Raw genomic sequence first — 139,642 nt, forward strand, 5'->3', positions numbered from 1 at the left:
TATAGGAGGCACTTCATCGTTCAGACTAAAATAAATCTCGGGTGTCATTGTGTAATCAACCAGTTCATTAAACTACTACTTTTTAATTACCTTTGTTTACACAGTAACAGCGCTTTACTGAGGATTGCAGATCTCTCTCTTAATTCTCCCAAATTATTATACGCTACATGTGATCAAGTCAATATTTACTTGAAAAGGAAGAGATTCGATTTCTTTCAGCTCATAAGTTCTTTTACAAGTGTCACATACAAGTTTTTATTGAATCCAAAACAATGCATTTCTGGCTTTTTTGTATCTTGGTGCATCAGCTGTTAATTTACCAATCAATCAGTTATTACGTCTTTACATATTGTAAAGTAGATGAATGAGGTTCAAACACTCGCAGGTCTTTTTCTTGTGGCATTAACTCCATTACAGACTATTACATGATTTGACTTGTTTAGAACAAAGAACGTGTTTAATGAATGAAAATGTGATGTGTCAAAAATGATAAAAGCAGTGAGGTATAAAAATAAATCATGAATATTGCAAGATACAGAAAAAAATACAGAAAAAGGAGATATGTTCTGTGTTCTCTTTTTTTGTCTGTGTTCTCCGTGCCCCCAAATAAATTGAAAAGTGTGCACTGTTATTAAAGTCTGACTTACAGTCAGACATTAAAGTTCCCTGTTTGGCATTTGTATAATTCCTGCAATCCTGTACTGACTTCATGCAGTTTTAAAGCTTGTGAAAAAACACTCCAACCCATCAAGATATGACATTTTTGACTTTCATAAGAGACGGTGTCATGGAGACTTAGCTGAAACAGGTTATTTTTGTCCACTGACATGATTCGGACTCACGATTTTGATTATTTATTAAATCATAGCAGAAAAGTGAAAAGTATGGTCTCTACTTCAGGGACAAAAGCTCTGACAACTGGAAAAAGCTTCTGGGTAACATATGGATTGTGGTGTTGTGTTAACAGCTGCAGACTAGATAATTGATTGCATTGCTCACTGGCCTCAAACAATGATCAATTAACATTCAAAAAAAGGATGCTTTTCCATTTTCCTCAGTGATTTCTATAAGTGGCCAACATGTGATCAAATATACAATCTTTCAGAAAGCGATTCTTACTCATTTTAGGGCAATACATGTTACTTCCATAGTTCATCATTGCTTTCTACACCTATTTAGCATCTTCTGTAAAGTTGAATTCCTTTAATGCAACTCTGTTTAAAACAGTTCAGGCTTGTATTAACTATATTGTATTATCTATTGTTTAATTCAGTTTAATGCACATCAGTTTAATTTGATACATTTCAGGGCTGTGATAGATTGAATTGAAACTTAATTCCATTAAACTGAATTAAAAAGTTTCTTCTACCCGCCTTGAGGTCTGGCATTGTCACGCAGTAGATACATTTGTCTGAATAATTTAAAAAAATGTAATAAAAAGAAATTGTCTATAGAGACTTAGAGACAAAACAAATGTGTCTGGCACAACGGGGCATTCAGATCATGATTGTGCCTGCTAAAGCTGCCCGACAGGACAGGTTAAAAAAAAAAAACTACTGTTCACGGCAGTGTACACGCAGGTGTTATGTCAGCCAGAACGATATGGTATTCTGTTCTGGCACCAAACTAAATAAATCAGTCCATTTGCAAGTTTTATACATAGCAATGTCAAGTGGGTTCATGTTTTGCAGCTGCCAGGCAGATATTCAGTCAAAGAGACAGAAACTAATGTTACTCCAAGGTCCTACATCTGCAGTCAAACCACAAACGTTGTTCCTTTTCATCCTTGTCTATGAATTCTTACTTTTAGATGTCAGTAAACTCACAATCACTGTTCTTATATCCAGCAAAGCTACTGTACCTATTGACGAGTAGTAAAGGTAAAAATATTTCCTTTTTATCTGAAGTGGTAGGTTGTTTTAAATGTAGACCTTTAAGGTGTAAAAAAAAATGTAATAAAAAGAAATTGTCTATAGAGACTTAGAGACAAAACAAATGTGTCTGAAATTATAAATATTTTTTTATTGATTGGCTCAATTGTTGCCTCAAGGTGCTTTATGATGTAAGGTAAAGACCCTACGGTAATACAGAGAAAACCCAAATAATCAAATGACCCCTATAAGCAAGTAAGAGTAAGAGAACCAGGCTCAGGCCATTGGCCGTGCCCAGGTGGGGCAGACTGTGGAAGACAGCCAGAGTTTAATAATGAATAATTTTAAAATTAGTGCAAGTTTAAAATGGCTATATTTTAATAATGGACGATTTTGCGTGGTGCAGAGCATCTTGTGGTAGCCATAGTTACTATGAGCCATCAGTCACACAGGCCAAGAGACGGTGCCGGGAGGTTGCTGGAAGTCCAGAAAGTGATCCAAAAGAGGGTGCTAGAATTGTCTTTGTCTAGTTTATGCCAATAGTTTTCCCGCAGACCTTTCTGGGAGTAATGTTACTATATATCACATACAATATGAAATTCTGATATTATAATATTCAAGATACAATAATTGATGAAATACTGATGACAATTTTGCACAATGTGAAAGAAAACAATCATAGGGCCTAATTTTATATGTGAGACATACAGGCCAATGCATCAAAGGTTGGCCAAGGTAACAACATCCAGAGTACCTTGTTATCCTGCCTCTCACTTTTTTAGGGCTGAAACACTTTACTTTATTCTAATTTTAGAATTAGAACATTACAGGTCATCCATGCTTTTTTGTCTTTAAGGCTTGGTGAAGTGAAACTTATTGTTTCATCTTGTTTCATGGATATAAAAAGCATAGTGTGCAATGAAAGTAGAATATATACAACTGAGGGTAATAATACTTGATGTCAAAAGCATATGTGAACCCTTTCTAACCAATTTTTAAACTAATTTGTACTCCAGCTGCGTTATGTTTGGTCAAATAACCGAATCAATAGACTTTTATGTAACTATGTAGCGTAATTTTTTCTTTCTTCCTATAATAACACATCTGAAAATGCAAGTACAAGATGCTGATTTGCATCCATAGTCACTGGGCAGGTCACTTGAAACTGTAACACTGTATACAGAGTGTACCGCCACCTTATGACAACTGAGATAGGGTCCAGCGTGTCCCGATCTTGAATTGGTTTAATGGAAGAAAATGGAGAGATGGAACAGTATATCACACAAAAATGAATTGGCAAGATGGTAATACGATCGGAATCGCTCAGATATATGACTTGTAAAATTCCTAGACAGACAATAGGTCAGCTATAAGCACCAGATCTATTCTGTTTTGTATCCAAACTTGTATGGATGCAGGATGTATTTGTTATTCATTGCACTGCGTACACTGTGTTATTTCTTGGAATAGAATGAGAATCAACATATTCTGTGTCATTATATCCAAGCTTCTCTCTAAAAATGCAAATATAGTCAAATCCTTTTGCATTTTTCTTCCAATAAAATAGAATTAACTTGGACATCAGGGACTAGAACATGGAAATACTTATGACACTACATCTAATTTATGGCAAGCTAGTACACTCTGCAGTTGCAGGGGAATAGTTTGTGGTATATAATTCATTGTAATGCATTAGATGTGCCCAGTGCAGTAGTATGCAGAAAACATGCCAGATCACTCAGCACATTTTCTGTCCACATATCCCAGAAGGTTTTAATCACCAAGTAAAGTACATAATACTTAATGCAATGCACTGCACAGAAACTCTGCTAGAGGTATAGGGGCTCCTCCATCACATGTAATTGTTGAATAGACTCCTTGTGGTGTTTTCCACTAACGTTTTATGAATCTGGGAAATAAACCATTTCCTTTCATTAACACCATCGACTTGGAGTATTAGATCTTACTGACTTCTCAGAAATTTAAATTCAGCTGCTACACCAGGTGCTTTAGCTAATACCAGAGCTATTATAGTGTCTTTGGAAATATTTAACTGTTTATCCACCAGAAAATAACAAATTACCACAAAGGGCGAGTAACAAATACCCTGAAAATTAGAAAAGAAGTTTACTTCCTCTTCTGTCACTCAGTGTGAATACACCCATCACAAACTCAGTCTTTTAAGCTATCTTTGTGATGCCATATTAATAAATAAGTGTGTTGTACAGCTCTCTCCGTGCCCTTTTATGTGATATATTACTCAATATGGTTTCTCTGAATTTTTTTTCAATGTCAACTTTGACCTTAGGCGCTAACACTAAACTACCTAGGTATTCTGCAAGGCCTGATATATTGTTTGAAGTTTGAAGGCGATCGAATGAGGTGAACTCCAGCTTTGGTCGACTCTATTTTTTTCTTTTTTTGCCCCTGTCACAACTTTTTTGAAATTTGTTACTGGCATCGAATTCATAAATTAGCATACAGCTTTCAAAAGTCAATAAAATGTCACCGTCTCAACATTAGATATGTTCCGTTTGATGTGTGCCAATTACATACGGTACAGTCAATGTTAAATAGCTCCTCACTAACAAAATAAATTAGTGTCATTCATCATTTACCATTATGTGGATATTCAAAGAGAGAACTGTATCCCACCACTTTCACTAATCCTCGTCTTTTCCACCCACCTGACATCAAATGGCCAAGGGAATGGAAAACAGAAGAATGCCAGATTGGACACTTCTTGTATTGCAGGCTCCTCCTGCCTCCAAGTGTAGACGTGTCAGCCTGTGCAGGTGAAATAAATCTAAAGAAATGATAAATAGACTAATAAATTGTGCTTGTAATAGTTTTTTTCTGAATGTCAATAAATCCCATGAAAAGTCACAAACTAGCAATTACTTTATACTGCAAGTGTTGCTAAATGCAGCCTGAATCCTTTGCCAGTTCAAGTAATATTTGCAAATAACTGTAGCAGCAAATTGGAAGAAAGAAAAATATTCAGCTCCTTAAAAAAAAATCCACTAATTTTGTCTTTTTTCCTTTTTGGTTCTTGGCTGAGTGGATGCTTAACAGAGCATTATCGATGGAGCTGCAGCTGAGAAAGTCTCTGAGCGGGCAGAGTGGTTAGAGCAAGCCAAAACAGCAACATCACAGATCTGAAAAACAAATAACAAAAGGAATAAGAACAAGTGTCTGAAAAATCTGTTATTTTACTGGAAAAAAAATGTGATAGCAACAAAATATAGACTGGAAACAGTCGCTTCCTCAAAAATACAGATTTAGTGTCTGTTGGTCCCTCTTTCAAACATCTCTCACAGAAGAATTTGTGCTTGACTGTATTTCACAGACCTGTGTTTGATGTCAACAAAACAGTGTGACTGAGGATGTTACCTTTCATATTAGTTTCCAGAACATCATCACACATCTTAAAGCTTTTAAAGATCTATATGTGCAGGAAACAGCAATTTCAGCTTATTCAACCACTCAGAAGTTAAGTAAAAACAACAGTAACAACTGATGTAATTAAAATTGAGAGAACTGGTGGGGAAAGATGTAGAAAGATGAACAAAAGGTTGTTAAAAAGGATCTAATTTAGATGTCATGACAAATGTGTTGTGACAGAGATGTATAATGACTCACTCATTACTTATTAACTCATCAGTAATTTATCTACTCTACCTCGTTTGTTAGTGTGATACACCATACTGAGCAGCCAGTGAAAAATCACTCATTTTTTCATCATTATAGTTTTTAGTTGACAAACCAGTGTGAATGTCAGCTGAAATATTTGACCACAGAGTTGTGTGGAAAGGCACATTCTGCTTTCATGGTTGATGTTAAATATTCCTGTCTTGAATAATAATTGGAGAAATAAAAAGTGCAGATAGATAACTGCACGTACATCAGTCAGTGACAAAAGTCTCTTTGGCCACATTGAAGGTGAGTTCAACAGTCCAATCTCGCTAAAATTCAGTTCAATTAAATCTTATTTACACAGCACCAAATCACAACAACAGTCGCCTCAAGGTGCTTTAAATTGTAAGGTAAAGACCCACAATAATACATACAGATTGTTATTATGACCCCCTGTGAGCAAGCCCTTTGGTCACAGTGAGAAGGAAAAACTCCCTTTTAACAGGAAGAAACCTCCGTCAGAACCAGGCTCAGGGAGGGGCGGGGCCATCTGCTGCCACCGGTTGGGGAAAGAGAAGGAAAGAGAGAGACAGATTCAAAAAGGTTAAAATAAACACTTTAGGGTATAAAGGTTAATAATGGTTAATTGATAATTTTAAGCTAATTAAGATGAGGAATCATTTGCTTAAAGTAAATTGAACTACTAATTACTCAATATCTGTTTGGTTATAATTGCTAGGGATGGGTAGGTTCAAGGTTCAAGGTTCTTTATTTGTCACATGCATAGTTATACAAGTATAACACACAGTGAAATGTAGCCTGACACAGTGAAATGTAGCCCCCCCCCAAAAAAAAAAAAAATTGGAGGGGGGGGGGGTGTAGAGGAGGAACATTTTATATATATATATATATATATATATATATATACACACATATAGTATATACACTGGGTGAATGTGCAGTAGTAGCAGCAAGCAGGTGAATTCTGTACATTAATATGAATAGACATCTGACTATTTTACAGGATAGACAATATAAAAATATTTGAAATTAAAGGAATTGAAATGTACATTGTTCCTTGGTTTAGTGTCTGGAAGAGTCCTGTCTCAGTCAATTATAGATGATGTGAGAGGGCGGGTGTGTGTGTTTAGGGCACGGATGGCTTGGGGATAGAAGCTCCTCTTGAGTCTCTCTGTCCTTGCCCGGAAGATGCGGAACCTTCTACCAGATTGCAGAGGTTGGAACAGTTTGTTGCCAGGATGGGACGGGTCCTTCAGTATCTGCGCTGCTCTAGTCCGGCATCTCCTGGTGTAGGTGTCCTGAAGCGGGGGGAGAGCAATCCTGCAGCAGCGTTCTGCTGTACGGATCACTCTCTGGAGAGCTTTTTGGTCCTTCACACAGCTGTTCCCGAACCACGATGTCATGTTCTGTGTGAGGATGCTCTCCACAGCGCCTGTATAGAAAATCCTGAGGATCTTTGGAGAGACCCTGAACTTCCTCAGTTGTCGTAGGTGATACAGGCGCTGCCTAGCCTTTTTGGTCTGGACCTGAATGTGGGCAGCCCATGTCAGGTCTGAGGAGATGTGGACACCAAGATACTTGAAGGACTGCACCCTCTCCACTGGAGCTCCATTGATGATAATGGGCTTGTAGTCTCTGTGCTGACCCCTTCTGAAGTCCACCACCAGCTCCTTGGTCTTGCTGACGTTCAGCTGGAGGTGGTTGTCCTGGCACCACGATGCCAGATTCTTCACTTCATCCATGTAGGCCGCCTCATCGTTGTTGGAGATGGCACCCAACACCACTGGGTATTGATAAGATTTTCATGATTCCGATTCCATTTTCGATTCTGTTTAACGATTCGATTCTTTATCGATTCTCTTATTGATTCTTATTTTTAAAAAAGGAGAACACTAAGGTCGATTAGCTTAGAACTTTGTTTTATATCTTCTCTTTGAACAAGATAGAAATTTAGGAGTAACATGGCCTTACAAACCCAGCAGTGAGATATTAAGAGATCCACAGCTTACGGCTCTTCAATGGGGTGTCACGGGGTCCCCAGGAAAAAAATTGTAAATGTAAAATAATAAAATAAATATTCTTCAGTAGCAATAACAAAGTATAACATAAATTATTCTGTAGCAATTACACAAGAATATTCAGTAATGTCCCTGCCTACAATTAAACACATTCACTTACCGAAAATCGGAGCATCTGCTGTGGCAAATGGGTGCAAGCCTTTGACCACAAACTCAGTCACTGCTCGGTGACATTCGTCTGAAAGGAGACGCTAATGGTAGACTGCAGTGAGAACTGCCAGCATCTGAGCCAGCCAGACTCTGTCTCTCTCATCATGGTCACCTAAATGCACAGTAATGGCAGGTTTTGTAATAAGGAGCGGAATTAAAAACACGACATTCATTTAAGGTTATCACGTGTTTTGTGAGCAAATGCTTTTGCATATTCGTAGTGTTTCCTCCCTTAAATGAAATATCTACTTTTCAAGTATTGCAAGTTGCCCTGTTGTCATCCGTTCTCGTAAAGTATAACCAAACTTTTGAGCGTGGTGAGATCATTCGGGGCGACTGGAATTGATAAGGGAATCGTTTGCAAAAATAATACTTGCTATACAAATACATGAGGAATCCAGTAATCAATTCATAATCTGTTGCACAACCTCTGATTTCTTTATATTTTCTTATTTTCTTTTCTTTCTTTCTTTTTTGCAACATGAGGTTACTTCCTGAAACAGGTGCAAACATGAAAAGGAAAACTCCTTGGTGGTTAGATATAAAGAAATGGAGGTGGCTCAAAGCTTTTGCACAGTGCTGTAATGATTCTCATATACATATACAAAAAATAATTTCCCCCAGGGATCAATAAAGTATTCTGATTCTGATTCTGATTCTGATATAGATGAACATTACCTGACAATTAAGTGATATGGTAAGTGCCAGAAGTAACACTTTCTTTATCTGCTATATAGTCCTGCGTTCAGGGTTGAGGTAGGAAATACTCTTAGTTTAATAATTATCACGCAGTTCTTCATTCTTTCCTTACTTATTTTGAAACTCATTATTTATCCTCACTATTCAGTGTTGTCTACTGTGTGTTCAACTGGATTGATGCTAATAACGGTTTCCTCTACTTTTTTCCAGCCAGTGAGCTCGGCTAAGTTGGCAGGATGTCAGCTTTCAACTGTTCATTTGATTTAATAACTGAAAACGAAGAGTGGCTTTGTCCTAAAGGAGAAGCGTGCACCAATATTACTCATGCCGTGAATGGGACCTTTCATAATCTCACACATCTGACAGAGGAGGGGTACCTGGAAAAATATCTGGGTCCTCGTCGATCACCTGTGTTCCTCCCCATCTGCCTGATGTATCTGATCATCTTCCTGGTAGGCGTTGTGGGGAATGTGCTGACGTGCACCGTCATTGCACGCAACAAAGTCATGTGGACACCAACAAACTACTACTTGTTCAGCTTGGCCGTGTCAGACCTGTTAGTGCTACTACTTGGCATGCCATTAGAGCTGTATGAGCTGTGGCAGAACTACCCCTTTCTTCTGGGAACGGCAGGTTGCTACTTTAAGACCTTCTTATTTGAGACGGTCTGCTTGGCATCCATCCTAAACGTGACGGCACTGAGCATAGAGCGTTACATCGCCGTGGTCCACCCTCTGCGAGCAAAGTATTATGTGACACGTACTCATGCTAAGAGAGTCATTCTCACTGTGTGGGGTGTATCAGTTTTGTGTGCTGTGCCCAATACAAGCCTGCATGGGATTGTCTTCTTGCACAGTTGTTCCACAGACCCTGCTGGAACCATAAATGTGGAGATTCCCGACTCAGCCATGTGCACATTAGTGAAACCACGCTGGATGTACAACCTGACAATCCAGATGACCACCTTGCTGTTTTTTATTCTGCCCATGCTCACAATCAGTGTTCTTTACATGCTCATTGGGCTGCAGCTAAAGCGTGAAAAGATGCACCAGGAACTGGAGCCAAAATCTGGTTTCGGACAAGATAGCTGCTGTAACATCCGCACACAGCAGCAGAAGGCACGTCGCCGGCAAGTCACTAAAATGTTGTGTAAGTATATGGATCTGCTAATGTGCCAACTTTTACCTTCTAGTTCACAGTCTTGTTATGTAGTTTGTGCAGAATTGAGTGCTTAGTTAGAGTTAGTTAACTTTACCTTTAGGGACACTGCTGGTGTGATCACATAATCCCATCCCATATGGATAGTAAGTCTGTAGTCTGATATAAATCAATTAAAAAAAAATTTTAATAAGGAAAACAAGAAGAAAGGGTTAACTCAAGTGTCACTTTGTTATATTCTATCAGAAACATAGCTTTGAAAGGGTTTGTCATGGCTCACGTGTGCTTTTGCATCACTCAGTGGTGAAGGTGAAGTTAAATTGCCAATCTTTCTCAGATGTGACAGAAATAATTTATTGACCTCTATTTCAAAGCAGCGTTTGGTTGCATGATAGTAAGACCTCTAGGGTCATTGTCATCCTCCTCTCAGGTCATATTCCTTCAACAAAGTGCAAAATATCGAAGCGTTGTGACTTTGAACAGGTCATAGTATTCTTGGAAGATTTTCATCAATATGCCTGAAAGGAAGAGATCAAAGGAGCTCAAAGAAAGGTAGGCAGTTCGTGCCCAACTGTCAAGAAAAGTCACTGAATGCTTTTGATGAAAGCAACAGAAACAGCTCCAGCTTTTGATACCCAGCAGGGGACTTGCAGTCAGAGCCTGCAAAAAAACCTGTCGAACTGTGTGATTATGAACATCAGTGTGCTTCTTGTTTTTTCAAGCAAACAATATTCTAGATAGTTCAAGCCAAATACAACAAGCTAGTTCTGTCAGTTTATTTGTAATTAACAGCTTCTTCTCAATGTACATCTTATATGCTTTGTAAAATTCAGAACAGATCATAACTATGTGAAGTTACCGTTTTGCCTCTTAGAGTACAGTCACACAGACTGAACCAAATTCAGGAAGTGTTCATGTTCATTCATTGTCTGTGCAAAGGTGAGATGTGCACACTGTACAAGACACCTTTGGAATAACAGAGTGTTTTTCTGAACATGGCAGCACTAAAAGAAGTATTTTCACTGAATTCACTTGAGGAGATGATATAAATCCCTGGGAATGTTCTGGATACAGTTTAACCGACCTTTGAAAAGTTGGGCCAAAACAAAGCAGAAGATTTTTTTTTCTGGTAACTGTTCTCTTTTCAACTTACGTCCTCTTTCATTAGTGTGTCTCATATTTTTCTTCAGCATCTATAATATTGCCACTTTTTTTAAACATCTTTTTATTCAACGATGTGACAGGTTCTGTTAAAATAAAAATCAATCCTCAAGTTTGGTGAATAAATTTCCTTGGAAATGTAAATGCCTCAAAAAACGTGTACTCTGCCGGTTAGTCTGTTAAGACACAAGAAAACTGAAATTAGCTTCAAAGTAACACAAAAAAATCTTTTTTTTCATTTCATTTTTTATTAGTTGTAATTTTCAGCCACAATAATCCAGTCGACAAGTCTGCCAGACAGAATAATGTCTCAACTAATTAGAATGCACAATTAAAGTTCAAACAACAATTAGAGATGAGGAAAATGTGGTCTGGCATTTTGAAAAATTCTTGTTGTCTTGTTGTCTTTTGTATGAGATGTTCTTTGAAGTGATGACTGTTATTTGGCTGGGAAAGGGCTAAAAATGAACACAGGTACCTAAATCAAGGTTTAAATACTCATATATTGCATCGGTTAAGCATGAGGAAAACACTAATGTTGAAACATCCCCTCTCATTGTGTTCTTGTCTCTCTCGTGCTGTTTTTCAGTTGTCTTGGTTGTGGTTTTTGGAATCTGCTGGGCTCCATTTCACACTGACCGGCTAATGTGGAGTTTCATCAGTGACTGGACTGACACCCACTTGGAAATCTTCCAGTATGTGCACATCACCTCCGGAGTGTTTTTCTATCTCAGCTCAGCAGTCAACCCGATCTTGTACAACCTCATGTCAACACGCTTTAGAGAAATGTTCAAGGAGGTCATGTGCCATCGGCCACATCCCATCACTCCCAGAAAACATTCGCTCAGTGTCACCCGGGTGACGCTCCGCAGTACCCTGAGTGACGCGGCGCTCAGCAACGGAGCTGCTGTTGTTGAGGCAGAAGATGAAGAAGTGAGAATGAAATATGAGACCAGTTTTTCTTGTTAAAAACAAACAAACACATTTTATGTCATGTTATGGGGGACACATTAAGAGAGACTTGCTTGTTCTGAGCCAGTGCATCCATCAGCTGTCATCAACATCCAGTCTGCACAGATGCATCAGCAAAATATCTAAAATAGTCTTAAGTGGAAGAGTTGCAGAAAAAAAGTGCACTCCTCTGCTGAAGCTGTCAGACCGCTGTCTGTTTTGAAAACTTAAACCATAACTCAGCAAACCACACACCCCACATGAACACTAAACTTTTTTAAGAGGGGAGGCTTTGTTCTCTGGCCCTGGAGGCCGCAAACGCCGACGCAGAGGGAGAAGATCTGGCGTTCTGGTTCGACTGAGACGGCGCACTTACAGACCACCGTTACCCAGTTTATTACTGGCTAATATGCAGTCTCTGGAGAACAAGCTGTGCGAGCTTCGGGCACGGATCTCATTCCAGCGAGAGATGCGGGACTGCTGCGTGATCTGCCTCACAGAAACCTGGCTATCGGACAAAGTACCGGACTCCGCAATACAACTGCCGGGGTTCTCTGTGCACCGCGCGGACAGGTCACAGGATCTTACTGGGAAAAGCAGAGGCGGTGGTGTGTGTTTCATGATCAACAACAGCTGGTGTGATTATGCGAACGTGCTCTGTGTGAGGATCTAAACGTATTCTACGCTAGATTCGACACAGCGAACACCATGAGACCGGACAGTGTGCGCACCGCGGATGACGTCAGTGCGCACACTGTGTCTGAGGAGGATGTGCGGAAGTGCTTCAGGAAGGTGAACGCACGCAAAGCTACTGGTCCGGACGGGATTCCCGGCCGCGTCCTCAAGTCATGCGCGGCTCAGCTGGCTGGAGTGTTCACGCACATCTTCAACCTTTCCCTCTCTCTGTCTGTAGTCCCAGCCTGCTTCAAAATGGCCACCATCGTCCCTGTACCCAAATCCTCCACCATCTCCTCATTGAAAGACTGGCGACCTGTAGCCCTGACCCCCATCGTGAGCAAATGCTTCGAGAAGCTGGTCAGGGACTTCATCTGCTCTGCACTACCCGACTCACTGGACCCTCTACAGTTTGCATACCGCCACAACAGGTCCACTGATGATGCCATAGCCCTGACACTACACACTGCCCTGTCACACCTGGAGAAGAGAGACACGTATGTGAGGATGCTGTTTGTAGATTACAGCTCAGCATTCAATACCATCGTTCCCTCGAAGCTGGACAGGAAACTGCAGGATCTAGGACTGAGCAGCTCCCTCTGCAGCTGGATCCTTAGCTTCCTGTCTGACAGACGCCAGGTGGTCAGACTGGGCAGCATCACCTCATCCCCCATCACACTGAACACTGGTGCTCCACAGGGGTGTGTACTGAGCCCTCTCCTGTACTCACTCTACACCTACGACTGCACAGCCACTAACAGCTCCAACATCATTGTGAAGTTTGCGGACGACACTACAGTGGTGGGTCTTATCACCAACGGTGATGAGACGGCTTACAGGGAGGAGGTCAGCGCCCTGACCCACTGGTGTCAAGACAACCATCTCACCCTCAACGTCGCAAAGACAAAGGAGTTGATAGTGGACTTCCGGAGGTGCAGAGAAGTACACACCCCCATCACCATCAACGGCGCTGCTGTGGAGAGAGTGAGCAGCTTCCGGTTCCTTGGCGTACACCTGGCTGAGGATCTTACGTGGTCAGTACACACAAACAAAACAGTGAAGAAGGCGCAGCAGCGCCTCTTCTTTCTCAGGAGACTGAAAAGATTCGGCATGAGCCCCCGCATCCTCAGGACCTTCTATTGCTGTGCCATTGAGAGCATCCTCACTGGATGCATCACCACCTGGTATGGCAACAGCACCGCCTACAACTGCAAAGCTCTCCAGCGAGTAGTGCGGTGCTCTGAACGGATAATTGGAGGTGAGCTTCCCTCCCTCCAAGACATCTACAGGAAGCGCTGCCTGAGGAAAGCGGGGAGGATCATCAAGGACTCCAGTCACCCCAGCCATAAACTGTTCAGACTGCTTCCATCAGGAAGGAGGTTCTGCAGCATCCGGTCCCGTACCAGCAGACTGAGAGACAGCTTTTTCCATCAGGCCATCAGACTGCTGAACACGTCATAGACACCTCAGCTTCACTACTGGAACTTCAACATTATGCACTCCACACTGTATATAAATGCCACTTGTTTTGCACATATTCAACTCTGTATATTTTATATATTTTATTATTATTATTATTATTATTATTATTTTATTTTATTTTTTTACTATTTAATTTGTAAAAATGTGTATACACACACACACACACACACACACACACACACACACACACACACACACACACACACACACACACGTAGGAAAATATTTAGTATACACATCCAGAAATGCATACACTATTATATATTGTACATATATTTATTAGTTTCAGATTGGCCATTCTTGTATTTTGCTCGTTTGTGTTGTTGTGTTTGCACATCTCTGTTGCTTGTGGGGCTCGCACACAAGAATTTCACTCGCATGTGCTGTGCCAGTGTGCCTGCACATGTGATGTGACAATAAAAAGTGATTTGATTTGATTTATGCTGATCAAGCTATAAAATATGTTCCATGAATGTACACACCCATCGGTTTATAAAGTTCTCAATACAGGTCACTGTTAGGTATTTTAGTACCATGGTAGCATTTACTGGATATTGTTTTATAGTGACATTATGCAGGAAAACTCTGTCATTCAATAAGGCCCCTTTGTTTTAGTTATTTTTCTCTTTGACCCAAGAATTGATGTGTGAGAATCACAGGCTGGTACAAGGTTGAAATACCACAGAGATCACTCCCTCAGCTACATTAGTTTCTTAATCTTTTAGGAGACGCCTGTTGAGGCCAAATGGTTTGTTTCAGATTTCACTAATGTAAGAACTCTTTGTTTTGTGCCTTGAAAATATGTCGCTGAGATAATCACAATTGTAGCTGAACTGATACACTACACAAAGGATGCTTCTTCACCCAAGGGCAGGAAGACGCTCCCTTATCTTGGTCTGTACTGGTTTAAACTGATAAATCTGCTGTCTCATGAATTTTACCCTCTATATAAACTGTTGTACTTGTGAATAAAGTTGAGTCACTTTGGGAAGACAATCTAAAGCAGTCTCTGTTTTCTTGTTCTCCCAAGCTGCTCCCGAGCTGCTCGTACTAACACGCTGAATGGCATGCTTGAATATTACTTGAGAATATATTTGACTGTGTTACAGACTAAGGGACATTCTCTGCTGATAGGTGAAGGTACATTCTCTGCTGATAGACGTCCACGCCTCGGAGGAAGCCGATCCACGGAGTAGGCCCTGGAAACAGTTTCCTTCAGTCACTACTATACATTGCAAAAAAAAAGCACTGCAGTACATGTGGTTACATTACTTTGTTGTTACTCCAAAAAGCACATTGTTACATAATTACCAGTTAACAATATAAACCTCCCAATCTACTTCTATTTATCCCAGGAACCACAAGTAAGCCTGCAGTCTGTCAGTGAAGTGCTCGATTTGGATGATATGATCCTGTGAGGTCTTTAAGATCAGCCTGACTATTTAAGATCTTGCATGTCAGGGGGAGGATTGTAAATTAGATTCTGGATTTAACAGGGAGCAAATAAAAAGTATATATATGTGCTCATTCTAGTCCCTGTCTAGTACTCTCACAGCAGCATTTTAGAATGAAGGATAGCTGGTTATAGCATACTTTTAAATGATGACATCGGTGTATTCTGAGAACCTGCATTCTCAACTTGCACTACAAAAGAGAAGCGTGGAACTCAACTAGTCCTGAAATCTACAGGTTTCTTTATATAATAACGGCAGGAGGCCACTGAAAAAACAGTTTATTTAAGCAGGGCCTTAAACATAACTCCAAAATTTCTGCCAATAGACATGACCAAGATGGCTGCCAAGTGGTCAGACTTGTTTCTATGTGAACCAATAAATGTGAAAGTCAGAAAGAAGCCATATTTGTGTGTACAGTAGAAAATGCTTTAAATGATGATATCATTGAGGAGTAATCTAGACATACAGGTTGCAGACAAAATAATAAAATGACCAGTTGTGTTGAACTTATTTGTTATTTGTTAAAATACTATGAATATAATTTTGAATGTAAAATATTAATGTCTTTTGATGTAAGAGGTAAACTACACAATATGTATATCAAAATATTGGTTATTTCTATCATCACAAACTACCTTGATGTGCATTTGAAAAATGTGTATGTGTACTGCTTATACTGGTGTTTTAATGCTTTGTGTACTTCTTAGAGTTGTAATATAAATGTTCTTTACTCACTGTTGCCGTTCAAAGTCTCAAAGATGTAACATTTTAAATTGAGTCTAGAATTTGTTTGTTTAGTTTTGTATCAGGAATAAAATGTTACTTTCACAGTGATTAGCCCCACTGTGAAATGTAGGAATGGCAAAGCTTGACTTTATATTTTAATTGGTCAAGCATGTAGTGAAAATTCACCTAAACTTTCTCACCAGCCGGCTAAGGTCCCACTTCCACACTCTCCTGTCGTTCCTGTTATTAGCAAAGGGACTTCATAACAATAGCGACTAGGTGAGTGATGATGCGTCACAACAGTTCACGTTATTGTCCTTATTTCAGCCTCACCACACCTGAAAAAGACAAAAAAAACAAAAAACAAATCGCCTCACTTTAACTTTATTTCCGGCAGCCACCTGTGTGTAACAGAAACAAGGAAAAGAAGAGACTATGTGTTGTGGTCAAGAAACACATAACAAGTTATAGGATCCATATTCTCATCATTACGAAGACAACAGCTAAAACAATCTTATCTGCAGACATGCAGATGATGGGGTCAACATTCTAAATGATTTTCAAGTCAGCGTGTCCTGGCACGTGTCACATGGTACTCATGGTACTCTCAGTGAAAATTGGCCTCATGTCGATTAATCAGCCACTTACCATTTTATTCTCCCCCCAAAAACAGTTTTGAGTACTTTGTTTCTGTGCCAGAACAACATATCACATAACAAAGCACCTAAAGGTCTACATTAGAAGATAACTCAGAAAAGCTGCAGATTTCAGCATGTTAACGTCACTGTTTTTCCACAGAGGACCCTTTTAGCAAGTGCTGCAGGCTCCTGGGATGCTGAGTGTTGCGCTGCTTTGCAAAACACCACATGTCTAGCTGAAGGCAGTGTGGGGTAGCAAGTAGAAAATAATAGGGTAAGTGCTTTGGCATTTTGGCAGCGTGTGCTTTTGCTTTTACAAGTTTAAATTGAGGCAAATTTTTAGAATGAAACCTCGGACAAGTCAAAAGCTCAGCAGGAGTGAGAAATGCAGCTGATGGTCACAGATGGTGTGAGCAATACAGCGGTTTGTCTTTCTTACCAGTTTACAACCTGCTGTGGCACAACAGGGAAAGTAATGAAAGTTGTTTTGTTTTTTAAATCAAAAGGGTAAAATTACAATAAACGGATTCAAGGTGTGACACCTGGATAGAGCATGCAGGAGGCAGGACATCACACCCGCTAGCTTTGAATTTTCTGAATATATTATCTGCTATTCTCCCATATTGGCTCAGTCAGACATTAAACAGACTTTGTTCAGGGGAGCAAGTGCTGCAAAGACTGCTCAAAGATATTCATCGACACACGCAGCTCTGCCAGCTAATGCCTAGAAAGGCTCATGGCTCCCGTGCATGTGTGAAAACGGCTATAGACAGCCATCCCCAGGGGGAGAGGTGAAGACAAGGAAAACAAAGCCTGATGAATTCATCGCCACAACTCTCAACACAGAGTCTGTCAGTACAATGTAAAATGCAAACGCACGACCTTAAACGCAACCACTTAAACCCATCTGGGAGCGTGGAAACAAAAGATGAACCCTCGGGGGCGAACAACAGCAGGAAACAAATTTCACAGTCCGTCTCCTGAAATAAAAAGGGGTGCGAACAAGGGGTGTAAAGGGGTGCGCTTTCTTATCTCAAAAAGGACCATTTAGAAAAATGGAAAATACAAGTTTCAGTTAAACTTTTTACCACACACTGCACATGAGTGTCCTCCTGTCTTACTTCTCTCTCGCAGCTGATTGCCCCGCCCCTCCCTGAGCCTGGTTCTGCCGGAGGTTTCTTCCTGTTAAAAGGGAGTTTTTCCTTCACACTGTAGCCAAAGTGCTTGCTCATAGGGGTCATATGATTGTTGGGTTTTTCTCTGTATTTATTATTGCAGGGTCTACCTTACAATATAAAGCGCCTTGAGGCAACTGTTGTTGTGATTTGGCGCTGTGTAAATACAATTGAATTTAATTGAATGAGGACTGTGTATCAGAACGAGAGCATCTAATAACTTCAAATCTGTTCACTAAAAACTCAAGGGATGCAGATTTGTTCACACTATGTGTCATCACCTCTCAAATGGTCTTCTGTTTAAACCTGGATTTTTTGTGACATCTCAAAACATTGGCATTTTAATTCCTGCCGGCCTGTTATTTCGCTAAAATAACTGTATGACACCACAAAACAATTTTAAACATCTCTATCTGGCTTTGTTTAGCAAGCTATTTGTGCTCAGGGCCAGAAGTCCACTGAAGGAAATTCACACAAGTCATGTGTATTTACAGGTATTAACCATGTGTGCCTCTTCCTTAAAATTGAAATGGCATTGCTAATAGATTTTCAAGGCCTTTCAAGATAATCAAATCTCTCAGGGCTGGAGGCAGCGTAGTTTTAGCTGTTGTTAAAACAATATCTGGTTTTCAGGCAGAACGTTTCTCCTGAGGAATCTGCTGGATCAGCGTAATCATTACCAACAGGTACCATCAGCCACATGATTCTCTGGAACATCTGCAGTTTTCATATGTACCTACTTGACATATCTGAACAAATTGAAAAAGGTAAATTCCTTTATAATACACATGTAATTTGTGGAGGCGGCTTTTTTGCAAATGTAACACTGTGTGCGAGGTCAGGCTACTTTTTGGAGTAAAGTTGTGCGATAGGAGTGAGAGCAAAAGAGAGAACGGGTGAGAGTGGGAAGCATTTTTTCCTTGTAGTTTTGTGAGATACTTCTCATAATGCTACTTGAATCTGACTTTTTGAGGGGAAAATTTACAAATGTCAGAAATGCAGACTGTTTTATCCTCAGACTTTCATCCACTTACTAGATTTCATATTATATCTAACCCACAACTCTGTAACTCGCTCCATAGATAAACATGTTATGTTACAGCAGCATATTCATTACTGAGACGTGTAAGTATTGTAGATATACAGTATGCACAGTTTCCCTACATATAATGTTTGATCAATTTTAATATGAGAACATTTATGAACGTTTCCACATTCATGGATAAATCATATCATGAGACATAGAAGTTATACTTACTTACTTAGACTTAGTTCCTCCTACGCCGAGCGGCGCATCGGGCAGCTAGTGATCTCCATCGATGTCGGTCAGCAGCGACTGCTTCAGCTTCGTCCCAGGCAATGTCGACAGTTCTCAGGTCGTCCATAAATGTTCGACGCCATGTGGTCTTTGGTCGGCCTTGCTTTCGCTTGCCAGTGCGTGGACGCCATGTCGTGGCAATCTTAGCTGGGCGATGAGGGGGTAGGCGTAAAATATGTCCCGCAAAGCGAAAGCGCCTTTCTGCAACAACATCGGCTAATGGGCGGGTGCCTGCTCTTTGTAGGACCTCCTCATTTGTTATTCGGTCCCGGTAGGAAATTCTCAGGATTCGCCGCAAGCCACGTTGTTGAAGCACGTTCAGGTGTTGAATAATTGCACTTGTTGAGCGCCAGGTTTCACTAGCGTAAAGTGCAGTAGGGAAGACAATAGAGTTCAGTAGTCTGATCTTGACCCTCACATTCAGGGAGGTCGAGTTCCAAATAGGTTGGAGACGTCGCAGGACACCAACTGCCTTCCCTACTCTGGCGTCGACATCCCGATCAGAGACCCCGTCATTCGAGATGATGCTGCCAAGATATGTAAAATTCTCCACCTCTTCAGCACGTTGTTGGTTGATCATGACAGGAATGCGGGCACGTGCATAGCCAACTCGGAGTACCTTGGTTTTTTTGGCGCTGATTCTTAATCCAACTTTCGTTGCCTTCCTCTGCAGGGCCGCGGTCAACTTTTGGAGGTCTTCCTGAGTCGAGCCCAGCAGGGCGATGTCATCTGCGAAGTCCAAGTCAGTGAGATTACGCGCTTCGTGCCAGGGCACACCGATGTCAGCTTGGTCAACTGATCGTCGCATGATGAAGTCAATTACCAACAGGAAGAGGAAAGGGGATAGCACGCATCCTTGTCGGACGCCAGTATTGATCTTGAAGAAGGCTGTGCAGCCGTCATCCGTCCGGACGCAGCAACGGGAGTTGGAGTAGAGACAATGAAAGGCATCTACAAACTGCTGAGGGACTCCATAGTGGCGTAGGATAGCCCATAGAGTCGGCCGGTGGACGCTGTCAAAAGCCTTCTCGAAGTCAATGAAATTAATAGAAATCTTCTTTTGGTATTCCAATGTTTGTTCAATGATCATGCGGAGGGTGAAGATTTGCTCGACGCATGACCGGCCACTCCGAAACCCAGCCTGCTCTTCTCGCAATCTTTCGTTCACAGCGTGTCGTAGCCGATTCAAAAGAGCGAGGCAAAACACTTTCCCGGGTACCGACAGCAACGTGATGCCCCGCCAGAAGTTATACAGTGCATACAAAACAAATATTTACTAGTGATGGCAATTCATAATTCAAGGTTTTTCAATCCTTTCATATTTGAATTGTAATAACTATATATAAAATTAGTTTATATTTAAATCAGTGCAGGACCTGAGGAGGTCTTCTGATCTAATTTAAGATGATGACTAAGTCTAATTGACTGCCCCATCCAGACAGCAGCATGAAACAATGCTCCCACTGTGCTTATCCAGCCATGTAAGAGTAATCCAACAACTTAGTGGTGAATGGAGCCCATTTGTTCTGACTTATCACGCCGGTCTCTGTCCAGATCCATGTGTGCTGCAGGACAGTGAGTCCTCGACACGGTTAAATAAAAGGGACTTGATTGCCTTTTATTCCTCTTAATTAGCTTTGGGACCTGCAGTAATTTAACAGCTGTAGTGAAATATCTACATACTTGAACGAACTTATCCTGCTCTAACCAAAGACTATGATGAGGCAAGAAAAACTTGGTCCCTTTGTTCTCACTTGCTGGTTGGGGTTTCTCTTTGGGCCAGTGTGAAGCAAAGCAAAGAGTAATCAGGAGTCTGATCAAGTGACATCATGTAGCCTTGTAACCTGTCCTTGCTGTATATGGGACCCCAGGGTGAACATCAGTTGGAGGTGTGAAAAGGGAGAGTTTTGGGAAACTGAGTGAGGTCCTACATCAGCAACTCAGATGATGCTAAAAATAATCAGCTGTGTTAGTCAATTCAATTCAGTTCAAAGGTCCTGGGTTCAAATCCACTGGCTGGCTGGCACTTTGCTAAGTGGAGATTTTGTGCTCTTCCTGTGCCTGTGAATAACTGTCTGGCTCTCGCTGTGTGTACGCTGGCCTGTCCAGCATGTATGCTTCCTCTTGCTCTGTGACAGCTGGGATAGACTCCAGCCCCACTGCAACCCTGGCTTGTAGAAGCAGAAGAAAACAGATGGATGGCTAAATGAATAAAACTGTGTGGATCAGCTGTGAGGCATGCAATGAGGAAGCATTTATTAAACATTAATACTGACACTATGGGAAAAGGAATTTCCCATTTAGGAGTTTCAGCACCTAGGTGCTTTCATTTGCATGTTCTCCCTCCCTGTCATTCCTCCCACGGTCCAAAGAGGTGCTTATGAAGTTAACTGGTCTAAACAGACTATGGATGTGAATGTGAGTGTGTGATTGTTGGTCCTGGTTGTACCTCACCTCTTGTCCTTTGACAGCTAAGATAGGCTTCAGAAAATGGATAGATGGGCGGTTTGGCTCTGTCCTCACATTTCTTCATTTTATCTATCTGAACATTGTTAAAAAAACAGTCATATTTAATTCTGTAAAGAGTTGGTCTGGTCTTCAGGCAGAATGTAACAGAAAAACAAACATGTTTCATGATTGATGTGCTGGTTTGTATGAGCACAAACTGCACTTGGTTGATAAGTGTGTCACTCTTTGTGGTTAGTTGGTGCATTCACTTGGTCACTTTACTTGATGATGAGCATCATGGGAGAGAAAGCCAGCTCAGAAATTAAAAGTATATATTTTTAATAACTGCAGCCTGTTTTTTGAATAAGACATTTTTATTTGTGTCCATTTTCATCTTTTGCGATAGGACTTGCAAATACCACATGAAAGGAACTGGAAGTGCAGCATGATGATTTAGAAAAAAACATAAATGAGAGAAGTGGACAATGTCCAGTTGATTCTGTTGGTGTTAATGTGATGTTTCTGCTGTTTTGTCTCCTGCAGCTTATTGGCTTTTCATTTCTACTGACCAGCAGTCAGCCACATTACCTCTCTTCCTAATGCTCTGTTTGACCACAGGTATTATCACCATCATCATTACCTGTGTTGGCTGCAAAATACCCTGGAACAATTTCAATTTTCAAGTGCACCTTCTTCCTGGAGGGGTTCAGCTACATTAGTTACTATTGTAACTAATGTAACGTTAGTTACTATTGTAACTAATGTAGCTTGTGGGAGATTGAGGGAATGGTTACCTCTAAAGGTAAATCTTCAGTACTAACATATACATAAAAAAGCTATAGCTTCAATATGATCTTTTACACTTAACAAATGCCTTAGAACAAACCTTCTGCCAAGATCAAAATAAAGGAGCTAAAGTATTCTGTCTAATAGTGGTCATTGCGCTAACATAGTAATAAAATTGCAATACGATAACATAAAGGTGCAAAACGTTTGAAGTTCTTAGCCTAACTGCATCATCCCAAGGCTTAGCAGCAAGACTATTAAATTTCACAGATAAGATGAATTTTACCTTGATGGGGTGATGTGGGCAAATCGTTGTACCACCCACTTGAAGTGGTAATAATTTAACCACAGCAGCGGTAAAGCTGCAGTCCTGCCATGTTTAATGGCACCACAAAGGCAAAATACACAGAACTCCTAACTGTTGAATATTTCTTAACATTGCAGTGGATTTTAATCCCAGAAATGAGCCTGCCGAAAGGTAATTATTCAGGAAGCCTGGACATGTGACCATAAGGACCCTTCATATCAAAGGAAAACTTGCCTTTCACTGGAGCTCTTAATATACACTCTTTCTCTCACTCTCTATGTTGTAATATATGCAAAAGTCTTGATCCACATCTTTTCTCTTTACATTTTACTCGTCAAATATATATGAAAATACCATATAGAGAGAAAGTCAGTATTTAGTGTGACCTCCCTTCAGTCTTTTATATTGCTTGAACCTTCTTTGGCAAGCTTTCTTCAAAGCTCTTCTTTGGATGTTTCTGCCTTTTGTTCTATTTTCGGTCAAGACGATCCCACAATGCTTCAATAATGTTCAGTGCTAGCCTCTAGATGCACCAGTAAGACCTGTTGCCATGGATTTTCAGTGCAGTTCTTGTGTAATTTGACATTCTTCAGCCTTTCCCCCTGTTCTCCTTTCCTTAAGTATGGCTTTGTGAAAACCGCCACGAGACTGTAGCAGCATAGCCACAGCATAATTTGCAGTCAAGCAGTTTGGCATTATATAAATAAAATTGAATTGATTTGGAAAAAAGATCCAGCCCTGACTATAAACTTTATCAAAAGTACACCTTCAAGCCTAATCTTAAAAGTACAGGGAGTGCCTGTCTCCAGAAGCCAGACAGGGAGTTGAGTGTCCAAAACACATGTAATCCTGCCCTACTGAGATAACTGGACATTATACAAGTCTGTAAGATATTATGAGGTCTTACATCCTTGGAAATATGAGATATGAGAGCATGTTCTGTCTTTCTGTTCCCCGTCAGTATTCTGAATGTGCTACCTTCCTCTAACTGTAATTTCTTTATAAAGTTACTTTAAGTTACGAACAATTGCAGAGAGAAATGGTTAAGTCCACGCAGTCATGCAAAAATTATTAGGAGGCTGGTGCAGTGGATGACAAGATAACTACACGAGGGAGGCATCTTTAACTTTGCTTTGCTCTTACATCTGTTACATCTGTTACATCTGTTTCATAGCAACAGAGCTAAAATGATTCATGTCTCACAGTCACATCCTTTATTTCTAACTAAATACACTTTCTGGTTCTGCAGAAGCATAAGAAGATCTACTGACCGCACCAGGTCATACCTGGAGATCCTCGAGCAATGGTTTGTCTTTTTCCATGGCCCGGGGGAAAAGAAGGGGACAGAGTTTGCAATCAGACCTCAGAAGCGCTGTATCAACCTACAAATTAAGAAATTAGGATGGCAGAGTCAGTTGCTTTATTTAGGTCATGTTTGAAAGGATTCTTTTATAAAAAGCTTTCCATGATTTTGACTTTTTTTAGTCATTTTGTTTCATTCTGCCTCACCTGTAAAACACTTTGTAATGGTTTTACATTTAAATTGTATGACAAAGCGAAGAACCTGAAATTATTTCATAATGGACATGCAGCTATGACCTCCTTCACACCGAAGTAATCACTTTTTGTTGCTCACTTGAATGTGTTTACACGTCTTTGGAGGGTTGATAGAAAAACAAGCAATGCCATTCACCAAAATACTATCAGTTTTATGTTTACTATTAAAGCTGTCGCGATTTACAATGGAAATTAAAACGTAAATCATATCATCAGTTTAAATTCTCTCATTTGCAGAATGAGCAATGATGCTAATAAACTTACTGACTAATGAACATCTGAAGATTTATCTGTCTTTGCAAGAAGCTCATGAGACCCAGTGCATGGCTAAACCCTCAGTCTTAAGTAGTGCACATGTATTTTTCTACTAAATACTTAATTCTGATACTATTGCACGTGCCTCCTGAAAAGAAATGTTGGATAGACGCAGGACATTTCCATGACACAAATTTCCATCTTGGATGCTGCCTGTTTTATCTTTTTGCCCCCCGGCGAGGTGAGTAATGATGGCACTTCTCTGAAGGATGTAGCTTAATGCTCATTTTTCATTGACTCTAAATTTGCATACTGGGGATTGAAAATGTCTTTAAACTAGGCTGGAGCCTACTTTAAGATGCCATATGGCATAAAGGCTGAGAGGCAGGACGAACCGTGTACAGAGTGCCAGTGGATACGAGGATTAATGCCCCATTCATGCTCATATTTACACACCTACGACCAAACTAGAACTACTGGTTAACCTAACACATACAGATGTCTTTGGGAGGGCGTCTAAGTACCCAGAAAGGTCCTGCACAGGGAAAAATGGAAACTGCACCTAGTTAGGCTCCAGCTAAGGGTTTGAACCCAGAACTTTCCTGCTGTGAGTTGACATTTCTAACCACTGTACCACTGTGCCGCCTCCTTAAGGAGTATGAGCTGTAGCTTATCCACTCCAAGCTTCGGCATGTTCTCCAGTAACAAGTGGCTAGTTGAGTTGTCGTTGCCTTTCAATCAGCTCAAAGCAATTAGTCCACTCCCCTCTGACCTCTGGCACCAACGAGTCATTTTCAATCACAGAAATGCAATTCACTGGACATTTTCTTCTTTGCAGTCTATATAAACCATACACCACACACAACAAACCATAGTGATTGTTGTGTGTGGAGGTCGCAGTGGATCACTAGTTTCAGAAACACTCAGAACAGTTTGTCTGGCACTAATAACATTTTCTTCCCCATCCTGATTCTCATTTTAACCTGCTGAGTCTATCAGCAGTTTGCCTTCACCATGTCTACATGCTTGAGTGCGCTGAACTGCTGCCATGTGATTGGCTAAATGACATATTATAAAGCAGCTAAACAGATGTTCTTATGAAGTAATCTGTGAATTTGTGTAGCAAATGTAATGTATATCTAACAACATAGTAACTGAAATGTGCACAAACTCAAATAATATCTTATGTCATGATTGCTTAATTAGGCCTTTTTACTTGGTGTAAAACTCAGAAATCGTGTCATTTGACATATAAAAATGGCTGAAGACTTGATGCTGGGGCAGATGGGGGCTCTAGTACTTATCACACACAGGAGTAGACTGACATAGGGCACGTTCTCACCACTTGAAATCCTCTGTTTGATTTAGCCAAGGTGTGACACCTGGATAGAGCATGCAGGAGGCAGGACATCACACCCGCTAGCTTTGAATTTTCTGAATATATTATCTGCTATTCTCCCATATTGGCTCAGTCAGACATTAAACAGACTTTGTTCAGGGGAGCAAGTGCTGCAAAGACTGCTCAAAGATATTCATCGACACACGCAGCTCTGCCAGCTAATGCCTAGAAAGGCTTATGGCTCCCGTGCATGTGTGAAAACGGCTATAGACAGCCATCCCCAGGGGGAGAGGTGAAGACAAGGAAAACAAAGCCTGATGAATTCATCGCCACAACTCTCAACACAGAGTCTGTCAGTACAATGTAAAATGCAAACGCACGACCTTAAACGCAACCACTTAAACCCATCTGGGAGCGTGGAAACAAAAGATGAACCCTCGGCTGAAATTGCCCTGTCAAATAGGAACAACATTAATCTCACACAGCTGACATAAGCTTAGATCTTGTTTGATTTCAAAAAAGAAAACAAGGTGCACAGAGTGCATTATGGGCTCATTTCATCCCCCTTGTGTACTCTAAAGATGTCATTATGATCTAAGACAAGAGTTAGGAACAAAAGGCAGAGATATGAGAAGAACACACTGAGAACTAAGAAGCCGTAATAACATCTGGTGCATCTTGGACCAAAAAAGGAGATTATTTGGTTAATCATGAAAGGGGCTTATTTTCCTGTCCTACTTTCAACATTTCGGCATCAAAGAGACAAGCTGGGTCCTTCGTTATAGGCTGTGACTGATGTCAAAATGTCCACATGAGGGACAGGGAAACCAGCCCTGCTCAGACACAGACCCAGACACTGGCTAAAAATAAATAAATAGAAACATAAACATTTACAATACCTTTATGCTAAACTATAGACTAATTAGTCTTGCTAAAACCAGCGAAGCAAGAGAAAGCATGGTTTCTTCTTTGCTATCTTTTAACAACTGTGTTTTTGAGTGACTATTTTGCATTTTGGTCATGTAAAATTAAGTTACATTATACATAATTACAATGATGCACTTTACTGACTCTGCAGACGCGCATAAAGATAGACTACAAAACAGGATTGCATAAAAAACACTCTTGCTGCTATAAAAATCAAACCATGGTACAAATATGGGGGCTAAAAGCAGGAGATCAGGTAGGCTTGGGGCTTAAGAGGTTAAATGTCTCGTTACCAAGGTTACCAGTAAAACAAGGCACTAGTGCAGTGGTGAGTTTTCTTGTCGGCTTTTCACCATAAAGTTTTGTTCGTTCCTTTGTTTCTTTGTTAAGCCACATAAGGCATCTAACACAAGGCATGAACCGCTGTTACATCTGGTGTGTTGTTCACAACAGACAACTTGGCAAAGAAGTTTTAAATTGAACTTTTAGACACTTCGTTACACTTTGTGTTGGGATCTTGTCAAAATTGATGGATTTATGAAAGCAGAAAACTAATGTCAGATTTTCATCCAACCTTTAGTACAACATCTGTTTGACAACAGCTTTATTTTTTTAGTATGAAAATGATCCCAAACACACTGCCAATGCAGTAAAATCATACCTGGAACACTATCCTCCCCCAGAGCCTACAACATTATTGAAGCAGTGTGGGATCATCTTGAGAGAACAGAACAAAAAGCAGTCGACATCCAAAGAATTATATTTTAATTCAATTCAGTTTTATTTATACAGTGCCAAATCACAACAACAGTTGCCTTGAGGTGCTTTACATTGTAAGGTAAAGATTCTACAATATTGCAAAGAAAACATGGCCCCATATGAGCAAAGCTGTGGCGACAGTGGGAAAGAAAAACTCCCGTTTAACAGGAAGAAACCTCCAGCAGATCCATGCTAAGGGAGGGGCGGCCATCTACTGCGACCGGTTGGGGTTAGGGGATGAAGACAGGACAAAAAACATGGTGTGGAAGAGAATGTAAATAACTGAATGCAGAGAGGCGCAAAAAAGAAAAACAAGAAGAGCTTTGAATGTCCTTCAATAACGCTGGAGAACTATTCCTGAACACTACCTAAAGGAAACTTGTCTGAGAAAGTTCAGGATGTGTATTAAAGTATTAAAGAGCTGACGGGATGGCTCAAGACTTACACAATACTCATACTGTGTATGGATTTGTCTTGACTGATATGATTATGAGTCGTGCCAAAAGCATCTCTGTAAAGAAGCTCCTAATCCTCATAAGTGTTTCCCTAGATACCTCTCTTTAACACACTCAAAGATTACCAATTTACACAGCCTTGTCTCTGGCTAACAGATAATGGTAGAGATCATGGTTGCTGTAGAAACCAGACAATATTTCAATAAACTCTAAGGTGAAGGAAAAATGCACCTGTTCCCTGTGCCCTACAAACAGCCATCTATAACAAAAAAGAGTAAATTGCTCTCTGTGGTAATGCTTCCTCCTTACGTTGCCCTCTGGGAATGTAATGTTTTGTAAATTGGCATCTAATCTTTCAATTCAAAGGCCATCACTGATGTCCTGTATGTATCGAAAATTGGAAAAATGAAGCCTGACAAAACCACTTCAAGGTTGTGCTCTGACCTTCCTTTTGTTTGGAGAATTTGGTGCTGTTCTTTGTAATAACGTCTGTCAATCAGGAGACAAAGTAAGCAAATAAATGAAAAAAGCACTCAGCTTCATTGAATTTACATGCACATTGCATTCACCTGCATTGCAACTGGGGCTACCAACCATTTAACCACCACCAGCCATTGCAAGTTAAAGACAGAGCTTAGAGTTGAGTGTTTCCTGATATCACCAGGAACAATCTCTCATAATTAATCTGCTATTAAGTTACAAGCATCTACTAAAGCCCTTTAGCAACTCCCCCCCCCCCCCTTTTTTTTTTTTTTGAAGGCTTTAATGTAACAGACAAAATATGGAGAGGATTCCTCAATAACTCTTCATTACTAAATAAATATACTTATAATATGATTTTTTTTATTTGATATAAACTGTACACCTGTGTCCCTCTGTAGTCATAAATGGATTGGTTCTTGTATAGTATTTGTCACATCATTCCCTCACACATTCATCCAAACACTTTTTCTATGTCTATGTCTTTTTTTTCCTTATCTTTCTACTGTAAGAGCTTTCTATTCTATGCAGTGTCTTACCCAAAGATAGTTTGGCATGCAGACTGGAGCAGCCATGGATGAAACCACCAACCTTCCAATTAAAATACCCACTGATTTACTTCCTGAGGCACAGCCACCGCTTTCATCTGTTCGCCTATTCATCCACCCACAAACTCCTACACAGTTGAGCTACATCTGTAAATGTACATGTGTGTCAGATCTATGTCGCAGACTGGAATCCCTTTGTAAACATTCACCTAAACCTTCTACAGAAGCTGCACCTCCTGAGATATGTAGCTACACGCCGGGTTGAATGGCCTTCCACTTGAATGGTGTGGAAGGCTGCAGTGTAAGGATGGAATGATTACTACATAAGGTAGGACGTAGATTTCCTGCAAAATTCTAAATCAAGCGTCGTGCTCCTGAAGGTTACTAAAGGTACTGTTTAACTCATACTCTAATGTCACCGTATTACCAGTGGGCTAAAATGACCCATTTTCAGCATTATTGCAATAATAAAATGATATAAAAGTATTATATTGTTTTTACTTCACAACAAAAAAAATCTAATTCATACCCAAAAAAGCTAACTAATATATCGTATTATTATTATTATTATTGAAGTCTTCACATTGGTTGACAAAACCACCTAACAATGAACTAATATCACAGTTATACAGAAGGACAGGACACAGCATGTACTCGTTTTAAAATTGTTACCTGCTGTTTTGTGTAATTATCCCTTTCATCTAGTTTTTAAGAGAAAAGCAATTTCACCTTGAATGCATAATTATAAAGCAAAATTGATTAACCATCACCTCCTGATTAAAGGCCGAGAGAGAGAGAGCAAAAATGCTTATTTCACTCCTTACACCAGATTATCTTTAAGATCATATGCAATGACAGCAATGTAATTATATTAACTGCATTAACTGTTCATTTATTTGTAACCACAACTGACAAAGTTTCTGTTGCATTAGTACAATTTAAGCCTAGCAGTGTCATTGTTTATTCAGAAAACACTGTATTAAAATAAAATAAATCATTAACAGAATCATAATTTTAATATATAAAACAAAAAGAGTGTGGAGGCTGTGAAACAGAGCTATGACAGTAAACAAGAACACCAAAGAAACATGCAAGCCACTTCACAACACTTCAAAGTCCCATTAAGACTCACACTAGCTGATTAATCAGAGGTTTTAGAAAGAAAGGACTCGTGTTGGAAATATATTTGCCTGTATTTATATGTACAGTACACTGTGTGTTTTTTTCTTTTGCAGTCTGATAAGCTTAGTACATTTGTCACGGCCAGGCGGATCAGCTGCACGCTGATCAGCCCTCTCTGTTTCTCTTCCTCTTCTCTCTCGCCGGGGCGGAACTCACTGTGGGTTCATGCCCTTGGCCCACGCCCTCGGGAGATGAGACCCAGGTGTCTCATTAAGGGGAGCAGCATTTAAGCCAGGAGGTGACTGCTGTTCGTCGCTGGATCGTTGTCTACCACGCGTTAGTAAAGTCAAAGCTACAGCAAGTTTAGTGAAGAGTGTTTTCCTCTGTGCATCGTCCTTAACCCTGTCTCCCTGTCTACAGAACCTCTTGGATTTTTCCCCGTGTGTTTCCCGTGTGGCAGTGTTGGAGTGTGAACCTGTGATCGTGTGAGTGGATATTCTGAAGAACGTATGCTTTCCCTTGGACTTCCCTGGAGACCCCTTCTTCCCCCACTCAGCTGTATATAACACCCCCTTGCACATTCTTGTATATACACCTGGTGACTTGTAAATAAACTCTTCTTGTAAGCAGAGGCGGAGCCAGACATTTGAAACACCCGGGGCTTAGCCCAAAGAGTAGTATGCATGTGGGATTTTTTTTTTTTTTTTTTTTGGGGGGGGGGGGGGGGGGGGGGGTGTAGAAATGACTGAAAGATTAATAGGCTCTGTTCAAAAAAGTTTGACTTCATATAGGGAAAAATATATATCACATGTGCAGGACACCTTAAACTAGTTTTTTAATTAAGCAGCAAGGCAGAACAAGGTCAGGGCTGTATCAAGACACGAGGACTAAACCCCAATTCAACCAGACCCAGAACTGATCCAGAATTAAAACAGGACTACAACAGTTCAAAATCAGGACTACTGAAGACTTAACCAAGACAGAACCAGAATCAGAACTAGATGATAGCACTAAAAATCATCATAGACCTGCACTACACTTATTTTTTTAATTCTACCAAAGTCCACTATTTAGATTGAGAAAAGTTTATATAATTATTTAGCCTTGTTGTGCAAACAAGCCTGCAGAACTTAATAAATACAGAATTTGAAAAATAACAAACCTAAAAAGAAACACTAGGTACGAGATACATGAGGACCTATGATACGGTGATACTTTTGGTAAACAACCATTTGACTAACATGTGTGTCTCACCTGCTCTTGTTCATCTGTTCTGTCCTCGTTCTCCTCTCTCCCTCTTTGTGCTGACAATCATCAAATATACAGTTGAAACCAGATATTTACTCTTCAGATAAAAACACTTTTTTAATTGTAACATCAAATCAGACTAAATGTTTATTTTTTTAGATTGATAAATATAAAAACATATTTGTTAACTTTAAGAGTAAAGAGAGAAACTATCTGTATTTCTTAATTGCAAATGGCACCAAATTGTATTCAAACTTGAGCCACATTTATGGAGCTCCACAGTTCTTTTCCTGGTGTTTTGGTTGATATCTCTTGATTTTTCCATGTCAAAGAAACAGGCTCTGTGTTTTGCCTTATATGCATCCACAGGTGTGCCACCAATTTACTCACATGGACTCTACTAACCTATCAGAAGCTTCTTCAGCTCAGAATGGAATCGTCTGGAGTTTTCTTATTAATTAACAATAAATTTAGTGTACATGTACTCCTAAATTTGATGAAAGTGATAAAAATAGCTCTGTCTCTCTTTATTCTGAAATTTAACTAATTCAAAATATATTTCAATATTTATCTAAAACAAAAATTTACTCTAAATTGATGTTGTACAGTAAAAATGTTTTATGTTTTCTCCCTAAAGTGTATGTAAATATCTGGTTACAAATGTGAATATCCTGCTGTGTACTGAAATCCCTCTTATTTTGCATAGAAATATACTGAACAACATACAAAGCATAATATATAAAATAACATTTACCTGAGTTTTTTCTTTGAAAGAACCCTCTAATGTCCATTCTTATATTTCAGTGCATTACTGAAACCGATTTAGTCGGGGAGGGTAAGAACTGAAAATATGAAATAAACACACGTAAGCTAAGACTCTCTAAAAAAAATAGCATTTGTTCAGCTTTTCATTTTGCCATTTGTTGATTCACTTGAAGAGCAAGTAACGTAATATTGGTCAAGTGATCAGTTTCATATCAATCTTTCGTGATGCACCGTCATATTTACATTATTTGTACGGTACGAATGATTTGCTTTGGTACCTGGTCAAACTTAAGCTCTCCTTAGTATGGCTGGCTCCGTCTCTCCAACAGCGCACTCACGGGCAGCAGCTGCCCCGCCCCCTCGCTCAGTCGCTTAGTGCCTGAGCTTGGATCATACCAATATCAGGGGGGGATTCACGCACAGTCGTAAATTCCCACAGTGTGCACTATGTGCTTCGAATATTGTGTGTACTTTTTGTTTTATACAGTTGTCAGCCAGGCATCTAACTATGAAAAAATTACACTCCAAAATACCCCGGGCTTCTGACAAAACAACCCGGGCTTAAGCCCCGTAAGCCACCCCCCCGCTCCGCCCCTGCTTGTAAGCATCAGTACCGGAGTCCTGCGCTTGAGTCCTCCTTCCAACCGTAACAACATTTTAAGATTGACCCTGATTATCATCCTGTAGCTTAAGGTGTCAGAAAGACGGCTCTGTTGTTGGACATGAGCTTTGGTTATATTTCTGTACTTATTCTGTAATTGAGAACGAAGTAGATACAGAGCAGAAAAAAAGGTGGCTGGTCTTTGTTTTGTTTGTTTGTGTTTTTTGGTTTCAAAGCAGGTCAGGATTGTTCAAAGTCCAAACATAAAGCAACTCAAAGAAAAATCATTTTCACCAGAAACCTTGATGAGTGACTGCAGCCAATATTCTCCTACAGTAACAGCGGCGCATCGAAGCTGCTCATAAACAGCAAAGTAAATAACAGCAATAAAAACACAATTACTCTGTGGAAAGTATAAAAATCTGATACAAGCAGACAATGTGTATAACACGCTGCATCACTGAGTGAAATGTATAATCAATAAGAAGATTATAAAGTGCATGTAGGGAATGAAAAAAGCCAAGAAAAAAAAGCTGAAACCCAGAGTGTTCACAAAGTGTGCACAAAAAAACCACACAAACTGCCACCAATAATTATTTTCGCCTAATTATATTAACGACCAATTCTTAATAGTTGGGTGGAACTTATGGTGACCACTGCATCGACTGTGTTCATGCAAATCCTGCAATCCAGTAATTATGGCTAATTTATAAATATAGCTACTGAGAGGGAGTTTGATTATCATTGTCAGCCACAATGATAATTACAGGTTGTCAGATTAAACTATGCAGAGGATATGGCAGCGTATAAAAAGACGACACAAATCTGAGCTACATCGAACAGTATTTTAAGACTTCTTGTGGATATGTCCTCCTCCTCTTTCAAACTCCCGTTTTTGTTTTCTTCCCTCTCCCGGTTTGATTTATTGATGCACTTAAATTGATGCTATTATGTTGTTCTAAATGTAAACCTTACCAAGCACCTCCAACAATCATCCTTTTTAATGAAGTATCATAGAGCCAGAAAAAAAGTTTATAAAGACATAAAAGGAAAAATGTAAACAGGATTTTAAGTCAAGATTTAATGAACATTCCCTCCAACTTCATTCAGTCCCCATTTATTGATTTATTTATTTCCACATGTTTGTCCTTACCTGATTTGAGCCAAAGTAGTTTGAAATCATTTCTGAGGGGCAGGTATTTAGGTGCATCTGCTGGCTTTAAGCCGGAAAAGCAATTAAGGCTCAAGAGAAAAGTGTTTACTCTGAAAAATCAATAGACCTGCTTAATCACTGCGTATGCTTTTGGGAATAGGCAAACTAAAAGTGAAAGGTTTAAATAACACATCCAAACATAAACTGTGAGGAACGCTGACCAGTCCATTATTTTTTTTTAAATAATAGAAAATGTGTCTGTGGTGTTTTATTCAATGACCTGGTGTAAACGTCATGTGATAAATGGCAGCAGTTTTCACCAATAAAGGGCCAAGTTTTAAGCATTATTAGTATTAGTATAGTATTAATAGAAGTGCTTGCTCCAAGGGGTCATATGATTGTTGGGTTTTTCTCTGTATTTATTATTGTACGATCTACTGTGCAATATAAATCGCCTTGAGGCGACTGTTGTTGTGATTTGGCGCTATATCAATAAAATTGAATTGAATTGAATATTAATACCTGTGACAAAGACAAAGGCACAGCTGGTTCCTGTGATACAGCTTTAAAACCCACACCGTGATGTCCAGTAAGTGGTGGTTGAGACTATTTTAAACAGGACATAATAAGCAACGCTTCTTCTGGGCTGCTGTTCTCAGCAAATCCCATTCAAAGACTAAAAGAAAAACAAATTGCTTGTTAGAGCTTCCTCACCACTTTCCAGCCTCCCCTAGTGTGGCTCTCAGCTCTAAGCCCTTCCCTCCTACTGAGAATATAAATCTTTAACAACTGTTCACAAACATAATTGAATTAAACTCAGGAAGTCGTTTTTAAGTCAAAATAAGATCACTGTTTCCTCCCAAAATCAAGTGTCTATAAAATATCAATGAAAAAAAAAAGATTCGCCAGTCTTTTAAATCCAGTATTTGATTTTTTTTATGATTATTTTAAAGAATTAAATATGTGAAGGGTTTCACCACTCGGTGAAACACTGCTTGAATAATTTAAAAAGAACCAAAATGTGAATTTTGAATTCATATGCCCATCCAAACCTCTTTTTTAATGAATTAAGGATGAAACACAGGACTAACTGGACAACATAGTAATGCAAATGATCCATGCTAAAAAAAAAAGAAAAAAGAATCCCTGAGTAAAGCATGTCAACCATTTACTACATTCAGGCACAACATCCTCCAGGTGTATCTAGCGTAAAACATAATTATACTGCTTCCAGAAAAGCAGCCAGTAGGGTGATGAAAGCAAATTATAATAGAGGGTATGAACAAGATGCCGCAGTCGCTTTCTCCTGAGTGACAAACACACAGCAGTTAGTATTTGCATTTACATAAAAAAAAAACTAGATCTAAATCATTTCTTACATTGTAAAGTCTCGCTGTGCAGTTCTTGAAAAAACATACAACATACAACAGAAGCAATGTGAGGAGGTTTGATGTTTTAGTGCAATGTTAACAAAGCTCACTGTTTTCTGAATGAAACTAAAAAAAAAGTGCAGATTTTTCACATGATTGTGATCATTCACATCCTGTCAGCTGGACATCCGTCTGAAGTTCATCAACTTCTCAATAGCACTGTCTGTCTTAATATTGGTATTGGTGAAGAAAAAGGTGGTTGAAGTTTAATTAAAAGTAACCTGCACTTTGAAGACACTTATATCCTATTATATTAAAAATCTTCGGTTTAAATCTGATGTTTTTAAAAACTATAGAACTTAATTTTCATAATATTTTTAACAAGCTCAAAACTCTCGCCCTAAGACAGTTGGGATAGGCTTCAGCGCCCCCTGAAAAGGAGAAGCAGAAGTGAATGGATGGATGGATATTTTTAGTTTCCTTTTCCTAGCTGACAGGAGTGGCACCCGGTGTGGTCTTCTGCTGCTGTTCAAAGATGCTGTTTTGCATACCTTGGTTGTAACAAGTTGCATGTGAATTACTTTTATCCTTCCTATCAGTCACTTAAATCATCGTTCTGCCTCATTCTGATGCTCAGTTTGAACTTATTTACTTACTTATTATTTTGTTGCACTGAAAAGCTAGATTTTTTTAATCTGGCTGTGAAGCACAGCTGAACTGTAAATGAACTCAAATACATTATAAATATATATATTCAGTTTTATCAGCTGTGAGATGATTAGTGTGAATGGGATGCATTTAAAAAGCAGATGCTTTAATTAGTTAAAAAGATGCAAATATATGCTAGATTTGAGTTCTTGGATGAATAATAATTTAACTGGTTTCTGGGTTTCTCCTACTTACAAAGTTTACAGAGCATAACAGGAAAATAAAGATTAGGCCTAAAGATTAAGCTTCTAAATATTCAGACTTTTAAATTAAATAGACTGACAACCAGTCTACATGTGTTTTGTGGACTTGGAGAAGGCATTCGACCGTGTCCCTCAGGGTGTCCTGTGGGAGGTGCTACGGGAGTATGGGGTGTCTGGCCCATTGCTACGGGCCATTCGATCCCTATACAACCGTTGCAAGAGCTTGGTTCGCATTGCCGGCAATAAGTCGGGGTCATTCCCGGTGGGTGATGGGCTCCGCCAGGGCTGCCCTTTGTCACCGACTCTGTTCATAATTTTTATGGACAGGATTTCTAGGAGCAGCCAAGTGGCGGAGGGCTTTCACTTCGGTGGCCTCAGAATCTCATCTCTGCTTTTTGCTGATGATGTGGTTCTGTTGGCTTCATCGGGTGTAGGGATGGGTACCGGTATCCGGTGCCATAATGGCACAGTGATCTCATGGGATCATAGTCACCAAGAAAACAGTTGGTAACATACTACGCCGTGAAGGACTGAAATGCTTCACGGGTCTCCCTGCTCAGAAAAGGACATGCATAGGCCCGTTAGAAGTATGCCATTGAACATCTCAATGATTCAGAGGAGGACTGGGGGAAAGTTAGGTGGTCAGATGAGACCAAAATCGAGCTGTTTGGCATCAACTTAACTTTTGGAGGAGGAAGAACGCTACCAAAGACTCCAAGAACATTGTGCCCACCGTCAAACATGGAGCTGGAAACATTGTGCTTTCGGGTGTTTTTATGCAAAGAAAAAGAGGACAACTGCACCACATCACAGGGAGGGTGGATGGGGACAAAATGTAGATGAGAATGTCCTTCCCTCACCCAGGGCATTGAAAATGAATCATGTGTGGATATTCTAGCATGACAATGATCCAAAACACACAGTCAAAGCAACAAAATATTAGCTCAAGAAAAAAGCATATTAAGGTCTTGGAGTGGCCTAGTCAGTCTCCAGGCCTTAATCCCACAGAAAATCTGTGGAGGGAGCTGAAGGTTTGAGTTGCCAAACATCAGCCATGAAACATTAACGGCTTGGAGAGCATTTGCAAAACTAGTGGCCATCTACAAGACACGTCTAACCTCTGTGATTACCAACAAAGGTTTTACTGTACATGAGTCTCTGGGTTCATGCTGCCCAGAATACCCACTGGATAGTTCAGCTTGGCTGGGCACTTGTTAAGACAGAAACATATATGAAAGTGACCTCCAGGGTGATATAACACAACTTTTCAATTTCATCGACAAACTGAGACAGAAGAGATCTCAATTCCTTAACTGATGATCTTTGTTAAATAACTCCTAATTGTCACAACTGATAACTGCTAACTGTGGTTAAAGGGAACTTGTTGTGTCCTTGGGCAAGACACTTCACCTACCGCCTACTGGTGTTGGCCAGAGGGGCCGATGGCGCGATATGGCAGCCTCGCTTCTGTCAGTCTGCCCCAGGGCAGCTGTGGCTACAACTGTAGCTGCCTCCACCAGTGTGTGAATGTGAGAGTGAATGAATAGTGGAATTGTAAGGCGCTTTGAGGGCCCCGAAAAGCGCTATATAAATGCAATCCATTATTATTATTATTATTAAAATCCAAACTGTGTTTTAGCCCACATTTTAAAAACTGTACATCAGGAATGTAATCAAGTAAAAGTAAATACAAATGTGTCTCACTTGTTTTTGATCTAATACCTTTAGAACCACTTTTAAAAAAAAAAACTGACTACATCAAACAGACTGAAAATGGCACATGTGACAGATAAATGGCTGGTAATCACTGGGATAAGTAAGATAAAGTATGTAATGGTGCTCACAGTGAAAGCCACAGTAGACCAAAAGATCAATAAATTCATTTTAATACTTTAATATTAGATTAAATGTATTTAAAGAAGTTTTATATACATTTACATAAGTGCCGCCTGAGTCATTTCCATCTGTGCAAGCAATGTTATATGAAATAAATTCCCTGTTCAAACTCAGTTGTTTTGTTAATTGTCTGTTTGATCTAGAGAAGTATGATTTCAGACATCATTTAATGGTGCCACTGCCACTGTGATGCCACCATCACTGCTGGATTCTAACTGATCTTCCATCGGCTCTAATTTCCATATAACTCAGTGAAACAAGGTAATCAACTCATCACACCTTTGTCTGCAATAACCTAATACATAGCTAATACAAGTCAATTCTGCCATATTTGCCAGTCATACACAGGAGTAAAATATTGTTTCACCCAGTCCACAAACAAAATAAGAATAATTCAAAGTTAGAAGAATATGAATTATGCATGTACAGTAAAGGTTTGAGCCCACGAAGTGGTCCATGAAGAAGACCAGGGGGACAGCAGTGAGCTTTCCTGCGCTATTTACTGTGCACTGCAGTAAATGGCGCTGCTGCGGTTCGAGGAAGTATATTTTTTGAACCACACAGTGATGTAGGTAGTCAAGATGCTTTCAATTCTGCCTCAGTAGAAGGAGCACAAAATCAGCACCGGGGCTCTCGCTCTCCTCAATCTGCAGAGGAAGTTTACTGTGTGTACTGTCTTTTTTGACCATAAATGCATTTTTGTTTGTCCAGGAAAGGTCATCTGTGTTATGCACATCCATAAATTTGGTGCTGCTCACCCTTTCCATAGCAGAACAATCCCTTTTGTTGTCTCCACATTTAAGAAGTCATTATTGCCACTGTACCACACGACCAGTTGGTTGGCCTCTCTGTGTTGTTTTTTTGGTGAGACCACATTACGTTTGTGCCATCCACAAAGTTAATGAAACCACATGCTTGGAGGACTGCAGTGCTCAGCGTGATGGTGGTCGATGTGTTGTTGTCGACCCAAAGTGCTTGTGGTCCCCCATTGATGAGGTCTATTATAAAGTGAGGTGTTCGGGCTCAGCGGGTCCAGTTTGCATACTAACTCCAAGGGGGATGATTGTGTTGAATGCCTAGCTAAAGTCTATGAACAGCATTCTGACATAAGTTTTATTTTTTCGTGTGTGTGTGTGTGCGCATGTGTGCCCTGGTGGGTGAGAGCTGAGTGGAGGAAAAAGGAAGCAATGTTACTGTCAAAGGTCTCTGGTGGGTGTTTGTAGTCCGTGGTGATCTAAATGCCTTTCCCCAGACTCCTAAAGCCTTTCCTATCTCTGTAGGAGTAGCGGTGTTTGGCTCTTCTGATGCGACATGTGACAGGTTGACCCTGGCTGCCCTCAGACTGTCAGCAGATCTGAAAGCAGTATCCCTGGCTTTAAGTAGTCTGTAGACTTCCTTATCAGCCATGACTTCTGAATTTCCTGTATACTGAATATCCTGGTGTGTCATACAATTATTATATTTGGTCAAAGTGTCAGTGTTGTTGGTTAAGTAACTGTCTGCTTCAACATGACCCAGCCTGTTGAGAAAAAGCAGTCCTGAGGTGCTTCAAATACCAACGCACTTAAGCTTCTTCTGCTTTGTCTCACAATGTTTGCAGTATTTCCTTTCTGAATGGAAAGAAGTTACCAAGTTTGGTGTTGTGCTGGGCTGGCAAAGTAATGCAAGGCCCTGAAGTCATTATGTTAGCGTGCAGTCTAAGTTGTTATTTGTCATTCCGTTGATGTCTGGCAGAACCCAACTACTACACAACTATTTGCATACCAACAAAGACAACTGTGACAACCTTGTGCACGTTTGACTTGGCCTTATCTGCTTCACACTTAAGATTTACAGACTGTTCACAGGATAACAAATAATTATGTTAGTGGTAAGCTGATCATAAGCCGATCATTTAACCTGTGACTTAAACAGCTTCAATCAACATCTGAGAGCAGCCCAAGAGATGACAGAATACACAGAGAGACTGGAGGAAGACAGTTGAGCAGTCTGGCTAAGGAACACAAGTAAGCCTTTGAAATAGCTTTTTAGGATTTTCTGGAAGAAGCTTCCCTCATCATAAGCACTCACCCTCCCTTTTATAGCCACAATCCAGGTCACTCAGGCCAGCCTGATCTTAATGGAACCAGTGTGATGGCTTAAAGTTACACCTCTATGTAATACCTGTGGCCACAGTTTAAAGGTCTGTCCTATAATCTCAGTAAACTATACTGCTTTGGTGAGAGACCCCTAATCTCAGAGCTCCAAAAGCAAACCCAACTGAGTTTCTGGAACAGCTTAAACATTTGAAGGTTGCTTGGCACTCCGAGTTTTGAGGACGAGAGACAGGTGGGCTGTTTAAGCAAAGAAATGTACATTTTTCAATTTTCTAGAAAAAAAAAACAAAACATATTTCATTTATCTGGTGGATATCTGTCTTCATATTGCATTCCACAATTTCTGCAGCATGCATGAGTTATATTGACTGTATGAAAAATAAGAGTCACTGCATGCACCATTTTCTGTGGATTGTTGCTAGGTGACCAAATAATTACCAAAAGCCATACATTTAACTAAACCTAAGGTATTTTGTATAGTGCTGTGTAATTTGTGGACTTTATGGTTTTATTATTGTTTTAAATGCCATTATGGCACTTTTATCATTGCCATCAAATTGGTATTTATTTTTTTGTTGTTGTTGTAAACTATAGTTTATTTTAAAATAACAGTAATGCAGCCACACCGGCGAGCAGAGTGTAGGGACAGTACCTTGCTCAGGGGTACCGCAGGGTAACCATTCAGTGGATTCGAATCCCCGACCTCCCGATCATGGGGCAACCACTCTACCTGCTGAGCTATCCCTGCCCCAAATATGAACTAATTAGTCAGTTTAGAATGTTTTGTATCATTTGTACCATTTTTTTAAATAACCAGTGTACCATATACCCATAACAACCATTTCTGCTAATTCCAGTTTCTCTACTGCAAAAACAAGCCTGAACTGTGTAATGCAATCATCTGGAGTTTACTAACCTTTTATTACACAACAGTCCCATATCTTGTATATGTTAGTATAAACTGATATATTATAGTCCCTAAAATGTTAAATTGCGGACAGAAAAAAGACTTAAAGGAAACATCTTAACCCTTGACCCCTGTCCTGAGTGCTTCTTGAGACTTTGTTGTGCTGTGGTGGATATTGTGACGGGTTGACTTTTTCTTTCCTTAGATATAAGTGTCACTGCAAATCAATAAAACCTTTATCTGTAATCCAGTGTATTCAGTTACTGAACAGGTTTATCCTGATGTGAGAATTCGCTTCCAAACTGACAATGCCTCCATCCAAAGGGCAGATGAAACCACATCTCAGTCCAATTAAACACCTATGGATTTTGTTGAACGAAGATCTTACATGTTTTTCACACAGACAGAAACACCTGCAATTCACTTTATTTACAATAAGAAGCCAGGGGGCTATGAGTGTAGACAGGGTGTCAGTACTGCTTCTGGCCACAGTCCAGGGAGACTTCTGGGCACAAGTATGGAAGATGTCTACATGTCATCAAGATGGAAAAAAAAAACTTTAGACATGACACTATGCCATATTTTTTAAAACTAAATGCTAAAGAGTTTAATTTAGTATTAATGACCCAGTAACTAACAATTAGCTAAAGTGTCATTTAAAATTCAAGCTACAAAGTGATGGAACCAGCCTGATGATGATGAACGTAATGACATGGTCACAAAGTACAGGGAAGCTTTTCAGGCACGGTTTGATTATAGTGCTGTTCTATCCACACACAGTATTACTTCTGCAGCTTTATACAGTCCATTTGTCTTTGACATAAAAGGATGAAAAGACAGTCGAGCATGCAAAGCTATGATCACTTCACTTCTGAAAGTGCTGTTAAATAATCACAATAATGAAAACACCACAGAAATAATGTTCGCAATAAGCCAACAAACTCATGATGGCTGAATCTGTGATGCACTAGATCGCAGTCAGACTGACTTTGATTCAGGAACCAAAGGAACACTGAACAACCAGACAGAAAAATGTGTTGACGTCAATGAATTTTAAATTGAATTATTCATTCAGAATCCAAGAACATTCAATGCTTAACACGAGATATAACATAAAATGGTTCATAAATTTGCTACGGGCCATTCGATCCCTATACAACCGTTGCAAGAGCTTGGTTCGCATTGCCGGCAATAAGTCGGACTTGTTCCTGGTGGGTGATGGGCTCCGCCAGGGCTGCCCTTTGTCTCCGGTTCTGTTCATAATTTTTATGGACAGGATTTCTAGGCGCAGCCAAGTGGCGGAGGGCTTTCGCTTTGGTGGCCTCAGAATCTCATCTCTGATTTTTGCAGATGATGTGGTTCTGTTGGCTTCATCGGGTGAGGGCCTCCAGCTCGCACTGGAGCGGTTCGCAGCCGAGTGTGAAGCAGCGGGAATGAGGATCAGCACCTCCAAATCTGAGGCCATGGTTCTCAGCCGGAAAAGGGTGGAGTGCCCACTCCGGGTCGGGGATGAGTTCCTGCCCCAAGTGGAGGAGTTCAAGTATCTCGGGGTCTTGTTCGCGAGTGATGGGAGAAGGGAGCCGGAGATCGACAGACGGATTGGGGCTGCAGCTGCAGTAATGCGGACGCTGCACCGGTCCGTCGTGGTGAAGAGGGAGCTGAGTGTAAAAGCGAAGCTCTCAATTTACCGGTCGATCTACGTCCCTACCCTCACCTATGGCCACGAGCTGTGGGTAGTGACCGAAAGAACGAGATCGCGGATACAAGCGGCAGAAATGAGCTTCCTCCGAAGGGTGGCTGGCCTCTCCCTTAGAGATAGGGTGAGAAGTTCGGCCATCCGGGAGGGGCTCAGAGTAGAGCAGCTGCTGCTCCACATCGAAAGGAGCCAGCTGAGGTGGTTCGGGCATCTGACAAGGATGCCCCCTGGGCGCCTCCTGGGTGAGGTGTTCCAGGCATGTCCCACCGGGAGGAGGCCCCGGGGCAGACCCAGGACACGCTGGAGAGATTATATCTCTCGGCTGGCCTGGGAACGCCTTGGTATTCCCCCGGATAAGCTGGAGGAGGTGGCTGGGGAGAGGGAGGTCTGGGCCTCTTTGCTTAGGCTGCTGCCCCCGCGACCCGGCCCCGGACAAAGCGGATGAAAATGGATGGATGGATGGATGGATGGTTCATAAATTTCCTGCATCAGTAAATAAAACTAAGCATTTAAAGATACAACTTATAAACATACAAATGAAATCTTTTCTTTTCCTGCTCTTTTATGACCTGTTTGTCAGCGGAGCCTTGTGTAATTAGCTCTCAGCTTGATGCCATCACTGTTCAAAACGGCATCACTTAATGAATATGTTAATATATAGTAAAGAATAATTTGTTAATATTTTGTATATTTACAGAAGGTGGATTTCCTAGGCAATTCATGATTTCTTTTACTTCATCTTGGAAATACTTAGACAGTCTCTGAGCTCTTATTTTGAAAGCTGCTGACCAGTTATCACATGGATAGACATTCATACCGAGGTTTCCTAAACTAACTCCATCATCTTAGACTGCAACTGCTGGTGAAATTCTACCATGAAGTTTTTTTTATAGCTAAATCCAACCAGGACCTAAAACTGTTTCCGAGTTGTTTCGTGCTCTGTGCAGAAACAGGGACCAGGAGTCCCGCCGTAAACTGCTGAACAATTTGTTTTTCCTTTGACGAAGTCGGGACTCGTGGCGGTTCCGACCCGAACACACATAACTTTAATTTAAAAAAATAAAATAAAAATCCGTGCATCTGGATTTTGGCGATTACAGGCAGATACTGACCTCTGCTGGACCAGTTCTGCTCAGTCAACTGCTCGAAATAATACAATCTTTTGTTTTTTCACAATAACATTTTCCTGTACCAACAATAGCCTTTTGTATGTCTTTGATTCACTTTTTGTTGTGATAGTTGAATTTCAACAGTGTGGGATAAATAAAGTTATATTAACAGGTGTAGAGGTGAAAAATTAAAATGTCACCAAATATATTAAATCTGACCTTTATTCATTTGTTAGGTTTACTGCATAAAACAAACTAAAGACTCTTGTGAAACTGTATGAAGATAATGACACTTTAAAGGCTTTTGGCTTGGAATAAACCTGCCTGGCCTTTCTCTGTGCATAGAGCAGATGACCATGTTATTACCTGTATTAAAAAATGCTGGAAACTGCACATTGAAAGCAGTCAGCTTTCAGAGAACTCACAGAGCTCAGATGTTATTCTCATAAACAGTAACTTGGGCATATAATAGACCCAAGTAAACATAAAGTATTGTAACCTTGTATACAGTAACAATATATGTATCATTTTAAACAATTACAATGTTTTGAGGTAAAAAAAAAAAAAAAAAAAAAAGCCATAACAAGTCTTTGTCCTTAATAAGTCACAAAATCACAATGAGGTTTTTCATTTTTAAGACCAGATGTGCGTCGCTTCTTTAGTTGAGGCCAGCTCATTTTCATGTAAAAGTCTTTTTTTTCCTGTGGTCCATCCTCTCTTCCTCAGTAGTAATAGCTTCCAAAAACTGCTACCACACAGAACAAGCTGTCCTGTGGAAGGACAATCAGAGTGCTTTTTAGAAAGCGGACTCGAGTGATGAAATTGTGACTGAGCAGAGCACTTACATTCATGAAAACATCCTCTGCATAGCTGTCTGTGTCAGCATCCCAAAAACACCTGGAAGACATCCTGGGGAGAAAAAAAACACACAAACAGAGACCAAGCAATGAAAATCTTAAAGTTTGAACTACTTAAAAAAAAAAACTACGCTGAAAAAATGTAAAATAATGGTTGTGTCTTCTTGAGACGGTCCTACCGTTTGCTTTTACTGATACTTCAAATTTTTAGTAACTTTGAATCACTACAGTTTTACCTTAATCAGGTGTTTGCTGATACTGATGATGTAAATATGAAGAGCAGATCTTTGTTAACAACCTAAATGATCCGGTCTCCGTTCTCTGGTACAACATATGACATGTCTAAAAAATACACTGAGCCCTGAGCCCTAACCGTAATCCCTGTGTCAAAGTCAGTTTCTGAAAGTCAAGAGCAAGACTAATGTTTCCAGTACCAAATGAAGACTTACTTGACTCCCTGCCCTCGTTGTTCTCCAATGACCACCTGCACAACAAGCTTATATTTGTCAAATCCTGAATCTGTTCACAAAGAGAATAGGATAGTATTTTATATGTACATCCAAAAGAAAAAAAATACTGTGTAATATGAATATTAGTCAATATTTTTTACTAATCAAATTTGTTTTAAATGGGAAATAATTCATTAACATTGTGGGGCCAGGAATTTATGGTGTTATACATTTATTGCTCCAACAGGCTGTTGTGAAGATCCACAATCCTTTTAGTCTTGTCACTGCTGCATTTCCACTGCTGAAACTTTCAGAAATGTTTGCATTCAAACCATTGTGGTACTGGAGCCCTGAATAAGTCAACACGCATCAAAAAGCTAACACCGATAGAAAAAGATAGATCCCCAACACCACTGGCTAAAAATACAGCCCCCAACCATGACAGAGCCTCCACCGTGTCTTATAGATGTGTACACACTCACTGTTGTGTCTCTGTTCTGACTGTCCTCTGTCTATACATACTGATGGCTTGAACCAAAAATTTCAAATTTGGATTCATTACTCATTAAGACATGTTGATTTTCAGTCCAGATCTTGTGTCTTGTGTAATTTGGCGTAATTTCAGCCTTTTCTCTCTTTTTCCTTTCTTAAAGAATGGCTTCCTGACAATCACCATTCAGTGAGACCATTTCTGATGAACCTTCAGTGAAGAGCAGATGGATCAGCAGAAGGGGCAGTTCCATCTCTCAGGTCCTGTGTCAGGTCTCTGCAGGATTTTTTTTCCAACTTCTTAAGGAAAAAACCTTATTTACCTAAGGATGTCTTAATGACTTTCAGATACAGTTCATCTGCTGTACATAGTTTTTTAAGCCTGGCACGTCTTCTTTTATCTTCCACTTTGTCAGTTTCCCCAATATAATGCTAGCACACTGGACACTATCCTAAGATATTCTTGATTTTGACAAAATAACTTGTTGGGAATCACCATGTTGGCTCAAAAAATATTTTATGACTGTCAAATTATATGTTCATTTTTCTTATATTCAACTAAAGTAATGGGAACAATCATGTGTTTTTGTGACAGGCTGCTTGTAACAAAGTGCCTAAAGACACAATTTAAAACGAGTTCTTTGGCAAGTTTTCTGTTATAAGTAGACACAAACACTGGTTCATCCCCTGAATGGTTTATAGATCAGTGCTAAGTAGTTAACTAGTAGTTAAGTTAAAAATTACGAAAATGATGCAAATGGTCAGGTAAAAAGGACTGGACTGAAAATGAGAGAATAAGTTGGCCATGGCATTCAGAAAGCCTGGAGAACTATTGCTCAGGACCAGTTTTTAAAAATGTAAAAAAGTTTGGCTCCTAAGAAGAAAAATATGAAGAAATGCGGGATGACTCAAGATTTCTGCACAGTACTGAACCTGGAAATCATGACACATATTGGCCTGAGATGTAGTGGTAGCTGCATGAAAAAAGTTACATGCAGCAGATTAAAATGCCTCATCTTTATAGGTCTGAGTACCACAGTGGAAATGCAGAAAACAGCCGTTTGAAGGAACCTTTCAGTTACTTGGAAAAAAGTGCCTATGACACCTGGGTACCTCTACGTGAAACACAAGTTTACTGTTATTTAAACAGATACACAGATGGTTGCCACATCCTATAATTAAAGTGGTCATTATAAGCTGCGGCTAAAATTTTTAGAAATAATTGAATGTTCTGTCCTTTTGACAGCACATGAGAGTGACAATGCTTCACTCACTCTTTACTTTGTCCTTCACAGAGTCTGCCAGTGAACGGGTCAGCTCTGGGACTTCCTCTGGATTGTACTGCACCCCAGACAGTCGCTCCCTCACAATTTCACGAATACACTCCTTCACAACAGCTGGCCTGAACCTGCAAGATTTACAGGAAAACAACAAGACAGCAAATGAACCTTCCAACGAGCACAATGAGCCTCTGATACACAAATATCTTAATAATAAATATCTTAATAATGGCAACATGCATGCTAATACACGTCATGTGAACAATACATTCTATATTCAACAGCTATACGTTTTTTTTCATTTGCATTTTAAACTTATTTACCTATGGCACTGTATATTGTAACTACATGCCTAAAGTAATCACATTTGAATGCCCTGGTACATCTGCATTGTACAGGAAAAATAGGTAAAGTTCCTGCAGATAAATCTGCATGAACGCTGTAACAGACTAAACTTCGGTTAAAAATTCAAGTTTGCACACGTAACCACATTATTTTGATTGACGATTGGTAGTATTTATACTACTAAATTAAGTTTGACGGTAGATGTCATTTATTCAAGGCTGGAACAACTGCGCAGCTAAAAGTAGACCGCGAATCAGCTAGCTAAAATGCTAAATTCTAGTTTTCTTTACTTGTGTGGGAAAAAAGCCGTTTAACCACATGAATCAACTCACTTCTGCTGATGATTGGGTCGTATGTGGTAAGTATCGGACTCCCCCATGGTATATGAGTACTCAAACTACAGTATCGAGCAAATAAATGTGAAGAGCGTCTTTAAGAAGCTAGCCAAATGCTACCCGTAACCATGGCGACGTTTTCCCTTGTTTCCTGTTTCAAAATAAGAGTACCGCTTAGCTAACCGGTTCGTTTTTCTTCCGTGTGTACATTAAAGTTGATCAAAAAAGCACGAAAATCACAGATAATGGCGCTACTGGACACTCTTCACAGTTTTTAACACTCGATTGCAGTTTCGATTTAACTCCGCTCTTCTCGGTGACTAGCTGAAAGATCAACAGCAGTAGAAGCTGTAGTAGGCCTCAAACCGGTTGTCAGTGACACTGCCCCCTGGTGATCGTAAACAGCTACAACATGTGGACAGCTGTCTGCAAGCCTTCCTTCATCATCTTGTAAACCTAAACACATAAACCTTCTACTACTTATGAAATCGTTTCTGTTTCCACCTAATGCATTTATACTCTGTCCCCATTAGTGATGTTTTACTGCCTTTACTCATACATGATTCACACTGTCTTAAAATGATGTTTTTTAATATATGTAATAATTTCAACTGCTGGGCTACTCATGGTATCTGCGTGACTTCTGAATGCAGCTGGTTCTAAGGCCTTTTAGCTGCAGCCTGATCAAATCATGCTTCCCATTGCTCAAAGCCCCTGAAGAAACAGACCCAAAACTGATAAGATGTGAGTAAATTTGTCTTTAAAGAACAACTTCCAGCTCTGGCAATATACAGATGCAGACACATTTTCAACAGCGATTTCAAAAGTTTTAATTCATTTTTAATTTATGCTTGCTAAATAGTGTCATTATATGTGCAAAATCTGCATCTTTTTGCAATTTTTATTCTTACTTTAAGCCACAGAGGTTGTTAGCAAAGAGGCACAAAGATGCACTTGTTTCATTTCAGTTGCTCGTTATATAGAACACTTCAGACCAACAGGGGACAAAGAAAAATATAAATCTTAATAATAATAATAATATACAGTTGTATATGATCTTTCATGTCATTTCTCATAACTCTTGCACTGTCCACTTCCTGCTGTGACAAAACAAATTTCCCACGTGTGGGACTAATAAAGGTTATCTTATCTTATCTTATCTTATCTTATTTAGCTTACTTCATTAAACAGAAGACAAATAAATAAATAAACTGCTATCCACCTCAACAACAATGCATTCAACAGAAGAAACAATATCATAAATTCCCAAATTCTTATTGCAACATCACCACTATGTTTTTTTTTTATTTTATTTACAAATCATTTTGACATAGTGACTCCTGTAAACATTATGCTACATTTACTGATAGTAGACAATTTTGACTTACGTGCATTTTGTTTGTAAACAGTAAGTTTTCACATGTCTAATCACAAATGGACTTCATGTTTTGCTTGTGCAGAATTTGTGAATTGTATACCCTTCAGCTTTGAAGTAATGACTGAGCACTAACATTACCATTATTTGAGGCAAACAGCATAATTAAAGCCCCCGAATCAGATATTGATAATATAAGTAAATAGATTTAAAACTACAGATTGTTTGTACACACTCCTTTTATGCACCCCTCACAGTGTTCAGGCTCATGGGGACTTTTGACTTCATAGAGTCTGAAAGGTCGGTAGCTTTCCTCAAGGTTTTCATGGTAGCACTTTTGTTTTATTTTCTCCACCAGTTTTTCCATGAGGGTGTTTATGTTCTCAGATTCCACGCTGGGATTCTCCATTGGAGCATTTGGGCACTTCTTGCAGTTCTGACGTAAGGGCCTCACTTTGACAGTGCCCTGCCCATTTCTCAGGCACATGTGGAAGAGCACTTTCACCTTGTTGGAAGGCCACTTTCTTCGACACATGGAACATTTGAAACTTGAAATTAAAAAAGAGAAAGAGAATGTCTGTTTCAGTAGAAGTCAAAATTACTTTTAAAAAATTCAGAATTTTTCATTTAACCACACAAACTTGCACTAAACTCATGATTTGTGTAAAAGCTGATAGCTGCCCTATGTGTTGCACTCAGAATCACATCTGTAAGTAGTAGAGATGTTGGGTGGAATCAAATGCATTTACAAGGGCAGTGGGAGGAGATATAACTGAGCTTCTCATGCTTAACTGTGTCCCTTCTGATGGATGAATGTGTGATTCATATGATGTTTATGTTTAAATTTGTTTAAAAAAATTACTATCGAGCTATGAAAGTTGAATATATTTCAAAGGGAAGAAGCTTGTGCTTTTTATGTTTACTCAGCTTTTTTGTTTTATTTAGAGAATACTCAGTGGAAACTTGTGGATGGATAGGTGAATATGACCATAGTATATTCATTACAGTGTTACAGTGATGTGCCACCACAGTAATACAATACATGTCATAAAAGAAAGAGGAAAATCTAATAAATATATCTTTAGATGTAACTGAGCAGACCAAATTATTAGCTTTTTGGCTAATTAATAGTGTAATAATGACATTTGAAAAGTGAAGAACAAGAACATAAAAGGAAAACAAACCATCTGATGTTACTTATTCCAGTTTACACAATACCAGACAGAGCTAGAATCGCTAGAATAGCTCTTAAAGGCAAGTATTGGTAGACTAAAATCTGTATTTTTAGGTAAAGTTGTATTTATACCACTTCCAATTATTTTCCATCATTCAAACTCTGGAATTGTACCAAACAAGGAATGAACAAATATTCCTTAATAACTAAAATGTATTGATGGTGTACTTTTATCACGCACATTGCGTAATGTAAGGCATATTAATGTAACACAAATATACAATAGTGTAAATATTAACACTCATGCAAATACTCAATGCAAACCTGCTGCAGTAATTAACAGTTGTTCAGCATACTGACCTTGCACTTGTGTTCCTGATGTACTCCTTCCAGTCCAAGTTTGGCTTATTAGGCTCAATATTTTCATCATATTGTAATTCCCAGGAGTCTCCTTGCTTAAGATCTTCTGCTTTAATCTGAAAGATTTGTGTCCATTCTGGTGACATCTTTTCAATTAAATCGGCTGAAGAAGAAAGAAACCCCTAACAGCTGATCTGTACTGTAAACAAGGAACTCGTGAGAATGACTCCTCAAGCTGCGAACTTTAAATAAGGCTGTACCAGCTGAGAGGAAACCGAAAGCTACCAGTGCAAAGCAGGCTTCCTTAAGTTTCAGTTATGGTTTATACAATGAACATCAGAATATTAGATGGCGAATCATTAGATTGTAAGTGAAATGAAACTGAAATGTTTTGTAGCAACACTGGAACCTGCTGGTTTATGGTTTAGCCTTTGTGCACACATTTGTTGTCAGTCACTACTTTGAGTGAAATATTCTCACTCTGGCAAAAATAAATAAATAAATAAAGTGGTGAACATGTAAAATTAACATCTTTTTTGCTCTTATGTTACCAGAAAAAGCAAATAAATAAATGAATGTTATATATTCTTATTCTACATTATTATAATTAATGACTCCATATTGTAGAGTTTCACACATTTGCTTAACAAGCAAAAGATTACCTGCTTGAACATGCGCACAGACATATGCAGAGCTACCTGCTACCAGGGAGAAGCTACAAAAAGAAAAACAAAATCAGTAGAGTGCAGGTATAGTGCTGAGTTGAGTTATAAGCACGATGATAAGAATCACGTGTTCACTAATGTTTTTTATCAGCTCTTTTTCCCACTAATGTTCACTAATGTCTTTTTTTTATACACAGTGAAAACATTTTGCACATTTTCGTCACACCGACTAAGTGCAAAAAGTATAGCAATACAGAAAAGCCTTCTGAGTCTACCTGGGCAAAGAGGAGCATGGAGAGCAACCAGAAGGTGTCAGTGTTGCTTAACAAGAAACGCTTTCAGTATCGATTGTACAAAACTGTAACTGAAACTTAAGATAGCGTGTTTTACAGTTGTAAGTTTTGTCTTCCCCACAAACTCTTCTGGCAGAGCCACAGTCAAAGTTCGCAGCTTGAGGAGGATGACTCATTCTCACCAGCTGTTTGTTTACTGCACACATCAGCTGTTAGAGTTATCCTTCTTCTTCAGCTACCAGCGACCACTTTAACCTAAAAGATGCTGCCACCTGAATGGATACGTATCTTTCGTATTAAAGCACAGAGTCTTAAACGAGGAGACTCTTGGTATTTAGAGTATGATGAAAACATTGAGCCTGACAACCTAGACATGGGCTGGAAGCAGTACATCAGGAACACAGGTGCAAGGTCAGTGTGGTTTGTATATTCAGTATGGTATATTTCATAGGTTAATATATAAAAAATATAGTTGCATTATGCCAATTACTGTGCATGAAGATTGCAACATTAAAGATGAGGGAATAAATGTAGTTGCTAAGGAGGCTTAGTTCATTAAAAGTAAAAAGAATATTCCAGAGTTTCAATGATGGGAGCATATTTTTTAGACTAGCAACACTAGAACTGAAGATGTAAGATGGAGCTGACATCATTTGTTTCCTTTCACTTCCTTGCGTGGGTGCCATCTCGTTAAAAAACAATTCGATGCAAGTTTAAACTCGTATTAAAAATAATCATATAATCACTCTAGACTCTTCTAGTAAAGTAACACATGCTCTTTTTCATTTCCAAGGTTTAAATGTTCCATGTGCAGAAGAGAATGGCCTTCCAACAAGGTGAAGGTGCTCTTCCACATGCGCCTGAAAAACGGGCAGGGCACTGTCAAGGTGAGGCCCTTACGCCAGAACTGCAAGATGTGCTCCGAAGCTCCAATGGAGAATCCCAGCGTGGAATCTGACAATGTGCACATCCTCATGGAGAATCTGGTGGAGAAAATAAAACAAAAGTGCTACCATAAAAACCCTGGTGGACGGAAGCGGTATTTCAGAAGCTTTGACGTTGACAGCCCGCATGAGCCCACACATTGTGAGGGGTGCATCAAAGGCGTGTGCACAAAATGAGCTGCTTTTAAAGTCAGCCTGTTTCTGTTCGATCATAACTTTGCCTTCTTTCATTCTGTTTTATTGTATTTCTTCTTTCTGTAATAAGCAGATGCACATTGTTGTATGTATCCTTTATTTGTGCTTGGTAGCAGACAGCTTTAGCTAATATATTGCTTTCTTTGTTAAAAACGTTAATTAGCACAAAAGCTCTCATACATTTACTGTTACAAATGAATTAAATAAGTCAAGATTTAAATATGACATGAAGGTCTACAGGAGTCACTTTTCACATTTAAATTCGTATTTTCTGATTTTGTAAATAAATAATACATATTTTTGAAAAAAAAACTAGGCATGACATTATTGTTCAAGAGAGGTGGGCAACATCTTCTTTTTTAATTTGATTTAGAGCCACACACACAGCTTACACATGAAGCATGGTACATACCATGAATTTTGGTAAATATAATACATTGTTTTACAATGAGCCTGGGTAATTTTTTCAAAGAGAAAAAAACACCATTCTTCAAGAAAAAATATGCAAAGATATTATTGGATTGGTATTTTAAGAACAAACATGTGCATGTTCATAAATATTAATAAGTACACTTTCTCTTATGTTACTTTTTTAATTGTAAAAAAAAAAAGGAAGGGGGTGAACACGTGCTGTTGTCTCAGACGATATTGTTTTCTTACAAAAATTTAAAAAAATGAAAATCTTCTGGAAATGTATTTTATTTCTCCATTTTTTTCAAACTCGTCAGTGCAAGAGGAGACTTTAGTGCGTCATGTTTACTGATCCTGCAACTGTAGTTAAACTGCCTTTATGAAGTGTTTGTAGTGCAGACAAAGATAATACAAAGAATAAATAAAAATCTGCCTTTAAATTATAACTTACTGTTTTTCATGATTTAGAAAAAGATATTCAAACATCAGTGCAAGCCCCCTAAATCTTATAACTGGTTATGTCATCCTTTGGCAGCATGAACTGCAATCAAGCATCTGTGGTAACTGCAGATGCGTTTTTAACGTCACTGTGGAGGAATTCTGGCCCACTGTTCTTTGCACAATTGTTGAAAAAAGGAAAAGGTTATCTGATAGGAGGTTTTGCATGAAAGCAAAGTCAACCTGTTTGTCACACAGCAACACCTCTTCATTTGCCTGTGATCAGCAGGTGTGGCACTGACATTGCTGTGGTCAGTCCTCAACATTTTTCGAGTCACACACTGAGGTACAGTACATTAACTGTGGTTTATCTGCATGTTGTCTGAAAACACCTACAGGCAAAGCACTTGCCCTGCCTTTAGTTTTGCCTGCTCCACAACTTTTCCATGGGTTTGTCCACATCACGTTTTGTTTAGTGACATTATGTATATCTTGGCCATGAAGGCTGACTTAGACTTGCGAGAGTTAGTTTCCCAGATAAGTAGAGACACACTTTAGGACTGTAGGCGCTGACTAATAGGGCTGACAGCAAATGAATGTGTCCATTTTTGAGAAGATTATTATTCACTAGTATATCAAAGAACAGTTTCCAAAGCAGCTGGAATACAACAATTTCACTTTCAAAATGGTAAGGTATACCTGCATTGTGTTTATGTTATGTTATTCCTTAGGATCAATAAAGCACCACCAATTCAATACATCCTCTGTTACTTTATTTAAACATTTCATCATTTAACCATCAGACCTTTTGATTGTACTTGCTTTTATTCAAGGGTCTCCTGTCATCAATCAAGTCTACCCTGATTATTTCCCTCAGTATCTTCATGCCAGGTAAGAATTTTCTGAACCATACTATGAGTATTTGAGTTTCATTTTCAACAACAAGTCAGCATCAGTTTCAAAAAGAAAAAGTCTAGAAGAAAGTTTTTGGTGTCTACTGAACAATGTTTGTGTAACATAGTAAAAGAACTTCAGGATTAGTGAAATTATCTTGTACTGAGTTATAAATTGGAAATTCAAATCAATATAGAATTCATTAAATTCCAAATGATTTCTACAAAGTACAAAATAAACACAGATTTTTTTTTCTTGTTAAAATCTCATTGCAAGCCAAACATTGCAACATAATTACACTCAATATTATTTCATTGTCTCATCAGCTTTTTGCAGTAATTACACCATTAGCTGCTCTCAGCCAACCCAACCTGCCCTGCTGGAGGCTCTGTCTCCGGTCTTTGACTTGAATGACATACGGCCTGTGAGGAACATGTCAACATGCACCAATGTCACTATTTTCTTCACTCTGTATGGGATTCTAGGGGTGGTATGTTCACCGATCAGAACATCACATCACATAAAATGTAACAAGTGTGTATACAGACTGCACTCTAAAACTCTTTAAGTAAAGGCAAAATACTTAGAGAAATGGATAAACCATATCCACATTGCTCAAATGATTCTCTTTCCATAGCAACACCAATGTTTTTTAATCCCTTGGCATATACTGGGTTGTCTTTCAGGATGAAAAGGCACAACTCTTGACCGCTTACATTTGGCTACAGTGTGTGAGTACTGCAATGATCCGGCTACGTTTGTTCTTCTGTGATACAGGAATAATCATATTTTTTAAAACATCATGATTACGTGTAGCATGCGTGATCTATCCATTGTCATGAGTTTTGTTCTTTTAGTTGTGGATAAATGAATTTGTCAGCTGGGACCCAGTTCAGTGTGGTACAGACATGATGGCTCTTCCATCAAGCCAATTTTGGATTCCCGATATTGTAATCAATGAATTGTAAGTGATATATTACCAAGCCTGTGCCTCTCAAAGCATACACATATTATAATCTATGGAACCAAAACAAGTCTAATAAATACATTTTGTATTTGTCTTTGTTAATGTTTGGCCATCTTACAGCAATATTTATTACATGTAACTGTGCAGTTGCCATGTTTTTTATAGGTCCATAATTGTCTAACTACTAGACACTGTAATTCTTACCAAATGTTCAAATAGGTGCCATGTTTGTTATTCACGCCATCATTTTTCTAATTGTTCTTACAGTATGGAGGAAAACAAGGCACCGCCTGTTCCCTATCTGTACCTGTACAGTAATGGTCAAGTGGATCTCGCTATACCTGTCAGAGTTGTTAGTTCCTGTAACCTCAATATCTACACCTTCCCCTTCGACATACAAAACTGCATTTATACCTTCAACTCCTACTTGCACTATGGTCAGAAAATATTTTATACATATACATTACATGTGGACAATTAGTGAGCTCACCTTTAGCTCAGTATTTTCCTCTTTGCTTTTCCACAGCATCGGATATAAAGATTTATCTTGGAAGATCTGCAGAACTAATAACACAGATCTCCCAGAGTGTGATGGCCACCATGGGTGAATGGGAGCTGCTGGAAATCACCGCCAATAAAGTCAATCATGATGGAGAGAATGAGAATCTTTATTATGATGAGCTTGAATTTCAAGTAGGTGGATTGCAGTGCCAATAAACTGCTGTAATTAGGCAGAAAGGAGCACATACTTGGGCTTGTTCACATACCTCGTATTAATGTGTCCATAATGCCTGTTTTGTAAATCCAACACAGCTAAAATCACGATTTGCTTACATACACGATCCACTTGGTCACGATAAGAAGATTTCACAGCACAAACATACCTGACCAAGTTTTCCCTTATTGTACAGATCAGATTGAAGCGCCGGGCCACTATGTATGTGGTCAACCTCCTCCTCCCCAGCTGCTTTCTCATCACAGTCGACCTCTTCAGCTTCCTGCTGCCACCACAGAGTGTGGACAGGTCCGCCTTCAAGATGACCCTCATCCTCGGCTACACTGTCTTCCTGCTCATCATGAATGACCTGCTGCCGGTCACCGGAAACACCATACCCCTCATAAGTTAGTGACACTCAACAAAATGTCTACGGTGATTTCTTGAAACTGTTTGTAGTTATGTTTTTTAATTATTAACTTATCCTATACTAAAAAATATATATATATATAATATGAAAGGTACTGGTTAAAGAAAGTTAAGGGAACCCTTACATCCCATATCAGACCTCGATCTTATAGAGTCAAGTTGAAAATCTGTACTCACATACATACTGTAATGCAGTATTAGCATTGTATACTTATATACTTGTTATAGATACACATACATAACATGTGTGAAATAGTCAAATCAATATTATTATGTCCAAATTTGTAAATAATGTTCACTTTTTTTAAAACTATATTTACATGTGCATTTAAAGAACAGCTTTTAAGATAAAAATATATAGATTAGTGACTTAGACTGTGACATTGTAAACTTGTATTGTTTCTGGGTTCCTTTGTCTCTCTGTAGACGTGTTCTTTTCTCTCTGCCTGGCTCTGATGGTGGCCAGTCTGCTGGAAACAATCCTCATCACCAACCTGCTGTGTGGGTCTGCTGACTTCTCTCCTGTCCCTCACTGGATGCGAGTCCTTGTTCTGCAATTTCTGGGTGTTATTGTTTGTATGCCACGAATGAATAAGAAGCCAAGAGTTTCAGGTATGTCAAACATAAGTAGCGAGTTTAGAAATCTAAGGTTACAAGATTAGGTGACTATGAATATTTCTTCTTGACTTTGCTTAGAAATAGACCTTAAGACCAGGACTGCTGTGGCAGCAATTGAAACTTATGTGGGGCTTCAAGAGCCAAAGGGGCAATCAGCGGAGGACCTGGCTGTGTATGAACTCAAGAAACTGGGCAAGGACCTCCAGGCCATTCGCCTGAAGGTTGATCAGGAGCTAAAGGACAGCCAAAGCTCAGAGGAGTGGATGCAGGTGGGTTTCATCATAGACCGCCTGCTGTTTGGCCTCTACATTCTCTTCATCTCGGTCAGCTTTATCACCATCATCATTATCTGGGTGAACTCGTACAATAAGTAGACAACTGCCATGTGTTTTAAAGCTCTCCATTTGTGCTAGTGGGTTGAATGTTAGTGCATTTTGACCAAAATTTTGTCATTTTTGTAGATGGTGTGAAAAACTACCTTCTTAGAGCACATTTATGCAGTATGTATAGTATAGTTATACTGTATTTTGCATTATTGTTTCATACTGGACTTTAAATTAGCTCTGCTGCATTTATAATCATTCATCTTTACCCTTCTGTGTTGTACTGTACAATTTTTAAATGGAGGAAACCACTGTATACAAAATAAAACGTCTGTAAAATTTAATTCAATTTGTGAGTGACATTCATTTCGAAACGCACAATCATATCCCTGTGTAGATTATATAAATGGTATCATATAGTATAATGGTTTCCTTCTAAGTACTTCAGACTACAAGCTGCACTTGAATCATACATTTAACCCTCTTTAGACTGTGGGAGGAAGCCAGAGCACCAAACCTATCGAGTCACACAACATAAAAACTTCCCACAGACAGGTCCCAAAGCAATCACGTTCAAACAGGGAATTTAGCTTTGAGACGTTATGCCAATCATGGCATCATCTTCTGCTTTCCATTTGATATTTAAAACTTCCAGTTTCAGCACTGTAGTTTTTGTTTAACACAAAGGTAGGCTATATGGGATATTCTTTATTATTATTATTATTTATGTTTTATTGCTTTTCTTATTTATACAGCATGTACAACAATACAACTTAATTACAGTGGGGGGGGGGGGGGGGGGGGGGGGGGACAAAATAAAACAAAAAAACAAACAGACCAGAAAATACAATGAGATTATACAAAATCGGGCCTCCCATTTTGTACATATTTCAACCATTTCAACCAGTAATCCTCAAATGAGTCCACCTGCAACTTTAGCCTAAAAGTTATTCTTTCCATTAAAAAAATAGTCTACAGGGTGGGCCATTTATATGGATACACCGTAATAAAATGGGAATGGTTGGTGATATTAAAGTCCTGTTTGTGGCACATTAGTATATGTGAGGGGGAAAACTCCTCAAGATGGGTGGTGACCATGGTGGCCATTTAGAAGTCGGCCATCTTGGATACAACTTTTGTTTTTCAATAGAAAGAGGGCCATGTGACACATCAAACTTATTGGTAATGTCACAAGAAAAACAATGGTGTGCTTGGTTTCAACGTAACTTTATTCTTTCATGAGTTATTTACAAGTTTCTCTTTGTTCACAGCCATTGACATGTCAAAGAGGTTAACACGTGAGGAGCGGATCGAAATTGTGTTGATATCTGGTGAACGCAGTTTTTCTTGTGACATTACCAATACGTTTGATGTGTCACATGGCCCTCTTCCTATTGAAAAAACAAAAGTTGTATCCAAGATGGCCGACTTCTAAATGGCCACCATGGTCACCACCCATCTTGAGGAGTTTGCCCCCTCACATATACTAATGTGCCACAAACAGGACTTTAATATCACCAACCATTCCCATTTTATTACGGTGTATCCATATAAATGGCCCACCCTGTATATCACATCAATCAACTCATTTATAGTAGGAGTGTCCTCTTTAAGCCAACGGCGGGTTATGGCCTTTTTGGAAGCTACCAACAGCACATTGAACAAATATTTAACCGGTTTGCATAGATTAAGACTCTCTAAGTTTCCTAGGTACAATACTGCAAAATGAAATTGTATTTTCTTTTGGAAGATTGTTTCCAGGACATTATGTATTTCCTTCAAAAATGGAGCCACACGAGGACATTCCCAAAAAATGTGGAAATGATTTGCTGCTGCATGTCCACACTGCCTCCAGCATGTTGTGTTATGAGAATAATTGGATTTTTGAGCCGGGGTATTAAAATAACGAATTACATTCTTCCAACTGAATTCCCTCCACGAGGGGGAGATTGTTACCGACCACTGCTGCCAACAGATCCCATCCCATTCCTCTCCTGTTAGGGATATATTACCCTCTGTTTCCCATCTTGCTTTAACATATCTTGTATCATGACCCCTTAGATTGGTCAGTGAACAATATAATTTGGAAATAATTTTTTGATAGGGTGCATTTCTATATGCATTCTTGAATATATAAATAATTTCTTCATTCCCAGTCGATAACTGGGGATGTTTTAGCTTTTTATTCAGGAAGTCCCTCAGTTGCAAATATCTAAAAAAAATCTTGATTTTGCAACCTAAACTTATTCTTAAGATCCTGGAAACTCATCACTTTTCCATCTTTCAACAAGGTAATGTATGTGATGAGACCTTTATTAGCCCATGTTTTAAATGTCAAGTCGGTCTCTGGGTCATATGTAAACCAACTAAGGAATCCGGCCCTCTGGTTTAATTTATACTTTTTAAGTACTCTTTTCCATGTCTTTATTGAGCTTACTATCCAAGGGTTGCCCGGGAATCATAACTCTGAGGGATCTCCTATCAGTGCCCCGACAGGGAAGTTACCTCCCAAGGAAAGTTCCACTTCCTTCCATCTTGAACAGTATCCAGGTTTACACCAGCCCACCAGATTTCTTATTTGTGTTGCCCTATGATAGTCATATAGGCAAGGGAGGCCTAGTCCTCCTTTATCTTTGGGAAGCTGAAGTGTTTTAAACTTAACTCTTGGGTCCTATTCCATTCTGCAAAGTATCTGTCAGGGTTTTCTATAGAAATTGTAATATCTACCATGATATCTTTTTTAAGTGGGGAGTAGTTGATTTCTTCCAAACTGGTTATATCCATTGATTAGTTAATGCCCAAATATTTGATCATTTTTTTGTCCCAGCCTAGTTTGTATTTGCTGAGCAAATTGGGGGGGGGGGGGGGGGGGGGGGGGGGGGGTTGTAAAAGCTACTAAGAACTTGTGTTTTTTGTATATTCAGTTTCTATCCCGAGTAGGACCCATACTCCTTTAACACTGACATGAGCTTCATAAATGATTCAGTAGGTTTTTATATGTAAACCAAAACATCATCTGCAAACAAGGCCAATTTCTGTTCACTTCCAGCAATATTAATCCCTTTTATTTTATCATTCTGCCTAATGCTTTGAGCCAACGGCTCTATAAAAATGGCAAATCAGAGTGGACTCAGTGGGCATCCTTATCTTGTGGACCTTTCAAGCTTGAAAGCATCTGAAAGTTCACCTTTGATCTTTATTTTTGCAGTTGGACTATTATACAAAGCACTCAATATTGTAATGATCGACCCATTAAACCCAAATTTACGCATTACTTGGAATAAAATTTCCCATCTCACAGAGTCAAAAGCTTTTTCAGCATCTAGACTCAATAATATAGCTGGTATTTTATTTAAATTAATATGTCTAATAATTTGCAGAGTTCTCTTAACACTATCATGGGTTTGGCGCGACCTAACAAATCCAGTTTGATCTAGATTTATTATCCTTGGGATGATACCTTCAAGTCTATGTGCTATGATTGACGTAAACAATTTGTAATCTACATTTAATACACTTATTGGCCTGTAGTTGGAACATTCTAATTTGTCTTTACCATCTTTAGGTATAATAGAGATTGTGGCTTGTTTCCATGTGGAGGGTGCTTCTCCCTTTGTAAGGACACAATTAAATGTTTTAAGTAAGACCGGTGTCAAAGGTTCCCTTAATTTCTTGTACCACTCCGCAGTAAAACCATCTGTACCCGGAGATTTGTTTGCCTTGAGTTTACCAATTGCCAAGTGAAGTTCTTCCCTTGTAATTTGCTTCACTAACGATTTTTCTTCTATTGTAAGTTTAGGGAGGTGTAGCATGTCAAGCAAACTCTCCATTTGATCGTCATCGTTTGTGGGTGGTTATAAATATAATTTTTCATAGTATCTCTTAAAGCAATCCTTAATTTCCTCTATACCCTGCATTTCCATTTTGGTTTTTTTTTTCTTTCAAATCAAATCACTTTTATTGTCACATCACATGTGCAGGTACATTGGTACAGCACATGTGAGTGAAATTCTTGTGTGCGAGCTTCACAAGCAACAGAGTTGTGCAAAATACAATAATGTAAACAAGCAAAATACAAGAATGGCTACATCTGAAACTAATAAATATATGTACAATATATAATAGTGTATGCATTTCTGGATGTGTATACTAAATATTTTCCTACGTGTGTGTGTGTGTGTGTGTGTGTGTGTGTGTGTGTGTGTGTGTGTGTGTGTGTGTGTGTGTGTGTGTGTGTGTATACACATTTTTACAAATTAAATAGTAAAAAAATAAAATAATAATAATAATAATAATAATAATAATAATAATAATAATAATAATAATAATAATAAAATATACAGAGTTGAATATGTGTAAAACAAGTGGCATTTATATACAGTGTGGAGTGCATAATGTTGAAGTTCCAGTAGTGAAGCTGAGGTGTCTATGACGTGTTCAGCAGTCTGATGGCCTGATGGAAAAAGCTGTCTCTCAGTCTAGTGGTACGGGACCGGATGCTGCAGAACCTCCTTCCTGATGGAAGCAGTCTGAACAGTTTATGGCTGGGGTGACTGGAGTCCTTGATGATCCTCCCCGCTTTCCTCAGGCAGCGCTTCCTGTAGATGTCTTGGAGGGAGGGAAGCTCACCTCCAATTATCCGTTCAGAGCACCGCACTACTCGCTGGAGAGCTTTGCAGTTGTAGGCGGTGCTGTTGCCATACCAGGTGGTGATGCATCCAGTGAGGATGCTCTCAATGGCACAGTGATAGAAGGTCCTGAGGATGCGGGGGCTCATGCCGAATCTTTTCAGTCTCCTGAGAAAGAAGAGGCGCTGCTGCGCCTTCTTCACTGTTTTGTTTGTGTGTACTGACCACGTAAGATCCTCAGCCAGGTGTACGCCAAGGAACCGGAAGCTGCTCACTCTCTCCACAGCAGCGCCGCTGATGGTGATGGGGGTGTGTACTTCTCTGCACCTCCGGAAGTCCACTATCAACTCCTTTGTCTTTGCGACGTTGAGGGTGAGATGGTTGTCTTGACACCAGTGGGTCAGGGCGCTGACCTCCTCCCTGTAAGCCGTCTCATCACTGTTGGTGATAAGACCCACCACTGTAGTGTCGTCCGCAAACTTCACAATGATGTTGGAGTTGTTAGTGGCTGTGCAGTCGTAGGTGTAGAGTGAGTACAGGTTTCCAGATCCCTTATCGTGTATATTGTTCTGTCTGCTTGTTGTTTCCTTAATCTATATGCCAATTGTTTCATATATTTAGCTCCCCCCTCATAATATCTTTGTTTCGTTTGGACGTCTTGGGTGTATATCTCATCAATTAGATTTCTCTTCTTTGCCATTTCTAATTTTGTCTTAGTATCAATAGTATTTTTGTGTGTGGCCTCTAATTGTAATAGTTCCGACTGCAGCTTCTGGAATCTTGCAACTTTAGATTTTTTAATATTAGAGGTTATAGTAATAACTTTTCCTCTCATCACTGCTTTGCACGCATCCCACAAAACTCATCTTTATCATTGAATTCCAGGTATTCAGCAATGTCTTCTGTCAAATGTTCACATGTCCGTTCATTCAGTATACTAGAATTTAATTTCCAGTTGGTTATTTTTCTCCTTTGAGTAGGGTTTAAAGATAAATATAGAGGGCAGTGGTCGGAAACGTCCATTGACCTGATATGGCACTCATGTATTCTGTTCATGTCAGTACCAAAAGTGAGGAAGTAGCCAATTCTCGAATAGGTTGCATGTGGATGTGAATAGTAAGTATAGTTCCTTGCTGTTGAGTTAAGGTTCCTCCAAGTATCCACCAATCCCATCTCCTCTATCAGAAGGTTTAGTTTTCTAGTTAGTTTTTGTGATAGAGATATTCTCATCCCCGCTGCGTCCAGATGTGGTTTTAATGTAATATTAAGGTCTCCTCCACAGACAAGTAGTCCCTGTGCCTCTATCACTACTTTCTCGAATACTTGCCTATAGAAATCAAATGTGGAACCTGGAGGAATATAAACATTATAGAACATGATCAATTCCCCATCCAATTTGCCCTGTACCAGGATAAATCTGCCTTCTCTATCCCTAATTGTAGCAAAAAGTTCATAAATAACCCTACCTGATATTAAAATAACCACCCCTCTTGTATGTCTTAAACCATTTGAAGAGTAATAAGCATGCTTGAAACCTTGTCTCTTAAGTTTCTCGTGCTCAAGGCCCACCAAATGAGTCTCTTGTAGAAATGCCACATCAATGTCCTCTCTTTTCAGTTTACTAAGAATTTTTCCCTGCTTTGCCGGGCTTTGGAGCCCATTTACAGTAAGTGAGAGTACCTTTAACGTTGGACTTTATTATAACCAGATAGAGCCATGAATGTGCATTCCAAATGTCACTGAGGTAAAACGTTGCGCCCCCACTGTTAACACAAAACTAAGATAGGTACAAAAAAACAATAGAGCCCATATGGAGTCCTCCAATTACTCAGGATCGTTCAACCCCTTTAGGTCCCTGTTGGGGAGAGGAGAGTAAGGACCCACCATACGGTGGGAGCTCTCCCTAGTGTTGTGGCGACTGTCCAGCAGGTACATCCCACTTACACTAGATGAATCCAACATATATGGCAACTTATAAATCTGATCAACTGAACTATCAACGCACCAACTTGAACAGCAATGAAACCAAATGGTGCATATTCCCTTCTTATATAGTCTGTTTGCTTGTGAGTTTAGCTCTTATCCTCCTTGTCATTCATATTTAATAGTCTCTTCTATATTCCCGCAGTTTGCATCGGACTTGAGTTTCCATTCATGGCCCTCTGTCCCTCTCCGTATCCACTCCATGCCATGAAAATGCGTTACGTACTCTCTCTTCAGTGCTGGGTCCCGGGTTCCAACTCAATGCCCCGTGCTCTCAGCTCCTTCACTGTGTCCTCGTAAGTCCGTGGGTCGGTGCTCCAGTGGATGCAAATCCGCTTGAAGGGCGTTTGGAACCGAATGTTCCTCTCTTTTAGTGCCTTTTTTATTCCCGTGTAGGATTTGCGTTTCTCCATGACTTCAAAGGCATAGTCGTGGTCAAAAAGAAATCTGCTTGTTTCCCAGAAACACTTTTTTCTTCCAGGCAAGCCTAAGTCCCTCTGCCCTAAGTCCTTCTATGTCCCTTTGCCTCCGCAATGGCCTTACCCTGTGACTGCTGTGTAGCCACACATTCGAGTAGCTTTTGGTTTAGTTCCTGTTTAAACGCTGCCAACTCATCGGCCAGCTTATTGCCAGTGTCCTCCGTGAGTCCCAGCAATGATTCTTGGACTTTATCTTTAAAGCTGCCAAGCTCCTTGGACACTTTTGCGATCTCCCGGAGGATGATGCTATCTCCTCCTAACTCAGGCAACGCTGACTCGTGGCTAGGTAGCAAGCAGCCGCCATCTTCCTTGTCGTGTGGTTCCATTCTTTTTTGGATCTTTGCCTCCTCAGTCTTTGATTGGTTAGTGTTTTTCTGTCCTCTTTTAGATTTTCCCTTTTTCATCCCTTTTTGAAAGGGCTGACGTTATTACTTTCAAGTCTGGAGGCCGCAATTTAGTTCAGTTGGAACAGAGCTCAGTGACTATGCGTCCATTGTGCTGCCACGCATCACCCGGAAGTCCCAGCCTCCGGCTATATAGGATATTCACTCCAAGTATGGTGAACTGTGAGTATAGTCTTAAGACATTCAAGCACACTCTAAACACTTTCCCCCAGTATTTTTAAAAAAAATATTTTTACAAATATTAGGAGTTTCAGTGTTTAGTAAATTAAATGACAAAGGCGATATTGATATGATGCTTCAGGACAGGTCACTTTTTTTTTTTAACATGTACTGATGTAGCATTTATAGATCATGTAGTTCATGCCGATATTTATCATGAGGTTTGATTATGAATAAATACTTATCTTGCTAGACAACATCTGTAAATCTGACTGAGTGTAAAAGTTGTTGAAAATTTCATTGAAATACTGGATGTCTATAAGGTATCATATCATCCAAGCAGAGAACTGTGTGAAATTTTACACATCTGTCCACTCAGTAGCTCTGAAGCTAAACTAAAAACTAAATAATCAGGAGCACAATGAATTCTTGGTGGCTTTTACTTTGTGGAGTAAGAAATCAAACTATCATCAATCAAAAAAACAAAACAGATATTGCAACAAATATAAGAATCTGATATGTTGATATGATCCCAATATGTATTTTATTTAAAATGTTGCAAGTTCTCCATCACAGTTAGGAAGACAGTCATTAAATGTATATGGAAAAGTAATAGGCTTAATATTATGTTTTATAGCTTGTAGCCATGCTACTGCAGTATAGGTATAATAGTGTTATAGTTAAATTAATTACTAGAATATAATTTAGTCTGTTAACACTTTTCTGCTTACTGATAAACAAACAAAGTAACGCTTAGGCTGGGAATCTTGTTGTGGTGCATTATGATCACATATCGAAAATTTCCACAGTTGGACTAAAAATCCGACCTGATACAAAGTATCTTGATACATAACTCATAAAGGAGAAAAGAAAATTACATTTTAAATTCAACAGAGAATTTGACGTAGTAGTGACGCAGAAACACAAAAAGTGATTATAATCAAAGCAAGTATAGCCAAGATGACATGAGGAATTTTGTTTTATTATTAGTAGTAGTAGTAGTATCATCTCAGGTTATTTCTTTGTTCTCATCGAATGGGTGAATTTTAATTTATTTAAAAAAAAAAAACATGTTACATAAAATAATAAAAGCTTGTTTGGCAGACTAACACCTGCTTGTCACAGGTTTCTCTGATTTGCCTGTGATGGGCATGTGTGACACTGATGCTACTGTGGTCAGTCCTCAGCATTTTCAAGTCACACACTGAGGTACCTTACATTACCTGTGGTTTATCTGTGCTTTGTATGAAAACACCTACAAGCAAAGCAGCTGTCCTGCCTTCTGCTCCGCATCATTTGCCCAATGTTTGTCCACATCACGCTTTGTTTAGTGACAGTATGTATATCTTCGCAGTTTAGTCTTGCAAGAGTAAGTTTCCCAGATAACCAGCAGACACACCTTTGCTCTGCTGCTGCTGACTAATACAGCTGTCAACAATTTTTTTTTTTTAAATGTGGCAATTATTTAAGGAGATGATTATTCTGTAGTATACCAAATAAAACAGTTTCCATTCAAAAAACAGCTGGAATACAACACTTTCACTCGCAACATTATGGTAAGGAATTTTTTCTCGTTACATTGTCACAAGTGTTACTGCTGAAGTTAAATACTAATAATAGTGCATATCTGTTACTTGAATCCAAAATGTTATTACCATTTTTTATCCATAAATCCTCCTGATTGCGATTACAGGAGCTTCTTCCGTCACTCAGGCCAACCATGATTTTGATCTTCAAGACAGGTATGTGTTTTGTTAAGCACAATGAAAGTGTTTGAGTTTCAGTTTTAACAACAGTGTGTTCAGTAGTTAATCAATGACGTTAAATATAGTAAAAGTATGAGCATTAAATCTGGAGAGAGACAATTGAATTGACAACTACTGAATTCACTTCAGCCAAATCCCATTGCAAGCCAAACACTACAACGTAATTACACTCAGATTCATGATTTTGTTGCCTCATCAGCTCTTTGCAGTGCTTACATGGTGAACTGCTCTGCACCAGACAAACCTGCCCTGCTGGAGTGTCTGTCTCCAGTCTTTGAAGTAAGTGACATATGGTCTGTGGAGAAAATGACAAATTCCACCGATGTCAGCACTTTCTTCGCTCTGTGTGAGATACTAGGAGCAGTATGTCACCTGTCACATGAGCTTATTTACGATGTCATTAGTGCTTCCCAACAGTGTGTATGCATATTTTATATTTTGGTATCTATTGTATCTGAAACTCTTGAGTTGAAGGACTGTCACAAACTAGTTCAAACTTCTTCAAAGAGAGGCTTTCTGTGTTTTCTGTGGTAGAGACTTTTTGTTCTGGTCTTCCAGGATGAAAAGGCTGAACTTCTCCTCACTTATTATTGCACTATGTACTGCAATAATTTTAGTAGCCATGCAGGGGTTTGCTTACTATTTGTGCTGATACCAATTTTGTTGTTTTAGTCTTGGATCAATGAGTTTGTCAGTTGGGACCCATTTCAGTGGCGTACTGAGCTAATACATCTCCCCGGAACCAAATTGTGTGTTCCAGAGCCTGTAATCAACGAGCTGTAAGTACAAAATCATTTACTCTTTATCTCAAACTCCGCACAAGTATTTCCAAAAGAGCAGACATCTAGAAACTAAAATGAATGTTTCAGCATTATGTGGGATACTCTGTTGTTGTAAATGCCACAAATCCTCTGTGCCTTTGTCTTGAAATTACAAATCTAACTTATATGCAAACAAGAGAATATGATTACACTTAATTAAAAACCCTAAATTTAATCCCGGGATTTGAGAATGTTGAATTTTTGGATTTTGAAAATTGTTCTCCTGAATATTGTGCAAAAAGACACATCAAGAAGTATTTTTACAAAATAATTTAGTTTTAGTTTTTCGCTGTGACATAATGGGGTTATTGTTGGGGTTGTTTGTCAACATCAACGGTGCTTTTAATTTATGCCATGTCCTCATTTCACACATCTATTCACAAAAAAACACCCTGTTCCCTGTGTAGTAATAGTACGGGGGATGGCAGTCTACCTGTCAAGGCTGTCAGCTCTTGTAACCTTGATATCTGCACCGTCTCCTTTAACATACAAAACTGCAACCCCTTCAACCCCTACTTGCACTTTGGTAAGAACATTTAACACTTATGCATATCAGTTTCACCCTTTTTAATTATATCTAAATTGAATGTGGGTTTTAAGTGAGCTCTGACTAAAGTCAGCATTTTTCTCTTCACTTTTCTTCCCCGCATAGCGAGGGACATAAAGATTTTTCTTGGAAGACCTGCAGAAATAAAGGCAATAGTCTCCAAGAGTTTGATGGCCACCATGTGTGAATGGGAGCTACTGGATATCACCTCAGATAAAGCAACAGAGAATGATATTAACAGTGATGGTTTATGTGCTGATGAGTTTAAATTTCATGTAAGTTGATTCTAATGAGAAGCTACAATAAATAGTAAGATAAAATCAAAGCTATGTTGTAATTTTTTCCCTATATTTTTTAAATGTTTAACATTATTGCAAAATTAAAACACACCTAAAAATATAAATTCAGTCTAAATCCTGAATTATACAGTTATATAGCAAACATTCATGTACCAGGTAATGACAAGCATGGTTCACAGCTTAAGAGTACCTCAGTTATCTCTTCTTTTCTTTCCACAGATCAGATTGAGGTGCCGGGCCACTAAGTATATGGTAAACGTCCTGTTCCTCAGCTGCTTTCCACATAGTGTGGACAGGTCCGCTTTCAAGATGACCCTCATCCTCAGCTATACCGTCTTCCCGCTGATCATGAATGACCTGCTGCCGGGCACTGGAAACACCATACCCCTCATATGTGAGTAACACTCAACAAAAAGTCTACACTGATTTCTTGAAACTGGCTACAGTTGTGTTTGAATAGAAACTGGACTGGGAACATTCTTCTAGAGTGTGTAAAAAATTACAGTATAGAGAAAAATATGTAATCTTACATGGAACAGGTTTCCATGCCAACAGTATTTAATGCTTATGCCCAGGCACACGCACAAATTCAGTCAATTAGGCTGCGACATTGTAAATCTGTATTGTTTCTGGGCCTCAGCACACACCGTTGTCTCTCTGTAGGTGTTTTTTTTTCCATCTGCCTGCCTCTGATGGTGGCCAGTTTGCGACAAATAAACCCCATCACCAACCTGCTGTGTGGGTCTGCTGACTTCTCTCCCGTCCTTCACTGGATCCGAGTCCTCACACAATTTCTGGGATTTCTTGTTTCCATGGCACCAATGAATAAGAAATCAAGAGCTTCGGGTATGTAGTTTTTAAGTCGCTTTGAAGTGGTTAACAATCAGTAGCATGAGGAAATTCAGGATAAAAGAAATAATTGATTTTACAGAGTTCAAAATAATTTATTTTGCAAAGTTGTAAAAAAAAAAAAAAAAAGACCTAAATCAAACAATCCTCGGCACATGAACTACTCCACAGGAAGGCAGCACAGGACAATAAAAACCAAAATAAACGGCACATATTGAGGGGCTGTTGTGATTGTAAATAATAAACAATAACTGAACATTGATATGTTCTCTTCACAACCTGTGCAATCAATAATGACTCAATTAACCACACATGTACCTATCTATTTGTTTATATTTCTATACTGTTTATACAATATTTATTTTCAGAACATATTTTTTATTTTTTATTTATGTATTTTTTCAATAGTTAAACTGATTGTTTGCTTCCCTTGCTTTGCACTGAATGGAGTAGCACATAATTTTGTTGTGCTATTAGCATTATGGCACTAAAGATTCTGATTCTGATACTTTTTCTCTCATTGATTTAGAAATAGACCTTAAGACCACGACTGCTGTGGAAAATATTGAAGATTACGAAGGGCCTCAAGAGAAAAATGGGCCAGCAGTGGAGGACGGGGCTGTGCAGGAGCTAAAGAAAGGGGGCAAGGACCTCCAAGACATCCACCGGCAAGTCAACCAAGGCTCAGAGGACTGGATGCAGGTATTCAAATATTTATCTATTTTGAGTGTACAAAAAATACATTGTAAATATGTTTGCCAACCTTTATGGTCTTTTAGGATGAAGCCTTGGATATTTAATCTGTTTTTAAGACTGGAAAAACATGAAAAGATAATGTTGTGATATCATGAAAACAGAGGCTCTCCCTCTTATTGAAAACTCCAACAGATATTTCTGTATTTCCTGAGATTATATCAATAATATGTTTACACAGTGTTACCAGTTACAAAATCTAATTTTATCTGCAACTTAAGAATACAATGATGATTAAACCATATTGCAGTGTGGTACTTAACCCAAGTAATCTAAAACATCAGTTTCAAGACCAAGATACACCTCATTCATTATTCACACTTGTAACTACTGTTGATTGTGTATATCTAACAGATAAAAGATATAAACCTGCTTTTACATTGTGGGCATACAAGGAAGGTTTGCATAAATTTCATACCAGATGTTTAACAGATCTAAGATGAAGAAATATTTAACAACGTCAAGGTTTAACAGTTAGGTTCGATTTGAACGTTGATTTTTTTAATGACCTGTAATGACTGTCTTTAAAAAGATTCCCACGCCACTATCACACCACTCAAACTGACAACCACAGTTTTAATGTTTTCAGTGCTGCTCGCTGAAAGTCAGGCCTTCAAAGCTTCTATTAATCTTCATCTCTCTGCTCATGCATGGTAAGTTCCTATAATGTACAAATACACATTTATTTATGTTATTAAAAAATAACTAATTCTTATATTACTGATTATTTGAATCTCCTGTGTAATTAATTGTTGATGTGTTGATTTTCTCACAGTCACTATCCAAAATACTAAATAGTATTTAAACATATAAATGACGCATTGTAATGGTTCATCAAACTGTGTTATTATTTGCACTATACCGCCTATTTTATGTGCATAATCTACAGTGTCAGACATCTTATTAAAAAATAATCTTATTACAAAATGATGTTATACCTGTTGAAATTCCGAACTGCAAATGTGATTTCCTATAGTCCGATTATAACACCTATTAAAGGATAAAGTGTACATGTTTTGTATTGGAGGATTTTTTTTTAATTTAAGGTTGTTGTACTTGACTTGTTCACTTTGTCAGCGCCACTCACACTGACAGTTAGCTAGTCTTATAAATATTTAAGGAAGAGGAAACATGAGGTCCTAGCAGCCAAAAATTGTCTAAAATACACATTTAGCCAGAAATGTTATGGACCATGTTGTCCAATTCATTCCTGTCTAGATTTTAAAGATTTTACTTTTAGATTAAAAACTGAAATTCAAATTTGAAACTTGATAAAGTCAAGTTTAGATTTAGATAAATGTAGATATACATGATGCCTCACTCGTATTTGGGTCGCGTTTGCCAGAGTTGTAATTGTGGGCGTTCAGACAAAGGTATTTGCTGCGACATCATAAGGGCACATTTCTTCTTTCCCTCGTAGCTCAGTACAGCTCCACCATACTGAACTGCTCCAACCCTGATACACCGTCAGTGCTGGAGGCTCTTTCGCCAGTCTTCAACCTGAACGCCATTCGACCTGTGGTGAACATAACAACAGTCACTAACGTTGGCCTTTTCTTAACTGTGTTTGGCATTTTGGGAGTGGTAAATGACACCTTTGTTACCATGAAACCATTTCATTATTAGATCATGTGCATGCGCTTTTCTGCATACTGTACAACATTAAGAGCATAAAATGGTCAAAAGCAATTTTCCATGAGGGCAATTTTCTATTTTTTTGAGAATAAATAAATTAAAATCTTCTTTTTCAGGATGAGAAAGCCCAGCTCCTCACAACATTTCTATGGCCAGATATTGTAAGCAGTTTTTTCATAGTACATTTTCAAGCAATAATGAAACAGCTGATTTCTACCCATATCTATGCATAAAAAAATGTTTTTATAGATGAAAGTTTAAGTTTTGCCCTTGAAATCTTTTTGGGCAGCAAATAGGCAAACCCATTAGTGACATAAAAGTGTTAAGATAAAAGAAAAGTTTTTGGGGTTCCCTTTTAAATTTAATTATCTCGAGTTTTTAAATGGTAGCCAGCAGGTTTTATATTGTGTTTATGTTTACATCTGCATGGTTTGTGTTGCAGCAATGGGAAAATGAATTCACCAAGTGGGACCCAGAAAACTGTGGAACTACTCGGATTTCAATTCCAAGAACAAATCTCTGGGTACCAGATATTGTAATCAATGAAATGTAAGTGCCATCTTCAATAATTCGCAGATTAAGATCATTTCTTTTTTATGTATATGTGTGATCTTGAGACCTAGCCTGACACATCATTAGCCAATAAAGCGCTAACTTTACTAAGCAGCAAAAACAAAAATGGAGAAGGTGCATACAGGTGAAAGTAGAAAGGCATGGTCTCTGTGCATACTATTGTCAGGAAATATTTGAGTTGTGACTCCAACTAAATGGCCTGTATTTGTATAGCGCTTTTCTAGTCCCTAAGGACCCCAAAGCGCTTCACACTACATTCACACATTCACACACTGGTGATGGCAAGCTACATTGTAGCCACAGCTGCCCTGGGGCGCACTGACAGAGGCGAGGCTGCCGGACACTGGCGCCACCGGTCCCTCTGACCACCACCAGTAGGCAAACACGGGGTTAGTATCTTGCCCAAGGATATTTGGCATGCAGCCAGGAGGCAGCCTGGGATCGAACTACCGACCTTCTGATTAGTGGCTGACCTGCTCTGCCACCTGAGCTACAGCCACCCCTAACTAATTTCCATCTATCCATTTTCTTGCTCTTATCTGGTCGCGGGGTCAGCAGCATCAGCAGAGAAGCTCAGATTTCTCTCCCAAGCCACCTCCTCCAGATTAGTTAGGGGAACAACGAGGCATTCCCAGGCCAGTCAAGAAAAATAATCTTTCCAGCTTGTCCTGGGTCTTCCCCGGGACCTCCTCCCGTTGAGATGTGTCAAGCACACCTCACCAGGACGCATCCTTATCAAATGCCTGACCATCATAACTGGCTCCTTTCAACTGTCGTAGTTTGCTGTGTGACAGACCCAAATGCAGGACTTATACACGGGGGAGTAAACCCAAAACAGCACCTTTATTGCTGGAAAAACTCCAACACTGATACAAAAAACAAAACCAAAAACAAGAAACTAGAATCATGAAACTCAAACTAAAAAGCTAAGAAACTAGGAAACTTAACGTGGGAGTACAGAAGAAACACACGCAGCACAGAGGTACATCATGGTTAACAACATGAGGAAAACACAGGGCTTAAATACACCAGGGAGTAAAGAGGGAATGGAAAACAGGAGGGAAACAGCTGGGACTAATCTGACATAACGAGACGAAGGGGAAGCAAAACTCAAAACAGTGAATGCAGGACACAAGACTATCAAAGTAAAACAGGAAACAAAAGACAGGTGCAGAGACGCAGACTTGACAAGGAGGCAAGGCTGACAGAGAAAACAGAGTGAACGTGAAGCACAGAGGCAAGAGTACAAACTGCGACATGGAGACACGGCTGACTGGGGAGACACAGGGAACACAGAGACAGGGGAGAGTAGACATGAAACGTGGGACACGGGAACAGAAACTAAACACAGGCTAAGATGAACACTGAGGGAGGGAGCACTAAGATTCCTGAGAGCTTAAGAAATTAAGATAACCAAAACCAAGAACAACAATAAACAAAGAATATTTAACAAAAACACAAACACTGGGTCACCAGACCCAGCACCTTGACATCAACATGGAGAAGTAGCGGCTCTAGTCCGAGCAAAGTGGTCCTGAGCTAGGATAGTAACTCCATCCCAAGCAGGGTGAATGGTTCCTTTGGTCGTGTACACATAAGGGTCTTCTGAAGGCTCTTCTCTTTGTGTGATCCCTCACCCAGGACCAATTTGCCATGCGAGGGGACAAAGCTCCCTGACAGCATAACCCCTGGGATCAGTAGGACACACAAACCCCTCCACTACTATAAGGTAGCGATTCACATAGGTGTCCAACTGATGTCAGTGGAATAACATAACAATAGTGTGGATAGGATAATAGAGCGGCTTGGTAAGACTGCTATCCACTATATGAAGGTATAATCTTTTTGATCTGCCTCCTACAATATTTAGCAGACAGAATGAAGCAGACAAGTTAACACTTAGCAGTCATACTTAATATTAGGCGGCACTCTACATATCAACTGTAAGCCCTTTCTTCATACATTTTCTATTTCTGCCATGTAGCTATCTGAGTAAACTTAATTTTAATAATGAGGGCTCTATCAGCATACAGGTGCTTGTGTTTCTAAATGTTATGTCTTTCATCTTCCTGCAGCATGGATGAAAACACTGCTCCAAACGTCCCATATACCTACGTGCTTTCTAATGGCATTGTGAGTGATTCACAGCCTGTCAAAGCTGTCACCTCCTGCAGGCTTGACATCTACTTGTTTCCATTTGACATTCAGAACTGCACTTTAACCTTCAACTCATTCACACTCAAGAGTAAGTTCATGAGGATCTTTCACAGTCTGTCCTATGAAATGAATGGTTTAGTTTATAATACAGTAAAATTATTTCACTGACATTAATATGAATAGTCTTGTCTGACAAATTGACTATTTTCCATGCAGGTAATGCTCTGCAGCTTTATCTGACAGAGACTCCAGAGAGGATGTTTGAATACTCTAAATCAAGGATGGCAACGATGGGTGAATGGGAATTAATTGGAATTACAGCAAAGAAATACACACTACCATCTACAGCATCGGGCTTTTATGATGAAATTCGCTTCCATGTAAGACACTCTTACACTGTAAAACTATAATGTTATTGTATGATTTAATTATTCATACTATAAGAAAACGGAGGACACAAAGGCAAAGGCTTTTAGAAAGTAATCCGAAACAAGAGTTTTCTCTTCATTATCAGATATTTAACTGTTCAGTTAGTATATCAGAGGAACTTAGGATCTATAGAACATTTAAATCAAATACATCTAAAAGTTCTAAAAACATCAAAAACACCCAGGAACATCAGCACCGTCCTTAGTGTTAAGTTCTCACTTTGCTGCAGATCTCATTGCGGCGCCAGGCCATGCTGTACGTAGTGAACCTCCTGCTCCCCAGCTGCTTCCTCATCACTGTGGACCTCTTCAGCTTCATCTTGCCTCCCAATGAAGTCGACCGGTCTTTGTTCAAGATGACACTAATCCTGGGCTACACCGTCTTCCTGCTCATAATGAATGACCTGCTGCCTGTTACTGGAAATGCCATACCTCTCATAAGTGTGTTTACATTGTCTGGTTTGGTATACATTTCGTCCCAATGTGACTTTTTGGCCCAAATACAAAAGGGTTGCTTGTTCTGACCTACCTAGAGATTTAACAGTATAACTACCATAATGTAATGATGAAGCTACATGTGAGAAAGAAAACGATGTATAATATATTCTTAAAAGTAATAATAATAATAATGATAATGGATAGCATTTATATAGCGCTTTTCAAGGCACCCAAAGCGCTTTACAATTCCACTATTGATTCACTCTCACATTCACACGCTGGTGGAGGCAGCTACAGTAGCTCAGGTGGCAGAGCAGGTCAGCCACTAATCAGAAGGTCGGTGGTTCGATCCCAGGCTGCATCCTGGCTGCATGCCAAATATCATTGGGCAAGATACTAACCCCCTGTTTGCCTACTGGTGGTGGTCAGAGGGTCCGGTGGCGCCTGTGTCCGGCAGCCTCGCCTCTGTCAGTGCGCCCCAGGGCAGCTGTGGCTACAATGTAGCTTGCTATCGCCAGTGTGTGAATGGGTGAATGACTGAATGTAGTGTGAAGCGCTTTGGGGTCCTATGGACTAGAAAAGCGCTATACAAATGCAGGCCATTTACAGTTGTAGCCACAGCTGCCCTGGGGCAGACTGACAGAAGCGAGGCTGCCATATCGCACCATCAGCCCCTCTGGCCAATACCAGCCAAAGTTTACCTTTAAAAAGTACAATTCATCATATCTAATCATTAACAAAGTGCCAGGTTTTTGGTTATACTGCACAGTTATTTTTGGCTATTTTGTTTCAGCTTTGTGTTTCTAGGTCTGCACATTTCAGTTTAGTTCTTATTATATGAAAATGTTTAGTTTTAATTTAATTGTTATTAAATTAAATTAGTTTCAGTGTTAGTTTGGGTCTTTTTAATTATTCTTATTATTAATAATGAATAACAAATATGTCAGACTCGAGATTTAGGAAAATCAATATATGCATTACAGCACACAAAATTTTTGAGAGCAGTTGAGTCACAGTCTCATAGATCAGAATCAGAATCAGAATCAGAATCGTGTTTATTGGCCAAGTATATGTGCAGACACATACAGGGAATTTGGTTCCGGTAGATGGTGGCTCTCAAGCACAGCAATGTAAATCACACACACACACACACACACACACACACACACACACACACACACACACACACACACACACACACACACACACACACACACACACACACACACGTCTATATATACACATACATACACAAAGCTGTGTAAACCAACTATAAATAACGAATCTAAACTTACATACATAAAATACAGAAATGAATGAGGTGGAATGAATACTACAAAATGTACATAAGGTGCAGCTGCAGTCTGGCAGATTAAAGCGTCAACTGTGACAATTTTTGTCACTGAGCTGACAGGGGCTGAGGATATTTCTTAAATAGTTTACGGCTTGTCTCCATTCCTCTGAATAGACCAAAAATATTCATGATTTTAATTTTTAAATATTTTGTCTGGATTTAACTTGTATTTGTCTGTAAAATGTAAACATTAATTATTATTCCACTATCATTTTTATAGATGTTTTCCTGTCTATGTGCCTGACTATGATGGTGGGCAGTCTACTGGAAACTATTGTCGTTACAAGCTTCCTGCACGGTTCCTCTAACTATTCTCGAGCTCCTCGCTGGATCAGAGTGCTTTTTCTTAAAATCCTGGGTCGACTAGTATGCCTTCCTCCAAAGCCCAGAGATCGGAACGACACAGTGATCCAAAATCCAGTCACACAGGGTAGGAAACAAGATCAGGATATGCAAATTCTTAAAAAAATGTCAAAGCTGACATAATCTTCTGACTTGTCTCCGCTCAATAGAAATGCCAATCTACTCTCCAGTGACAGAGGAATCCAAGACTCTGGAGAAGAAGGGGCCACTGGGTGAGGACAAAACCCTGCAAGAGCTGAGGAGCCTGGGCAGAGGCCTCCAGGCTATCCACCTTCAGTTGGAGAAGCATCTGAGCAAAAGCCTGAGCACAGAGGAATGGATCCAGATAGGTTTAATCATAGACCGCCTGCTGTTCATCCTTTACATCATCTTCATAACAGTCAGCTTCATTACCATCATCATTATCTGGGTGGTTTCATACAATGCGGCCTAATTTAACTTTTTAGCTTGTCTGTTCTTTAAACTCTTTGTATTGTATGTTTTGTCATTTTAGTATGCCAGTTATGCAAATAAATATATAGCAGAGCCCTGTTTTCCAACAAAGCCCTTCATCTGTCTTAAATTTCAATGACTTTGTGAACCAATAAGACAATTAAATCAAGATATTTTAAAGTCCAGATAATAAATCTTACAAATATTCTAAGCTGTGTAAAAGCATCTTAACTGATGATTGTTTTATATTGAGTTCTTGTGAACCCTATACATACATCTTCTATAGCAGCAGTTTTCTGTATTTGATGTTTGGTGCTAAATTACTCAAAAGGCTTCAAAATTAAAATAAAATTAAATAATAAAACAAAAGCACTCATAGTGTGCAACCCCCACACTATGGTGTATTTTATTATCTTCACCCACTGCTATCTTTTATGGTGTGGTCTGCTGGGGCGGCAGCATCTCTGCTGGGGACAGGAAGAGACTGAACAGGGTGATCCGAAGGGCCAGCTCTGTTCTAGGATGCCCTCTGGACCCAGTGGAGGTGGTGAGTGACAGGAGAACGGCGGCTAAGCTGTCATCCCTGATGGACAACATCTCCCACCCCATGCAGCAGACTGTGACAGCACTGAGCAGCTCCTTCAGTGGGAGACTGCGGCACCCACGGTGTGGGACGGAGAGATTTCGCAGGTCTTTCCTCCCCACTGCTGTCAGACTCCATAATAAAGACTTTAACTGATCAAGCACACACATCCATACATATGCAATAATACAAAGTGCAATAATCCTTTCTGTCATCGTTGTATTTTTACTCAGTTGTATATAGTATTTGTATTTGTATTCTATTTTTATCTTATTGTATATTTATTTTATTTTATTCTACTGTATATAGTATTTTATTTTATTCTATTCTGTACAGTTGTGTACTGTATTTATTCTTATTGTATTCTAATTTTTGCCTCATAACTTTTGCACTGTCCACTTCCTGCTGTGACAAAACAAATTTCCCACGTGTGGGACTAATAAAGGTTATCTTATCTTATCTTATCTTATTTTGGCTGAAATTGTTTGCTTCTATAAGCTGTAAAATTCCTTTAAAGCCTGAACCACACTAGAGGATCCTTTTTTTGTTTTTGAAAATGGACTGTTTATTGACTCTATTGATGACATTTTTAAAAAATATTAAATATTAAATTCAGTATAATTTTCATTTGTGTCATATTTGCTACATCCTGCATTTGTTTGTTATTTTAATGCTTAGAAAAAAAAATTCCAATTTATTTCACGCTGACGATGCAGAAGTTTCAAAACCCCCCAAACTCATGTAGGAAATATGACACGGATGGTTTTAAAGGGTTAAGATGTTTTCATGTACTGTGTGATTTTGCTACATTTATTGCGTCATTGTGATTGGGAAAAACTATGTTTTGCACAGTTCTCTACAGGCATTTTCATATGATATATTACTCAGTGTGCTTTGGGGGGGGGTTTGTGGTCAACTTTGATCTTGGGATATAACAATGCTCTGATTTATTCCATTCGAATTCTCACCACCATGGTCATCACACTGAAAATCTTAGGATCTACATGATTGGTCTTGTTACCATGCCTTTGCCAAACTTTATGGTATGCTGAAGAGGTAATTCAACCATTTGATTCAGCTGTGTTGGAGTAGGGATGGATCCAAAGCTGCAGAACAGTAGCTCTGGACTAATTGGAGTTGGAAACACCTGGTTTGAAGCATATTGCACACCATTCTATACTGCCCCCCTGTGGTCATCTTACACACAATGTAGCATGCCGAAGTTGCATGTCACATACAATGATGCAATGAGAATCCTTTTTAAAATAGCCAGAGGGGGTTGTAAGACGTTTTTTCAGATGTTTGGAACTGCAGGTGTTTGCACTTTTAAAGCACTTTTACGAAAGTTAATATTTGGTTGGTTTTATATATTGTGCTTTTTTTTCTTTTGTATAATCATGAACTTAAGTCTGTTAATAAAGCTTGATTAATGAATTATATAATCACATGGAGCACAAGCATACTTCCAGCCTATTGTAAGATTGTGTTGTATAGATTACATTCAAATTGTTTTTTGGATTTTTATTAAGAAAAAAAACATCAAGAAGACACAAGCAAAAGGAGAACACACAATTGTATTCATCAAAATGATTTATTAATCAAATTGACATAGCATAATTTTTTCACCAAAAAATATATGTTCAAAGCACCAGAACGGTAGCCCAATATCCCACAGAACCGTCACATGATCTTAAACAGAAGCTGTCAAATCAGCTCTGCAGATGGGGCAATCATAATTAGGGATGGGTATCGTTTAGGTTTTATCCGATACCGGTGCTTAAATGGTGCTCGAACTGGTGTTTTAAGAATGGAGAACACAAACTTTGTCCAAAAACCTCTCATGTTTAGCTGTTTTTCTTTGTAAAAAGATAACAATGTTAGCCTTTTTTGTAGCTATAGGGCATATATGGTATCACTCTATCAAACAAGAAGACAGCCGCATGTACTAGGGCTGGGTATCATCACTGATATCTAGAATCGATTAGATTCCAATTCACAAGGTCCTGAATCGATACGATTTGATTCAATTCGATTTGAATCGGGGAAATTTTGCCTCAGACAGTCAGAAATATTATATTTCAGATCATGCGTCAGTACATTTCCATATTTTTATATCTATAAAAAGAAAGCTGACACTTGCAAGACTTCATCAGAGGTATAAGCATCACAGCAGATGCCTTTGTGTCAAAGTAGATGAGGATGAAACACAGAAAAACATGAAGGCAATTTTCCTGGCCTGGGATTTTATAAAAATATTCTGCAGTAGATCAAAAACGCTGCTGAAGTGAAACAGCAAAGTTACAGAGGTTTGATTAGAGACACAGCTAAGAGTTTTGTAAAAGTTTAAATTTGTTCAGTATTGAACAGCAGGAATTAGGTTTTCTTTTCAGAAGTAAGTAAAAGCAAAAAAAAACAGCATCCGACAGCGCTGTACGTAATAAGCAAGTTAATAATGCAGAAAACAGATTTTTAGACGGGAAACTGTTCTTGAAGTGTACAGAGAGAGCGAGAGCTGTGCATGAAGTGTGATTTCATCGCTGGGAAGCAAAACAGCAAAAGTCAGAGGGAATCCATGACGATGTTTATGTGAAGCCTACACTGTAAAAAATGTTTGTGAAATTAACAGTAAAATTGTGTAAAATCTTGACATCAAAAATGTTTAAATAGAAAAACAAGAAAGCAATGTTTAATTTACATCAACATTTTGTAAATAATACATATATACCTGTAAAGTCCTGAACCAAATAAAAGTGTTAATTTTACAGTAGGAATATGTTTTAAATATCAAATGTCCTTGTTGAATTTACAGTTTACTGTTTTATAAACACTGAAAAATTGTAATTTAAAAGTCAACACATACAACTGAAACTGTACCAAAATAATGTTAAAATTACATATTTTGTTAGTTTTTTTTAATTCAGAAAGTATCTGTATTACATTTCACAAATTCATTCAAACTCATTTACAATGTTGGTCACATGCAGACCACTTTTTAAGTGGGACAGACCAGTACAATTTCTGTCAGTGTAAGGAAGTTATCAGAGATATCTTTATATGACAGTACAATTTCAACAGTACTTGTCAGTTTTTCTACATTTTAAAGACAAACTGTTGTAGTACATAAATGAAATCATTCAGCATAAGTCTTTAGTCTTAAACTGTAATAAATAAATGTTAAAAATGACCTAAAAGTTATGGCGGCCCACTGGCCAGATTGTCATGTAATTATAAAATAGAAAGGTTTTTGTTGTTTCATAGAAAATGTCCTGTTTTTTTTATAGACAGTGAAAAGACAGGAATGTTTCTTTCATTTAGTTGTTATTATTTTGGTGTAGTAGGAATGGCTTTGGGGGAGGTCTTTTTCAGTGGAAGAAAAATCCAAAACTTGTTAAAATTAAAATTTCCAAAGCTGGCCAGTGGGCCAGACTAGAGTCTGTGCTGATTATCTTTCAAATAGACAGCTGGTCATCTCCTCCATGTTAGTCATTTCTTTAATTTTGCACCACGTTCAATCAATTTTAGCCAGATTTAGTAAAAGTTAAATTAATCATTTGCTCAAATAATTATTTTTTTAATGCCCAAAGTGTGTTAGTATTTAAAACTACACAAGCTCTACCTTGGCAAATCACTGAGAGTTTGTTTCTGTTCTTTGATTGGACTACTTAAAATTATTGCGGGAGTAGCAAGCTTGGCGGCTCGTGCCATTACGCGCTCAGTCTGCAAGCAGAGTGGTGGAGATGTGTATACGTTGAGATATTCAGCTATTTTAGCATGAGCAAAAGTTTTGGTAAGCTAACATTGCATTTTCTGTTATCTTAAAATACATGAGAGTATGTTTTCCAGTAATAGTATTAATGGCGTCTGACCGAGCAATAGGCTACTCCTATTTTTTCCATGCTGTTTTCAAGCAGTGGTTATTATAAGGTCATAGGAGGTTAGTAACCTAAAACAAATGTGCTGTTGACAGCTACAATGATTTCGTGCTCTTTTTGCAACAAAACGCTGAAGACGTTGAGGGGTTATGTGCTGCATTGTCGCGTTCACAGGAACAAACCCCATCATTTTTTCAAATGCATCGGTAGTGAATGCAGGCATACATTTTAAAGCCCATTTCTATCGGGTTCACAATGTACCTGCACGCCCTATTGCTGGTAGCGCCATTTTTACAGACTTAAAATGTGCCACAACACTATGTGAGCGCCAATGTCACACAGTGAAAGAACTTATATCTCACTTAAAACAGCATAGAGTGGAGGGGTGACCTGTGGCATGTCCAGTAACTGGTTGTAAAAGTATGTTCTCTGTGAAATCGTCATTTACTGCTCATATGTCCAGAAAATATAGAGAATGCTCTGTTGAAAGCATAAACGACATGTATAGGGGGACACTTCCTCAGTCTTCTACTGTATTTGAAAAAAATAATAAAATAAAAATAATATGTACATTTGATGACAATATGTACTTCTCTCGGCACACAGACTCATTGAGGTGTGTAAGGTCGACACATATGCGTACATCTTCTGTCTTCTTCAGTACCACCACCACCAGAAATCAGTGTCAATTAAGCCCGAAGCTCCTCGGAAGGTGCGGATGCCGCTGGGTCCATGTTTGGTCGGCTCGTACTATCACGGCAGCCGAGGCAAGCCGCGTGGTGTTGGAGGAAAAGGACCCAAAATGCAGGCAGTTGACTGATAATGCAAGTGATGTTTATTTACAAGTAATGGGGTGACGGAACTGGCAGTGACAAATGACTAAAGAAACCTAAACTGGGAAAACCAAATAACAAACCTGAGAACATAAGAAACGGGGTGCGGGGCAGAGAGACGCAGAGAGGGGAACGAAACACCATGGAACACAGACAAGCCCACGACGAGCACAGACCGACACCCACCATCGAAGGCGTTTGGAAAGGGGGGGATGGGTGTGTGCATATCAGTGTATATGTATGTGTGTGCGTGTCCAGAGTTCAGCTGAGACAGTGTCCTTCGCCCTGCCAGGCTAAGTAAACAGTCTTCCAGCCAACCCAGGTGGCCTTGCATGGAATGGGAAGGAACAGTCTAAACACAGTTGTTATCAGGGTGTTTTTGTTCGGCTCCAGCCTTGGGACCGAAGCTGGCGCCGAAAGGGTATCCACATGAGGTGTTGGTGCTTTTTACTTTAGTGCGAACAGCTCATATGAATTTCAAAGCTGTTCTAACAGCCCAACACTGGTAGGTAGATATCTTCAGCACTCAGGCTCACCCAAGCCCAAACTTCTCGTTGAGAAAGGGGTGTCAATTGCATTTAGGGACCAGTTGATCAAATCCATAATTCCTCTTTTAGGTTTTAGAGAACAGACTGTGAGAGAGTGTTCCAGGGAAAAGTAATACAAAAAACATGAGACTAGACAAGGACATAAGAGGCAGGGAAGCTAAGGGAGAGGAGGAGAGGAGAAAAGTGCGACCGCCTTCGTCAAGAGCAAGAGGTGATGAATAGGTTGCTGAGCTGAGGGCGACTGAAGTAAAGGTTGAGATGATAACGATGGTGAAGTTGGAGTAGGTGGTGGAGTAGATGACTGCACTAGCGGGGAAACAGGAGACTGAGCTAGTGAAAGAAACGATGACTGGGCTTGTGGCTGGGCAGCTATCTGAGCTTGTGGCTGGGCAGCTATCTGAGCTTGTGGCTGGGCAGCAAACTGAGCTTCTGGCTGGGCAGCCAAGTGAGCTTCTGGCTGTGCAGCCAAGTGAGCTTCTGGCTGGGCAGCTGACTCAAAAAACACAGCCCCGGAATAAACAGTCACAAAGTCTGGCAAAACAGAAAAAGTGTCTTTTCCACTCACCACAGCCGGCAGTTCTGAAGTCCCAACATCCGGCTGTGGGGTGATGGGCCGACGGCGCGAACGTCGCTTCCTTCTCGGAGACGGCTCCGATGGGCCGGGTAATTCCATATCCGGCGGGCCGGGCCGCAGATTCCCTGGCGGGCCGTGCAAAACATTCACCGCCGGGCTGGGTAGGGAAGCGGTAGCAGCTGGAGGGTGAAGGTGAAGCTCGTGGAGGATAAAATCCTGTGCGAGCAGGTGAAGAGAGTCCAGTAGCCTGGGGTGAGCAGAGATTAATTGCTGTAGCCTGTAGGGGTGGGGGGAAAAAATCGATACTGTGTAGTATCGTGATATTTAGTTTGCTAGTAATGTATCGATACAGGGACGGCAGAAATCGATATTTTGTTACAAAAAAGGTTTTTGTGCTCTGACTTCAGAGCATGTTGATCCTTTTTCTGAGCAAGAATCCTGACATTCCTTCACTGTCCAAATGTGTTTAACTTTTTTTTGGCAGCAATAAACATGACAGTTTACTTATTTTAATTTAAGACATGTTTTATTTTAATTAAGTTTAAAACTTTTTTATTTAATGTAAAATTATATTTTGTTTTAATTTACTTTCAAATTCTTCAGTTGCTGAAGGGGCTGCATAGTTTTCATAAATTGCATAGTTTAGAATAGCTATAATTGTACCAGATGGTTGCATTCAGTTAAGTTGGACTAGACTGTAATACAAACCGTTCAGTTTGTCAACAATAAAACTGACTGAAATGAGAGAAAGACTGAGTGCGAGACTTTGATATTAGATAAAGTGAATATTGATAAAGTTTACCTTTATGTACAGAATCTGAATATCGCAAAATATAAAAAAAATTGCAATAATATCGTATCGTGCATTAAGTATTGTGATAATATCGTATCGTGGGATGTATGGTGATTCCCACCTCTAGTAGCCTGGCTTCCACAGTGCGGTGAAATCCTTCTCCCTCAGGTTCGAGCCACAGGTTAACCAACCTCGAAACAGAGTCAATTTAAGCCCGAAGCTCCTCGGAAGGTGCGGATGCCGCTGGGTCCATGTTTGGTCGGCTCGTACTGTCACAGCTGCCGAGGCAAGCCGCGTGGTGTTGGAGGAAAAGGACCCAAAATGCAGGCAGTTGACTGATAATGCAAGTGATGTTTATTTACAAGTAATGGGGTGACGGAACTGGCAGTGACAAATGACAAATGACTAAAGAAACCTAAACTGGGAAAACCAAATAACAAACCTGAGAACATAAGAAACGGGGTGCGGGGCAGAGAGAGGAACGAAACACCATGGAACACAGACAAGCCGACAATGAGCACAGGCCAACACCCACTATATATACACACAAACAAGGAGACCAGGAAATGACATACAGGTGGGAGCACAGACGACCTGAGGATACAAGCTGAACACAGTGACAACAAACACAGACCTTCAAAATAAAACAGGAAATCCACAACACGAACAGGGCACAAGGGGAGGACACAGAATACCAACATCAGAATAAACTAGAACAGAAGACAATAATAATATGAAACACAAAACGCTGGGTCAACGACCCAGCACCATGACACACCTTAAGGGGTAGGACTGTCACATCAGCGCCCGTATCAATTTTAATTGACACGTTCTTGTTGTTTATGCTTAAGCCGACAGTCCACGGCTCACCCTCACACTTAACAAATGCCTAGGAACAAACCACGTTCATCCTCTTCAACCTCATGCACGGTTTTGGGTGCCCTGCATATGCTCCTGTAATGTCCTTTTTCCCCACATGCATGGCATTTCCCTTCATTCGCTGGACAATCCTGCTTTGAATGGGATGGAGCGCCACCACATTTCTGACAGGTTGGCCCTTTTTTGCCGTCTTCTCGGAATCCACGTGTTTTAGCTTGACGACTATCAGCCTGGAGAGGTTCGGTTCTAACAGGCTTACGACTGATTTTGTGCACTCTATCTACAGACTTAGCATCGCTAGCCACAGCTCTAGAGTCAGCTCGTAAGGAGGATTGTTGTCGCTTTACCTCTTCACTTTGCCTCGCCATGTTGATAGCCTTCTGCAAAGTCAAATCTGGGTCAAGCTGCATGCATTCTGACAGCCGTTTGTCCGTGAGACCAAAATGAGCCTGTCACGTATCAGCTCATCATGTAGCACTCCATAGTTGCAATGTTCTGCTAGCACATACAGTGCAGTCACAAAAGCATCCACTGTCTCATTTACGCTCGTAGATCACATTCTTCTTCACAATGAAAAAAGCCTGGAAACCATCATGTACCCCCTCATATGTTGTCCTTTGCTCAGCTGTTAAACTCAGACCGCAAAGCACATCGTCCTCCTCGTCTCCCATGCAGTAAATCAACGTGTTGACTTGGTTCTCCTCCGAACTGACGTTCAAATTACTGGTGAGATGGAATCTCTCGAACCTCCGTATCCATTTGGACTCTTGCGGTTTTGAAAAGTCGAAGGACTCCGGTGGCTGGATGCTGAATGTCGCACTCGGCCCCGCCGGTGCTCTCTGTGCAGTCTCATCCGCCACATTCTCCCCCTCGTTTTTACGCAAGCTCCACCAGACACAGGTTCGTTCAGGTTATATGGATCAGTACAGGACTTCTGTTGTGTTATTCAATTGTACGCGGGTCCACTGTACAATTCTTCTCCCCACATAACATAACATTCTATTCAAAACATACCGGTCTCGCCCTCTAGCTGCCGTCAGCCTAACTACACTTACCGGCTGCATTAACATCTACTGTACAATGCAATTACACCACAATAACAGGCACCACACCCGCAGTAGATGTGCTCGGTGTGAGGTCTTTCAGCAAGCTATCAAACATGGTGCAAAGGGGCGATCGTGGCTCAAGAGTTGGGAGTTCGCCTTGTAATCGGAAGGTTGCCGGTTCGAGCCCCGGCTTGGACAGTCTTGGTCGTTGTGTCCTTGGGCAAGACACTTCACCCGTTGCCTACTGGTGGTGGTCAGAGGGCCCGGTGGCGCCAGTGTCCGGCAGCCTCCCCTCTGTCAGTGCGCCCCTGGGTGGCTGTGGCTACAATGTAGCTTGCCTTCACCAGTGTGTGAATGGGTGGATGACTGGTTGTTTAAAGTGCTTTGGGGTCCTTAGGGACTAGTAAAGCGCTATACAAATACAGGCCATTTACCATTTCTTGGCTTTTAAAAAAACACACCAGGTGTTTCATCAGATTCGAGGTGTTACATCCTTTGCATAGTATCACCTTAAAGCACTTCTTGCAGGCTGCTGAGTTTGCATCTTTTGTTGTGAAGTACAGCCACACTTTTGACCGCTTGGCCTTGGGCGTTTTTAATCTGTAGCTCTGCTCTAAAAGAACGTACGTACCTGGGCCCGCCTACTATCCTTGGAAAGGTAAAATGATTGGCTAGAATCCAAAGTGTATGACATCTCAAGAAAAAAATGCACAGAAATAAAGCACCGAAATGTGCGCTGCTTTTCAGTCTGGTTACTACCGTTTATGTCAGAACCGGTGCCACACCGGTATCCATCACTAATCATAATGAAGCAGTTTATTTCAAGTTGTAGATTCAAGCTGTTATTTATATTTTTGGCCACCAGATGTCAGCCAAGAGGACTGTGTTGAAAAATTTTGCATAATGAACCCTTTGTCAACATAAACTTCAGTAAAAGTATTGGCCACAAACAAGAATATCAAGAACAGGTGTGTGATTACACCAGGTGGGTGGAAACAGAAGACAGGAACCAGAGGAAGGCCTAGGGATGGGTATCAAAAACCGGTTCTTGTTGAGAACCGGTTCCCACTGTTTCAATTCCTTGGAATCGTTTGCCATTTTTGCAAACGATTCCCTTATCGATTCCAGTCGCCCCGAATGACGTCACCACGTTGCGGAGCGTCATTTACCTGGCAGGAAACACGGCGCCTAAGCGGCTCAAACGCTCAAAAGTTTGATTATACTTTATGAGAACCGATGACAACAGGGCAACTTGCAAAGTAGATATTTCATTTAAGGGAGGAAACACTACGAATATGCAAAAGCATTTGCTCACAAAACACGCGATGACACGCGTTTTTAATTCCGCTCCGGACTCGTGACTCTCAACCCAGCAGCAGCGCTAACGTTTGCACGTCCTCTCCCGTTAATGCGGCAGGTAAATAATCAACTAACAGTGCATATTATGTTAGCGCAATCTGCCTTATTACAAGACCTGCCATTACTGTGCATGTACATGTACTCTGTCTGTCTCTCTCATCATGGTCACCTATAGGTGACCATGATGAGAGAGACAGACAGAGTCTAGCTCAGATGCTGGCAGTTCTCGCTGCAGTCTACCCGTAGCGTCTCCTTTCAGGCCAGGATAGACGAATGTCACCGAGCAGTGACTAAGTTTGTGGTAAAAGGCTTGAACCCATTTGCCACAGCAGATGCCCCCGATTTTTGGTAAGTGAATGTGTTTAATTGTAGGCAGGGACATTACTGGATATTCTTGTGTAATTGCCACAGAACAATTTATGTTATACTTTGTTATTGCTACAGAAGAATATTTATTTTATTATTTTACATTTACAATTTTTTTTCCTGGGGACCCTGTGACACCCCATTGAAGAGCCGTAGGCTGTGGATCTCTTAAGATCTCACTGCTGGGTTTGTAAGGCCATGTTACTCCTAAATTTCTATCTTGTTCAAAGAGAAGATATAAAACAAAGTTCTAAGCTAATCGACCTTAGTGTTCTCCTTTAAAAAAAAAAAAAAAAAAGAATCGATAAGAGAATCGATAAAGAATCGAATCGTTAAACAGAATCGAAAATGGAATCGGAATCGTTAAAATCTTATCAATACCCATCCCTAGGAAGGCCCCACTTTTGCACCAAAACCAATTCATGGTTTAAAACTTTAAAAACAATTATGATGAGTAAACATTTATGGTATCTAGCAATGAGTTTTTCACATCACTGCAGAAGAATTGTGGGAGGTTTTGCCTGGAATATTTCATTTTTTCTGGACTGAGCTGTAATTGGAAATAAAAATTCATTAAATTCCAAATTATTTCTAAGAAGTACGAGATTGTTGAAATTGTTTTATTGTGAAACTCATATTGCAAACCAAATGCTGCAACATAGTTTGACTCAATATTATTGTACTGTCTCATCAGCACTTTGCATTGCTTGCAAGGCGAACTGCTGTAAGCCAAACGAGCCCACCCTGGTTGGTTTGGCCACAAGTGCCAAAATGAATTCAATAAATGCATCATTAGACCATTAATTACATTTGTGATTAATAAATTAAAATAGACAAAAATAAATATATAAATAGTTAACTAAAAATCAGGCAATTTCATTTAAAACATTTATGAAATGATTCATTTATTTCCCAATTTAATTAATTCATTAATGACACATTTAATTAGTTATTCAGTTATTTATTTAATTATTTATTTTCAGCTTACATAAACACTGACTGCCACCAGACACAATTCACTTATATCTGTTGGGTTAAGTTTATTTCGCTGTTTTATTTGTTCCTGAGCAAATTAATATTAAGAAGTATGCATGCATTGTTATTGTATATAACTTAAACCAAGTCTGAAAAAATAGTAGACAAAAAAACTTTTTCAATAAACATGTTATATAAAATGATAAATAGCTTGGCTAGTAGGAGGTTTTGAAACCAAACACCACCTGTTTCTCACAGGTTACTCTTATTTGCTTGTGATCAGCCAGTGTGATACTGACGTTGCTGTGGTCAGTCTTCACCATTTTTTGAGTCACACACTGAGGTACATTACATTACCTGTGGTTTATCTGCACTTTGTTTCAAAACACATACAGCCAAAGCAGTCGCTCTGCCTTTAGTTTACCCTGCTCCACATCATTTGCCCGTGGTTTGTCCTCATCGCGCTTTGTTTAATGAGAATATGTATATCTTGGCCATGAAGGCTGGAAATTTGGAGCTGGTTTCCCAGAAAAGCTGCAGACTCTGAAGTCATGAAAAGGAATCTTCTGGTCTTTATGTTATGAAGTGTAACTAATAGGTAATGTACATAATAACTAATAGCAATAGTGCATCTGTTACTTTAATGCAATGTTTTACTGCTAGCTATTATTAATAAAACATCTTGATTATACTTCCTTTTAATTATACGGGGTCCTTCCATCATCAAGCCAACCATGATCGTTATATATATATATAAATTTCTGTTTAACCAGTTGGTGAAAATTCAATTCAATACTTTATTTTCTCACAAGGAGAAATTAGTTTAGCAGCATGGACAAAAAAAGACAACATGCATGGGAACATAATTAGACTCAATATTATTGTTCAACTGTTTCATCAGTTCTGTGCAGTGCTTACATGGTGAACTGTTCTGTGCCAAACCAACCTGCACTGCTGGACTGTCTGTCTCCAGTCTTTGAAGTAAGTGACATATGCCCCATGTCGGCCCTTTCCTCATGCTGTGTGGGATTCTAGGAGTGGTATGTTCACCTCTTTGAAGATGAGCTTGATATATAATTTAATGAGAGTATATACAGGCCGCAACATTTTCCAGAACTGCTTTCTAAAACTCTTCAAGTGTAGACAAATTACTGAGAGAAAAGCTTCATGATTTTATAAATAAATATTACATATGTTCGCAAACATGGCCAAAGCCTTGAATGTGAGTGTGAATGGTTTTCTGTCTTTATGTGTGAAATGTGTGTTCTTTGAATTTGAATGTTATGTTCTAAATAGACTTTAAAACACACATTGTTATTGTTTTCCTGGAGTTGATCTCAGGTGTGGTGCTTGCATTTCCATGGTCAAGAGAAACCCCTCCACAATAGCCAACTGTGCGATATCCAAGTCTACCTTAAGACTGCATGAAAGTACTGGAAGTATTGGACTTTGAACATTTTTTGAACATCTAAAAAAGGCCAGCAAGCTTCTGGGATAAAAATCTTTGGACAGATGAAACCAAGATCAACCTCTACCAGAATTATGGCAAGAAAAAAGTACGGAGAAGCCGTGGAACAGCTCATGATGCAAAGCACATCATCACCACATCATCTGTAAAATACAGCGGAGGCAGTGTGATGGCACTAGCGTGCATGGCTGCCAGTGGCGCTGGGACACTAGTGTTTACTGATGATGTGACACAGGACAGAAACTGCCAAATGAATTATGAGGTGTTCAGAGACATAATGTCTGCTCGATTTTGGCTTAATGCATTCAAACCGATTGGGCGGTGTTTCATAGTACAGATGGACAATGACCCAAAACATGCAGCCTAAGAAACCCAGAAGTTTATTAAAGCAAAGAAGTGGAATATTTTTGAATGTCCAAGTCAGTCACCTGATCTTAACCCAAGTGAGCATTTCACCTGTTAAAGACAGGCCCACAAAAAAAAAAACAGTAACTGAAAGCCTAATGGCCTGACAGAGCATTAAAAAGGAGGAAGCCCTGGTGATATTCATGAGTTCAACACTTCAGACCGTCATTGCCAGCAACGGGTTTTCAACCAAGTATTGGAAATGAATGTTTTATGTTCAGTTATTTAATTTGTCCAATGACTTTTGAGGCCCTGAAATGAAGAGATTATGTTTAAAAATTCTTAGTTCAGTTCCACTGAATTAAAGCTGAAAAACTGCACTTCACATGCATCTGAGTTGTTTCATTTTAAATTCATTGTGGTAATGTCCAGAACCAAAATCTATCCAAATACTTATTTAGCTACGATATGTAAAGTAGTATGATAGTCCTATAAGTCCCATAAAGTGATTTAAGGGTTTAGATTTATATTTTGTAAATGTGATGACTACTCAGACCTGCTCTTTGTGCTGACACCAATTTTATTATTTTAGTCCTGGATGAAAGAGTTCATCAGTTGGGACAAAGTTCAGTTTGGTACTGACCTCCTGCATCTCCCCAGAACCAAATTCTGGCTTCCAGATATTGTAATCACTGAGTTGTAAGTATCATCATACAAAAGCTCATCAAACTGCACAAGTATTTTCCAAAGAACAGGAGAAATGTTGAGATAACCTCTAAATAAATAAATAGTTTGTTTAATTGTTTATTAATTCTTTGAATAGGGATATAATTTATTAAAACTACTGTACACTAGGTTTTGGTAAACAATTGTGCATAATTCTGCACGAGTATTTTGAGTCTTCAGAAAACTTTTCTTTAAAAGGAGAGATGTGGAGATAACCTGTGTTTTCCTTACTGTCAACTATTATCATAAAAATCTTTCCAGTATTTAGACCTGTTAAGCTTAGGTTAATAGGTAAATGAATAAATATAATTGTATACTTTAAATCTTTGGGTGCCATTCTCTCACTTCACACATTTGATCTGGTCTCGCAGTATGGAGGAAAACAAAACACCACCTACTCCCTACCTGCATAGCAACAGTAAAGTGGATGATGCTCAGCCTGTCAAAGTTGTCAGTTCCTGTAACCTTGATATCTACACCTTCCCCTGTGACATACAGACTCTACCATCGGTGAATGGGAGCTACTGGATATCACCTTGGATAAAAAAACAGAGAATGATACTGGCAGTGATGGTTTATGTGTTAATGAGCTTGAATTTTATGTAAGTTGATTGTAACTATAAACTACTATAAATAGTCAGAGTCAAAAGTAAGCAAATTTATATTGGAAATTTATTTTCATTTTTAAAAAGTTTTTCTTGTATAAGTCAAACACACCTAAAAATATGAATTCAATTAAAACCAGAATTATACAGTTATATAGTGAAGATACATGTACAGGTAATGACAAGACAGCTTAAGGACGCCTCTCATCTCTTCTTTTCATTCCTTCCACAGCTCAGATTGAAGCGCCGGGCCATTATGTATATGGTAAACCTCTTGCACCCAAGGTTTCTCATCGCAGTTGACCTCTTTAGCTTCCTGCTGCCTCCACAGACCGTGAACAGGTATGCTTTCAAGATGACCCTCAGCCTCGGCTACACTGTCTTCCCGCTCATCATGAATGACCTGCTGCCAGTCACTGGAAACACCACACCCCTCATAAGTCAGTGACACTCAACAAAAAGTCTACAGTGATTTCTTAAAATTACATTCTTACAAGAGTGTCTAAAAAAATTGAGTGTAGATAAAAAATAGAAACCTTGCTTGTAACGTCTACACTTAATGCCTACACCATGTATTGCTCTTCCTTCATGAGCATGTAGGACAATTAATGTGGCTCAAGGGCAAAATTACTAAAAGTGTTTATTGTAGTTTACATATATTTAGTCGATTAGACTGTGAAATTGTAAACCTTTGTTTCTGGGTCTCAACACAGACCGTTGTCTCTCTGTAGCCGTGTTCTTCTCTATCTGCCTGGCTCTGATGGTGGCCAGTCTGCTGGAAATAAACCTCATCGCCAACCTGCTGTGTGGGTCTGCTGACTTCTCTCTTGTCCCTCGCTGGAGCTGAGTCCTCGTTCTGCAGTTTCTGGGTTTTCTTGTCTGTACAGCTCGATTGAATAAGAGATCAGGAGCTTCAGGTATGTAGTTTATATTTTAACAAAAACAACTGAATTCACGGAGTAGTTGAAACTCATTTATTTTGTCATGAAAAGTTGTAAAAGAAGAGAATCACACTGAAAAACTAAAGCTAAAAAATATTTTTCCTGAATTAACTTAGAAGTAGACCTTAAGACCACAACTGCCATCTGAATAATGAAGCCTCAAGAAACAATGGGGCCAGCAGTGAAGGACAGGGCTGTGCGGGAACTAAAGAAAGTGGGCAAGGACCTCCAGGACATCCACCTGCAGGTCAAGCAGCAGCAGAAAGAGAACCAAGGCTCGGAGGAGTGGATCCAGCTGAATCCCGCAGAAAGTCAAGCCTTCGAAGCTTCTATTCATCTTCATCTCGCTGCTCATGCATGGTAACTAAAGTTCGTATAACATGCTAATACACATTTATTTATGTTTCTTATATTATTAATTCAAAATTGCAAAATCGATGTCAAAGAGCCAGATTATAACACCTATCAAAGGATAGTGTGACATTTTTGGATTTTGACAGTTAACTGGACTTAAGATAAGATAAAATACCTTTATTAGTCCCACAAGGGGAAATTTCATGTTAAGGCTGCCAACCTATTGCACGCAATGGCGGCGCCATCTTACCTTTCCTTTGCAGCTCAGTACAGCTCAACTACATCTTCAATGCTGGAGACACTTAAGCCATACTTTTACATACTGTACAAGATAAAGAGCATAAAATTAATCTTTTCTTTCAGGATAAGAAAGCCCAACTTCTAAAAACATTTCTCTGGCAAGATATTTTTAAGTACCTCATAGTAAATTCTGAATCAATAATGTTGATTTCTATCCATGCTATCCATAAAAATGTTTTTATAGATCAGAGTGTAAGTTTTGTCATTAAAAGAAATTCTGTACAGCAGAAGGTCAAACCCATTAGTTACTTTCAGTTAAATTCAATTCAATTCAGTTTTATATATATAGCCCCAAATCACAACAATTGTTGCCTCAAGTTGTAAGGTAAAGACCGTACAATAACACATTAAAATGATGAAAGACGGTGCCAGGCTCTTTAGTCTCTGGAGTTTCTTTTCATATGAAAACATCTGAGGTTTGAAATGGTAACTGTCTGGTTCATTTTATGAGACAGAAGACAAATATGCTCAAAGTATATTTTGTTAAATTTATTAAGGGTTAAAGGTTTAAGTTAAAAACAGTGCTATGTCTCTTACAGGAGACTGAAATGAACAAAGAGCACCACACCCAGGTTGCATACGCTTTTACTGTGTGTCATAAAAACACAATGTTAATGTGATTGGTTGAAACAGTTGAGGGTGTACCACGGTTTTAGACTTGGTCCTCCCTTTGGCTTGGGTCCATCCCTCAGGTCATCTTCCACCCTGTATGGAGCAAACATCTCTTGTCCTCTGGCTAGGCTAGCAGAGGTAGATTTAGACCATGATTTATACAGTTGTTTTCTTTTAGGTTTCACAACCCACACCCAAATCCTCAAGAGGGGTCTTCTGTCTTGTGTCTGTTAGCATCACAGTCCAACAGTCTAAATCCAAATCAGATTTGAATGTGTGATGTCAGATAAAGCATAAATGTGTGATCGAAATTATGAGCTAATTGTGAAATATAAAATAATGGGGTTAATAATGATTAAAGATAAAAAAAATAAATAAATTCTAACATAACCAACAGGTTTCATGTTTTCTGCATAATTTCTGTTGTAGGAATGGGGAAACGAATTTACCAAGTGGGACCCAGAACAGTGCGGCTGTAGTCGGATTTAAGTTCCACGAACAAATCTCTGGGTACCAGACATTGTAATCAATGAATTGTAAGTCCCATCAGCAACTATTCAAAGATTACAATCCGTGTATATTTTATGTTTTTGTAAGATCTTGAGAACTAGAACTGAAGCATTATTAGCTCATAAAGACCTAAGTAGCAAAAAAAATTAAAAAATGTAAAAAATGCAAGTGAGAGTTTTTTCATGAGAGAAGACAAATATGCTCAGATTATACGTTTTCACAATTTATTATCAAACGGTTAGAATTTCAGATTAGTTTTACATGGCGCAATGGACCTCTGTCTCTCTGACTCAGAGACAACCAGCCACACACAGGCAGCAAACACTTCTATTGGTGGGCTCACAGAAACACAACGTGAACATGATTAGTAGAATCAGTTGAGGGTGGTCTGATATCGGCTCATGTTTCTTCTTCTGCACCTCTCTGGACATTTCCTTACATGGAGATGACCCTATTCCAGGCATCACTACCATTACCATGGCAACCCCTTCTTGTCCTCTGGTCAGGCATGTACAGTTAGAGAAGAGGAGAGAGTCAATTCCATTTCCTAACACCAGATATTACAGCCCTGTTTTGGTGTAGGAGAGTCAGCCAGTTTTGTACCTTCTGGTGCCATCAAGAGTCCAGGCAGACCATCCCCCACAAATTCCTCAGAGAAGAAGTCCTCTCTCTGTTTATATCTGTTATTAGTGTAACAATCTAAATCTGAAATATTCTACAATACATATCTGTGTGTAGTAAATGATAAAACAAATGTGTAATGCTAATTATGAGGTAATTGTGTAAGATACAGTAATGGGGGGACATAAGCCTTAAAAATAAAAAATAAATAAATTCCAACAATACCTGAATGCTGTTGTCAGAAAATATTTGGGATGGGACTACAGCTACTTGCACTGAAAATAAAACAATGATAAAAGGGTGGATGGGATAATTTAGTGGCTTGTTGTTAATACTCCTATTAATATTTGAATGTTTTTGTCATCCAAAATGTATTTAGTCATGAAAATAAATTGAAAATAATTTGTGAATATTTTAGATACATCGAATAGGCAAATATTCCGCAAATAATTTGGAGTGAATCTCCATGAATCTGCGAATGCTGCACTGCAAATAGGCAGGGGTCGACTGTAGACGTAATTTTAATGATGTAGATTGGTTTTATTTAAAATCCATACTGCAATAAGGTCAAAACTGTGAAGCACTTCAGAATGTGTTTTAAAAGCAGCTGTACAAATAAAGTTATTATTACTATTAACAGGAAAACAATGTAAACTATCACACAGAGGATTTTATGTTCTCACAAAACTGGTGAATTTTAATTACCGTGTTATAAAAAATGACAACGCTTCACTGGTAGGAGGTTTTGAAACCACCACCTTTCTCAACGGTTACTCTCATTTGCTTGTGAGCAAAGCAGGTGTGGCACTGACGTCACACACTGACTTGAAAACCACATTAACCGTGGTTTATCTACACTTTGTCTCAAAACACATACAGCCAAAGCAGCTGCCCTGCCATGCCTAGTTTTTCCTGCTCCACATCATTTGCCCGTGGTTTCTCCAAATCCGCCAAATCAATCTTTGTTTAGTGACAATATGTATATCTTGGCCATGAAGGCTGACTTTAAGAGGGGCAAGAGTTAGTTTCCCAGGCAAGCTACAGACATACTTTTGCACTGTAGCTGCTCACTAATGCATCTGACAGCAAAATGTTTTGAATGTGACAATTCTTTAAAGAAGATAAATATTCTGTAGTAGTTTGAAGACAAACTTCTCAGAACGGAAAGAATACAATTTCACTTGGAACATCATGGTAAGAAATATTCTTGTCTTTATGTTACTAATAAGTAAAAACTGCCTTTTGTTTGGCCTCTGCGTTCTGTTTGTCTCAATCAGCTTCTTTGCTCGGTTACATACTGTTAGTAGCCGGCTGCTATGTTTTAGAGGTCCCAATTTATGCTAGTGACATGAATGTTTACTTAATTTTGAGTAATATCCTTAGAGCGTTTGAAAATGGGTACATAGATAAGAATTGATATTCAAATATTTTTAGCATTTTTGGGTGCATATACAATCATAAAGCATGCTCATCACTCAAAAATAGGAAAAGAAAAGGCTTTAGCAGAAGAGTGTTAACAAGCGTAAAATGACTTTTATGCAGTAAACGCTTGTTTGATGAATGCGGAAAAAAACAACATGAAGTATGGTTGCTGAATCTTATGGTAGTTCAAATTTCTTGAATAGTCAAGTTTTTTATGAGACTGAAAACATTTATAATGTTGTGATATCCTGAAAACCCCTAAGCATATTTCTGTATTTTCCTGATACTATCAGTAATATGTTTACAAAATGTTACCAGTTAACGAAGGTAATTTTGCAGTTTTCCTGCAACTTAAGAATATCATTGATATAATGTCATGTTACAGTGCAGCACTTAACCCAAGTAATCTAAAACATGAATATATAGTTGTAACAGCTCTTATACATATAAAAAACACTGAGTCAATGACCCAGGTACCCTAACATGAGTCAGCAAAGTAAAAGTAATCTCTGTGTCCCTTGAGCTCTCGCACTCTCTCCTGCCTCTGTTGCCTGGGTTTCATCTATCTCTGTCTCTGTGTGTTTCCCATACTTCCTGTTTTACTAAGTTAGTCTCCTGTCCTGTGTGCATCATGTTCAGATTTGCTTCTCCCTGTCTTGTTATTTGGATCACACTCAGCTGTGTTCCCTCCTGTGGTGTGTTCCCTCGTTTGCCCATGCCCTGGTTCAGTTTGAATGGTTTTTGAATTAATTGTGATGATTTTCTTAAAACAATAAAGGCAGTGTTACATTAAAAGTGAAAAACATTATTTTCTGTTTTGTCTTAAATAAAAATATTTATTTCATATCTTGAAATATCTGATTCTACTGTTGGGGATAAGTATCAGATTTTTGAAACAGACAAAGAAAAAGAAGAGATGTAATCATTAAAAAACACTTAAAATGCCACTAAGAATCTTTACAGGCATTCCTCACCACTTGCACACCACTGAAACTGACAACCTGTTTTGATGTAATTTTAATGTTTTTAGTGCTGCCTGCTGAAAGTAAGACCTTCTAAGCTTCTATTCATCTTCATATCTCTGCTTGTGAATGGTAAGTACAGCTGCTAAAATGTATAAAATGAATCAACTTGATTTGTCTTAAAAATGTATACACATCTTTTATGTGATTCCTTGATTTACATTTTTAATCAATTTTTGAGTGTTGATTTTCTTACAGTTTTCATTCAAGTCAGTTATCCAAAATACTAAAAAATATGCAAATGATTGTATGCATGGTAATGGTTCAGCATTAGAACTTTTTATTTTGTCTGTTAATCCAGGGTCATGACTTGTTTATTTTGTTAGCATAACTCACAATGACAGTTTAGCCAAAACATGTCCAAATCACACATTTAGTCAGAATGTGTGTTCGTGTCCACATTTTAAAGATTTTCTATGGCTGGATTAAAAACAAAATATTCAAAATCTTCGGAAATCTGACCACTGAATAAAATCACGTTTAGATTTAGACACATTTAGACTGATCATGCCTCGTTTGTGTTTTTAAAAATGAGGCATGATATTTAGATATTAAGAAAACTTGCAATAAATTGAGTGGGACTTTTACTGTAATGTTAATCAATGTTTACTCTGTACTCTGTTTTCACCTAAATGTAGGGTTGAAAAACATTTTGATGAAAAAATTCAAAATTGCACAAAACATTACCAGTCGTAATTGTTCATCCAAACCGAACCACTGTATACATTGAGGTTCAGGGTTATGGTTCTTCATTTCACACAAATGTTTATGTGGGTTTCTGATGCTTTGCTAGGGCCATTTATTCATTTGGGGCAAAAAAACATATCTGCTCCTAGATAGTGAAGCAAATGTCAATGTATATAAATCATAAGGGCACATTTCTTCTATCCTTTGTAGCTCAGTACAGCTCCACCTTGCTGAACTGCTCTAACCCTGATTCACCTTCAATGCTGGAGGCCCTTAAGCCAGTCTTCAACCTGAATGCCATTCGACCTGTGGTGAACATAACAACCGTCACTAACATTGGCATTTCTATAACTGTGTTTGGCATTTTGGGAGTGGTAAATAACACCTTTATTAACTTAAAATCAATTCAGTAATGGTCGCATGTGCTTTTCTGCATACTGTACAAGATAAAGAGCATAAAATGGTCAAAAGAAACTTCTCATGAGAGGCTTTTTTAAAAATGTTGTCTCCCTCTCATTCCACATATTTTTAATTTGAGTTTTAAATCAAAATGAATAAGTATAATACATCTGAACATCAATAATTAAGACAAATGAATGATTCAGTTCAGTATGTGCTCTACAGACATTAAGGTTCAGTAAAACTATCCAGTTATGGATAAAAATCTTCTTTTTCAGAATGAGAAAGCTCAACTCCTCAAAACATTTCTCTGGCAAGATTTTGTAAGTAGTTTCTTCATAGTAAGTTTTCAAGCAATAATGCTGATTTCTATCCATGAAAACGTTTTTAGGGATCACAGTGTAAGTTTTGTCCCAAAATAGCAGTAGAAGGTCAAATCCACTAGTGACTTTCAGTTTAGTACAGTTTTATTTATATAGCCCCAAATCACAACAATAGTTGCCGCAAGTTTCTTTACATTGTAAGGTAAAGACCGTAAAATAATACAGAGAGAAAGTTAAAAAGAAGAAGGACGGTGTCAGACTCTTGGGTTTCTTTGTTGCAGAAATGGCAAAATGAATTTACCAAATGGGACCCAGAAGAGTGCGGAACTAGTCGGATGTCTGTTCCAAGAACAAATCTCTGGCTACCAGATATAATAATCAATGAATTGTAAGTCCTATCTTCAACAATTCACAGATTACAATCAGTTTCTTTTTTATGTATTTTTATGATCTTGAGAACTAGCCCTGAAGCATCATTAGCCAATAAAGAGCTAACTCTGCTAAGTAGGAAAGAAAAAATGGAGAAAGTGCATACAAGTGAAACTACAAAGGTACAGTTTATGTGTAGAATTTTGTCAGAAAACATGGGGCTTGTGACTCCAGTTGGTTTCATTGTACAAAAAAAAAAAACATAATGGCATGCACAGGACAATAGAGCAGCTTGGTAATCAGAATCAGAATCAGAATACTTTATTGATCCCTGGGGGAAATTATTTTTTGTTACAGTAACACTGCTATCCGCTATATAAAGGTATAATCCTTATCATCTGCCTCCTATAATATTTAGCAGACAGAAAGAAGCAGATAATTTAACAATAATAAGTCACTTATTATTAGGCTGCACGTTTCTCAAGTCTTTGATCTATTATCATACCTGGTTATCACTTCTGGTGAAAATCAATATAGGCTACAGTCCAGTTTAAGCTATTTCTCCATACATTTTCCATTTCTTCCATGTAGATATCTGACTTCAATTAATGTCTTTTATCTTCCTGCAGCATGGATGAAAACACAGCTCCAAAGGTGCCAAATGCCTACCTGCTTTCTGATGGTACTGTAAGTGATTCACACCCTATCAAAGCCATCACCTCCTGCAAGCTTGACATCTACTTGTTTCCATTTGACATTCAGAACTGCACTTTATCATTCAACTCATACACACTCAAGAGTAAGTATAACCACGAGGATGTATCACAAGCAATCCTGGTGAATTGAGTGGATTAGTCTTTAAAGCTGTTTTTTTATTCATATGTATATGGTTTTATCTGACTTTGACTGTTTTCCATGCAGGTAATGCTTTGCAGCTTTACCTGACAGAGACTCCAGAGAGGATGACTGAATACTCTAAATCTAGGATGGCAACTATGGGTGAATGGGAATTAATTGGAATTGCAGCAAAGAAATACACACTAACATCTACAGTATCGGGCTCTTACGATGAAATTCGCTTCTATGTAAGAAACTGCATTGCACTGTAAAAATGTAATGTTATTGTATGATTTACTTATTCATACTATAAGAAAACAGAAGACAAGTTCTTTCAGGAAGTAGAAGAGTTTTCTCTTCATTACCATTTGACTCTATTGTTTGTATATTTGATAGGAACCTAGGATATATTGCTTCATGTATATAAAGAATTTGGGTGTATAGTTGCAGTTTCCCATATGGAAAAGATATATATAAATCTTATAAAGTTTGTATCTGTTTTGTGTGAAACTTGTATGAAAAGCATACAAGAGTGAAAACAGATATATGGTCCCTTGAAAAATTATATAATGAAACTTGTATGTTTTGGATACTTACTAAAACAATATATGAAAGTAATGAGAAAGTGGCCACTTTCATGAGTAAATCATATAAGCCTTACATGATTCACTATATGAAGCAAGCCAAATCTGATGCATGTCTTTTATAAGTTTTTTCTATTTATTTTCCATATGGATTAATTGCAGTTCAATTGTTTAGTTACTAATGAAAAGAAACTTCATTACCTGCTGCCACAAGTATTCTGATCATAACTAGTTCTCTACCACAGTAAACAGATTGAAAGGCTTTGTTTTACACACTTAAGATGGGGAAACCATTTCACAATTAAGTTATATCTGCAAATTTATGGGCCTTGTCATTTAACTATTGTATATGTATGAGGTACTGTATAATCAAAGCACAAAGAGCTATGTGAGATTAGTTAAGTTCTCATTTTGCTGCAGATCTCATTGCGGCGCCAGGCCATGCTGTATGTAGCGAACCTCCTGCTCCCCAGCTGCTTCCTCATCACTGTGGACCTCTTCAGCTTCATCTTACCTCCCAATGATGCTGACCGGTCTTCATTCAAGATGACACTGATCCTAGGCTACACCGTCTTCCTGCTCATGATGAATGACCTGCTGCCTGCCACTGGAAATGCCATACCTCTCATAAGTAAGTTTAAATTGTCTTGATTGGTATACACTTATTCCCAATGTGACTCTTTGGCCCAAATACAAAAGGGTATACAAATACAAAGTGGATGGATGACTTATTTGGAACGTTTGTGAGGATAAAGAGGATAAAGTTCTCTCCAAACAATAAATCATCCAGCCATTTTCTGTAACTTATCTAAAGTCAGGTCAAATGGACAGCAGCCTAACCAAGGAAACCCCGAACTCCCTCTCACCAGCTGCCTTCTGCTTATTAGTGATGTGTGGATCGATCCTGAAATATCGATTCCTCCAATACCAATCATGTATGTTCTAGAATCGATTCTCACATTAAAATATCGATATTTTAGTAATTTAGGGTAAATATGTAGTTTATCATTAACAGGAACACAGTGGAAAGAAACTATATCATTCAGATCGTTTACATTCAAAGGAACTACTTCCTCTTCCGCCTTTCATAGTCATGTGCGAAATACGGCTGTATAAATGTCTCGCAGTCCCTTGGCGGGCGCACTCACAGCAATGGCTGAGCGTAATTGTGCGGACGTATTTTACCTCCACAAACAGCTGAGACGTGGTTTGCGATACATGTGGCAAAAAAGTGAGGTGTTGTGGCCATACTTGCCAACCTTGAGACCTCAGAATTAGGGAGACGTTCAAAAGGGCTGTTTTGGGGTGATAAATACATTTTACAGTGTTTATTTATCGGATAAAATACGTTAAATGTCACCGTTATTATTGGCTGGCCTGGAAACAGCGGGGGTGTCCAAATTCAGAGGCTGCTTCCACCTGAGGACCCGGCCTTCGTGGTCTAAAGAAAGCCAGGTAGTACATCACGAGTTCCCTTGGTGGAGTGAAACTCTGCCGTCTGCTCCTTGCTATCTAAAATATAACAGGGCGCTGATGTAAACTCTCGACCGTCTCACACTTTGTTTAATTAGTTTTCTGTTTAACGTTTATTCAGCTGTGTGAAAACCCCGGAGGAACCCTCCCGAGGGATTAATAAAGTTAAATTTAATTGAATCTAATCTAATAACTTTAATCTCAGCCAAACCGATTTACTCACGAACAAATAAAACACTGAAAAAGCCAAACAGTAACATTTTTAAGTTATCAAAGTGACTTATATATCATGTTTACCCGAGTAGTGAAAGACCGCGGGGGTTTGAAAACGATGCGTCGATCGGCTCAGATATTTGAAGTTTACACAGCTTCTCACCTGAAAATATGTTAAAAAAAAATTTGCGACCCAGAAAGGGAAATAAGAGTAATATTAAAACTAAGTAGCTGCCGTCATTGTTGGAAACTGGAATTGGCTATGGATTCTGCAATATGGTTTTCACTTTTGTTGCCTGGGTGGAAAATCGGGAGAAATTCGGGAGAATGGTGGCTCCGGGAGATTTTCGGGAGGGGCACTGAAATTCAGGAGGGTTGGCATGTATGGTTGTGGCAACATCACTAACCGTGTCAAACACCTCAGAGTAAATCATATCACAGAATATGACGAGCGTATGTTGAGACGAACTGAAGAGGAGGAGAGGGACAGGTGCTGCTAGGGCGAGACAGACGTCTCTCACGGAGTCCTTTAGTGCTGCAGGCAGGCAAGGTGTTCAAATAGCGCACAACTTCAGTTTTTTATTTCTATATGATGAACCCTGCATTATTAAGTGATAAGAACAAGTAATCTGATGTCCTGTAATCATTATGACGCTATAATTTGAGATACAATAAATAAAACAAGCTTTTGTACAAAGTATCGGATCAGTATCATCGATACCACCCTGAATATTACTTGGTATCAGATCGGAAAGGAAATCAGTGGTATCGCACATCACTACTGCTTATCCATGGAAAGATTGAGGTATTCCCAGGCCAGTCACGAGATTAAATCGCTCCAGTGTGTCCTGGGTATTCCGGGGGCTTTCTCCTGGTAGGAGATGCCCAGCTGGAACAGTTTACCCAGGAGGCAACTGCCTCAACTAGCAACCTTTCAATATGGAGGAGTAGCGGCTCTATTTTGAGCCCCTACCAATTGACTGAGTGAGAGGCCATCAACCCACTGAGAGCTAATTTCTGCCATTTGTATTCACAATCATTTGCTTTTAAAATATTTCACAATAATAGTGGTAACAAGATCAGGCCTAGATTAAAAACCTTGTTGACGTTTCTCAACAACAACATAACATTTTGGACACAACAATTTACCGACATTAGGCATCAATTAAAATGTTAATAATGAGATTAAACAACAAGTATGTCTGGTATCAATTAGTGATAATACTGAAAATGAATTGTCTAATCAAATAGTTGCACACATCCCTACAGTTAAACATTATTAGTTATGCAACACTCTTTACAGTGAACTGAAGGAATGTATCTCTCTCTGTCTTCCTCCATCTCCATGTCCTTTTTTTAGTTTTAAATGTTTTTGTCTGGATTTAACTTGTATTTGTCTGTAAAATATTGGCATTAATTATTTCTCTACTATTATTATTATTGTTATTAGATGTTTTCCTTTCTATGTGCCTGGCTATGATGGTGGCTAGTCTACTGGAAACTATCGTCATTACAAACTTCCTCTGCGGTTCCTCTAACTATTCTCGAGCTCCTCGCTGGATCAGAGTGCTTTTTCTTAAAATCCTGGGTCGACTAGTATGCCTTCCTCCAAAGCCCAGAGATCGGAACGACACAGTGATCCAAAATCCAGTCACACAGGGTAGGAAACAAGATCAGGATATGCAAATAATTAACAAATGTTAAAGCTGACATAATCTTCTGACTTGTCTCCGCTCAATAGAAATGCCAATCTATTAGATAGAATGTCGGGATGAGCAAGTTCTTAAAAAATGACAAAGCTGACATAATTTTCTCTGTTGTTTTCTCTGCAATACAAAATGCCAGTCTCCTCTCCAGTGACAGAGGAATCCAAGACTCTGGAGCAGAAGGGGCCACTGGGTGAGGACAAAACCCTGCAAGAGCTGAGGAGCCTGGGCAGAGTCCTCCAGGCCGTCCGCCTTCAGGTGGAGCAGCATCTGAGCAAAAGCCTGAGCACAGAGGAATGGATCCAGATAGGTTTAATCATAGACCGCCTGCTGTTCATCCTTTACATCATCTTCATAACAGTCAGCTTCATTACCATCATCATTATCTGGGTGGTTTCATACAATGCGGCCTAATTTAACTTTTTAGCTTGTCTGTTCTTTAAACTTTAAACTTTAAACTTTTTGCATTAACTTTTAGTTTTCAAATAATATTTAACATCATGCCCACAATGAGACAGGGAAAGCAAAACTGAACATAACACAGATGGGACAAGATGCTTTCAAAATAAATTAGGAAGTAACAAACACTGAGACCAGGACTAAGACAAATGAACTTGGAGGCTTGGGAGGCAGAAAGGTAGACAAACATGGATTCAAAACTGACTTCCAAAAGAAACGCTGAGGACCAGACACAGACGAGACTGGGAAGAGAACTAACATAATTTCATAAAGAACTAATTATTGGAAACACAGGAAATAACACCAGAAACAAAACACCATAAAAATAACACCATCTCTCAAAATCAAAAGTAACAAAAGGTCCAAAATGAAAAGCTGAAAATACTGGGTCAAAGATCCAGGTCCATGACATATGTCAGTTACAAAGGGTAGAAAGACCGAAGCTGGCATACATTAAGCTGCTAATATATACGGCGTGACTTACAAACAGCTAAATATCGTTTGACAAAAATTAATATTTTATGTGTTAAGTATCAATTACTTGTTGCCTTTACCTTTATTCTATTACTTACTATTAAGAATTTCTGATCTTGTGTAACTAGTATGATCTTTTGTTTTGTATCTGTGTGAAAATATTAAAGGTCTTTCTCACATTTTCTTTGCTGTTTGTTATTTTGTGTTTAATTCAAAAGTTAGTGGTAAATTTCTGTCTTGTTTAATCTTAGAATTAAAAAGACCTTGACTTTAAAAGTATGGCATTACTAGCATGTCATTATATTATTATGAATTATTATAATAAAAAAGCTGTCACTCTTGGTCAGTTAGTTGTCAGTTTTGCAGTTTACAATTAATTTTAACAAGCAACTGAGATGGAAAAAGTGCAATACTTGCTCAGATTGTTGTTGATTTCTTTTGTTTGGTTGAGTTATGGAAGTGCATGGAAGCCTGTCTTCTCATCTCTGTTTAAAATACATGAATGGATGGTGTAATTGATTAAACAGCATTTAAAATTCCACTACTGGTGTCCCACTGATTAATATCCTTTGGAATTATAAAGAAATTCAATTTAAATACAAAAAGTAAAAATACAATGCCATTTGGAAAAGTTAACTGCAGTTCACTCAGTACATTATATTTAGCAACATGAAGACAGACAGCTTCTCATTAACAGATCTGCAGAGTATGCGCATCTAGAGAAACCCTCACACCCATCCAACCACACCTGGGGGACAGCGTGTTGAAGGAACTGGGTTGGTCGTTGACCATCTATTAGTCATGAATCTTGTCTTCTGTCTGCTTTATAACCACTGTGTTTGGCTTCAGATGAAATCAACAGATCAGTCACCTACAGAGTTCATCTGGTTAAAAAAAAGGATTATAATATGCTGAATTTATTGATTTAGCAAGTGTTTACAATATTCAAAATGTTACTTTTCTGTGTTTCATTTCACACTTGCCTGACTAGTAGCTCCAAGTTTAATATATAATTTCATTATGAACCTGATTATCGGGGTAATTTGAGCCTTCCAAGAGTTCTACATCATACATCTTTAATGACTTTTAAAAACAACAAGTTAGAATTATTTTGGATTTTCTCTAATCCACACAGGGTTAAGAGTATACACACACAGTCGAATATAAATAGCCACCCCCACTAATTTTTGGTTATATATCTTTTTGTGTGGTTTTGTGCAGCCATCAACAAGCCTTCCCATATGGAAAAGATATATATAAATCTTATAAAGTTTGTATCTGTCTTGTATGAAACTTGTATGAAAAGCATACAAGAGTGAAAACAGATATAAGAACCCTAGAAAAATTATATAAATGAAACTTGTATGTTTTGGATACTTACTAAAACAATATATGAAAGTGGCCACTTTCATGAGTAAATCATATAAGTCTTATATGATTCACTATATGAAGTAGGCCACATCTGATGCAAGTCTTTTATAAGTTTTTTCTATTTCTTTTCCATATGGGTTGGGCATAATTCAAGATAATTGATTACTCTTTTTGGCAGATTTGATAGTGGTTAGTTTCCTGACTTGGATGGTGAAGCTTAATGTTAGTCTGCTTTATGCATTCCAAAACCAGTGTTGATGTGTGTTTGCTTTCATTATCCTTTGGGAACATTGAAATGTGTTGCAAACATCTAGATGTTGATTTGTAGTAAAGTTAAATAATTTGAAGGTGGTCTTCCGTTTGAATATTCCGTCCATTTGTGTTATCTACAAGTACTACTGGTAGCATAACAGCACCAGAGTATTTTGCTACCACTATCATGGTTGACAGTTTAGTGTTCTTTGGTTTCAAAGTCTCACCTTTACTCCAAACACACCGCTTGTTATTGAGGCCAAATAGTTCAATCTTTGTCTTGTCTGACCATAAAAATGTTCTCTAGAAAGCGTTTGGTTTGTCCACGTGGACAGATGCAAACTTCATTCAAGCTTGAAGGTGTGAGTTTTGAAGTAGGGGTGTCTTTCTTGATTGGCACCTTGGGTCCTTGTTCTTGTCTTTGTTTATGACAAAATGTACAATTTAAGAATCATACATTTTATTTTAAGCTATGTATCAGGGTCAGAGTCTGTCATAGGTTTTCAAAAAAGCATAAATCCAAAAATAATTGTGTGGATCATTAGCACAGTACACACCGAAAGGTATCGGAAAAGACTGCTGCTCCCACAGGTGGAGGTGCTGAAAAACAAAATGGGTGAACGGTTACTGTAGGTGTGAAAAACAAGTTCTGTGCTACCCTGTATGTGTTTGTGACGCATTGCATAGACCACAGTTTTCTATTTACTGCTATTTTTGTTGGTGATTTTTGGTTTGTGTGTTTGTTTTTTAATCTATTCACGAGGCCTCAGTGACCTCAAACAGACTGAAATAATCTGCCATTGTGACTGTTTGCATAATAAAACATGTTAAAGGTTTGGGACTGTAAAGTTATTCGCCAGTATTGGTCTCTAATCCATGATCATTTACAAAATGTTTTTTCATTTGTTTTTCCTTCAACTTTTGAGACCATATTTTTGTGCAATGCACCAGTGGATAAACTGAATTCCAATGACAGAAGACTCCTGTATATCCTTCTGGCCGCAAGTAAAAAGCCTCTTACGAGAAGATGGCTTAAGCCTGAACCACCAACGATAGAAGACTGGATACATTCTGTACAAGAGATCTATACGATGGAAAAAGTGTCATTTTCTCTTAAACTTCAGAGGGATACCTTCTATGGAATATGGTCTAAATGGACAGACTATGTTAAGCATATGAGGTGTGATTTTGTATATGATGTTACAACCCTGAGTACTACGTAAACCTACCTGCCCTGCTGCCTCCTAACCCTAGTTTTTTTTTTCTCTTCTTCTTTTCTTTTCTCTTCTTTTTCTGTCTTCTTTATTTTTCAATTACAAGTTAAAATGTGACAGCAAAGAAAGTGTAAAAAGGCAAACTACTGTTATGTTCAACAGCTGTCCCAATAAAAGAGATAATAACACAAAAAAACGTGTTAAAGGGTCCTGAAAGTTTGACAGGTATGCACAACAGAGTTCTAGCACATATATTGTTTTGTTTATTATTTTTGTTGTTCTTTTTTAGTGAAATCTGTTATTTGTGAGACACTTATAAAATGTGTATAAAACATTGATGATTTAAACAATAGAGTGTTTATTAGTCTTAAGATTGCTGTTTTGTTCGGGGTAAGGCAGGTAGTGGCTGTGGTTAAGGAGGCACTAAATCTCCAGAGGTTCATCATTACAATATTTCTTTAAGAGACAAAAACAAGTATGTGTGTGTGTGTGTGTTATCAGGAGGAGCTTTTCACTGCACATTATTAAAAGGTGGTGGTGGAGAAAGTTTAGTCTATCAAAAGCTTTCAGCATGAGCCCGTCTCAGCAGAGAATCAACTTCATCACAGGATTACTCTTAATGTCAGGTAATGATAACACCTCTATTTCCTACTTAAGTGTTCATACTTTATTTTCTAAACCTAAGCAGGTTTTCATCTGCAACAAATGTTTTTAATAATAATGATAAGCATGACTGTTATTATTTTAATTATTACTAATGTAAAGGTTTTATCTGTCAGGTTCAGGTTAAAATCAGTCTTACTGTGCAAATATATTTGTTTCTTTTCCCTTTTGTACATTTAGTTTATGTCACTGTGGTATGCTAGAATCACACTTTCTAAGTATAAGTACTGCAAAGACGTTTGTTTTTTTTACTGCTATAAATATTTTTTGTTATTTCATCTTCTAGTTGGCAACTGTCGTTATTGTTTAATGGCTTTTAATGAATAACATTTGATTTGACATTTGATGAATAACATTTGATTACAGCAGATCTCTTTCTAAAAGTGCTATAAATAAGTTCAATCATCCCCCCCCCCCCCCCCCCCCCCTTTATCTTATGTGCAATACCACTGATTTCCTTTCTGATCTGATAATACAGTAAAATTCAGGCAGCAATACTGATCCAATACCGATACTTTGAGCAAAAACTTGATGTGTTTGGATTAAAAATGAGAGTATTTCAAACTATACGTTTATAATGAATACAGGACATTAGACTCTTGTTCTTATTGTTTAAATATGAAGAATTATCATACAGTGTTAGTACATACATTTTAAAATATTCAGTTAAGAATCAAAACAAATCTGGCTGATTGAAAATGATAGAACTAAGTAACATTTTGTACATACACATTATTATGTCTTATGTATGAAATACGCCTATAAAAATCCATCATAAAGTCTACAATCAGAAGTGCCTAGTGTAACTCATAAACACACACCTGAAAGCAGATAAGCTGTAAACTGGAGAGGAAAAGTCATCTCACTAATTTAGAAGACGCTTATTTAGTTTAAGAAAAAAGTTTGTTGCGCTTTAAAAACCAAAAATTAAAAACTCCTCGGTGAAGCTAGGGCACTTATTGTTCATTGCTGAAAAAAGAGAATAGAATCATAAGGTTTCTTTTCAACACTGTAACCAAGCTGACAAACAGTCAGAGCTGCTGAATCAAGTTTTTCTTTAATCGAAACAACTAATGACTAAATGAATATTTTCACAAAATACATTTAAACCATCAGAGAATAAATTAGTCATCGCCATCTCACAGCTAATATTATGTACAGCTACTTGCACTACTACTGATATTTGTTTAGTACAATTCTCTCCAATGACCTTTCTGAATCATATCTACTGTATTTTTCACACTATAAGCACACTTAAAATCCTTTAATTTTCTCAAAAAACGACAGTGCGCCGGTGTGCTTTATGTATGAATTCTGGTTGTGCTTACTGACCTGGAACCGATTTTATGTGGCACAGCGTTCAAAAAACTGTCAAAAATGTTTTAGTACGACTTTTGTAAGCTATGAAGCCGCACTGCTGATGGATTGTTGGAGCATTATGGCTACCGTAGTCAGGAGCCTCGCGGAGTAATCTGGGTCCAACAATCCATCCGCCTCGGGTCCCAAAGTCAAATCAACACTGCGGCATCAATGAGAGGTAAAAACTGTCTAAATTCTTTCATCTTTAATAAAATGATCAGCGTTGCTGCTTTACCAGATGTAACAATTACGTTTAACATCCAGGCATCCATGAAAATAGGATTTATTAAATTTAACAGAGATAGAAGTTAGCCGTAAGTTAGCTCGCTAGTTTCCACCTAAATATGATATAGCATGTTCTGACTGAGAGATTTCTGAAACAATTCAAACATACAGCTCTGCTATCACTTCCAACATAAATGAAGACAGAAAACTAAACAGCAGTGACGTTTGTAGGGTTACTGAAGTTGGGCTAGCTCATAGGTGTCAAACTCTGGCCCGCAGGCCAAATTTGGCCCGCAACCTAATTACATTTGGCCCGCGAAGCCATACCAAATTACTATTAGAGCTGGCCTACTGGTATTATACAGCTAATATATATATATTGTTTTGTGGAGGTAAACACAGACGACACGAGAGCTCTCGATAAACACTGCTCATTTATTACTCATCACCACAGAACTGAACACTTTCCCTCCAAAACACAGCAACAACACTTCCTGAGAACTGGGTGTGAGTGGAGCCCTCCAGTGGTCCACCACACATGCCCCCCCCCCCCCCCCGAACACCCAGTAGGGTCATCCCCTAGTCCAGAACCCTTGCTTTAATTAAACGTCCAGAACGGCTGAACCGGGGAGGTGGAGAGCTGGCGGAGGGGAAACGAGCCTGAGGGCCAGGCTGGCACGGACGGTCAGGAAAAACTGAAGATAGCTCGGGCCCCGCCAGGTGGGGGGCACTCCCAGAGGAAGAAGCAGGGTTGTCCAGTCCAGTGGAAGGCGGGCGGCCACGGCGGGGGGCCTGAGCCGGCACCACTTGGTCATCCAGAAGCACATGTGCTGGTTTAAGTCTGTCAATAGAAACAGCCTCCTGCCGACCCCCAAAATCCAAAAGGAAATGCTTCCGGCCCGGTTGAATAACCCGAAAGGGGCCGTCATACAGTGGACGCAGCGGAGGCCTATGAGCGTCATGCCTGACAAAAACAAACTGCGAAGAGTCCAACGACCTCGGAACAAAGGTGTCAGGCACACAATGGTGCACTGGGCCAGGAAGAGAAAACGAGTCTCTTGGGGCACGGAGAGACAGCACAGAGGGAGCGAAGCACGGGGGTGGGCTCTCAGGCAAGAATTCCCCGGGGACCCGGAGGGGCTGACCAAGGACAAGTTCAGCCGGGGAAACCCCAAGGTCTTCTTTAACCGCGCAGCGCAACCCCAGTAAAACCCATGGAAGACGGTCAACCCAGTTGCCATCTGTGAGAGAAGCACGGAACGCGGCCTTAAGCGACCGGTGGAAACGTTCGCACATCCCGTTGGCCTGCGGGTGGTACTCAGTGGTGCGGTGGACCTTGACCCCCAGGCCGTCAGCCATGGCAGACCAAAACTCGGAAACGAACTGGGGGCCCCTGTCTGAGGTAATGTCGGCGGGGGGACCGAAACGCGAAACCCACGTTGACAAAAATGCCCTGGCCACTGCTGCTGCTGTAGTGGAGGCCAGAGGCACTGCCTCAGGCCAGCGGGTTGTGCGGTCCACTACAGTCAAAAGGTGCGTGAAACCTTGTGACTGCGGCAGAGGACCAACCAGATCCACATGCACATGATCAAAACGCCTCCCTGGAACGCGGAAGGATTCGAGGGGCGCCTGTGTGTGCCTATGGATCTTAGTGCGTTGGCATGGGATACACGCGGCTGCCCAGTCTTTCACCGATTTACGAAGGCCCGGCCAAACGAACCTAGAGCTGACCAGCTTGACCGAGGCCCGGACGCCTGGATGAGAGAGGGCGTGTACGGAGTCGAAAACGCGACGACGCCACGAAAGGGGAACTACAGGGCGTGGACGGCTGGTGGAAACATCGCAAAGCAGGCTAGGCCCGCCGTTCCACACGGGTCTGTCCTCCAGTACAAGGCCCGTTTGCGCAGACCGAAGGGAAAGGACGTCCGGGTCGGCCTGTTGGTCAGCGGCCATAGCCTCAAAGTCTATGCCAACATAAACAGGAGAAACCAGCACGTGGGATAGACAGTCAGCCACGCAGTTGGACTTACCAGCCACGTGCTGAATGTCCGTTGTGAACTCGGAAATGGCTGCCAACTGGCGCTGCTGGCGCCCGCTCCATGGATCAGAGACCTTGGACATCGCGAATGTCAAAGGTTTATGATCGACGTACGCGGTGAAGCTCCGACCCTCGAGAAAAAAACGAAAATGCCGTGTGGCGAGGTGTAGGGCCAGCAACTCCCTGTCAAAAACGCTATATTTGCGCTCACTGTCTCTAAGCGTGCGACTAAAAAAAGCGAGCGGTTGCCAGACACCAGAGACCCGCTGTTCTAACACTGCGCCCACTGCCACGTCCGACGCGTCGGAGGTCAACGCAATCTCCACCGACGGAAACGGGTGGGCCAGCAGGGCGGCGTTTGCCAGTGCGGTCTTGGCCCCAGAAAATGCCTGGATGCGTTCAGGGAGCCAATCAATCGGGTCCTTAGCTGTTTTACCCTTCAAGGCAGCATAGAGAGGCTGCAGCAGGTGCGCAGCTCTGGGGAGAAAGCGGTTGTAGAAATTGACCATCCCCAAGAACTCCTGCAGCGCTTTAACTGACGCAGGACGCGGAAAAGCCGAAACGGCCCGGACCTTGTCTGGCAACGGAACCACACCGTCAGCGGAAATGCGGCGGCCCAAGAAATCCAGAACCGGCAAGCCGAACTGGCACTTGGAGGGGTTGACGATCAGGCCGTGTGCCGCCAAGCGCTGGAAAACCTGATGCAGATGGGACGCGTGCTGACTCTCAGAGCAGCTGGCCACCAATATATCGTCAAGGTACACGAAGACGAAAGGCAGCCCGCGCAAAACAGAGTCCATCAACCGCTGAAAAGTCTGGGCGGCGCCTTTCAGGCCGAACGGCATGCGCAAAAATTCAAACAGGCCGAAAGGGGTAATAACGGCAGTTCTGGGGACGTCTTCGGCGCGCACGGGAACCTGGTGATACCCCCGCACCAAGTCAATTTTAGAAAAAAATCGAGGTGCTGGCGAGGTGGGCGGAAAAATCCTGGATGTGGTGAATGGGGTAACGGTCATTCTCCGTGACATTATTCAAACGGCGAAAATCCCCACACGGCCGCCACCGACCGTCTGACTTGGGCACCATGTGTAGCGGAGAAGCCCAGGCACTATTCGAGCGCTGCACTATGCCGAGGCGCTCCATTGCGGCAAACTCGCGCGCGTGCGAACACCGGGGAACCGACCGTCGGAATATAATGTTCAACCCCGTGCTTCGTTGCCGTGTTCGAGAAATTAGGAACAGTCAGTGAAGGGAACTCCAAGAGCAAACGCTGAAAAACATTCCCTGAAGTCACTAAATTAGCCCGATTCAGGGGCTCGATGGCGCGAGTGAAACAGGGTATTGAAGAAAAAGACAGTGCATCGATTAAGCGTCTGTTAGCGACATCGACCAGCAGTCCGTGGGCACAAAGAAAATCAGCGCCCAAAATAGGTACAGAGCTAGCGGCAACAACAAAGGTCCATTGGAAATCCCGACCATGAAAACAAACAGTCACGGACCTTTCCCCGAACGTTGCGATGGGAGAGCCATTAGCCGCAATAAGCTGCGGTCCGCAGCCTGCTGCTAAACTGTCGGCTCCGGACGGGGGAAGGAGGCTCTTCTGGGAGCCAGAGTCGACCAGGAAACGTCTCCCAGAGCGCGAGTCTTCTATGAAGAGCAGTTTTTCTTTGTCGCCAGCGGTCGCGGCCGCTACAGCGTGCTGGCGGGGTCCATGTCCCAGGGTCGGAAAAGCGCAAGGCGGCAGGCAGCGGCGCGCTCCGGCGCCAAAACGCTGATGGTAGAAACAGAGGTCCCGTCCGTGGTGTCGCTGTGCCGCGATCTTTGCCGTCAGCGAAGGATCGGGTACGTCGTGGCAGGTCAGCGGGGAAGTGGAAGGCGCCGCCGGCGAGGCTGGAACTAGGTCGTGATCGTGGAAAGTGCAGGTAGCCAGGAGAATACGATCCGCATCCTCAGCCAGGGAGCGATAATCCTTCGTGCCCAGAAGCGGAGAGTTGGCGAGGCCGGCTCTCACGGCCGCCGGCAGCTGTTGGAGGAAGATGTGGGCGAAGAGGAATCCCCCGTCGTCCGGTCCGAGAAAGGATAGCATGTGCTCCATCAGTTCGAGAGCCGTACCGCCACCTAGGCCTGAGAGGGAGAGGAGCTTCTCGGCTCGCTCTGCGTCGGTGAGGGCATAGCGCCGAAGAAGCAGCTCCTTAAGGGCAGCGTACTTCCCTCGGGTGGGTGGGTCCCGGAGGAGAGTCAACGCACGACGGGTGGCTAGCGGGTCGAGAGAAGCCACCACATGGTGATATTTCGTGTCGTCAGCCGAGATGCCACGAAGGGCAAACTGAGCCTCCACGTGCACGAACCACGACGGGGGATCGTGAAGCCAAAAGTCCGGCAGCTCGAGCGCCACAGCAAACGTAGCTGCAGCCGGAGGCAGAGAGCTGGCGGCTGCTGATGCATCCAGAGCGGAGTCGGCGCCACCATCGGACTGCAGCATGTTCGAGTCAGGGGTCACCAATGTGGAGGTAAACACAGACAACACGAGAGCTCTCGATAAACACTGCTCGTTTATTACTCATCACCACAGAACTGAACACTTTCCCTCCAAAACACAGCAACAACACTTCCTGAGAACTGGGTGTGAGTGGAGCCCTCCAGTGGTCCACCACAGTTTAGTATTAAGCTTTGCTTGTTCCATATTCAGTTTTTCAGCAAAACGTTTTTGAGTCCATAAGAAAAGATTCATTCTTATATCTGGAGGAATAAATATATTTCAATAAATATTAACGTTAGCCTGCGACTTTGTTCCAGTTTTGAATTTTGGCCCACTGTGTATTTGAGTTTGACACCCCTGGGCCAGCTGGTATATAATGATGTGCTCCGTGATCGCTAGCAGCACAGCTATATTAGCATAGCATAGCATAAACAGTGAAGCTGGAGGATGAATGCTAATGCTTGTTTTGCTTAACAAGCGCCTTATAATTCGGTGCGCCTTATGTATAAAAACACAGACCCGTTCATCGACAGTGCGCCTTATAATCCGTGTGCCTTATGGTCAGAAAAATACAGTAATTAATAGATTTCAATTTATTGTGCTTGCTCCAAGGGGGTCATTATTTTAGGGGTTTTATCTTACAATATAAAGTGCCTTGAGGTGACCCTCTTGGTCACCCCATCTAAACTGACACTATAGGTAAAAATCCATAAAGGCAAAAACTCAAAAGCAAAGTTTATTCTTTGTGTTTTGTTGTTTTTATGAAATACATTTTCTCTGTGGTCAGTGTCTGTATGTTACAGTATACTGTCTTGTAAAAATGGCCACAGTGGCCCAACACACGAGTCCTTGCAGGCTGTCTTTGACCTCCAACCCTTCAGGCCAGCCGTGAACCTCAGCAATCCCACCATAGCCAACATCTCCTTCACTTTGTATGCTGTCCTCGGTGTGGTGAGTTTCCTTATTACCACTTTAAGAAATGCACCAAGACTTCTTAAGGAATTTCTCTAAAACCCCATATTATTATCATACCTATTCTTATTTAATGCTGTTTTAACTCGAATTGAGTGGTACCAGTCAACAACAGGTTTACTCATATTCACTGTATTTCAGAATGAGAAAACTCAGATGCTCACTACTTTCTTGTGGCTGAGACTGGTAAGTACTCAATAAATGTCAAACTTATAGTAAGTATAACCATGGACACTGTAAAAAGCTGCTCACATATTTAAATGTTACACTGGAGGTTTAAAATGAATGCATTACTTCTGTGGCAGTACTGGCACAATGAGTTCCTGGTCTGGGACCCCAAGGAGTGTGATGGTGTCACGAAGATTTCTCTACCTGTGAAGGAGCTCTGGTCTCCGGACATCATTGTTTATGAGTTGTAAGCACTTCAAATAAAACATTTTTTTAAATAATAACATTTATACATTTAATCAGCTCAGCAAAATGAACCTTTAAGCACAAAACCACACATGCATAGTTGCCATAAGTACAGAGTGATAAGCATGAAATGCTGATACAGATCTGAAAAAGATATTTTTGTGAACAGGCTTGGAATCAGCCAAAGATCCTGAAGTCCAGTTACAAAATACAAACCATGTCGATATTCTAAGATGTCATCTGCAGGTACATTATCGACCTTTTCATGCAGACATTTTAGCTTGTCACAGTGGAGGAACCACAGGTGTAATAAGGATGGATACAGACCTCTTATGGTCCTAGTATTGTGTGTACTTGATTACTGTAATTACTTACAGGGGCACTTATAAAACTATGGAGTTATAAATAATGACTGTACTTGTATTTAGTTCTATTTTTACTTTACACTGTCTCATACATATGTATCCACAGTGGGACTGATACAAATACGATCTCTCTTTTCTGTCATTGTTTTTGTTCAATATTATACTATTTCCTAATTTCCCCACCTCCCCCTGCCAGTGTGGATGACGACGTCTCCCAGGCATGTCCTTACGTCTACGTTAACCACACGGGTCACATCCGCTGGGACAGGATGCTGCGGCTCGTCTCATCCTGCAATCTGGAGATCTTCAGTTTTCCTTTTGATGTGCAGAACTGCACATTTACATTTGGCTCTTACATGCACACCAGTAAGAATGGGCTGCTTTCAGCTTTAATTCAGAGGGTTTAACAAAAAAATTGCATCAGCCGTTTTAGGAATTACAGCCAATTTTACACATAGTTCACATCTTCAGTGGCTAAATAATATTAATGGAACAAAGTAACATAATTTTAAACATAATAATTGTTTTTAATACTGGGATACAAATTCTCTGACTGCCTGAAGTGCAGAAGCCATCTAACCAAATACTGTTTCCTCCCTTTCCTCCCTGCTAGGGTTTTACTGAAGCCACCTTCAGTTGCTGTTTGTTTTTGGGTCTTTTTGGGTTGTAATAAATAAATAAAAAACATGTTTGTTTGGGTTGAGATTAGGTAACTGCTATGAGACTGACTCCAATTAATTTGAAGGACTATGTTTGAAAATGTCTGTATTTCCTAAAGGGTTAATTGAATACCTTTATTAAACCGCTTAAATGAAAGCCAAACATCTTCATTTCAATCACACAACTATCATACATTGTGTGCAAATTACAAAATTACTTTTGTATGTATACCTAACAGTGTATTGTGTTGCTGTGGTTGTCTTACATAGTACGGGATGTGAGGGTCAGTCCAGCTCTGCCTTTTAAGGAGATGTCTCTAAACTCAAAACGATACCTGGAAGCAAGTGGAGAGTGGGAGCTGGTGGACATACTGGGAAAGACCTCCATACTTAAATTTGGAATCGACGAATGGGACATCATCACCTTCTGGGTCAGAGAGCCACACTTTCACTGAATTTCCTACTTTTAAATAAAACAAATATAACAGACTGAAACTAATTTGGGCATCAGAGACTCCACAGCACAGCAACAATGGGACTGATGCTTACTTATTAATGCTATTTACCACTAGTGTCTGTATGGCAAATATACAATGTAAGCCAGCAGGTATAGTTTAGCTCAACACAGAGTGTGACATGTAGCTGAGTCTCTTATTATTAAGGTCAGAAGTTGTTTTTAAAACCATCCAAAAGGCTTTACTGCTTGACCACAGATTATCTGCAAGCCACTGCATCACTGTAGACCTTTAAAGTGATTTTTAGCTAACTGTTTCCTTTCTTACTTCTCCTATACAAACTTTTTGAACTGCAACAGGCAGATGGTTTTGTACATTCTCATCCCCAAACAGGAGTCGGTGAACAGATTTTAGAATTTAGCATTTACTAATTCAGTATCTATCAGTTTATAGAAACTAAAAAAGAACCAACAGAAAGCGAATGCAAAATTAAAAACTCACTTTTCTGAATACAGAAGTCACACCCTGTGAAGATGCATCTAAACTGCATGTGCTTTCTTGTTCACTAGGTGGTCGTAAAGCGGCGCCCAGTGCTCTACGTGGTCAACCTTCTGATCCCAAGCTCTTTCCTCATGCTCATTGACATCCTGTCCTTCTACCTGCCTCCCCATAGCGTCGACCGTGCCTCCTTCAAAATGACCCTCATCCTGGGCTACACAGTCTTCCTGCTCATCATGAACGACCTGCTGCCAAGTACAGCAAATGGCACTCCCATCATAGGTGCATACTGTTATAAACCACCTTATAGATAAGTAGAAGAAAATGGTTGGAAGGCTTATAGGCCCCAAATTTAGCTGCCTGTTAAAAGTGCTGATAAACAACTCGGCCAACATCTTAAAAGTTAAATGTATGACTACTTTAATGTTTGTCCTTTGATTCTTCAATCTAGGTATCTATTTCTCAGTGTGTCTTGCCCTCATGGTTATCAGTCTACTGGAAACAGTCATCATTACAAATGTCCTCCACCATAACTCCTTGAAATATCGGGAGGTTCCAAAGTGGGTTAGGATTGTTGTGCTCAAACATATAGCAAACCTCATCTGCTACCGCTGGCCAGAAGATATCCAGCCGCCTTCTACACCACAGAAGGATAAACCTGGAAACTCCAATGGCAGTTCTGGTCCTTGGATCATTCAACCAGCCAGCCGGGCACCTGACCAGCACCCAGTTAGTAACGGTAGCCAACCTACATAATACTCTGTCATTACTGCCAATGGCCAATTGGTGCTGAAAAATCTTGTGACCTTAAAAGTATTTGAGAAAACATACTGGCAGGCATCACTTGGTTCACTCAGATACAAAAAGGTTACATGGGCAAATGTTCTATTCTGTATTAAATTAAAAGATATCTGTGGTGTTAAATATATTATGGAGTGCTCTTTATTTGACTTTTTAATCTCCACTTTTCTGCCAGGTACATCTGCTCTGCCTGAACTGCAACAGATCTGTCAGTACCTTGCTGAACTTCGTGCCCACCTCGTCTCTCTGCAGAAGGAAAGCCAGCTGTTGGACCAGTGGTGCCATGTAGGATATGTCCTTGACTTCCTGCTGTTTCGTATCTATCTACTGATCATCAGCTGCTATGCTATGGTTATTGTCACAATGTGGTGCATTTGGATCATTCAAACCTAAATGAATATTGATATGATCCAGGATGGGTGTCTTGTATAAACAATTAGAAAACGTGAATGCATGACAAGGACTGTATTTTTTTTCTCTAACATAAAGTATAATTTACTTGTAATTTTGAAACAGGCCAACTGATAAATACAGTGCAGTGGTTTTAGGACAGGGGCTGGTCATCATCACCATCATCTGCCACAGTAATAAATGAGTTAATCTTCCCTCAGAGCAACAAGGTCCTTTCTCTCACAGTCCAAACACATGCATGTTAGGTTAACGGGTGATTGTAAACTGGCTGTGCATTTGGGGATAGATCATATTGCTTAAAGTGGATGAATGTATGATTCGATGTGGTTTGAGCTTTGCATGATCAGTAAGATTTTCAAAGTGCTAATATATATATAGCATGCCTTTAGATTTATTGCTTTTTACCATTAATCATGTACAGCAGTAGCTTCTTTTATTAACCCTACCAGTTACAAATTTTTTAAAATTAACCCAAGATCTGATGACAGAAAACAGTAACATAATAACTGAAGTGAACTATAACAATGCAGTTTTCTTGTCTCTATGTGTGAAATCAGCTGAAGAAGAGTCGTGTGGTAATAAATTCTCAGACGCATTACATTTTTAATCCATTTTAAACACACACACGTATTTATTATTATTTTTATTTTGTCAAAGAAAGAAATTTTAATGAAAATAAAATCTTAATTAGTAATTCTGAAAATAAAAACAGTGATGCTTACCATTATTTTTTAAATCAAAGACACAAGTCACAGAGGAAAATCTACTTTAGAAAAAGTATGAACAATAAAGTAGGAAATGAAAATTTGTTGTTGTTACCTGATATTAACAATAAGCCAGCAATAAAGTTGATCCTGGGCTGAGATGGACTGACCCACAAAGCTTTTGATGGACTATTTATTCGCCATCACCACCTTTTAATAATATGCAGGATTTAAAAAAACGCCAAGGGGCTGCGAGACATTTATACAGCCGTATTTCGCACATGACTATGAAAGGCGGAAGAGGAAGTAGTTCCTTTGAATGTAAACGATCCGAATGATATAGTTTCTTTCCACTGTTCCTGTTAATGATGAACTACATATTTACCCTAAATTACTAAAATAGTGATATTTTATATGAGAATCAATTCTAGAACATAAATGACTGGTATCGGAGGAATCGATATTTCAGGATCGATCCGCACATCACCACTCACAACAATGGCTGAGTGTAATTGGAGTCATGTGTGGACTTATTTTACCTCCACAAACAGCTGAGACGTGGTTTGCGATAAAAGTGGCAAAAAAGTGCTCCAAGAGTGAGGTGTTGTGGCCATACTAGGGAGACATTCAAAAGGGCTGTTGAGGGGGGATGAATGCATTTTACAGGGTTTATTTATCGGATAAAATACGTTAAATGTCACCGTTATTATTGGCCGGCCCGGAAACAGCGGGGGTGTCCAAATTCAGAGGCTGCTTCCACCTGAGGACCCGGCCTTCGTGGTCTAAAGAAAGCCGGGTAGTACATCACGAGCTCCCTCGGTGGAGTGAAACTCTGCCGTCTGCTCCTTGCTATCTAAAATATAACCAGGCGCTGACGTAAACTCTCGACCGTCTCACACTTTGTTTAATTAGTTTTTTGTTTAACGTTTATTCAGCTGTGTGAAAACCCCGGAGGACCCCTCCCGAGGGATTAATAAAGTTAAATTTAATTTAATCTAATCTAATAACTTTAATCTCAGCCAAACCGATTTACTCACGAACAAATAAAACACTGAAAAAGCCAAACAATAACATATTTAAGTTATCAAAGTGACTTATATATCATGTTTAACCCGAGTAGTGAAAGGCCGCGGGGGTTTGAAGACGATGTGTCGGTCGGCTCAGATATTTGAAGTTTACACAGCTACATGCTCACCTGAAAATATGTTAAAAGTTTTTTTGCGACCCAGAAAGAGAAAAAAGAGTAATATTAAAACTAAGTAGCTGCCGTCATTGTTGGAAACTGGAATTGGCTGGGCCGCGCTATGAATTCTGCGATATGGTTTTTCAATTCTGTTGCCCGGGTGGAAAATCGGGAGAAATTCGGGAGAATGGTGGCTCCGGGAGATTTTCGGGAGGGGGACTGAAATTCGGGATTCTCCTGGAAAAATCGGGAGGGTTGGCATGTATGGTTGTGGCAACATCACTAACCGTGTCAAACACCTCAGAGTAAATCATATCACAGAATATGACGAGCGTATGTTGAGGCGAACTGAAGAGTGGGAGAGGGACAGGTGCTGCTAGGGCGAGACAGACGTCTCTCACGGAGTCCTTTAGTGCTGCAGGCAGGCAAGGTGTTCAAATAGCGCACAACTTCAGTTTTTTATTTCTATATGATGAACCCTGCATTATTAAGTGATAAGAACAAGTAATCTGATGTCCTGTAATCATTATGACGCTATTATTATTGTAACGTTCACAAGAACCAGACGGTTGGGGTCTCAGCTTGTCCGTTTATTCGGCACATAAGCCAGCGGGTTGTTAACTCAGGGGGAAGCGCTCTCGAACTACACCTCTCTTCAGCCTGGCACACACACAGAACTACCAGGTCCCCCCACCCCTTCCTGTACACCACCCTCACTACTTCCTGCAGCCCAACCAAACATGAATCTTAAAGGAACAACAACAGTGTGCAGAGAAAACCAACATGTCACTGTCCAGTAACACTTAACCATCGTTACACTGCCCCCCCAGCAATAAGTTCCTCGTCCCCGAGGGAACGACACAGTCTCTGAGGCGGGGCGGTAGCCTACGTTCCCTCCTTGACCTCCTGAGCCCCTGAGGAGGACGCGGAGCTTCGGGGCTTTGGGGTGAAGAGTCCGAGGGGGGGGAACGCAGCCCCGGTCGGGGGCCCCTCTGAGCAGGGTCATGGACGCTCTGTACACGTCCCTCTGGAAAGGAGGGGAGGGACTGTCCTCTGTAGGGGGCCATCCGGTCTCTGTGCAGCGCTACTATCCTCCCCCTAGGAGGCAACTGCACCCTGTAAACAACCTCCCCCACTCGCTCTAGGACGCTGCAAGGCCCCACCCAGCTGCTATCCAGTTTAGGACACCGTCCCTTCTTCCTCTTTGGGCTGTAGACCCACACCAGCTCCCCAGCACGGAAGTGCCTCCCTTTAGTGGTGATGTCGTAATTCCTCTTTTGGCGCAGGCCTGCCTTCGCCAGCTGCTCTCGGGCGTAGGAATGTGCAGAATCCAGCCGGTCCTGCAGCTTCCTTGCGTAGTCCCGGCCCGGTGGTGCCTCTGGCGCGTCCGGGGGTTTCCCAAAAGCCAACTCTGCAGGAGTTCTCAGCTCTCTCCCTAACATGAGCAGGGCAGGTGTACATTGGGTGGAGTCCTGCACTGCCGACCTGTAGGCCATGAGGGTAAGGGGAAGATGGTAATCCCAGTCCTGTTGGTGTTCTGAGGTAAGGATGGCTAGCTGCTGGGCCAGCGTCTTGTTAAACCTTTCCACCAGCCCATCGCTTTGGGGGTGAAGTGGGGTGGTGCGGGTCTTCTTAATCCCAAGGCGTTCACACATGGCAGCAAATACCTTGGACTCAAAGTTACGCCCCTGGTCACTGTGGAGGGTCTCTGCTGTCCCAAAGCGGCTGAACATCCCCTCCACTAATACATCAGCGACAGTCTCAGCCTCCTGATCTGGGATGGCGTATGCTTCCGGCCACTTGGTAAAATAGTCCATGGCCACAAGAACATAGCGGTTTCCTCTGTCTGTGCGAGGAAATGGGCCCATGACGTCCACAGCTACTCGCTCCATTGGAGCTCCTGCTGGTTGCTGCTGAAGCTGAGCCCGGGACTGGTCCTGTGGCCCTTTGTGTGAGGAACATGCATCACAGCTGCGGCAAAAGTCCTCCACATCCCTCCGCTGTTGACCCCAGTAATAGCCCTGGCGGAGGCGGCGAAGAGTCTTGGAGACCCCAAAGTGGCCAGAGCCAGTGCTCCCATGGCAGGCTCCCAGCACAGCTGACCTCAGCGACCTTGGCACCACAACCTGCCACCTCTCCTCCCCCGTGGCAGGATCCTTCCAGGCACGCTCCAACACCCCCTCCTTCAGCCTGAGAGCTGCAAACTTGGCCCACAGCCCCCTGGTACAGATGGAAAACCCAGTGACCTCATCCCAAAGGGGTTGCTCCCCCTTCTCCAGCCACTGCAGGACCGGCAGCAGGTCTGTGTCTTGTTCCTGCCGTGCCCTCCACTCCGCTGCATCCACCACCAGAAGAACCCTGCAGGCGAGCTGTGCTGCTCCATCTATTGTCATGAGTTCCCGCTCTATTTCCTCTCGCTTCTCACAGTAACGGCAGCCAGCTGCAGCACATGGGCGGCGAGAGAGGGCGTCTGCGTTAGAATGGTGCGTCCCTGCTCTGTGCTCCACGGTGAAATTGAAGGCTTGGAGCTCCTCCAGCCAGCGAGCCACCTGTCCCTCTGGCTCCCTGAAAGACATCAGCCACTGAAGGGCAGCATGATCAGTTCTGACAACAAATGCTGTGCCGCACAGGTAGTATTTAAAGTGTCTCACCCCCGCCACCACAGCCAACAGCTCTCGTCGTGTGACACAGTAGCGCCGCTCGCTCCTGTTCAGGACCCGGCTGAAGTACGCCACCACCTTCTCCCCTTCCGGTCCAACCTGCGACAACACCGCTCCCAGCCCCACATTACTTGCGTCAGTGTCCAGGACAAAAGGCAGGGCGGGGTCAGGGGGGGCAAGGACTGGGGACTCTGTCAGCGATCTGCGGAGGGTGTCGAACGCCTGCTGACAGTCCTGGGTCCAGATGAAGTCACGGTTCTTCTGCAGCAGGTGGAAGAGTGGTGCGGCTATGGAGGAAAAGCCCTTCACAAACCTCCTGTAATAAGACGCCAGTCCTAGGAAGCTTTTGAGCTGTTTCTGGTCTGCTGGTGTGGGCCACTCGGTAATGGTGTGAATTTTTTCCTCCAAAGTGCTGATGCCCTCACGACCCAGCTTGTGGCCCAGAAACTCCACCTCCCTCCTCATGAAGTGGCACTTGTCGGGATGCAGCTTCAGGCCTGCAGCCGCCACCCTCTCCAACACTTGTCTCAGGGCATCCAGGGCAGCATCAAAGGAGCTCCCGTGCACTAGAAGATCATCCAGGTAAACCAGACACCGTTGCCGTGGGACGCCAGCCAGCACACTGTCCATGAGCCTCTCGAAGGTCGCAGGAGCGTTGCAAAGGCCAAAACTCAGGACTTTGAACTGCCATAGTCCCCTGTTAGTGCAGAAGGCTGTCTTCGGTCTGGATTCCGGGGACAGTGGCACCTGCCAGTAGCCACTCCGCAGGTCCAGGGTGGAAAACCAGGAGGACCCGGCTACTAAGTCGAGGGACTCATCAATCCTGGGAAGGGGGTAAGAGTCTTTCTTAGTCACTTTGTTGAGTGGTCTGTAGTCCACACAGAAACGCATCCTAGGACTTTTTTTCTTAGGCACCATCACCACCGCGGAGGCCCACGGGCTATCAGATGGTTCTATGATGCCCGCCTTCATCATTTCACACAGCTCCCTGTCTGCAGCCTCCTGATGAGCCAGGGGCAGGCGGCGGGGGCGCACTTTAATAGGCTGGGCATCCCCGGTCTCAATGACGTGCTCTACCAAGTGTGTCAAGCCAACATCACTTTCTTTCAGGGCAAAAATGTCACTAAACTCTTTTAGTACCTGCCATAGACTCTCTTGCTGCTGTGGAGTCAGCCCCTCACAGTTCTTTGACCAGATACTCCTCACTGCTGAGAGCCTCTCCTCCTCCTCCGCTCGCTGTTCTGCTGGCGGGTCTGCAGGGGTCTCTGCGGTGGAGGTGGACGCCGCGGCAGATGCTGTGCAGACCGGGGGAGGAATAAGCGGCACCTTCTTCCCATCAGGGAGTACGAGGAGGCCTTTGCCTAAGTCCAGTACACCACCAATGGCTCGTAAAAAATCCAGCCCAAGGATGCAGGCGTCCTGCACGTCAGCCACCCAGGCAGCATAAGACACACCGAGGTCCCCCACCTTGAACTGGAACACTCCCTTCCCTCTCATTGGGGCCAGATCACCGGTCACAGTCTTAAGTTGCACGTTAGTCGGTTGTACAGCAGCTCCGGTTGGGACAATATCGGGTCGGACCAGCGTTGCATTGGATCCCGTGTCCAGCAGGGCCGTACAGGACACCCCCGCAATCGTCACTGGAACATGGCAAAAGCCGCCAACCTGGGTCCAGCCCACAGTGATGGCCGCACCGGGTGGAGGTGGCGGTGGTGTGGGGATGTCGTTCTCCCAGGCCCGTGTACTCCCGCCTACACGGGCCCGTGGGCGTTTCCCTGAACCGCTGCAAGCTTGGGGCACTGCCTGATGAGGTGTCCGACTTGTCCACATCCCCAGCAGCTCTGAGGTCGGCGGTGTGGGCCAGCCCGAGGGGAAGGCGACTGCAGCGAAGCTGTCTGCACCAAACTGCACAGGCCCGCTGGCGTCTCCATCTGTTCCACAGGTGCTGACACAGCCCTCACCACGTGTGCGTCATCAGCGCCCCCAGAGGATCCTGCAAGCATCTCCCTCTCCAACGCTAGCTCCAGGGCTGCACTGAGTGTGGCCGGCCGAGCAAGCTGAGTTTGCATGCGGAGCTCTTTAGGGCTCAGGGCCTGCAGGAACTGGTCCCGAGCTAACTCCGCCTGCACTGATGGTGGCATGCTGTCATACGCCCTCCGGCAAAGGCACTCGACTTCATGGGCCAAAATGCGGAGGGGCTCACCTGGCAATCTGCGTCTGTTGTGGAACTCCGACCTCAGCAGCACTGGTTGGTTATACTGCCCGAAGCACCTCTGAAGTGCTCCGACCAGAGCATTATAATCTCCCCTCTGCTCCTCGGTCAGCAGCAGCAGGCATGCAGCTGCATCCTCACACAGGCACAAAGCCAATTGGAGAGCTTTATGTTCCTCAGACCAGCCAGCTGCAACAGCTAACAGCTCGAACTGTGCGATAAACACTTCCCATGGCGTCTTGCCGCTGAACTTAGGCGTTTTTATATTCGCTGCAGCTTGCTGGGCGCCGCCATGTTTGTTTACATCACGTGACGGCGCGCCAAGCGAGGTCGACTCCTTCCCGCCGGAATCGCGGCCGCTGTGCGAACAGTTCCCGAGCCTAGTCAAACCTGGAGAAAATCCAGCCTCGGCAGACAGCCGCAGCGCCGTTTCCCTCACTCCATGGGCGGGCGAGCGCGGACGAACCTCCCTCTCCTCCGTCTCCTTCTTAATCCTGCCCGGCAACATCCTCGTCTCGTAACGGCAAGCGTCGCCGGCAACAGGGTCTCGGGCGTTCTGGGGTTCTTTTTTCTTTCTTCACTTCTGACACCAATGTAACGTTCACAAGAACCAGACGGTTGGGGTCTCAGTTTGTCCATTTATTCGGCACATAAGCCAGCGGGTTGTTAACTCAGGGGGAAGCGCTCTCGAACTACACCTCTCTTCAGCCTGGCACACACACAGAACTACCAGGTCCCCCCACCCCTTCCTGTACACCACCCTCACTACTTCCTGCAGCCCAACCAAACATGAATCTTAAAGGAACAACAACAGTGTGCAGAGAAAACCAACATGTCACTGTCCAGTAACACTTAACCATCGTTACATTATTATACAATAAATAAAATAAGTTTTATACAAAGTATCGGATCAGTATCGTCGATACCACCCTGAATATTACTTGTTATCGGATCGGAAAGGAAATCAGTGGTATCGCACATCACTACCGGAAAGGGTTACAAAGGCATTTCTTTGTGACTTTGGGACTTGAACTGACCGACCTACTAAAATTACTCCAAGGCTACGTCCACACGTACACGGGTATTTTTGAAAACGGAATTGTTTTAAAAAGAAAATCCTGTTGAGCCGTGCAGTTTTGAAAAAATATCTCCGTCCACATGTAAACGCTATAAACTAAATGGTGAGCAATCACAAGTCTAGAAAGACCCAAACGCATAGAAAAATATGCATTTGGGTGCAAAATACCCGTGCACGTGTGGACGTAGCCCATCGACGTTTCATCCAGGGGGTCACAAAAGAACTGGAAATAAAAACCTAAAGGCTTCACTTGTCTCAATTAATGCTCCCTGAAGCCTTTAGGTTTACCAGGGCAATTGTTCCACAGACGATGCCATCTCTCATCTCCTCCACACATCACTCACTCACTTGGACACTAGAAGGGGGAATTATGTTAAAATGCTCTTCATAGACTACAGCTCTGCATTTAACACCATAATTCCCTCCACACTCACCACCAAGCTGGAGCATCTGGGACTCAGCTCATCTATGTGTCAGTGGATCTCCAACTTCCTAACTGGCAGACCACAGGCAGTAAGGATGGGCGGACATGTCTCAGCCTCCACCACTCTCAGCACTGGAGCCCCCCAGGGGTGTGTTCTGAGCCCCCTGCTGTACTCTTTGTACACATATGACTGTGTGGCCACTACCAGCTCCACCACCATCATCAAGTTTGCTGACGACACCGTCGTGGTGGGCCTGATCTCTGATAACAACGAGACGGCCTACCTGAAGGAGATTAGGAATCTGGAGAACTGGTGCCAGAGGAACAACCTCCTTCTAAACGTCAGTAAGACAAAGGAGCTGATAGTGGACTTCAGCACTAAGCAGGAGAGGAACTACCAGACCCCCGTCATCAACGAGTGCCCAGTGGAGAGAGTGGACAGCTTCAAATACCTCGGAGTTCACATCACGCAGGACCTGTCATGGTCCTGTCACATCAACACCGTGGTGAAAAAGGCCCGTCAGCGTCTCTACCACCTCAGACGCTTGAGAGACTTCCAACTGCCCTCCAAGGTGCTCAGGAACTTTTACTCGTGCACCATAGAGAGCATCCTGGCGGGAAACATCTTAACCTGGTTCGGGAACAGCACCATGCAGGACAGACGAGCTCTACAGAGGGTTGTGCGGTCAGCTGAGCGCACCATCCGCTCCGAGCTCCCTGACCTGCACTCAATCTACAGCAGGCGGTGCTGGACCAAGGCCAGGAAGATCGTGAAGGACCTCAGCCATCCCAACAACAGACTGTTCTCTCTGTTGAGGTCAGGAAAGCGATTCCGCTCCCTGAAGACCAACACAGAGAGACTGAGGAGGAGCTTCTTCCCGCAGGTGATACGGTCTCTCAATCACACCACCACACAGTACTGACCCACACATATGGTTCTTACACACACACTGGACATTCTGGACATTGTTTTCACTTCATCACTTAAATCACTTTAAGCATATTTGCACTGCACAAGACATAATGTGGATTGCACAACACTGGTCACTATATTCTTCATTTCCGGTTAATACTTGTACAGCTGCTGTTATTGTGTATATATTTATTTATATTTATATTTCTTCATACATTCTTATATAGTTCTATATTGTGTATTTTGTTGTACAGTTATTTTATTTTCAACTTTAATTTATATATTTTATCTTATTCTTTCCCAGTTAAATTTACCATCCATCCATCCATCCATCTTCATCCGCTTTGTCCGGGGCCGGGTCGCGGGGGCAGCAGCCTAAGCAAAGAGGCCCAGACCTCCCTCTCCCCAGCCACCTCCTCCAGCTTATCCGGGGGAATACCAAGGCGTTCCCAGGCCAGCCGAGAGATATAATCTCTCCAGCGTGTCCTGGGTCTGCCCCGGGGCCTCCTCCCGGTGGGACATGCCTGGAACACCTCACCCAGGAGGCGCCCAGGGGGCATCCTTGTCAGATGCCCGAACCACCTCAGCTGGCTCCTTTCGATGTGGAGCAGCAGCTGCTCTACTCTGAGCCCCTCCCGGATGGCCGAACTTCTCACCCTATCTCTAAGGGAGAGGCCAGCCACCCTTCGGAGGAAGCTCATTTCTGCCGCTTGTATCCGCGATCTCGTTCTTTCGGTCACTACCCACAGCTCGTGGCCATAGGTGAGGGTAGGGACGTAGATCGACCGGTAAATTGAGAGCTTCGCTTTTACACTCAGCTCCCTCTTCACCACGACGGACCGGTGCAGCGTCCGCATTACTGCAGCTGCAGCCCCAATCCGTCTGTCGATCTCCGGCTCCCTTCTCCCATCACTCGCGAACAAGACCCCGAGATACTTGAACTCCTCCACTTGGGGCAGGAACTCATCCCCGACCCGGAGTGGGCACTCCACCCTTTTCCGGCTGAGAACCATGGCCTCAGATTTGGAGGTGCTGATCCTCATTCCCGCTGCTTCACACTCGGCTGCGAACCGTTCCAGTGCGAGCTGGAGGCCCTCACCCGATGAAGCCAACAGAACCACATCATCTGCAAAAATCAGAGATGAGATTCTGAGGCCACCAAAGCGAAAGCCCTCCGCCACTTGGCTGCGCCTAGAAATCCTGTCCATAAAAATTATGAACAGAACCGGAGACAAAGGGCAGCCCTGGCGGAGCCCATCACCCACCAGGAATGAGTCCGACTTATTGCCGGCAATGCGAACCAAGCTCTTGCAACGGTTGTATAGGGATCAAATGGCCCGTAGCAATGGGCCAGACACCCCATATTCCCGCAACACCTCCCACAGGACACCCCGAGGGACACGGTCGAATGCCTTCTCCAAGTCCACAAAACACATGTAGACTGGTTGGGCAAACTCCCATGCACCCTCAAGTATCCTGGAGAGGATAAAGAGCTGGTTCAGTGTTCCGCGACCAGGACGAAAACCACATTGTTCCTCCTGTATCCGAGGTTCGACTAACGGACGAACTCTCCTTTCCAGCACCCTGGCATAGACTTTGCCAGGGAGGCTGAGGAGTGTGATCCCCCTGTAGTTGGAACACACCCTCCGGTCCCCTTTCTTAAAGATGGGGACCACCACCCCGGTCTGCCAGTCCACAGGTACTGCCCCTGATCTCCACGCAACATTGCAGAGGCGTGTCAACCAGGACAGCCCTACAACGTCCAGAGCCTTCAGGAACTCGGGGCGGACCTCATCAACACCAGGGGCTCTGCCACCAAGGAGTTGTTTAACTGCCTCAGTGACCTCGCCCCCGGAAATTGGCGGGTCATTCCCCTCATCCCCAGACTCTGCTTCCTCCTTGGAAGACGTGTCAGTGGGATTAAGGAGGTCCTCGAAGTATTCCTTCCACCGCCTGACAATTTTCTCAGTCGACGTCAGCAGCGCTCCGCCAGCACTATTCACAGTGCAGGTAGAGCACCGCTTTCCCCTCCTGAGACGTCTGACGGTTTGCCAGAATCTCTTCGAGGCAGTCCGAAAGTCTTTTTCCATGGCCTCTCCGAACTCCTCCCACACCCGAGTTTTTGCTTCAGCCACTGCCCGAGCCGCATTCCGCTTGGCCTGTCGATACCTGTCGGCTGCCTCCGGAGTCCCACAGGCTAACCAAGCCCGATAGTTCTCCTTCTTCAGCCTGGTGGCTCCCTTCACCTCTGGTGTCCACCATTTGGTTCGGGGATTACCACCACGGCAGGCACCAACCACCTTGCGGCCGCAGCTCAATGCAGCAGCTTCGGCAATGGAGACGCTGAACATGGTCCATTCGGACTCAATGTCCCCAGTCTCCCTCGGAATGCTGTTGAAGCTCTGCCGGAGGTGTGCGTTGAAGATCTCGCGGACTGGGGCCTCTGCTAGACGTTCCCAGCACACCCTCACTACGCGTTTAGGTGCACCAGGTCTGTCCAGCGTCCTCCCCCGCCACCTGATCCAACTCACCACCAGGTGGTGATCAGTTGACAGCTCAGCCCCTCTCTTTACCCGAGTGTCCAGAACATATGGTCGCAGGTCTGCTGATACGATTACAAAATCGATCATCGACCTACGGCCTAGAGTGTCCTGGTGCCACGTGCACTTATGGACACTCTTATGTTCGAACAGGGTGTTCGTTATGGCCAAACTGTGATTAGCACAGAAGTCCAATAACAGAGCACCGCTCGGGTTCAGATCAGGGAGGCCGTTCCTCCCAATCACGCCCCTCCAGGTCTCGCTGTCGCTACCCACGTGAGCATTGAAGTCTCCCAGCAGGACAACAGAGTCTCCAGGTGGAGCACCCTCCAGCACCCCCCCCAGGGACTCTAAGAAGGCGGGGTACTCTGAACTGCCACTCGGCGCATAAGCGCAGATGACAGTCAGGACCCGTTCCCCGACCCTAAGGCGCAGGGAGCAAACCCTCTCGTCCACCGGGAAAAACCCCAACGCACCGGCAGCAAGCCGAGGGGATATTAGGATACCCACCCCAGCCCGCCGCCTCTCACCAGGGGCAACTCCAGACTGAGACAGAGTCCAGCCCCTCTCCAGGAGACTGGTTCCAGAGCCCAAGCCATGTGTAGAGGTGAGCCCGACTATATCTAGCCGGTACCTCTCAACCTCACGCACTAACTCAGGCTCCTTCCCCACCAGAGAGGTGACATTCCATGTCCCTATTGCCAGTCTTGGCAGCCGGGGGTCAGTCCGCCAGGGCCTCCGCTCCTGGCCGCCACCCGGCACACAATGCACCCGACCCCTATGGCGCCTCCTGCGGGTGGTGGGCCTGCGGGAGGATGGGCCCATGTCTCCTCTTCGGGCTGTGCCCGGCCGGGCCCCATGGACTAAGGCCCGGCCACCAGACGCTCGCCCTCGGGCACCCTCCCCGGGCCTGCCTCCTATCCCGGGCAGGGTAAACTGTTCCCTCGGTTTCCTTTTCATAAGGGTCTTATGAATCGCTCTTTGTCTGGTCCCTCACCCAGGGCCAATTTGCCATGGGAGACCCTACCAGGGGGCAAAAGCCCCCAGACAACATAGCCCCTGGGATCCCTGTGACACACAAACCCCTCCACCACGATAAGGTAGCGATTCAAGGAGGGGAGTTAAATTTACCCTTCATTCTAATTTGTGTTGTACAGTTATTTCATTTTTAACCTTAATTTATATTTTATTCCCTCCTAGTTAAATTTACCCTTTTTAATTTTTCATATTTATTTCCTATCTTATTCATAGCCTTTTCTTTTTTTTTGTTTTCTTTAGGTCACGAGCAGTTGTCCAAGCATTTCACTACATATCGTACTGTGTATGACTGTGTACGTGACAAATAAGATTTGAATTTGAATTTGAATAATCCAAAACACGAAATCATCATTTTAAAAAAAACGAAACTTAATAAAACTTAAGAAGTCAGGAAGGGGCAAAAAAAAGCTTTGTGCTCAAAAAAAGATTGGGAGCATAATATTTTTGCACTGCATTGTAAAATAAAGCAATAATGGATTTATTCACAGTTACAGAGTGGAAAGTGTGGTACTGTTTTACATAACACTTGTCATGGGCCAGGGTGGGGGTAGAGAAGATCATGAAAAAGGTTTGGGGTGAGAGAAAGGGGGAAGGAAGAAGAAACTATTAGTCCTCCTTTGTGGATCCATCATTCCCCTTAAACTCGATGTTGCTGGGACAGTTTTTCTTCTGCACTCTGCTCCAGAATCCACTCCTGTCCTCGGCTTTCTTTTCTTTTGCCTTCAGCTCTTGTAAGGTTTTCTTTAGGTGCTGCTTGGCATCTTTAACTTTTTCTTTTTGCTGTTTGGCCAGTTTTACTGTTTCAGGAGCTCTTCAGCTTCTTTTTTGCGCATTTGTAGGTCTTTCAGTGCATTTTTACAGTCTTTCTTGGTCACTTCAGCGTCTGTCATCGCTTTGAGGAATCCCATCAACTCCATTTTCTCCTCTGCAACTTCATCTTGCACTTTCATCAGTTCCTTCTTGAGATTTTTACTTTCCTGCCTTGCGGGGTTCATACACCTTCTTCAGGGTTAAATTCAAGCCCTTTCTAAGCACTTTCAAGTCCATTTTCAAGCTTTTCCAGCACATTACCCCCCCCCCCCCCCAAAAAAAATGCATGTTTCACTTCGCATAACCTGAGTAAGTATGTGAAAATAATAACATCATTTTTGGTTGACCTTTGTTCCCCTTTTATTAAAACACAGAAAAATGCACTACACAAAAATACTGCAAAAGGAAAACGTTGCCTTATATGCATAAAGTACATAAACTCAAAACGCATATTTCACTTAAAAATTAAGATGTGCAAATGTGAAAAAAACTTGTTAGAGATATTCACCTCCCATTGGGAAAAAAAAACAATCCTACAAAACAAGAAAACTGCACCAAACACCACAAAATAACACACAGTAAGGCCAATATCCGATGAGTCTTCTCATCGGATATTGATGCTTCTTTTCCTATATGACACAAAAAAAATAGGAGACTAGATTTTTTTTTAATTCATTCCTAATAAAACTGAATGTAAGATGTTTAACTACATTGCTGTCTGTATTATTGTTTAAGTCCTAAATGATCACCTTTAAAGTGTTTGTGTAACAACATCATGTACAGTAAGACAGGCATGGAGAACAGCACTGACTGGGAGGGTCTTTGAACAGATGATGAAGGAAATTGCCGTCCCGGGTTTCCTCCGTGGCGTGAGCGATAAGCAGAGTTTTGTCCTTTCCTTATAAGATTCCTAATTATTTAAAGTAACACTCAGGTATGCCATTCAGCGTGTTAGTACGAGCTCGGGAGCAGCTTGGGAGAACAAGAAAACAGAGACTGCTTTAGGTTGCCTTCCCAATCGACTCAAAGGTTTATTTAGTACATAACAGCTTATATAGATGAAAAAAGGTTCGTGTGTCAGCAAGTTCTCAGTTCAAACCAGTACAGACCAAATAAGGAAACGTCTTCCTGCCTTGTGAGCAAAGAAGTATCCTGTGTGTAGTTTATCAGTTCAGCTACAATTTATGATCATCCCAGCAAAATACACTCCTAGACATAAAATACAGAGTTCTTTCATTAGTGAATTCTGAAACAAACCACCTAGCCTTTAACGAGCCTTTTTCTAAGAGATAAGGAAGGGAGGATGGGAGTAAGGAAGTGGTCTCATCTCTGTGGTGTTTTCGACCTTGGGGTACCAGCTTGTGAGTCCTACACATTAATTCTTGGGTCACAGAGAAAGAGAAAAACAACTAGTAGATGGGCCATATTGAGTAACAGTTTTCCTGTATAAAACAATCTTCTGTAAATGCTAACCGTGGTATCAAAATATCATAACAGTTCTCCCCTTTTATCATGAAATGATAACATAGTATAAAGACAGAATGTAATAACATAATATAAAGATAAATCATAAATGTGAAACAAATCATAAATGTAACTAGTCCTTTGAGGAAGCTTAATATCAAAATTTTAAAAATAAGAAAAGAAAAAGAAGAAAACGTCATTCTCTTCTTGGACAATCGAGTAATTCACAATCTAATGCTCAATACATACATCAGAATCATCATCGATGACATCTGACACATAATCTGGGTCAATTTGTGCCAATTGCAAATACATTGAAGTAGCTGTACTAGTAGCTATACGGGTTATCATTGAACGTACACAGGGTACCACACAACAGACAATAATCATCAAAAACATGCTGCAACGGTTACAAAGGCTACAATCAGTTCCTTCCATCTCCCAAACGTGTCCTGTAGCCACTTATGTAGCCACTGACCGTGACCTGTATTGGCAATTAGTTCTATCTGCAATGCTTCAAGTTTATTCATAGCTTGTGTGAATGAACCGTTAGGGGCGGTGTTATTGGGAATGAAAGTACAGCATACATCAACGGTTACTAGACCACAGGTACCGGTCCAATTAACAGGTAAAGCTAATCTAAGGGTATTATTGCACAACCAATAAGCGTTAGGGATTGCTCTAGTTAGGCGCGTGACCATGTGTGATTTAACTAACTCCCCCCAGTCAGTATCATTTAAGACACCGTCTGGGGGAACAATAATCGATTCTCTGCTCGAACTTGAACTGTGTGTGTGTTCCTCCAGATATGATAAAACTTCAGCCATAGAGACAGCTAGCCATGTCTCATTACAGCGTGCACCTGGGGAGTCAGAGAAGAATGTATAGTTATCCTTTGTATAATCTATGTGTGTGTCTGGGCCAGTTAACTTTAGTCTGCGCAGACATATCATACTAGTATTAAAATGGAGAGGGATCTGTCCTAAGGGCAGTGAGGGTTTTAACCTATTCTTAGGGCGTTTCATTGGGGCGCAGGTCCCTGCGGTGTCATTAGATAACTTCAATAATTCGCCTAATGGAGTCTCAGGGTTAGTTGGTGTGTGTGTGTGTCTAAGTAGGCAGTCGAGAGGGCTCAGAGTCAACTGTAAAGCGTCTTTAAGGAGAGCATTATCTCCGCCGATTTCCTCTAGTCCCTCAGTGAGGGGGAAACCGGATATGGGGTATCCTACTATTACCTGTTCTGGATTAGCCTTTGAACAGACATAACAGTTACTGTTTCCTAAATCACGAGCGGCTGTTCTGGCATTTTCATACCAGGCGTTAGCTCCTGCTCTAGAGGGTGCATAAAATGGTTTATTAGTGGCGTCTATGTTGCTATTTACTGATTTTAGGGAACGTGAGGAGTGCATTAAGTAGGTGTCTTGCAAAATGGAGCATGAGGTATAGTCAGCAAAATATGACCGGCAGAAATGTGAACATGGTTGCAGTTTACAATACAAAATAGCAAAGAGAAATCCTAAGGTTAATGCGATAGATATGATAGATAACCTAAATATATAAGAAAGACAGTTCTTCAGTCGTCTCCTGGCCTGGTCCCAGGTTCGAGAGACATAGAATAAGCGTCGTGTGATGACAATGGGCATTTCATTTTCTCCATGATCAGGATGTAATGAGTCTAGCTTTATCAGGTTAGACATCATGTGGTACTTTTGGCTTTCTATTCCTGCTGGATGTTCGAGTACCTTGCTGTGGCTCTTTCAGGCATTGTGTGTTAATCAGTGATTGTGTGTGTATGTACATTGGATCCTGGCGCTGGCTCGCCGGAGATGTCATCTACCCGTGTGTGTTTATTTGCTCTAGTTCCGGGCGCTGGCCCGCCGGAGATGTCGTCTGCTTGATCCGACGCCTGAGATGGTCCGATTGGGCTGGTCTTAACCCTGCTGGCATGAATCCACTGAGGTTGTCCGTCTGTTAGGATGCTGGTTCTTCGTCACTGCCAGTACAGTCTGGGGCTGGAACACGCGCGGCCTCCCAGAGTGTCCTTGGTTTTAGTGGCTTCTCCAACATGCGTCTCCTTGTCTCCACTGGTGGAACTGTGGAGGGGAAAGGCTGAGAGAGACAAACTTTCTGATAGTTATTATTCAGTTTTTCTACCAGGTTGTGAACATCAGTGGACAATGCAATATACATCACCTTCTACTAGCGGTGCCCCTCTGGAAGCTGACCATGGTGTTGGAAATAGTCTTATTTCAAATGGAAATAATTTGGTTACTGTAGATTGAGTCATTCTAATCTCACACAGGACTTGAGTAAGTAATTTGACCCAGGTCATTAAAGTTTTAGCACACTTTTGAATTACTTCTAATGTGAATGAAGATCCTCTATCACTGTTAATCTGGTGAGGTATTCCGAATCTGGGTATTATTTTATTGCTCAACTTTTGACAGACTACTTCTGCAGTTTCTTTTGAGGTTGGATAAGCTTCTACTCATTTACTAAATTGATCCACTATTACCAGTAAGTACTTGATGCTTCCTTGCGCTGGCATATGTGTAAAATCAATTTGTAATGTATGAAATGGAAAATCTGGTTGTGGTAAATGCTGATGTTTTGCTTTTGAGCTACCTACATTAGTTCGCGCACATGTTAGACAGGTTGCTAATATGCTTTTTACTGCATGCAATGTTTTCTCAATTACAAATCTTGATTTTATTGCCCCTATTACCCCTCTTTGTCCGACATGACTCACACAGTGAAAATGTCGGGCAAGGACTGGCATCAGGGAATATGGGAGGGCAATCAAACCCTTAAGATTTTGTATAAGCCATCTCTGTCATCTAAGGTACAGTCATTATTCTCACAATAGGTGTAATCACATGCAGAGGCTTGCTCTTGTATGAATTTTAAATCAACATTTGTGTCTAAATAGTCTGGGAGTGTAACAAGTGGCAGCTGTAGGGGCACAGATAATACTTCCTGCGGAGGTGGGAGCTGTGATGCAGCTGCAGCCTTGGCTGTCACGTCTGCTAAGGCATTACCTGTTGCTTCGTCTGTGTCAGCTGTACTGTGTCCATTCGTTTTTACAACTGCAACGGCCGATGGCAGCTGTATAGCCTGAAAAAGTCTTTGCACAAAATCAGAATTTAGCAATTTATTTTCCATCAGCAGATCTAAATCCTCTTTGTCTCCACAATGTGCCAAAGTCATGCACAACGCCAAATGCATAGCGGCTGTCTGCGTAAATTGTCACATGCTTATCCAAATGTAGCTCACAGGCGCGTATTAAAGCCATGAGCTCTGCTTTTTGTGCTGAGTGAAATGGTAATGAGTGAGCCTCTAGTATGATGTCAGGCACTGTTACCACTGAATAGCCACAAAGAAATGAGTTGTCATTCGGCCTTGAACAGGACCCGTCCACATAAACCGTGGCTGAGTCTGGGATAGGTGTCTGCTCTAAATCTGGACGTGGTGCTGTGGATTCCTGTATACGTGTCATGCAGTCATGATCGTCAAGCCTGTCTGAGCCATCCTGTCGGTCAGAAGAACACAGCATAGGATCAATAAATGTGCTGGCGAATCAGGTGTGCTGCTCGCTTTTATAGTGAGATTTGCATATGTTGTTTAGTTATGTTTGCTACAATGGTCGTGACCTGGTGATTGGTGTGTAGAATAGTGTCATGTGAGAGTGTGAGCTTCTCGCAGTCCCTTATCATGATAGAGCAAGCTGCTACTGCCCTCAGGCAGGCCGGCATTCCTGAACAATTCAGGCAGCACCTTTGAGTGGCGGAGGTCAGCACTCCCTGTAATGCATTGAAAGAGGCAGTCATTTCTGTGGACCACAGTATTCGAGGAGGCTTGTCTTTTTTTTACAACAGTCACGCAGAATGTGGTCATGAAAAGAACAGTCTGGTATCCACTGTCTGCAATAGTTCACCATGCCTAGGAAGGACAACATTTCCTTCTGTGTAGTGGGACGAGGGACAGAGGTCACAGCTTTGACCCTGTCTGCAGTCATGGAACGTTTTCCGTGAGACAGTGTGAATCCCAAATATTGAACAGAAGTCTGACAGTACTGCATTTTCTTTGCTGATGCTTTGTGGCCAGTCTTTTGGAGGTGCTGGAGAAGCATGTGTGTAGCAGTTTGACATAGTTTTTCACTCGGAGCACAGAGGAGGAGGTCATCCACATGTGGATCAGGGTGCAGCCCTGGAGGAGTGAAGCACCATTGAGAAAGCAGCAGAGCTGTCTATCATGCCTTGGGGCAAACGAGTCCAAGTGTACTGCTGATTTCTATGTGTGAATGCAAATAACGGCTGTGTGTCTTACTGAGAAAAAGGAGCGGAGCATAAATCCACCACGGTAAAGTGTGTATGCAATGCATGTCAATATGCTGTGAACATCTGAAACGAGAGGTGGCAGAGGAATGTTGACTGCATTAATTTGCCTTAAGTCTTGTATGAAACGCCATACGCCAGGTTTGTTAGGCTTTGGCACAGGATTGACAGGAGTATTATATGGAGATACTGTAGGCTTTATTACTCCTGTAGTCAATAAATCTCCTATGATGACATCTAGGGCTGAGGCTTTTTCGACAGAAATGGGATACTGCT

At 40.9% G+C, this 139,642-nt stretch overlaps 4 protein-coding genes, 1 long non-coding RNA gene and 1 pseudogene across 6 annotated transcripts in view; 4 read left to right on the top strand and 2 right to left on the bottom strand.

Annotated features, from left to right (window-relative positions):
• nmur1a (neuromedin U receptor 1a) overlaps positions 1-12,370 on the top strand; it is a 12,587-nt gene extending 217 nt beyond the window's left edge. Inside the window, exons 2-3 of the mRNA XM_080883371.1 lie at positions 8,666-9,604; positions 11,364-12,370. Of these exons, the coding sequence (XP_080739497.1) occupies positions 8,692-9,604; positions 11,364-11,743 (1,293 nt within the window). The 5' untranslated portion in view covers positions 8,666-8,691 and the 3' untranslated portion in view covers positions 11,744-12,370. The remainder of the gene's footprint in view (positions 1-8,665; positions 9,605-11,363) is intronic.
• A 32,113-nt stretch (positions 12,371-44,483) lies between these two features.
• dynlt2b (dynein light chain Tctex-type 2B) lies at positions 44,484-48,024 on the bottom strand. Its single transcript, XM_080883180.1, has 5 exons — positions 47,681-48,024; positions 46,998-47,131; positions 45,235-45,304; positions 44,774-44,837; positions 44,484-44,698 (listed from the first exon to the last, which is right to left on the bottom strand). The coding sequence occupies exons 1-5, from the start codon at positions 47,725-47,727 to the stop codon at positions 44,651-44,653; spliced, it is 363 nt and encodes a 120-aa protein (XP_080739306.1). The 5' UTR covers positions 47,728-48,024; the 3' UTR covers positions 44,484-44,650.
• Positions 48,025-56,000: 7,976 nt separating this feature from the next.
• On the top strand, positions 56,001-77,553 carry LOC308397723 (5-hydroxytryptamine receptor 3C-like; the record flags this gene model as incomplete). Its single annotated transcript, XM_080883801.1, has 13 exons — positions 56,001-56,092; positions 56,311-56,521; positions 69,234-69,416; positions 69,949-70,121; positions 70,762-70,825; positions 71,593-71,756; positions 71,924-71,968; positions 72,250-72,356; positions 74,456-74,625; positions 74,754-74,917; positions 75,196-75,406; positions 76,978-77,187; positions 77,270-77,553. The coding sequence occupies exons 2-13, from the start codon at positions 56,335-56,337 to the stop codon at positions 77,551-77,553; spliced, it is 1,962 nt and encodes a 653-aa protein (XP_080739927.1). The 5' UTR covers positions 56,001-56,092; positions 56,311-56,334.
• Positions 77,554-92,780: 15,227 nt separating this feature from the next.
• Positions 92,781-105,838, top strand: LOC308397351 (5-hydroxytryptamine receptor 3C-like; annotated as a pseudogene). The gene is made up of 11 exons: positions 92,781-92,964; positions 93,256-93,441; positions 93,582-93,825; positions 99,204-99,367; positions 99,671-99,715; positions 99,997-100,103; positions 100,714-100,883; positions 101,006-101,169; positions 101,926-102,136; positions 104,642-104,851; positions 105,037-105,838. The product of its transcript is annotated as a 5-hydroxytryptamine receptor 3C-like (transcript).
• Positions 105,839-109,238: 3,400 nt separating this feature from the next.
• Positions 109,239-119,988, top strand: LOC308396487 (5-hydroxytryptamine receptor 3A-like; the record flags this gene model as incomplete). Its single annotated transcript, XM_080881832.1, has 9 exons — positions 109,239-109,293; positions 116,219-116,382; positions 116,545-116,589; positions 116,709-116,818; positions 117,379-117,548; positions 118,112-118,272; positions 118,866-119,076; positions 119,246-119,533; positions 119,771-119,988. The coding sequence occupies 9 exons, from the start codon at positions 109,239-109,241 to the stop codon at positions 119,986-119,988; spliced, it is 1,422 nt and encodes a 473-aa protein (XP_080737958.1).
• Positions 119,989-138,333: 18,345 nt separating this feature from the next.
• The window catches only part of LOC308396488, a 4,534-nt gene continuing 3,225 nt past the window's right edge, over positions 138,334-139,642 (bottom strand). Inside the window, exon 2 of the long non-coding RNA XR_013971575.1 lies at positions 138,334-139,642. This exon is cut by the window's right edge and continues 1,657 nt beyond it. This is a non-coding gene — a long non-coding RNA (uncharacterized lncRNA).

This window comes from Rhamphochromis sp. 'chilingali' (assembly GCF_963969265.1).
Source record: "Rhamphochromis sp. 'chilingali' genome assembly, chromosome: 5".
NCBI classification, from domain to species: domain Eukaryota; kingdom Metazoa; phylum Chordata; class Actinopteri; order Cichliformes; family Cichlidae; genus Rhamphochromis; species Rhamphochromis sp. 'chilingali'.

What these genes read in the sequence shown, in the direction of transcription:
- dynlt2b (XM_080883180.1), bottom strand. Translation starts at nt 47,727, where the DNA reads ATGGGGGAGTCCGATACTTACCACATACGACCCAATCATCAGCAGAA. An exon ending in CGACCCAATCATCAGCAGAA is followed by an intron (nt 47,132 to 47,680) that starts GTGAGTTGATTC and finishes TAAATCTTGCAG; the next exon opens with GTTCAGGCCAGCTGTTGTGA. An exon ending in TGTGAAGGACAAAGTAAAGA is followed by an intron (nt 45,305 to 46,997) that starts GTGAGTGAAGCA and finishes CTTTGTGAACAG; the next exon opens with ATTCAGGATTTGACAAATAT.